Here is a 134716-nt window from a genome sequence, read left to right as displayed (position 1 = left end):
TCAGCCCCTTGTTCCCATCGAGACCAATCCCAGGTCACGCCTGCCTTCAAGTCATGACAGTCCAACACTGACAGACACTTGTATAAAAAAAGATGTACCAAGGCGGATATTTCTCTTGCCATTTAGTCAAACATTATCGTTTTAATCACACAATGACATTTTTTTCAACCGTTGATATCTTTCCTGCTGCTCAAACAGTGCATACTTTTTTATTATGTCCAGTTTTTCTCAAGCATCTCTTCTTAAGATGTCCACCTCACCGGCCGCAACACTTCTCCATCATTTCTGCACTAATATTAAATTCAGCACTCCTACTACCGCCACCCACAGACACGTGTTCTTGCACTCCTGCAACCCCATGTTTCATATTACACCAGCTGCTGCTGCTGCACAGTATGAGCATTAAGCTCATGCTGACATGAGGGCATTGTCAATTAGGAGAAAGCTGTAATGTAAAACTCTGGGGTGCTCTCAATGTGAGGCTAAGCACCATTTTAATCAGAAAACAATCAAAGATGACATTAAATTCAAACAGGAATCTGACAGCTAATCCCCAGCATGTCATCATAGAAATGCCAATTTAATGGTGATGGGGGAATTTGCACCCCATATCTTTGGAAGTTTTCCATTTCAATTGCCAGATTATTTTGAGTGTTATAATACTGTGCATGTGTGTTTGTGTGTTTGTGTATGTGAGTTTGTGCCTTTTCACTCCTTTTCTGTCCAACAATTGCCCATCAGGTGAAATCACTTGCTAACAGCTGTGAAGTGACAAACACTAACATTTTCACCCCTGACATGGTGGCAGGTTTAACAAGCTGTGCAACAGTCCTCAGGAAGTGTTTCATGTCTCACCTTTCACCACTAGCATTTCTAGAAATCCCTTCACTTCCTAAAAAGAAGCACTTCTCTCACTAACCTGGAGGAACCGTGTGCTAGTAGTCTCTCTCTCCCAAGAGAGCGAGACATGGCAGAGCTGGTGGCATGTCATCACCTCATTTCGCTGCTCTTCTCACCTGCACAGGTTATGTGGTGGATGATGTGCAGAGGTCATTTAAAGATTATGTGAATAGGATAAAAATAGATAGATCCATAATTCATTTGACAAAAGCGCAATTTTGTAGTTTTGTCTCTATTTGATTTAATTGTTAGATTTTAAATCCATTTTTAGCTGTAAGCTGTTTCGAGGTTATGATGTGTGGCCTTTGTCTTTTTTTGGGCGGGGGGCAGGACTACATGACTGTGAGAAAGAAAAAAAAAACTCCCAACAGCTGAACAGACAAAGATTCTGTCCGTGCTCAAGACAGAATTGTTGGTTTTTGTTTTTGTTTTGTTTTTTTTGGGGGGGGGGGGGTTCTGTGTCAATAATGGTGCAAATATTGTCCCTTACAAAGGTTTCTGCCAATAAATATTGGAAAATCAGTTTGGTTTGATTGCTCAGTTTATTTTTTCACAGCATTCCCCAATTTTCAGAGGCGCAAAAGTAATTTGACAGTTTTACAAGCAGGTAAGGCCCATACGCTTGCTGTGACAAATGGAGCAGAAATAATATATGAAGCCGATTCAAAGTGTTCAATTTAGGTTTCCTTGTAAATTTAAATATACGGTCCAGAAAGCTGTCACTGCAAGGCTGAAGAAAAAGACAGAAAAAGAAAAATCCTATCTGAGACATCAAAAACACAAAAAAGCTTGAAAAATAACAGAAGAGAACTAAAGTCCAATAGACTTATCTCCACGATTAAAAAAAAAAAACAAACATTCAAAACATATAACCCAGTCAAGTAGCCTTTTTGAGGAGGTTAGTGTGTCATTGTCAAGGTCTGTAGTTAAGAGATGCTTTCATTAATGGAAATACAGAATGTTTACAACAAGGTGCAAATCACTGAGCAGGAAGAGCAGATTAGACTGTGCCAGAAAACATCTAAAAGAGCCTGCACAGTGAAAAAAATCTTTGAACAAATGAAACCAAAATGAACTTGCGCTAGAATGATTAGAAGAGAAAAGTATGGAGGAGGAGAGAGACAGCTCATGATCCAAAGCATACCACATCAAACTTGGTGGAGGCATGGAAGCAGGTCACTTGTGTTTAATGATGATGTGGCTGCTGAAAGAAGTAGCAGGATGATTTGTGAAGTGTACAGGACTCTACTCTCTGCTCTGATTCAGCCAAGTGTAAATGATGATAGTCACTCAAGGCAAAGAAATGGGAAATTCTTCTTCAGTCAGTCAAACTGAATGTAGACAGCCAGAAAAATGCACCAACTGAAGGCTGCTATATTAAAGCCTAACAGAGCAAATCAAGGGATGAAACACAGCATTTAGTGATGTCTATGTGTTCTAGACTTCAGGCAGTCATTGAGCATAAATGATTTACATCCTAGTATTAAAAACAATTCTTATATTTACAGTTATGTGTTTGTTTGTCTGGTTAATTTTGAACTACTGAAAATGGACGCCCTTGTATAAAAACCTCTGTAATTCCTAATCAGTTAATACAATGTTTTTGTTAAACTGCACTTCAATCACATCTTGATTGTTTGATTTAAAATCCACTGTGTTGGTGTACAGAGGGAAAACTACAAAAAGTGTTTAGTTGTCCTACAAATTATGGACCTAACATGCATTGAGAGAATGTACACAATCTCATAAATAATGAAAGCCCACTCATGCTGCTCTCAAAATAGTCAACATGGCAGCCTGATATAACGGTAGGCGGATATCGAATATTGGATTGCATCTCTCATTCCTGCAATCAATAGCTGGCAGGTCAGCCTCTCTTCAGTCTGAGAATCTGACACATCAAAAACAAAAGGGATATTCAAGGTTAACGGGCCTGGAGTGTGCCTTCAAGCTCTGGCCCACGCCTTAGTGAATGTGTCAGGGTGAAATCACATTATAATAGACAAGAAGAAGAGACATTAGTAGTAAAGCTCTGACTCACAATGCAAATGCAGCTTATATGAAAAAAAAATGATGAAAATTACAGGAAATTAAGTATGACTACAGTCATCATGAGTGCTCTTTTTGGAACATTAATTGCACAAGTCCTCTATAATGAGTCAAATGTTGGGAGGGCTGATATGGAAGTTGGGGAGCTTCGTATTGTATCCTCTTGGATCTGCGTGCTGCTCTCCCGTTCCTAATGCCTTTCAGTTAACCATTAGAGATACAATGAGGATCAATTTGACTGAAACAGGTTAAGAGGGTGAAGATCTGTGGGATTTCTGCTCTACATCTGCACACTTGACAAAAAGGTTATCAGGGCACATTTGAAAATGTTTCCTTCAGTCTGAATGATCTCTTCCTGAAAAGCTTATTACTCATGTTTTCACACAGCTGTCAGATTCTGCCTGTCCGCACGATAAGTGACTCAGAGAAATTTCAAACAATGCACCAACAGTCAATAACACGGAGATAAGGCTAACAGCTTTTTAAAAGTGCTGAGTTTTCACGCTGTAATTTTTTTTTCCCTTGGCTTTTCCCTGTTTAGTCGGCTTATCGTTTCCAGCAGATGACCGAGCACATCTCTCAGTGTGCTAAAAGCTGCTGCTGATTTGTAAAGAATATCACTGGCATGAGTTGTTTCGGTGATGTAATTCATCCTGGTAACAACAGATAATAAAGACTCCCAGCTATACTGAACAGGATAATTAAAGGCTACAGCTTGGGAGGAAAATTGTTCAGGTAGTTTGGTTTTAATGGAGAAGAAATACTCTGCTGCTGCCTTTAAAATTGGCTTCACAATCACACTTTGAATTTAAATATCTAGACAAACTGAGTGTAAATTTAGGAGCTTTTGGTTCTTCTAAAATCAATCTAATGGGCAGGAGAAGTGTGTTAAAATAAGAGGAAAGTAATCCAACTTCTTGATCCTGAGCTGTTATCAGGTCCCTGCACAGATTTTGCCTTTTACTGTCTGAGCTCTGGACATCAGGTCCCCAGAGCCCAAGCCTGAGAAGATACTAAATATATCTTGTGCCAGTGTCTGAATCCCATTTTAAATTAATTCACTTCAACAGAGTTCTTAGTCGTGCAGCACTCTGCCAAACTCACTCTGCCAACTGGGCTTCATAAAATGGTAATGAGAACGGTGCTGTCTGCTGACAATGAAATAAACGCAGCAACACAGATGCACTGGCTGTGGCTCCAGATTGGCTGTTTATTCCACAGCATTGAAAATATATTTATGATAGCCCGACTTTGTCTCACTGCATCAGTGTCTACAATACAAAAAAAACCATTCACTCTGAAATGAGCATCTTCTTAGAGTGACACCGGCACAATGGTCTGGCAAATAATAGAGCTTTATGTCTTACTTCTCCTGTGATTACTCCTGAAAATGGTTCATATTTGACAGGAGCGAAATCACAGCTGCAAATCAATTTGTCATAACTTCTCTGGTGGGGGTAATAGTGCTTTAAAAACTCAAGAGCAAATGCTCTGTTAACTCTGAGCTCAGAGTGCACTGCCTGCTATTTCTGTAATCTCGCTGCTCTTTGCTGAAGTCCCAAGCGAACAGCAAACATCTTTTGTTAACACTTGGAGCCCTGTGCAAGACCTAAACTCAAAAGCAACTTCTGAAGGTATTAATATAGCACCATCTATACACAGGATAAAACTCAGGGGACCATAAAACTGATACAGTGTGTTTATCTAAAACATCAGCTGACAGGGCAAATGGAGAGGGGCGAATGCAGATCCAAGCCTTTTCCACCTCTGTATGGAAATCTGACATTCTGTCTTTGGAGAAAGATGCTAAAAATGAAATTCAGTGACAGCCAGGATGCTAGCACCTGAGCTTAGCTTATAAAGGACACGAGCAGTATTTCGTAACAACCACATCTGACCAGATTCCAGGAAACATAAACAGCTGTAATCGCTGATTTCAAAACTCATATTCATAATCGAGCCTGTGATTTCTTGGCTTTAAATTAGTCACTTGTGATGACAAACCCACAAAGAATTATTGTTCTGCTATGAAGGCATTGCTGTTCTCTCATGCCTCTTTTCCACCAATGGGAGTGTAGTGCAGAACCATTCTGACTTTGGTGCCTGCAGAGAACCAGACCTTTTTTGGTATATGTCAAGATTGGTGGTTTCAGAGGCATCATCTGTGGCAGCTCCTCTGATAGTCACTGATGTCAGTGGTTGTTCCTTTGTGCTGCTCTGTTAATTCCAGCTTTTTGGCACCACTGCCAGTTTGTGTGTGTGTGTGTGTGTGTGTGTGTGTGTGTGTGTGTGTGTGTGTGTGTGTGTGTGTGTGTGTGTGTGTGTGTGTGTGTGTGTGTGTGTGTGTATCGGAACAACGCAAACACACCATTTCAGCTACAATGTTGATCAAAAATTTGCATGTGATGTGTTTATGAAAAAGACATTTAAAAGCTATTTATTAATTAATTTGACAGTTTAATGAATGTTTAAAAATATGTTGAAAAGTATGTCGTCTTTTAATTGTTTGCTTTAGTGATTTTGGTGACTTTATAACTTGCAGCTTTCTGTTAGGTTTTCCAGTTCCTTCTTCTTTTCTACATTTTAAATTTTCTGCTTTTGTGATGTTATCTCTATGTTTCCTTCATCTTTATAATCATCCTATTCTTAACGGTTTGTGTTTTTTATGTAACTCTAGATTGAATAGGGTTGTAACCCTCACATATATGCCTTTTGTCAGTTCTAAACTCTGACGTAGTCTTGCAAAACACCGGTTTCTTATCTTGATGATTAAATGCTCTGAAGATGCAATGTGAGTGTGTGTGATTTCAGCTTCTTTTTAACCCATGCTCTCTGCTGTCATGCTATCAAACCACTCGTTGTTGCAATGCCTCTGTGGATTTTTTAACATTACTTTCAACCTTTGAAGTCTGTTAAAGCAGACAAGTGTTGAAGACAATGAAGACAAATGAAGACTTGCTGTTAAGCCTCATTATTGTAAACCACTCTGCTGCATAGATTTGCAGCCGTGGGCATTCAGACTTCAGAGGGAATGTCTGCAGTTGTCTTAATCATGTTGGGAACAGCAATTTATCTCATGTTTGACTCATATTGGTAGTTTTAGTTCATGTGAATGGCAAGCTGTCTCACCAGCTCATTTGATTCACAGCCTACTGCAATCCAATGCAACAGACCTGTAATACTTTTACAGCTCATAATCAAGTTTTGCTGTCTGAAAGTAGTAAATACAGCTCCTCAGTTACTTGGCTCTGTGGTGTCGTGTTGAACTGCATTACATTTAAAGACATTTTTATTGTTTCGTCCAGCCCTGTTTATATATGGATGGATGAGGAGGACAGAACAGTAGACGGGCGTTGCACACCAGCTGAGAATTAAATGCTGTGGTATGTGGCATTGGTCAGTGCCAGTAAACGTTTATTAAAATTGGAAACACTTTTCAATGCAGTGTGGTCCAAGAGACAGCACCACTAAGAAGAGCTTTAAAATGCCCATAGAGTTGAATTACCACATCTCTCCAGAGTCATAGGAGACTGAACATAAAATTTCCACTCCATACAGAGCATGTGTTTTACCAGTATACAAAATAAATTATGTAATTCTGTAGGTTGAGGTTAACAGGATGAATTCTGTTATGATTAAGTGGGTACGTGGGAATCTGCAGTCTACTCTAATTTATTTTCCCTGCCCTGAATATGCCGAGGTCACACAAAGACTTCCTTGTATGACCTTTGAAACTGTTGTATCAGCTCTCTCAGTGCACTACTGCCGTAGCACTTAGAGTGATTCACCTTACTTTGCAGTGACTATAAATGATGCTGAGTAGGCCATCCTTAAGAATTACATATTAGCATCTGGTTGGTTCATGGGCAGAAGATAAGAGAGCATTTGTAATTTGGTCGCCTCTCTAAGGTGGAAGCACTCTAGGATGTTTACCTGGGCTTTTTTTCCCCATGTGCTCACATCTGGCTGTTTTAAAATCACCGGGAAATAAATTCGATGCTAAAACATGTTCTCGCTCCCCTTCAGTTTTTGTAGACTTTGGATTATTATATATTTGGCTTGACTTTTTTTTATCATGAAAATCCATACTAAGGAGTTTATGATGAAAATTCACTGTTAAGTGCTTGAGAAAAATACAAACGTTTTCTGACCCTTAAAACACTTCATAGAAGTCCACAGCGGGATTGTCTAAGAGATCATGCTATGACTTTGAAAAGTGAATGCAAAGGGGCTGCTAACATCCTACTTTAGGTTTGTCAGATGTTCTTTGGCGTTTAAATATGGGCACTGCCTGGTTGACTCAAGAACGTGTCCTGTAGCCCGTCCTGTTTTTGACACCTGGCTGACTGTTGTGCTGTAGTCTCATATAACAAGAAATGTGAGCAGTTTTTCTTGAAGAATCATCTATATTTACCCATCTCTCAGTTTTGATCTGTGTTTCTGTCTCTGGCAATGAAAAGAACTTTGATAACCTCATGCTGTTATTATTATCAGAAGGGATGCCTGTTTTTTGCCAGACATCATGGTTGGAGCATCGCCCAAAATAGCTTACATGTTGCTGGTCTATAAAAGGACTGACTGATCGTCATCCTTTTGGCAGGGTCCCCCGTCTTTCAGGGAATCTTCTGGACTCGGTCACCTCCCAGAGTCATAATCGGTCGGCTTTTCAGTTTGGCTGCTAACCTTAGAAAGAACTGCACAAATTGAAAACTAAAACCGCACAGGAAGTACACATAGATGAGTGTTTTTTCATTGCATTTATAAAGCTGTGCATGATCAAGCAATCAAAGTGATTGACTGATTGATTCTATCTACAAGCAAGATTTGAATATAATCCAATGTCTTGCACACAAAAAAGGTGTGTCGCGTGATTATGCATCATAAAACTGTGTCAATCTGTTTTTATATATATATATATTTGAAGCACAAAATGCACAGCTTTCATCTTATCAAGTAAAGTTACCACCATCATGATGAAGTATACTGTGCTACATATTGGGATGTCAGAATATCAAGTGAACTGCCAACTAAAAACATTCAGAAGAAAATTGAAGCCTGATAACAGAAACAAAAGGTTGCTGTTGAAAACACAACAAAGGCATCTGGGAGAGAAAAAAGGCACAAACGGAAGCATCCTGGGATAAAACGACCGGGAGATATGCCACAAAAGTTTCTTTTATGTCAGCCCAACTGGAGCCACATAAGTAATATCAACCATTTTCTGTTGCTCTGTGCAAATCCACAATTTTCTAAATGATAACAAGAGCATAACAGAAGTGGGTTAGCCAGAAAGCAAGCTAAGGTAAACTAAAGGAATGATTCTGTCTTTGTTTTCTTTTTGTGCTGAAAAATCTGCCATTGTTTTAGTTTTTCCTCATTCATTTCATATCACTGAAAAAACATCCTTTTATCCACTAAGTCAAAATAAACTGTGGCATTAATGTGGTGACAACTGATAAAACATTTATAGCTTGAGTTTGCAATTTAATTTCGATTTTCAGATCTAACGCCTCGCTGAGACACAGCACACCAAGCCCCATGTAATCCATAACTGCCTTGCTTGCTTGTTCTCTTTTTCTGTCTTTCTGTGCAAACTCCCTCAGCTGCCTAATCCACTGGGGGACAAAAGACTTAAACTGCTATCAAAATAAGTGGTTCTGATCTCATATTTGAAATTTACTGACTCTGCATTTAAGCGATTGCAGACAAAGGTCAAGCTCATCGTTTTTGTGGCAGGATGGATACGGGGCTATGAATCTCTAGAGCCTGATAGGCCTTGTGAAAAATGAAGCTTCACATGACTTTACAGTTGATTCTTTCCGTAAAATGCATTTTTATGGATTTTATAAGCAATGAAAATGATGGTGTCCCTGCTTTTATACAGCAAATTAATATTGCAGACTCAGTGTATTGATTGTCTTCTGATTGTCCCATGAGAGTACTGCAACTATTTAATTTACTGCAAATCAATCTGTAGTTGCAAAGTGCATGGGGCTATCTACTAGACTGGTTGTTTCGTCAATTAGTGGATATAATGTGACAGGTAATGAGGAGTAGTTACTCACAGCCTTATAGACTGAAACACTGGCTCCTGGATTTTTACCAACCTGGTGTTTTTCCTCTCTCGGTAAACTGTATACTAAGCTCCTGTCACAGGGATACTCACATCAACTTAACACACTTGACTGAGCTTCAGGCCCACTGTGATTTTGTGTGTGTGTGTGTGTGTGTGTGTGTGTGTGTGTGTGTGTGTGTGTGTGTGTGTGTGTGTGTGTGTGTGTGTGTGTGTGTGTGTGTGTGTGTGTGTGTGTGTATGTGTGTACGGGTTCGTACTATCCTGGTGGGGACCAAAATCTGACTTTTACTATCCTGGTGGGGACTTTCTGCACCGTGGGGACCAAAATCCAGGTCCCCTCGGGGTTGAAAGCAATTTTCACACTCAAAATGCGGTTTTACTGTCAGGGTTACAATTAGGTTATGGTTAGGTTTAGGGTAAGGGTTAGGGTTAGGCATTCATTTTTAATGGTTAGGGTTAGGGTAAGGGGCTAGGGAAAGCATTATGTCAATGGGATGTCCCCACGAGGATAGCAAACCAGACATGTGTGTGTGTGTGTGTGTGTGTGTGTGTGTGTGTATGCGCGCCCACGCTCTAGTGCCTCATTACCAGCAGGGTAAAGTATTGTTCTGACGTTTGCATGCTTTACCAGCCTGACTGTAATAGGTATAAACAAGGTTAACCCCATTTTTCTGCAGCTGCTCAGTGCCAGTTCCTCTGAAGTTTCTCTAAGCAAATAATCAACAAAACACCCCAGTTCTGCAGGCACAAACACAACAATCACAACAGAGTACTTCTTCTGTCTATTCCCATTGGACAGAATTACTGCAAACATTGCTCAGTGCTGGATGAGCAGTAAATTCAGCCCTTTCGCTATACTGTGCCATACATGCATTACGCACATGGGAAGCACTTTGCGAAATCACGAGCAAACGCACCATTTGTCTTGCACATTGATTCACTAAAGTATATGGCAGCCCTGTGATTGAAGTTTCTTTGGGGCCTTTTTGATCAATTATTTATCATGTCTTTTATTATGGTTTGGTGTGCAGGGCACCACTGGCAAAAAAAAGCCCATCTTTAGAGCTGAGACATCTGTGAAGAGTAAAAGTAAAGTTACATTCATGTCCATTAAACTAATTCAGAATGATGGTCTCTGAACTCACCTTTCTCTGAACCTGATAACTTAAAATCCAGTTTCTTGTGCTCATGTAGGATTGTTTTTTTTCCCTTGCGAGTAAATGATGCTTTTACTGCAAATATGCCTCACACCCATCATTTGATGCATAAGCCATTTCAGTAAATTACTTACAATAATAGTTCTCCAACGCAGGAAGGAAAAGAGATTCCAAAAAGAAAATCCCTTTTTTCTTTATATCCACAGGACAATTTAACCTAAACAGCAAATCTATGAAATCTTGTCCCAATTGACATGAGAAGCATAATAGTAGAGAGTCAACAGCGCTGATTCGGAAGCAATTGAAAATCTGTCATCTCAGCAGCAAGCCAGTCATGCGGAACATGTTACATGCTATGTATATAAATCAGATTCCTGAATGATCACATTCGTCTTCATCCTGTGGAGAGAAAAAAATTATGTGTTTGTTGACAGTGTATTTTTGAGGAGTTGACAGCCAGTTGTCAGTGTTAGTCTTCCTGTGGGACAACAAGAGGATCTCTCTATCAAACAAACCTGTCTGCTTCAGCAGAAATTGTGCCAAATCTTTAAACTCTCATTTTAACATTAAATCTTTTGCTTATTGCTCAGTGCGTGAACACTTGATGTGCTGGTAGTAAGGAGAAATAGCCTATTACACGCAACATTACACAAATTCAGTACAGCACAAAGAAGGAACTGCAGCGTCAGTGTAGTAAACAATGCTTGACTCATCTCACCGCCATCTTAAACCGCTCTCAAGTATTTAGTCGGGTGCTTGTGGGGGCTGTGCACAATAAAATCTGTGTAAAAGCACGTTGGCGTTACAGCATGTTTCTTATGCATTTTTCAAACGGCTCGAATTCTTATTCTTTCTTTAACCCCCGTATATGTTTGTTCCCTTTTCAGGGGAAAAAATGCTGTTTTGATTAAATACTAGTATGGCTGACATATTGACCATGTCCCAGCTTCTCCTGATAGACAATTAATGAGGGTTTTCAGCCCTGCAGCTTGCATGTTACCTATATTAATCCTCACTGCTGAAGATTTTTCATATCCCTGCATCATATAAAAAGAAATTTTAAAACACTTGGAGCACTCTGGGATGAAAATTAGAGTCATTTTTCTCTCTGTATGCAGCATTGCAATGACAGTAAGCTACGAATCATGGCTGTGCATTATGCGGCCCTAAAACTGCACCCTTAGCTGGTCCGTGGGTGATTTCTACCATGCTGACTACATGCCACACCTCTCAGCTCACTCCTGAAAGTCCAATAAACTGAACTTATCAATTCACATGAGGGGAGAAACAATAGTGCTTTTGTGGTGCAGCTTCTCCATCTCTATAGGTGTTATACAGCAGTGTGGATAAGAAGGTGGTGCTCAACACACAGGGTAAAGAGGGCTAGACAGCAATCATGCTACTGTACTGTGGTATCATGACACTGTTTTTATGTCACACAATGAGAGCATAAAAGGTGTGACCCTTGAAACCCCATTGAGGATGATGGAATGGGAGAGGCTGAAGCAGAGAAAATGAAACAAAGGGCTCAGAGACTGGAGGAGGGAGAAGGTGAGAGATAAACAGAGAAAGGCAGATGGAATAAGTGAGAGAGGCTGCCAAAATGAGGATATGTGTCCTCACCAGCTTCTTCTAGCCTGCAACTTGTTCTTAGCCCCCGAGGGACATTTTTAGCTCATCACACATGTCTGTAAATATCTCTGCAGCAGGGAGAGTGTGTGTGTAGCACTACTGCATTATCCCAGAAGGGAAAGAGACATAAGCCGCCATCGCCTCTGAGTCTGACTGTACAAATTTGTTGACTCAGATGAATGGGGGTAATAAAAATAGATCACACTGGTCTTTATTCCCGTGGGGATGGTTATATATTTAGGGAAAAAACTAGAGAATTAAGAGAAAGACTTTTATGGGACCACCAAATCTCATTTAATCATCGCTGTCATTGCCAAAAAACATCACGTTGGTTTACATCTTTTTATCTGTATTAATTTAAGTAACATTTTCCTAAGTAGCATTTGATAGAGAGGAATAAAGGATATGGGGACATTTGCACACTGAAATTAGCACAAGAGAATGTGTTGGATATAAAGCATTCCTTTTAAAAACAGCAGTGGCAGATCGCAGACTGTGCAGCCATCTGCTTTTGAAGCATCACTGGTACTGTCTGACAGCACTTTTGTTTTTTTTGTTTGTTTGTTTTTTTCTTCTTCTTGCAGAACACCATGACAGAAAAGACAGCTCCTGCTCCTGACCTCAGCAACCTTTGGCTTGATACATGTAAACAGCTGCTGATTTTAATCTTCTCCCTGCACTGACATTCCTATAATATTTGAAGAATCACAACAAGGCACGGTGGTTTTGTGCATGCACGGTTCTAGCGTTATTTAAGGAATTTAATTATGTGCATTGCTGATTGAGAAATAATATACCAAATAATAATGAAGTGCGTTACTGTTTATTTATGCACAGTTGCATAATTATACTTAGAATATCCATGAGAAATATTTGTCCTGTTATCAATATTTTACTTGTCTCTAGACACTGTTTTAACACTACTGCTGGAGGTGTGAACGTAGAGCAGCATTACCCCCAAAATAAACACATCTATTGCACATCAGGGACAAAATCTTTATTAGTTACAGTTTCCAGCTGTGGAACTCATCACAAAGATGTGAAGTGAATAGTAACGGGTTCCACTGAATCCTTGCAGAGTGGGCGCATGCGTGCGCCGGTATGCATTTGGGGGATTTATAATTAACTGTAAAGCAGCATGTGATTAATGCGCTCCTGTATGGGAAGAGAACTCATGCCTCGTGATAAGAGAGGAATGCGCAGCAGTCCCAGGTATTATCCTGAAAAGTGAACAGCGTGCAAAGGAAAGGGTGGAGAGGTGCGGGGGGTGGGGCGCTACAGTGGATTCCTATCATCACCATAGCAATGACCCCATTTAGTAGTACCCCCTTCTCCATGCATATAACAAATAATGCATATTGGGCGAGGTGATGTTTAGGAGTGTTACATACATATATATAGTCATATATTAGATACAGTAAGTAAGTCTCGAAGGTTTCAGAGGGAATCAATCCAATCAATCCATCATCCAAACACCAAAGTCTTCAGTATATCTCTCTTTTTTTTTTTTTTTGCTAGAATTGTTTAAAGCTTTAATATATTTAGGAAATATGTTATTTTTTCTTCAAGCGCTCTTCTCTATCAATTTATAATCTCGTAAAATATGAGAAACACAATAAATGCCCTGCAAAGTTGCCATGAAGCGACTGTTTCCGCTCCATTGGCGCCATCTTGTGGATACTACAACAGTTTACTTACTTTGTGTATTTCTGGTAGCCTCCTGTATTGAATATATATTTTTAGGGATTTACAAATACAGTTTTAAAAATGGATATTGTTGCCATTGATTTGCTACATCCTTGGTTTCTTCCTATAAAAAGGAATTTCATTATTTTTCCTTTCCACTGTCGCCAAGTGCTGCTCTGAGCGCACCATTCGATGAGGTTTTCTCTTTAACATTGTAAGTTTTTAGTGTTTGCCTTACACCATAAAGGTGACTGCTATTGCTGGGGTTTTTTCTATTTTTTTTTTAATATGGATCCAGCCGAGTGCCGCCTTTTGGTGGCAGTATTGTACATAAGCAGCATGACCGCTACAATTTAAAAAACACAAAGAAGAGGGAAAAGGAGGCGTTGAGCGTTAAATTGAAAACAGAAATGGCGGGGCTTATCAGCTGTTAGCACCACAACTGTGAAAATGTAACGACCGGCCAGCTGTTTAAGGTGCTCAAGGTTGGGCTGAAGATTTTCTGAACGTCAATCAAAGGTCAATACAAAAAAAGTATGTAGCTTTTAGTATCGAGTGTTAAATTTGTATTTAGCGATTCCGTTAGCCAGAAGCCAGTGAAGGGTTTTGTTTTTTGTTTATGTCAACACGCTGTTGTGTTTCTGCTGAGATTTTAATATGCAGTTTGCTCTGTGACAACCTTAACTGTCCGTCAAACTCCCAACTATTACTTTAATTAGTCTCTAACAGCTGGCCACAGCCAAGAAACTCGTGACATCTATCGACTGACCACACAGCTGGATGACCTCAAGCGGTGGCAATAACAATGCCCGCAAACGGGAAAGTCATTCCCCACACCCCGTTGGCCGTGGACTTCTGGCATGTGCGGAAGTGTCCGGGTACCCGGCTGTTTTTTCTGTCCCACATGCACAGCGACCACACGACAGGTTTGACGTCCACGTGGAGCAATCGCCCCATCTACTGCTCACCTACCACCGCCAATCTGTTGAAACTCAAGCTGCAGGTAAGGGAGGGTGTAGTCATTAAAAATAAAGAAACAAATGCATGTTTGAGTGTAGAAGCAGTGCTGCACGGGATCTAAAACGTTTAATTATTGAATTAGAGCTCATTAGAGCTACTGGCTACACCTGGGCCCGGCCAAACACACCGGAGGTACAGCACAGGTATAATTAACGATTATCCAACTCCATGATTTTCTATATCCATGGAGCTGGAGTTTGGTCATGAAATATCTGGAACACAAGTAGTAGATGTTCTGTTGCACTAAAGTCTTTTATAAGGTTTTGATGTTTTTTGGTTTTCCTCTGAATGTTTCCATTTCTGCTCAGGTGAAAGAACAGTGGATCCATCCTTTAGAAGTGGGTGAGCCATACCTACTCCCACTGGATGATATTGGCAAGGAGAGGCTCACGGTCACACTGATAGATGCCAACCACTGTCCAGGGGCTGTCATGTTTCTATTCGAAGGCTACTTTGGCTCCATCCTATACACTGGTCTGTTTCTCTGAAGCTTCTCAGACATAGAAAAATGCAATTTCTCAAGTTGTGTCCTGTTGGATTTAATTTCTCAAGTTTTTGGTATCATGTAAATTAACATTCAGTGCCGATTTATTTCAGGCGACTTTAGATACACTCCTTCAATGCTGCGTGAGCCATGCTTAAGGACCTACGCCACTATAGATGTGCTGTACCTGGACAACACTAACTGTGACCCCAACCATACCCTGCCATCAAGACAGCGAGCCACTCAACAGATTAAGGAGATTATTCGCAGCCACCCCAGCCACAATGTTATCATAGGTCAGTTTAAACGGCTTACTGCAGCCCTGTCAGTTACTGTATTGTGACTGTGCATAAATGGCTTTTTTTGTATTTTTTTTATTGGGTGTATATACTGACAAAGATTAATAGGAACTAGTGCTGTCAGCGTTAATCTTGTTAATACGACGTTAACACTACAACATTAACGCATTAACGCGGCAAATCACGGTTAGAGAGGGCTGCACGACACTAACGTGTTAATGAGCTAACCGCACTAATGCGTTGATGCCGTGCAGCCCTCACCGGGGCTGATCTATGTTAACTCTCTAATGGGGATTTTGCGTTAATCCGGTTGTGGTGTTAACGTCGTATTAACGCTGACAGCACTAATAGGAACCTTAGCCTCACACCACCATTAGGGGACAAAAGCTGTTAATGAGCTAACCGCACTAATGCGTTGACGCCGTGCAGCCTTCACCGGGGCTGATCTATGTTAACTCTCTAATGGGGATTTTGCGTTAATCCGGTTGTGGTGTTAACGTCGTATTAACGCTGACAGCACTAATAGGAACCTTAGCCTCACACCACCATTAGGGGACAAAAGCTGATGTTACATACACAGGAGTCGCATTGCACTCTTTGCCAAACGGTGTGTCTGACAACAGTACATGTAAAATTAACAAAAACAGCAATATCAGTATCAATGTTGGGATTGAAAAGAAGGATTTTTTTTTTTTTTTTTTTTGTAGCTGCAATATTTTAAACACAAAGCTCTTCCTCAGATTTCTGATAAACACATTGTCTCACTTTCAAAGCTATTAATTCACACCCTCAGCTTAGAAGGTGATGATTTGTCAGTCCTGTGTTCACAGCTTGTTCCTGCTGATTCTCAGTAGCTAAAAAAAGGTCAATTATTGCAGGTCTAAAGTTTTCTTGTTGCTTTATTCCATCTTGCAGGCCTTTATTCCTTAGGTAAAGAGTCCCTGCTATTGGAGCTGGCGATGGAATTTAAAACCTGGATTGAGGTGAGCTTTGAGAGAATGGAGACCCTTAAAGCTCTGGAGCTGCCTGATGTCTTCACTACTGAGCCAGGGGCCGGCCGTATCAGAGCTGTGGACCAGTCAGAGATTTGTGCTTCTGCTTTGCACCAGTGGAACAAAGAACAACCAACTTTGGCCATCTTGCCCACCAGCAGGCCCCTGATCTCTTTCCACCCTAATGTCCATGTAGTACCTTTTTCAGATCACTCCTCCTACCAAGAGCTGGAGGATTTTGTCTCAGCACTTAAACCTACCTGCCTTATACCCATTGTAGGAAAATGTGTACCTGGAAGTCTTTCTGCCTTACTCCCTCACAAAAAACGCCATGAAATCCTGGTACCAGAGTCAGTCCGACACTACATGTCGAGAGAGCCAGAGAGGCAACTCTGCTCATCAGCATACACTAGCCTTCGCCGCAAACACTTCCATCCTCTTGTTCCTAAAGGAGTGGTATTTGAGTCTCCTGGATCTGGGAAGTCACGTGAAGAAGCCTGGGAGGCAGAGTGTGTGGAGCAGGATGGATCTGGGGAAGAGACAGAAACAGAAAGTAGTGAAAAGGACTCTGACTGTATTCTCCTGGACCTGAGCAAAGAGCTCACCCCCAGCAGAAATGGAAGAGGGGCTGGAGATGTGTGGAACCTCAACATCGTCCAGACAGTCACAGAAGAAAGAGCGAGGGAAGGGTCAACACCACTGAGCGAAATCGCACCGAGCCGCTTCTCTCCAGTGGAGATTCTGGCAAACACCAATGCCTGCTTGAAGCCCAGTGTGACCACAACGTTGTCTTTAGAAACAAGTGCCAAAATAATCAATAACCAGCACAGTGAGTGTGAGAACAACCACACATTGCCAATTGAGAATACCATGAGTCAGCACTGCGGGATTGATCAGAACAACAGCGTGACATTATTTCAGAACAGCCCTGATAATGATTCCTGTGCTTCATCCAGCCCACTGGTTTTGCTGAACTATGCGTATATAGAGGAGCTTGAAAACAGACTTTTAAAGAACCTCCCCTTCTCAGAGGAGGACTTTAAGAGCTGTGGCCTCCTGCAGAAAAGTTTTGTGCAGCAGTTTACCCCTTCACCTTTACAGTGTTCAAAAGACAATGACCTCTCAGACTGATTTTTGTTTGTGGTGATTTTGAGGTTGAAGTTTTTGCCTTCTTTTAGAGGCCTTTTTGTATTTTTGTGTCATCATAAGCACTTTAAAGCAGTTATCCTACTTGTACCTGTGCTTTAATTCCTTGTGCTATTTCTATTTTTCTCTCTTTTTTTTTTCTTTTTTTTTTTTTTTTTTTTTTTGTTGTTGTTGGTGTGGTCTGGACTTTACTGAAAAGGTTATTGAGCAGGAACAGTTAAGTGATGGTTTTTGTTTCTTTAAGCTTTGCCCTCACGTTTGCATTTTTCTGTGTAAGATCGACACAAAATAAATATTTCTCATTTTGAACACATTTTATCCGTTTGTTGGTCGGGAAAAACTAATCAGTGACTTTTTGTATGGACAAAGCTGAGGCACATTCTCAGTATTATGTGTTGGTCATTTTCACACTTTGGGTGTACGTGCTTCAGCTATACCAAACTATGGGGATATGTGTTAAGAAACCGCACTGCACCATGGGCCACTTTTGAGAATAGTTTCTCTGTAAACACCACTGTTTATAGTTTAGTTTCACTCCTGTGTCCTTGTTTGTATATTAAGATATCAGCCTCATGTTATTGCTTACTGAGCACTTTTTTTTCCTTTTTTTTTTTGTTTTTTTGTTTTTTTGTATGCCTCCCAATTTAGTTTAATTATTGCTCGTGGATACCACTGATGCTGCGTGATGCAACTTAACATCCATGTGAATAAACATTTTCTCTAAATATGAACATGTGTTAGTTACTGTTTTGTTTTTAATGTTTTTGGTAGCACAAGCAAATCTTTATTGAATCTGTATTGAAAGTCACAGTTTGTGGAGTTTGCAGGGAAAATTAGTTTTAAGTCTCAGGCTTAGAATTACATGTGAGAGAATTTGATACCAGATTCAGTTTTTTATTTAAGCTTCTGTTTTATGTTTAATTTAACGTCCTATCAGGTGACATAAGGAGTCCATTTTCACCCCAACACTTTAGAAAATGATCAACTCAATTAACAAAGCAAGTTAGCAGCACTATTTGCAACACTAAACAAGCTGTATACGTTATAGTCACCTCCTGTGACTGTTTAACAGCCCACTCTGACAGTGAAGCAACCTTTAAGAGAACAGAAATGATGAATCTCTTGAGCTTAAATAGTTCTACATGCAATATAATATGGTTTGTGTTTTAGGCAGAAACTTTGAACCATAAAGGCTTAAAAGGCTTTCTCTGGTTCAAAATTTGGCTGTACCCTGCACCATGTGTTTTCTGAACATAAGTTGCAATGTTAAAGGTCAAATCTGATTCTGATCAATCAGCCTGCCTGAGTGATAAGCGAACAGTAACATTTTAGCAATACAAAAGCTGTGAAAAAGCAACACAAGGTTCAATAAAATGTCATCTTTGTGGAGCAAAATATCCTGCCATATGGGAATAATCAGTTCTCACTCCAAACCTTCGGTCTGTTACCTGTTTCACGGTTGCCTGCTCTGACTTCCTGTTTGTTTTTTGCTGTAAAATATTGAAAGATGTAATACCCCTTACATAACCAGCCCTGTTCAAGCTCAATAGGATTTGATTACCAGCAAAACAATACTCACCCTGTACTTAAGTGTATTTAAAGCGTAGGCTTATTGCCTTTTTATTGTGAGATAAAATAAATTTTGGCTGTAATTTATTAAAACAAATACAGAGTAGTTTATCACATGCACAATGTCTTGATGCATGGTCAGTCGTCCAGGTAAATAAATTCCAAATCCCTGGATCTCTCCAGCTGATCCAGGAGAGAAGGACAACCGCTGCCTAAGCAAAAACCCTTAGTGATCCCTCATGTGACAGGAGTATCGGAACAGTTGAGGCGCATTTTTTCTAAACACAGCGTCTCCATAGTTTTTAAACCCTAAAACACTCTGCGCCAAAAACTGGTCCACCCCAAAGATCAGGTCCCCTGACGCAAACGGAGTAATGTAGCGTACACTGTTAAGTGCCAGGAGGATTTCCATGAGTTATACAAAGGGGAAACCAAACAACCTCTGGCGAAGCACATGGCACAACACAGAAGAGCTAACTTGTCAGTGGTTGATTGATCAGTGGTCATGACAATTTGCATACTAATGATTGAAGAACTGACCTCACAGCTCGCTGTTCATTCAGTGGGCTAGTTTGTCATTATGCAATGAACGGTTTATACGGTTGGGGAAACCTGCAGTACGCTGAGACTGAAGAAGTCACTTGCATGAGTGACAAAACATTTCTCCCACTGAAAACACTACATCCACATGAACAGAATCAACCTTTGGGGCTCATACAAAAAAAAAACATGTATTAAAACTACATGTTTGATAAAGGAAAGCATTTATCTTTAGATTATTTTCTTGTGAAATAAAGTCAAAGGAACTCCGGTTATGGATGTAACTACACCAGGGGGAAAAAGAATTTATTTGATTTTTTTGTGAATGTCATAATTTCCTCCTCACTTAATTTTTGCTAATAAAGCCACAAATAATACTAATAAAATATTTACACAAGATTCCATTTTTGTTGATTCAACATAATTTTTGTCATCTGTTGTCATACAGATCTGTTGTCTAACATAAATCTATTTGTTAATCTATATCAAAATTATTTAAAGTTGTTATTCACTGAGCACATGTTAATTTGCACTTTTTAAGATAACTTACTACACAAACTGTAGCACAAAGATTTTCTGCATTATGTGTAAATGTAGGCTAAATATTCCCCAGCTGTTTCTTGCTGCAGTGCTCTTATTCTTCCCTAAGATGGCAGTAGTTTGTTAAAAAAAACAAAAAAAAAAAACAAACAGCTGTTTTTACTTTATGTCTTGCCTGTCATTTAAATGTGGTTTGAAGGTTTTTTAATTTATATATTAAAATGAATAGAATTGTGTTTTTGAACATAATCCCAATTTTCACTCTCTGTTTTATATTATATTAATAAGCATTAAGTTTGATAGTCACAAAAAATATTTGACCGCAGTTGGCATTCAGACCATTTCTCTAAAAAATACCAGATTCCTGTAGCGCTTTTATTGTGAAAGCCAAATCTTGACTAGTTTCAGTCCTTTCCATGTTCATACAGAGAAGCTTGCACACTGCACTGACTGCAGAGAAGGACTAGATGTCCTTCCTTTTAAGTACCAAACACAATGGTGTCTTGGAGGCCTGTGTGCTATCTGTTTTTTTTTTCTCTATAACACAGGGAGGGCATCGACTAAAGAAACTTCAGCTGAACCAAAATCCACTCTCCAAGAGGTTGGTTTGTGTTAAACTGAAACCACAGTAATATTTACATGACCGCATATAAAACTGCCAAAGAACACAGAATAAAAATAAAAAGTGGGATGCAGTGTTCTTGAAACTCTTGAGCATAGCACAATCTGCAGTGCAATAGCTCTATAAAAAAAGTGCATCCTATGCAGCTATATCAACATTTCTTTTTCCTTGTTGTTGTTGGCTGTGACACTAACACGTCCCATTAGGCTGCACTTTGAAAAAAAAGTGCCTTATGAAATGTCGTCTCTGTGTGAAGTTCAGAAATCTCTGAGGTGTCACACTGCGACATCGTAAAGTCACCATCAGCGGGTTGTCAGGCTGACATGAGCAGCCAACAGGAGTCTCCTCGTGCTCAAAAAGGATGAATGACCAGCTCCTGCATGGTGTTTAGCAGCATGTGTGGAGAAGGGAGGGCTGCTCGGGCCTTACTGTGTGCGGATAAATGTTTATTACGACCACTAGCTGATTGTGCACATCCTTTATTTAAGTAAAAGTATTAATACAGCAGTATAAAAATTCTCTCCACTTGGATTACTATCATATTTAAAGGTCCTGTACTCTGTGACTTTAAAGGGACAGTTCACCCCAAAAAGCTAAATTTGCATGTCTTTCCTCTAAATGTTTACATTGTTTTGCAGTAAGTTTCCCTGTTTTGGCAATATCAGCTGCAGAAATGTTTGTAACCTAGTCACAAGGGGTCACAAAACAGTGCACTCCCAGTGCCCTTTCTTATTCAAGATAAATGAGGAAGGCTATTTCAGGAGGGGCATCTGGCATAAAAACTGATGATCTACTGTGATACCCTACCCTTAAAAGGAGGAGCCAAAAGCAGAATGCGTGCCCTATCTTCAATGCAATGAACTAGATGCCATTTGCTCAAAGAACCAAAAAGTTAAAATTTTTAATCATAATTTAAAAGAAAAAAAAAGTCATCTTGTGAATATTTTCAGGTATGAAAATGCATCACGCGCAGTTAACTAACATTACAGCTCAGCCAAGTGGGATGCCATTGACGTTTGCCTCCTGTCAATCTGTCAAAGTTTCGTTTCCTTCTAAAGTGATAAGGGTGGACAGCGTACTTTGTTAAAACAGAAAACAATTCCTGCATGAAGCTGCTCACAACCATGTTGGTGGATGTATTTTTTTTTAATAACCAAATGGATTTTTGGAAACTCACATCAAAATAATCTAGATGGAAAAACAGCACTGCGGGGCAGAGGAAAACATAGAAATTTAATTTGGTGTTGCGCTGCCAATTTAATACTATTTTTTAAAGCCCAGACTCTACATATTTCCCACAGAATTTTGCATTTAATCATTTTCTTTGACAAAAAATATTTCTCCAGTTACTACTGCACCTCTAACCAGTGGCTTGCTGTGTAAAAAGGCACCGTGTGTTCCTCCTATACTGGTGTAAAATCTGTTTATATAAAACCTGACATTTTTCAGTTAGTGTAGTATCTTTTGTTTGGTTTGAAAAAATTCAGTGTGGCAACGTGTTAAGAAAGAAGAACAAAGATTGCAGCTATTCAAATGCTAACACTCTGGGCTGTTCTGCATCATTAGGTTATCATAATTGTTTTCAACACGGCAACTAATCTGGTTATTTTTTTACATACGATAATCTCCTGGTTAATTTCAAAATAAACTAATTTGTTAGTTTAAAAAATCTGAAATATAATGTCAAAGTCAAAATGATCATTTAAATTTTTAATGTCTTCATGTCACAGTACTCACATCAGTTTAATTTAATAAAGAGGTATAATAATTCTTTTCTGTCGAGGTATATGATCAACCTTAAATTCATAGTGTGGCACAGTAGTTGAGTAAATGTACACAGAGGTTACAGCCCACCATCAGTGCTGGCTACACCGCTGACAGAGGAGGAACACAGCACCAGTGAATGAGTTGCTCCATTTTCTGTGGATAACCAGGATGCAACCTGCCCCGTGGGGACTCCCAGAAATTCAGAGAGAAACACATTGTTTTGTCGAGCTCTTATAGTGCCTTGGCTTGTAGCCATTTGCAGTCTTTCATGGCAGTAAGGGGGGCAGAGTTGTGTCCTCCTAAGATTGGTTGAAATGCAATCAGGACAACACAACACAAGATGCTGAATTTGCATTAAGATTTCTACATGTTTAACGTGAACCTGTTTTTCCCTCACTTGCAGCACCAATGCTATTTTAAGACTGTGCGAAAATCCTAATAATAATTTGGGCCAGGGAGAAGAAGGGAGCAGGGTTTTTTTGTCTTTATTTTTAAAAAAATTTTGCACTGTGAATCTGAACCTCTGGCAGTGAGGCCAGGAAATGAAAGGAAATGGAGTGTCACGTACCCCCACAAACATCGCAGCAGGGCATTAGAGCTAAAGTAATGGATTCCTCACACACACCATTACTTCAAAGTGGAAAGCATGAAGACACTGCCACCTGCAAGGCCAAGCTCTCTTACCACAAGTAAAACTGCCTATAGAATGACATGGCCTCTGCAATTCACTCAGCCCCACCTTCAAATCAATGATTTTATTAAGAGCAATGATCTGATTAGCACCGTCTCTGGTTAGTTCATAGTCTCTATAGTCTCTTTTACATACAGAAATAATTGCTGATCCAGGTCATTCACCCAGAATCACAATGTGGCTTTGAGTATTTAACATTTCTTCGTGTGCTGAAAAGAAGAATGATCCAGCTGTGTAATTTATAGCTCAGCTCAAGCAAGCGCTCTTTGTACATTCTTCAACTCTTACTAGGCACTAAAATCCACTTACCCTCAGGACCCACAAATGAAAAAAAGTTAATGTACATGACGGCTAGTACACCCAACTTTGGTTTTTAAGTATCAAAGCACTAAATCACAGGAATCACAGACTGTTGCCTGCAGACCCTCTGCTGCAGTTGTAGAGGGAAATCTTTGAACAGGACAGGAGTGTTAACATTGTTTTGTTGTGTGTGTGTGTGTGTGTGTGTGTGTGTGTGTGTGTGTGTGTGTGTGTGTGTGTGTGTGTGTGTGTGTGTGTGTGTGTGTGTGTGTGTGTGCGTGGACGGGTATTAACATCTTCATGGGGACCAAAAATTGGTAGTTTACTATACTTGTGGGGACAAACAGCCCTTGTGGGGACCAAAATCCCGGTCCCCACGAGTTTGAAGGCATTTTTGAGCCTCAAAATGTGGTTTTAGTGTCAGGGTTACAATTAGGTTATGGTTAGGTTTAGGGTAAGGGTCAGGGTTAGGCATTCATTTTTGATGGTTAGGGTTAGGGTAAGGGGCTAGGGAAAGCATTGTGTCAATGAGATGTCCCCACAAGGATATAAATACACACATGTGTGTGTGTGTGTGTGTGTGTGTGTGTGTGTGTGTGTGTGTGTGTGTGTGTGTGTGTGTGTGTGTGTGTATGTGTGTACGGGTTCGTACTATCCTGGTGGGGACCAAAATCTGACTTTTACTATCCTGGTGGGGACTTTCTGCACCGTGGGGACCAAAATCCAGGTCCCCTCGGGGTTGAAAGCAATTTTCACACTCAAAATGCGGTTTTACTGTCAGGGTTACAATTAGGTTATGGTTAGGTTTATGGTAAGGGTTAGGGTTAGGCATTCATTTTTAATGGTTAGGGTTAGGGTAAGGGGCTAGGGAAAGCATTATGTCAATGGGATGTCCCCACGAGGATAGCAAACCAGACATGTGTGTGTGTGTGTGTGTGTGTGTGTGTGTGTGTGTTTTCTCATCAAATAGTCATGTTGCTACTTCTGTAAGTCTCACTCACAGTGGGCTTCCAGGTTCACCAAAGTTTCTGAGCTTTACTGGGATCTTTGCCAACAGGTAACACAGCTGTTTTTAATGCTTCTGAAATGGTGCAGGAGAGCTCCAGTTTTGACTGCCAGCCCTAGATTGCAGCTGTCGTTTCAAAGATTTGCCTGATGTTCTCCTTTAGACCTCTCAGTTGACATCTAACACCTCTTCTTCCACCTGTTGTGGATCTTATTTATTGCTTGTTATTAAATATGAGTAGATCTTGTAAAATTTTCCATTTAGCCTAACTAGCTGAACTACATATTCAATCATTTCTCAATTTTAGGCAGGTTATTCATTACTTTCAGCTGATTTTTGTTGCTGTTTTGTTTTTTATGTCTGCTCACTAAATAGTACTCACACACTGTGGATATATTTTTGGCATCTGCAAAAATAACCCTGAGTTGGTGATACAACTGGTTGCAAATCACAGTCTTAGACAACCTCATTATGTATGTGGCTGCTTTTCAGCACCATGGACAGCACCCAGTGGAATCCAGCCCTCTCAGTCTTCCCCGAATAGAAAATGAACCTTAAATTTTTATAATCGGAGGCAGTTTTTTTTCCTTATCTTGTTTTTATTGAAGTAGAAAATATTGCTAACATGAAAATGAATGCATTTTCCACAAAACTGGGTTTTGGTGGGTTTAAAGAAGCGTTCATCCATGATGCAGAAGGAGCCCTCTTCCCCAATCAAGCATTACAACTTGACTGCTCATGTCTGAAGCAGAGGAGAGAAAAGTAAAACCAAACCTATCAGCTTGACAGACCGCTTGACTTGACACAGGACTTTCCTCCAGGCAAAACCAGTGAGCAACAGGATGGCCTTTTAACTGACTCCTCAGGGGAAAAAAAATTAGCCCTTATTTCATTTCCACTTTAATGTCTCAAATGCTGAATCTGTCAGCTTTCCGGAGCTCTTCAAAGACTCGGAGCTCAGCATAGGTGACATCAGAAGAGTACTGCAAGTCTTTCTGCAGAGCAAGACAGTAAATAAGAAAGCCACTGGTTTCTGCACTTTATAGTGATTTCTCTCAGTCCCTTTTTCCCTGACTGTCGCAGAGAGTTGGAATGATGAAGCAGAGCTGTGTCACACCCACACAGCAGCAGAGGCTGTTATCTTTTCGCTCACAGTCTACTGCTATTTCTGTTGCCTGTGCCAGTGTTTCTGCGTGTGGTGGTATGGCAGTGCATGTGTCTGAGCGTGTTCGGAGGGGGTGAACACACAAGGATGAGCGGGAGTAAGAGGGATGAGACTGAGCCCTGTGGTTGCAAAACATCTTTGTTGACTGGAGAGAATGGCAGAAAAGAAGGATTTGGGGAGGAGAGGTAAAAAGCTTCCAAACTCAAACAGAAATAAAGGCAATTATTTTGAGAACTGTAGTTTTACGATTGTCTTTTCCAGTCAAATGTTCATTAAAATTATGAGTTTTTCAACATTTTAAAAAGACGCCATGCTGTGTCACTTGTGCAAAACAAAATCATTAAATATTGTTCAGGGTTATCGGCCTGCGAGCTTCTGAGCGTCATCAAAAACCGCTGCACTGCAGTGCATGGACTGATTCGCTCATTGCAATATTTCACTTTAAAAGAGCCTCAATGAGACAGCCTTGGCTTTACTAAGAGAGACTTTATTCTCTTTATTTCTTTTTTTTCTTCCAGAGAGAAGTCAGTGATCAATCTCTCTTTGTTAAAATCCCCCAGACCATAGTAGGGAGTCTCAAGCTTGCACAGGCTCTGATCCAGCTATTTGTGAATGACTCATAGGATAGTGCTTCCCCGTGGCGGGCTCTGTCTTCCTCTCCTCACTCCTACTGTACTCCCATGCTCTCTCCTGCTGTTCTGTTCTCCCTCCCCTGTGCTGTCTCTAATCTCCTTTGCTCAATATTGCCGCCCCCCCACCCTCCCTCTGTCCTTTCTTCACCTGACAGCTTTTCTATCCTTCCAGTGCTCCACTTTAAACTCACTGCTCACCTTCCTCCCCTTGATCATCTCCTCCCTTCTATATTTTCTCTCTTCTCAGTCGCAGAGATTAGACCGGCCCCAGATCACTGTAGAGGTAATCTAAGGTGTATAGTAAATACATTTAGAGTGCACTGCAGAGAAAGCAGCAGACAAAGCAGCTGTCAGTGTGGGAATGATTATCCAAGCACTACGTGAAAACTACCACCTACTTTGGTTTATTTGAAATCTCCAAAGCCTTTTACTGCATGACAGGCTGGTCAAGTCGACAACTGTGGACTTTTCAGTTCGATGCTAAAGGGCACACGCAAACCAGACACTGATTCTCACTACTGAAATAGTTTATGGCTGCTGAAAGCGCTCAGAAATGCAGCAGCCTTTTTATTTGGATCAGAGTGCCTTTAAATCAGCCTTCTCTTGTGAGATTTATTGTATACATCAAGAGATCAGAATAGTTACACCAAAATGGGTGTCACATGTGCCATGATATGGCTGAAAGAGAGAGTTATAAACATGAGCAGTTTTAGAGATGCATTTTTCAACCCTGGGCAATTTGCCCACGGGGTCATAAATATAATGTTGTTTGTCCGCGTCCTCGAGAACAACATATAAAACTGTGGCTGGAAATTCATTTGTCTGAGCCTCGCAGGACTGTTATCAGGGCTGAAAAATGAATCTGATTTATTTATATATTATTCATAAGACTGTTAAGGTTTATTGTTATTATTGTGCTACAGGTTTAGTTATTAATGGCTCATCACAGTTGCTGCTGGCTGATTTATATTCAGTCAATTAATGAGCTAGTTTAGCCTCTAATTATGGTGTGAAATGCAGTAGTGTGCAAAAGTCTTGAGTCACTCCTCATTTCTTTATATTTTGCTGGGAAACATGCACATATATGGATGGAAATACAGTATAAAAGTATTATAATGAGCTTGAAAGTCGGTGTTTGATATGACCACCTGTATTCTTCAACACGGCCAAAGTTTTCTTTTAATTTCTTTAAGCAGTCTTCAAGTTCTCCAGGCTTCTTTAAGGATAATCAGAGCTCTTCTTTGGATTTTGGCTGCCTTTTGTTCCATCAAGATGATGTTTTTCTTGCTTGTATTGCATTGACAGTGCATTTTGGATCTTTGTCATGCTGAAAAATACAGCCATTGCCAATCAGATGCTTTCCAGATGGTTTCTGCGTTCCTAATTCCCCCAGTTCCATCAATTCTGACAACATCCCCAATGTAACTGGGTAAAATGCAGCCTCAAACAGATCCAAATATCCATACATGTATAATGATTTAAATTTTAAAAATTTACATTTTGTATTCTTCTCTCCATCAAACCTGTTGCTGTTGATTTTCACTCTAGTTCTTGTGTAATTTGGCACACACCAGGCTTTTCTCCCTTCGTTAAAAAGGTCTGCTTGAACCCTTTTAAGGCTTCTTATTTTAAAATGTTTTTTGTGAACAGCACGTAAGTGAACAGTAGATGCATCAATTAAGGAACGAGATAAGGCTGCTAGTACCTGAAGATACGATTTAAATCTGTTTTTTTGGTGTAGTCTGTTATGTGTATGTGTGCTTTTTTAATGAATAGTAGGTCAGTGTTAAGTGGATTATTAAACATTCATATGAAAATGGTCAGGTTCAAGAAACGCAATGAAAATTAGTAAAATGAGTGAGAAAGCAGTCCTACGACAAAATGACATTATTATGTCAAACTCCTTGGAAATAAAATATAAAGGAATGTCGGGTGGCCCGAGCCTTTTTCTCTAGGTTAGGCAGTTGTCACTTTAGTGTACAGGCAGTTAAACTGCACAGGCGCTAGTTTTATTAGTTGTAGACTGGGTTATTTATCTTCTCAGTCTTTGTATTTTGTGCTGCCATATAGAATCAAATAAAATCAGCAAAATACCCCTGACAGTTTCAATTTCGAGTTGTTTTTGTCTGTAATGGAAATGCATTTTTATGAGGAACAGGCTGTTCCAGCATGAAGCAAACAGTAAATAAGGCTCCCTCTGCAAGGATATAATGATATTCAGTACACCGGACTCCCCCCTGAGAAGGCAGTACTATCATTCTGTGGGCACTCAGCTCGTCTCCATTTTGTATTTGCTGATGTTTTTAATGCGCATGGTGTTTTTTCACATTTTCACAATGCCTCAAGGTTATGTCAAATCGCCACTGTGTTCGTTAGTTTAACTCTAAAACGAACAGGTAAAGCAAATATGAAATTGTTGTCTTTCTTTACAGTAAATTTGATGCAATAATTAAGATTATCAATCACATTTATTTTGTGAGTGGACGGCTATCCCAGCTGACAAGTCTCCAACACATTATCTCATATAGGTGGTAATGGGAAACCACCCACTGCTCCACTCTCGCTCCATTACAGTGCTCTGAAAATGCACTTTCTCTTATAATATCATTCCTTATCGGAAGCCTAATGATGATTTATAGCCGATAGGAGAACGTCTAGAGAATTGTGGCGGTGAGTGGGTTTGTGCTGTTGAGCGAGACCTGAGTTGTCGCCCCGAGGTGAGAGGAGTTCGTTTTGAATAGCAGAGCAGAAAGCTTACAAAGAGGTGTGCAGTTAGTGGGAGAAATGATTCGGAGTCCGAATCTGAAAAGAAATGTGTTTTCAGCTGACCTGAGCTCTACGCATTGATGGATGTCGTTCCACCCACCACTGCCAGACATGAAGGCAGCTCACCTTGCTACCAGAGAGAGGCTGTTTTAATTGGGAAAAGCTGGCAGTTCTGTGATGACATAGTATGAAGACATCTGGTTCTGGTTGGTTTCCAGGTCAATGCTGAAGCTGCAGTCCACCCTGATCTCTTATTAGAGTGGGTAAAGCATCTGCACACCTCTCTCCTCACCCTGATGAGCAGATTAAAAACAGTCTGAGCAGTATTACCTCTTGACCACACTGAGCTCTGGCCTCATTATGCACCCAGAGTTAATTTGTTTATGTCAGAAATGAAACGCTGTCATTTCTTAATATAAAAGGTGAAACTTTTAGTATTTATTTTGGCTCAGTTTTATATTTTCAGCAGTGAAATGTTGACTTTTTTTTTACTGTGCCAACGTCAGCATTTGACAATGTACTACAGATCTGTCCAAGACTGATGAACACATATTAACAAACTAAAGAGCCAACAAACGAAATAGATGTTACCAATTTTTAATTTAGCTGTGTTAAAGGAATAGTTCCACTCCATATCAAATACAGCTGGCAGTAACAGTAGGAAGGGTCTCTCATTCCCAGTTCATAATATATGGATCCTTGTCAACGACCCCTTGACCTTACATGCACATTGGGTCAGCATATTTTCCAGAGGCATCTAAGCCAAACCATCTCTTTCTAAACCTAAGCATTGGTTTTCACTGGCACTAAAAGAAAACCAGTAATCACAGCAGCATTTGAGGCCCTCGAATAAGAAGCCCACAGCTCGAAGAGGGGGAAAGGGAGTTTTTTAGTTCTGAGTAGTGCTGGCAGCGTTAATCTTGTTAAAATGACGTTAACGCCATAACCGCATTAACGCAGCAAATCTCCGTGAGCGAGTTACAGCGGATCGCCCCCTGCATGGGGCAGCACTAGTTCTGAGGACAAGTGTACAGAAGATCCATAGTTTCTTAGCTTGTTCTGAATTTCTTCACATTTTTTAACCTATTTCACTTCTGTCACCCCTGATTGTCCTGATCACGTTCACTTGATCACTTCTCATTTAAGGACAGAAAGCCTTCTGACCACATAGTTTTAGTTTGTTGTCCTCCACCTATATTCATATATAATATATGTTTATACAGCTATGGCTGGAATTGAGAGAAAATTCATCGTTCATTGTTCGTTCCCCACATTTTGACTGGATGTCTATTATGATGGTCAATCTTTGATTCTGAATATAAATTTAAGTTTGAATGAACAAAATGAGTTAATACGTGTTTGCATTAGAGTATAGATGTGCTGATCTTGTTGTGGTCAAGCAAGTGGTTTTGAGCAAACTATCTGCTGTATATATTTAATAGAGAGATTCAAGTGCATCAGTCTTATTTAACTCTTGGTAGAAAAGTAAATAAGTGAACTGTTCCTCTAAGTGTATTTAGTCGATGTTTAAATATCTTTTTTTTTTTTTTTTTTTTGGTTTGTGTTATCTGCCAGAACTCCAGAATAGCTAATTGGTGTAAAATCTTCTGAGCAGAGCTCTCATATGAGTGCTTTTTTTTCATATTATACATGTAAAATGTTACATGCACTGTAAGTACGGTATAATTCTATGTCATTAGCTGTTGATTTCCCTCTTTGCTGCTGCTTGGTGGTTATTGTTCAAGCAGTAAGTGGGTGGGCAAGGGAGGTGTTGCCTCTATCTTAGGCTGGTAATTTATGACTCCAGCTGCTGTCTCCCTCTCCCCAGGTGGACAGCTTGATTCCTCAGCAGTGCATCTAATTAGGAAGAGAAAAACACATTTCTGAGGGAGGCACATTCTGTGAGAGGATGGCACTCATCCCTGATTGGACAACAGTTTCTCGAAGGAATAGATGTGTAGATACAAATTGGGCAGCCTGATAAAAATAAATAAATAAATAAGTAAATAAAATGGAGGAAAAAAACACAAATGTGAGGAAAGTGGTTTTTTTTCTAATCTATGATACACACTGAAATTTCTATTTGTCTTAAAATAGCAGCAACTCGGTGCATTTGGGTATGGTCAAGACAGCCTTTTGAAATTCAAACAAGCATCAGAATGAGTAAGAAAGGTGATTTAAGTGACTTTGAAAGTGGCATGATTGTTGATGCCTGATGGAGTAGTCTGAATGTTCAAAAAACTGCTGAGGTTTTCTGACATAAACATCTCTAGGGTCTACAGAGAACGATCTGAAAACAAAAAATATCCAGTGAGCAGCAGCTCTGTGGACGAAAAGGCTACGGCAGCAGAAGACCACACCAGGTGCCGCTCCTGTGACTAAGAACAGGAAACTGCAGCTACAATTCGCATGAGATCAAATTACACAACAGAAGATTGGAAAAACATCAGCTGGTTTGATGAGGATTGATTTCTATTATAACATTTGGATGGCAGGGTCAGAATTTGGCTTTATTAACATGAAAGCATGGACCCATCCTGCCTGCTATTAATGATTCAGGCTGCTGGTGGTGTAACGGTGTGGGGGATGAGTATTGTTGCTGACCAGGTCCCTCTTTTCATGATCATAGTGTCTCAATACAGTAGAGCACCTCAGGATGTCGTGGAACCTGAGATTCCCCCCAATTAAGGCGGTTCTGAAAGCAAAAATTGTGTCCAACCCAGTACCTGCGCATTGTAGTGACCAGTGAGTGTATTTTGAAAATAAATGAGACTGAGTCTTTTAAAGTTGTGGATGGAGTTTATACGTAATCTGCTAAGTTGTTTCTGATGTAAGAGCTATAAGTTAAAACAGGTATAACTGCATAATATATATTTAAAAAGGGGCCTAATGTGAACCAACAGAGAAATATAGCCAGAATCTGCAGCTCCTATTGCCTTTTTGCAGCTTTATTATGAGTTTCATCTCATTTTCAGTAGCCAAGGCCACAATATTTTGGTTCGCTGTCCCTGCTCTCATTGCTTTGTTTTCTCCCACAGCAGGCAGCTGTTTTCAGCAGAGCTCTAAAAAGCCACTATAATCCAGAAGCATAGCCAGATATCACATTAAGAGTGGATATAACAACATCAGATGGGCCTGACTGCAAGGCCCTAAGGCACAGTACTCTTGGCATGTAAAGTAACTTGTTCAATCACTAGGCACCCAAGTGAACAAACAGAAAATAAAGTAATTCCTGATGGAGATATTAGCCTGGCCAGATAGCCACACACCTGCAAAGGCACTGCACTTCCAGGGTTCATATGCAAATATGAAAATAACTTACCCAGAATGACTAAAGTGAAACTATTTCAGGTCAGTTTGAGCAGCAGAAAATATTAAGAAATTTCACTTTGTGGGCCAATCTAAGTGAAATTAACATTATTGCCTAAATATTCTCTAATAAATACCAATAGACTAATTACATTTTTAATCTGTACTGCAATGCATTATAAAAATGCAGCAAATCAGGACCAAACATAAGAACATGTATTTTAAGTTAATACATATACAGTTTACAGTGGTTAACTGTTCATGGCAGGGCACTGTCACCCTCAGACCACCAGGAAATGTCCCAGCACTCCCAGCAGGGCGCCCACATGTATCAGTGTAACTCTTTTCCCGTCATGTCCATGTCACAGCAGTTTCTCTTCTCCTCCATGTATGTGTGTGTAAACCCATCTCCTCACACTCAGAGTGGAGCCTAGGGCAATCTTTTAGCTGAAATATGAGAACTCCTCTTCCAAACACTTTCTTGTGTATTCGCAGGAACACACCTGCCAAGTGTGAAGCAGCACAAATAAACGATTGCTTAGAAAAGCAAAGAACACTGAGACAGGCAGACACTGAGAGATAATAATAACTTATTAGTTTGATGTTTATTATTATGAAATTCAGTATAATAAACTCTGGGCTGCATGACAAATACACACTTTAGTTTTTAGTTTTAGTTTTTGCATAGATCTCTTAGCCTTATCAAATCACCCCTTCCAATTATATATTAGTATAAAGTCATACTGAAATTTACTAACATCATCTACTCATTATTTTTACATGATATTATTTAATAAAGTTGCCACAAGCAAAATATACTTATCAATTTTTCTTATAGCCGATTGAATTGAAATATATTCATTATCTATTATGAATATTTTTTTTCACTAAAGCTGCAGCTAGTATTAGTGACCTAATGCTTAACCTACCTAAACTAATGCCCTCCAACTCAGTGTCTGTATTTATGTCTGTTCATAATTTCCTATAAAGACAAAATGCTCATGGGATCACAGCACAGTTTTGAATGATAAGTGAGTCTAAACTTCACCTTTCTGTTTCTCACATCATTAGTGTGAGAGAACATGAGGCAACATGCGCTGTTTTACCAATTTTTAGGCCTGAAACCCCCCTTTCTCTGCTGTGAGCTGAGCAGTATACTGGAAATACACCATCCCTGAGAGACTGCAATATTTTGCTGATGCTATTTGGGATTATAGCACTTTTAACTTTCAAACAAGTCAGTGAAAATGTTACAATCACAAGTGATCCATTTTCATGAAACCTTGGTGACTAGCTAGTTATAGTACCTACCCGCTCAGCAGAAAGAGCAGATATTTCCCCATTAGAGACGGTGCCAACAAGAACTTTTTCTTTCTTAGCAGCTGCCATCTGCCAGCCAGCCAAGTTCAAGGTGACATCCACGTCTGTCCAGACTTGAACTTTGGATATGAAATGTCATAACATCTACATATTAGTCCCTCAAACCCACAACTCCAGAGCTACTTGCAGCTCTTTAGCTCATCTGTAGTGGCTCCCCTTTGCAAAAAGCTACATTAATATAAAATAATTAATAATAGAAACTTAACCTTAATTGTTAAATCTATACACATAAATGGTTAGTCATGAGTCCCCTTAGCTAAAATCCCTAAAAAATAAGCCATGGAGAAAATTGGAGAATTTAACTGTGCATAGACAGATGTGTTTTCTGCACATTAGCCAAAATAAAACCTTTTTTTTTTTCATTACCCTTATTATATTTGAAGCTTTTTATTTGTTTGATTTGTACGAATGCATATAGGACTCAAAGTAGCTATAAAGCTGCAGGCCACTTTCTTTCCACTTCACAATTGCTCAAATGTGTTTAGTAATAATAAGAAGAAGAAAACAGTTTTAGCTATCGACACTCTCTGATTCTATATATTTAGCAACAGCATGGTGTTAATGGCATTGTAATAAAACTGCAAAGCTGAAGTACTAAATAATCATTAATACTCCACTGTAGAGTAATGTTACATCTATTAGCAATGTTGATAGGCTCAGTTATACTTAATATACCTTGTAACCGTAATTAAAATGAAAGAGGATAAAATATACTTTCTCTCAAAGTTGGTCAATTCTTTTGTTAGAGCAGTTTTACATTTTTTTGACAAAACAAACATTTCGCCAACAGCTTAAATAAAAAGGCATACGTGTCTCTACTGATCCCTGTATTAGACATTAGTGTTAAAATATCAGTATATTTAACATTTATTTAAGAGTTGCTACCAAAAGCATATTTGTGAGATCACAATGACCTTCTACTGCTTTCCTTATCAAATTCTAATCAGTTCATCCTTGAGTCCAAATAAGCCTGAGCACCAGATGGGATCAAATTCTCTCCATACACTGTCATCAAATAAATGTTACTTTCACAGCCAAAATCTAATCAGTTCATCCTTGAGGCCAAGTGAATGTTTGTTTCAAATTTGAAGAACTTTTGTCACAGTTACATGCTGACATCCAGGAAAACACTAGGCCTCCAGGCATGCCTGCCAGTGGTTTTGAGGTATATGAAAACATAACTTTGAAAGATTGAATACTGGTCTTAGCTGTCATGAACAAACTGTTTATAAAGTCCTCACTCAAAACATTAGACTGCATATCAATTTATGTTCACAACTTACTGGAAATAGTTATTGCACTGTGCAAGTTATTCGAGTGAGGCATGAGAACTGTGCTGTCTTCCTTCCAAATCCGTGTTACGATACCTACAGAAATACTCTGACATCTCTGTAGCGGTTGTCTGTATTAGTGATGAGCAGGGTCAGAAGTATAAAGCACTAGTGGATGATTTTGTGGGGCGTGGTCTATGAGAAATCATCTGCTTCTGAATGTAAATAAGACCGGAGGGATTGTAATTGACTTCAGAAGAAAAAAGACGGCTGTGTGACTTGTGTCTGTCCTTGAAATGGTATGTTGATCTGGGCGTCAACACTGACAACAGGCCGAACCAGAAGACTAACACAGAGGCTGTAGAGAAAAAGGAGATGAACAGGCGCTACTTTTTCTGTGTGCAGCAAAATAATGGAGATTTTCTATCACTCATTTGTGACAAGCACAGTGAACTTTGATGGGGGAGCAGCATCGGCGCTGGAGACAAGAATAAACTGATCAGGAAGGCTGGGTCTGTGACTGGCTGCAAACTGGACACTTTTGAAGTTGTGGTAGAGAGGAGGTCACTGAACAAACTGTTATCAATCATGTATAATCCTGACCACCTCTCTGCACCACTTACTAGACAGGCAGCAGAGTAGTTACTCAAATAATCTCTCATTTGAAATCTCTTATTTGGATCCACTGCCACAAGGAGAGATACAAGGCATCTTTCACACCGCATGCTCATCACCATCTTTAATCTGTCTGGAAGAGAGTCATCTGCCAGATGTTATTATTGTTATTATTTCATCTAGAAAAAAATCACAAATATAAATTAAATAAAAAAGAATTTCTCATTCATTCATTAAAAATCCAACTGGTATTCTGCCAAAGTTGTCAATATTTTATTAATCTTAAGGCAATCCATTACAAAGCATTTCACAAACCACAGTATGACGACAATATCATGTCCAACACCTGGTTTGGAAATATTCAGCATGCAAGTCAAAGACCAAGAGAGGTATGTAAACAACCTGGGATAAAACAGGAGTAGTGGCAAGAAGAACCCATACAGTATGTGTCTCATAGGAAAAGAATGAAAGAAACAATAGATGCAACATGCTGTATGTGGCTGTTTATCTCCAAATACATCCTAAGTAACGATAATGACGCACTGGCAGATGCACTAATCAGGTGAAATGATGGCAAACTACCAAACTTCCTGCCACTTTGGCACAAACATGCACATTTTCTAAAGAGGCCAAGTTCAACTACTGAACACACGTTGGCACTGAATGTTCTTTATGCGGGGCCTATGTACATAATTAGAGTTCAGCCTCAAACAGAATTTGAAAGGAAGTGGAAAAAAGAAACAAAGAGATCATTTCCACCAAGAGAAACGGAATAATTCTGTTGCTGCAAAAGACATCATTTACACTGAGCAATAAAATTCACAAATAATTTGAAGTGTCAGAGGTGTTATTGATTATTTATTTAGCTTTTTTTCCTAAATTACTAAGGATTGAAGTTTCCTGATTTCACTGGGGGAAATTGTTATTATTATCTCAGAAAAACAGCATAAAACTGTTCAGTGCTACTTTTTTTTAATTATTATTTAAAACTCCACAGACAAAGTTTGGAAATTTGCATGCGTTTCAGGTTTAACGAGCACAGTATATGTATGTATTATGTTTGCATGTATCCTATTCCCTCCTTAATGAGTGGGCCAATCTGAATGAAACTTTGGAGAAACATCGTCATACATAAAGCATTTCTAATGTCTAAAAGATTTTTTTTAAAAGATTTATTACAAATCCCAATTCTTTGGATTTTCACATTATGCTTTTTTCATTGTCCCCCTGCAAATGCGATGGTTGTTCTCGCTTAGCGTTTGTTTTGTGTGTCACGTACAATGTACGTCACGTAACTTAACAGTCACCAAAATTTGTATCCACAACAGAAATATTTTTGAGTCATCATTAAATACTGAATGAAGCATTTCAAAAAGCAGTGCAGGCCTGTATATATTTATATTACTTATATTTATAAGTTATTGAGTTCATACTTCATCTTATGACAAATGTGTTCAGTACAAATTATTTCCTTTAGATTCACTGAAATGGTAAAAATACAGTACATTTTAAAACAAAGAATATCTGTATTCATTTTGGGGGGTTGTTTTCCCGTATTTTCAACCATACGCTGAATTTTATCATTTGACATTTATAGAAATGCCCATAAACTTCTGTAAAAGAAAAAAAAAGACTTATCAGGACATTTTCCATTTTTTATGGATTTTTTATCATCGTGTTGAATGGCTTTCTGTAGAGGCCTACTGGTATTTTTGACCATTATGTAACTCAGCCTAATTTGAAGTGTGACGAACCAAGAAATCGGTCAGCAGATTAAACCCTGCTTTGTCTTCTGAGAGGGAAATGTCATCACTAATGAAAAAATATAAAGGAAAGAAACCCAAATATGGGGCTGGACTCATGACAGAAGGAGTTCAGCACCTCAGGACTGACTTTCTGCAGTATCATCAGACTCTTTCTGCTCTCTGAGAGCAACACAGCCATGGGAGTCAAAGAACAACAAACAAAAACTCTAAAGCAACATGAATTATGCAAACACATTTAACTCCGAACACAAAAGAAAACACAACCGAGCTTCACATTCACAGAGAACAACACAAAAAAATCTTTGTAAACGTTAGTTCTCCAGTTTCATTGAGTGAAATCATTTTGAAACACTGAATAATGTGCTAACAAAACAGAAAGGAATTTCTTAATAAAACCCATGAATGTTTACTTTTTCCTTGAGGCCATGTAAATGCCACGGCTGAATTGTAAACAAGTCTTGACTTTGAATATTGTACAACAAGGCTCGATGACACTGGTAGCATTTATTACTTCAAAGATTCTTAGTGAAGAGCTGTAAGTATAAAAAAGTGCAGAGCAGTGGCAGAGACAGTGTGTACCAGCTCCTTTGGCTGAAATAGTCCTAATCTCACAAGTGTTTTATCATCTCCAACATTTTCTGTGTGTACATCTTAAAACATGCTGGCAGAATCACACCTGGGTAACTAAATTTGGATATGTTTCCATATAAATAGGCACATCTGGATCAAGATATTGAGTGACTATGTGAAAATGGCCATTATATATGGATAACTTGATGTACACAACTGGGCCACAACTGTCTTTTATTTTTTACACAATTTATACACAGTTGCCATAAAGATATATATATATATATATATATATATATATATATATATATATATATATATATATATATATATATATATACGTATATATATTAGGGGTGCAACAATACTCGTATCGATATTGAACCGTTCGATACAGTGCTTTCGGTTCGGTAGGCATGTGTATCGAACAATACAAAATTTTTAATGTATTTTATCAACTTTTCCTCTGACGATGCTGTCTGTGTTGAGAGCTCAGTGGATCTGCGTTCAACTTATCCGCCTAGGCTGCACTGTCGAGCGCAGATCCACTGAGCGCAGCGCAAGCTAGCGAGACAGAAGTTAAGGTCGTTGTAACATGGCAAATTGAACCTCCCCCACCCTAATTCAGATCTGGCGTTTGGAACTATTTTGGTCTTCATGTGAAGCATGACCCTGATGGTAAGCGCGTCATGGACAAAAGTAAAACAGTATGTCGGATGTGCCACGCAGTGCTCAATTACATTGGTGGGAACTAGTGCGTTAGCGCAGTTAGCTTGTTAACGTGTTGACGCTGTCCAGCCCCACGCACGGGGCGATCCGCGGTAGCTCGTTAACGGAGATTTGCCGTGTTGTGGCGTTAACGTCATTTCAACGAGATTGAATATGACTGCACATTTACGCCGACATCATCCTAGTGCAAAGACAAGTGGAAGCAGACAAAAACAACAAGCACGCATGCTACAAACTTTATCCGAGTCATTTAGACAGCGTTAGCACATGATTCTCCTTATGGGGACCTGATATGTTTAATATGCTGCTGAGAATATACCCCAGAAGAAGCGTATAGTATAGCTTTTATTTTGGAAAGAGCCATTTCTCTGTAATAAACCCTCTTTTCCAAAGATGAGTGATTTCTCGATCAGATAGATTTATTTTTTTATTACTTTGTTGTTTCAGCAACATTAAATTTAAAAACTGTACTTTTGAGTTAAAATATATATTTATAATTTTAATAAATGACAAATTAAAAAAGCATGAACATTTTTTTGTATCGAAAAAATATATAACCGTGACACCAAAGTATCGAACCGAACCGTGAATTTTGTGTATCGTTGCACCCCTAAAACACACATATATATATATATATATATATATATATATATATATATATATATATATATATATATATCAACAAGCTTAAACTAAATCTTAAAACAGAATTGTGCAATTGTGTTTTTAAGCATTTAAATAGCATCCCGATGAGTTGTAAAATGGGCCGTTGTGCATTAGTATAAAACAAAATGATCTGAGAACAGTCGAGAGACAGAGGACAGCAGACAGGATGGAATAAAAAAAAGTCTGTTTTTGTTTTGTGCAGTCACTTAAAAAAACACTCAGTGCCTAAATATATTTTTTACTCTGTTGCAAGATTTATGATTGTTCAATCTTCATTCTGGGGAAAAACAAACAAATCAAATTTAATGAGGAGAAAAATGGCTGTTGGTTGACATCAGTCTTTCAAAAGTATATCGTATTTGAAGTCTCCTTTAAAAATACTGAACTAAATCTCAGATATTAAACTGTCACCACAACAGACATAATGGAAAGAAGCAGCAAGATGGAAAATGATGGCAGCATGAGAATAGTTTTATCTACATTTCCTTGCATACTACATGGAAAAGTGAGTATGTGCTTGTTTTTATGATAGATACAAGTTAATTTAAATTTCAGTATAATAGTAGTGATAATCCTATTTAAAATAAAAAAGACAATGTCAAAAACATAATTCAGGGCCCTTTCCATTATTGTCATTGTGGCTAGTCCTTTCAAAATAAGAGTTTTTTAGCTTATCACCACTATTGCCTTTGTGCTTTTTATTTGGACAATATTTAGTGCATTCTGTAAATATAAATATAAGAAAGATGTATAAGACATGGTGCTAAAATATCTATATGGCAACAGCTCGCAGGAGGTGCTCTACTTTATAGCTTGCAATTAAAGATTATTCATAGGTGAACATGATTAATAAACTGCTGAATGGGTTTTGTCACATGCTCTTATATTACAGTCCTTATCAAAGTAGAAATGGGGGTCGTTTTTATTATACTGGTCACAAAATATAAGGTGGAAAACTTCTGGGGAAATATGACTTTAATACCCCACCCTTTAAAACCCCCTAAAAGAAACAGATCATTCCTGCAATAAATAAATAAATTAGTATACACATGATTTCCTAGTTTACACACATTGATTCCAAAAGGTATCACAAACATGATACACACTGGCACATCCTAATATATTTATGCCTTCAAACAGGCCCTCTTTATGGGCTCACTTGCTATCCATTACATCACCATTTTGTCAGGTTTGACAGTGAACAACTGAAAGCTCCTTTCATACCGGTCTCTCAGCGCTCCGGTCCTCAAGCACTCAGAGAGAGTAAGCTCCCTCATCATAGCAGGTTCCTCTCTGCAGTCTCACTGCTCCAAACCACAATGGAGTCTCATCATCTTTGTGTTACGCTGGATTAATATTTACGGAAGGGCCTCGAAAGCATTTTTGCTTCAAAGAAGTGTTGGTGGAGACGGGTTCCCATCAATCTCAACCTTGCTCTGCCCGACGCAGAGCTTTGTGTGTGTGGGCGGGGAGGGGCTCACACGGGGTTGGTCGGCGGCTCATCACTGGGCGAATACACTGGCACAGGGTTGGGTTTAATGGCTCTGCTCTTCATGTAGGAGATCAGCTGGTCAGGGATCTCAGCCAGTACGTCTTTAGCCAGTCGAGCCATGCTCAGCACATGGTTACCTGTGCGGTCCATGTAGTCTCTGAATGGTACAAACTGTTGTGACATGGGAAAGAAACACATTACTTTTAAAAATCCCCAAATCACACCGGCAATGTTTTCCACGTTTCCTGGCTGGTACACTGAAATGATGAATCAAAGGAGCACCAAGGTTTGAAAATTCTTTGTAATGTCCAGAAGGGGGCGACTCCTCTGATTACAGAGAGAATTTTATAAGCCATGTAGGTCTATAAGAAAATAAATTTAGTTTTCGGTTAATTCATAAATTCTGCAAACAATTTTCTGCTAAGTTTATGGTCCTGTTATTGCAAGACTCCACAGTGGTAGTCCATGGTAGATTTATGTGCATACAGTCATGTGGAAAAAAATCAAGTTTTCTCACCACTATAAGAAGTGCTGTGAAAGACACCCTTACTGCTTCCATGGGAGTTAAGACTAAGCTTAAGTAGCACCGAGGTGCTGCTAATCAAATGCACTTAAAATGATCCTCAGCCAGTGTGAGCACCTCTATTAAAGAAGAGGTTTTGGCAAGTTGCTGGTCTAAAGCATTCACATGTGTTTTAACACATTTCCAGCAAATTCACCTCAAGCTCAGACTGTGCAATACTCAGACAAATTGCAAAAAACCCCAAGAACTATGATTCAGACTCTACAGACTTCAGTTAGCATATTAAACATTAATGTTCATGACAGTACAATATGAAAAGACTGAATAAGTATGGCTTGTTTGGAAGGGTTTCCAGGAGAAAGTGTTGCATCTGAAAAAATCACAAAAGTGCTGTAACAATGACAGATGAGACCATAATGCACAACACCACATCTGGAGAAAATCAATCACAGCATTTCAGCACAAAACCTCATACCAGCTGTCGAGCACTGTGGTAATTTAGGCTTGTTTTGCAGCCACAGGACCTGGGCACCTTTTGGTCATAGAGTGAACTCCTACCAAAATATTCAAATGTAGGGTGTCTGTCCAAAGTATGAAACCTGGCTAAAACTAGGTGATGCAACAGGACAACGATCCCAATCACAGTAGCAAATATAAACAGAATAGCTGAAAAAGAAAAGAATCCAGATGTAGCAATGACCCAGTCAAAGTCCAGAACTCAGCCTGACTGAAATGCTGCAGCGGTACCTGCATCTGTGCATAAACAAATGTATGAATAAAGCAGCTGGAAGATAAAGAGATAACCAATATGATTGAAAATGATTTTGTCTTGAAAAATGTATGCCATACTTTAAGAGATATTTTGCACTAGAATAAAAAAAAAAAAAAAAAATAAGGTTGCTGTCGCCTAATGTTTTTATGCCTATAGAAAATGAGCTGTTCCTTCCCGTGACAAGCCGAGACGTCTCACCTGTACAATGTCTCTCTCTGCCACCTTCCCCCGTGAGGAGATTCTGACATCATCACCATCCAGCTCAACCATTGCTACAGAGAACAAAAATGGATTTTTAAACAAAAATCTCTAGTATACCTCAGCATCGAAATTAGACATGTGTTAGTTCATCATGAAACTTTCCAGAGCAAATATGTCTTCATACTGTGAAGTCATGAGATGCCTGAGATTTACAATATTTATTATTCTTTGCAGAAAGTCTGAGCTGGTTTAATAAAACAAACCATCCCTAATCCGAAGAGGCAACAAAGTGCTTTCCACATATTTTGTGTTTAGTTAGTATTCTCACCATCAAACTCAGCCTGGCCAACTCCAACAATGATGATAGACATGGGGAGTTTGGCTGCCTGTCATAAACAAGAAGAAGAAACAGTCAGTTGTCAGTCACATGCCAGGAATACAATATTTTCTTTCAAAAAAACAAAAAAGAACCAAAGCCATCAAAGTTTTTCGCAGAGCATGAAAGGGTTACATTTCCAATTACGTTTATTTATCCACCAACACACATCTCATTAAAACAGTCAGTATGAACCGACATGCACAATTCCCCAGAGAAGACATAAATGATAATGGGTAAGATAAAATAAGACAAATATAAATTAGAAATAGCATAATAACGTTGTCTTGACTATGTTACACATCACATTGTGTTGTATAGTTTTGTTCCCAAAGGAGCCAAGGGAAAACGCAAAATGCATTATTCAAATCAGGGTGGATTCAACTGTCAGCACGCACAGAATTTGTTAGCTAACCAATATACACACATTCACAATCTCATAGTAGTTAAAGAACATAAGGTTATGCAATGCTCTTGCAGTTTGCAGAAATCCTGCAAACACCACTCAGTATAAAACCATTTATTCAAGTTTGCTTATAGAAATGATTCAAATGTCTTTAACATCAGAACAGAAAAGGGCCGCATGTTGTGTCTATTTAAACTACAGTCAAAACAAAGCATAAATCTACAAGATGAAAGGGGGCATCTTCTCAACGGTTTGTGGTGTAGAGGTTACTGCACTGCATAAATTCAGACCATGGCATTGGTGTGCAGAACGTGAAAGCCCTGGCACGAATGAATGAATGATATATGCTTGTGGTAGAAATGCATTCACAGGGGCAAAAGTAGGTCAGCTTTCCTGGAAAAACCTCTCAAGGGGAGAGGCCTGTCACAGATAGGAGTAAATAGACTGAGGAGGACCTCCCCTTTCATGGTCTCTATCGTTTTTCTCCCTCAGTCTCTATTCCTGATTTATTTCTTTTCTCCACTAGTGTTATTCCTCATGACCTCTTGCTCTCGCACAAAATAGCCTATATATTCTATTTTCCCAGTTTCCAGCAGACCAAAACCCTCAGGTATATACTTGCCAGAGCTGATACTGTTGCTTGAGCTGCATTATTCAGTTTACACCATTTGTTACTTTGCATGTATTGTAAAGTGTCACTCCTCCAGTTTTTCTGATGCTTCACTTTCACTGCAGAGAACCACAATAAATATAAAGGGACTCAGCAGATATCGCTCTGATATCAGCAGTTTCATTTAATATTAAAGGACTACAGAAATATTTTGGGACAGGAAGAATGGCACCACCATGTTTCAATCATGCCCATGAATTTAATTCTTCAGTTCTTGTTTAAACAAAACTTTTACCACAAAATCTAAATATGTACGTTGCCTCTGCAGTAGCTTTCATTTGATTCTGTACCAACACTGTTACGTATTCTGTATCGGGTTGCTCCATCTCACCGAAGCTCGAAGATGAAGACCCAAATTAAGCTCCCTAACAGGAAAATATCCATGGTTTTATGAGGTTCCTGAGTCAGTCTCACCCAAACAGCAAAGTGACAACTGCAGATATAATCTAAATTTCGCATACAAATTAATTTATGGCTGTGCCTCTCGGGCTAAAAACAGGCTCTGCTTTACAACTTTATTAAAATGGAATTTTCAGTTTCAAGGAAAAACATCAAAGGAAAAGAGTTGCAGACTGTATTTACCTCTGAGGCTGTTCTGTCAGATAAGTGGATATCAATCCCTGAAGGCTAAGCTGTTTAAAATACAGTACCGTACAGTGTGGCCATTAGCAGTAAAATTACCAGTCAATATTTGCTCTGTACGGTATTTTAAATTAGCTCTCATGACACAGCACAGCCTGGAAGAAAGAAAAAAATGCAGAGGACACAGCTACTTGTTTATGATTCATCGTTCCAGGGCAAAGGCTGAATACCTAATGAAGCTCTTCCATCCAAAGAGAGTGAAGTCAGGTCCAGTGGCTGCAGGATGTGGCAGGTTTAGGTTGAGCAGAGCGCAGAGCAGCAGACAAGATCTTAAAAGGAAGGTGTGGCTGTTCGAATGGTTTGATTAACAGTCGCAAATTCCCTTTAAACCCAGTCTGCTGGGGGTCTGAACACTGTGTTCCTGTGAGGCTCTACCCGCTCGACGATGACTGATCGTCAGCCTCACCTCTGTGGGCAGATTCCAGCCAAAGGTGAGCTGCAGTGTTGTCAAGACACATGAAATATGCAGCAGGCAGTACGGGACAAAACAAACACAATGAAACTTTTAAAAAATTGACAAAACTGTTGCCTCAGATCTCAGATCAGACAATGCATCTGTAGCACAGAGGTTGAATCTCAGCTGAGCCTCTAAGCTTCCTGAGGGTCTCAGAAAGAAATACAAATATTGGACAAACTGAGCCTCTAAGAAGTGGGGTAGAAAACATCCCATAAATCCTCAAATCCAGTGCTACTGGCTTATAAACCCTCAAAGTAACAGAAAGCCTGAGAACAGTGCCACAGTAAGCTTAAAGCACCTGCAAAGCCAATGTCCCGCAGAGTGGAGGAGAATGGAGAGAGAGAGGTTAATATCCTCAGGCTAGTGTTAAATCAGCACTTACATTCACTATGGCCTCCTTGGTCTGAGCCATGTCCGAAATCACTCCATCAGTGATGATGAGCAGGACAAAGTACTGAGATCCGTCCTGCACTGCTGCTGCATACCTGGGTGCAAGAAATCACCAGCACAGAATGATTTAAGCACAACAGCTCATGTTAGAAAAAAAAAAAATTATGAAAAGCGCGCATGCAGGAGCAACCAGAGAGAAACTCTTAGAGGAGCAGAAAACAACTGTGTGAGAGATAAAAAATACATTAAAAAAATATATTCTCAGAAACAAACTCCCTCTCCGCACAGTGTGTGACACAAGAGCTTAATATAGACATGTAAAGAAGTAAACTATGTTGTATAGCTCTTCACGTCTCAGAGGTCTATCTAGACACTATTACGAAACCCATCAGAGACACCACAGTGAGTGTGGCCTAGATTCAATCGCCCATCGCTGGCTGCTCTATGAATAATTTATTAAACTGTTTATGCAAGTGCAGCAGTCTTATTCTTCTGGAACATTATTGATTGCCTTGCATTCATCTTACTAGACTTGATGAGCAAAAAAAGAGGGAGAAATGTGGCAGATCATTGCAAGAGCCAAGGACAGGTCAGAGGTGAAGCTTCACTCTTTGCATCCTGCTTGGTCAAATTGACTGTGAGGCACCGACAATTTAATCAAAGAGCGTGCCCTGTCTGTGACAACACCAAAAGCGATGGCTGCTGTTTAGGGGATTAAAGAGACATTTGTCTTCCTTAGCTGACTTACAACAATGTAGGCCACACTCACTGGAGACTGTTGAGCGTATTAGCAGAGTACTAACAGTAGAGTCAAACTCAATTTGTAGATTCCTACACAGATGAGATCCTTAAACTGGCTAAAACATTAACAACTCAACATCGTACATTTACTATACATTATGCATCATGCATGAACATCTTTCCCCCTTTTACCAACATTTCCTAACTTCAATAATTTATCAGCTTTCTGCTTGTGGTGGATGGAAAAGTTGAACATGCACATTAAACACAACTACTCAAATGGACTGCATTGTTAAGATCATTTCCTGGTTATGCAAATAGTTATCTTTTCATCAGTTTTAAATTGGACAGCCTTCTGAGACTTTTATTTATTCTTTTTTTTTTATTCCTTGACATTATGTACAAAGGTCTGCAGGGGAATGTTTTCTTTGGTGGGTTTTAAATTAAATTAATTTAAGCTGCAGTTTGTGCTTTCAGTTATCTCAACACCCTAATCTTTAGCTTCTGCCAGTTGTTAGTGAGGCATATAACAGGATTTTAAGCTCTAAGACTGGATGATTCCAGGCTTGAAATAGCTCCTCCCACTCTACAACATCACTGGGGAAAAGGATTCTTCACAGTTTATAACTGTTATTATACAAATCAGTAAAAGAGAGAAAAGCAAATATTATCTACATGAAACCCGCAAAACTAATACTGAAACAAAAAGTGACATAAAAGCCCTTCAGATGAAAACAAGTTACACATTTTCACTACTCTTCACTACATTTCTCTGTTAATATATTGATCACATTTGTATTTTGATTTATCTTTTTGATTAAATATAGATGATCTACTTACTAGCAGATAGGAAAAGCTCTGTTTTAGCACTATAATAATTTGTAATTACGTAAGGATGGATATGAAGTCCTTTAACCGTCTGTCAGCTGTAGGGGGTGGGCAGGGCATATATATAGATATATATATATATGTTACATTTTGTTAGTTTAAATTTTGCGCGTCATTTTATTGAATAAATCTTTTTGCATAAGCTCTATTAATCTACTACAAGATTAATCTTTATGGGGAAAATATTAACAAATACACTTAATTTAGGGACAGAGGGGGAGTGGAGTATTGAAACACAGGTCACAGGGACACGTTATATACGTGGGCCTTAATATAGTAATATCACAACTGTTTTTAGCCGCGAACAGCACATTATGTCTTCTGTGTGTTTAATGTACTGCTGCCGGTTTGTAGACACAGCTTTTTAATTCACTTTGTGCACTTACTCTATTTGCAGTGACAAGAAGTTTGTAATGGTGAATTAATGCCATGCCTCATTTACAGTAAAACTCATTAAGTGACTAGCGTGGCTCATCGATACATGTCACGAAAGGCTGCATGACCATTTACAAGTTCCCTCCCAGAGACGCCGCCTTACCTCCCCACGTTCATCACGTTATATGTCTGCAAAATAAACGTCTGGCACCACAAATCCCTGATTACCATTTCTATTTGTCTTAGCCTGGCAGCTGATTGTTTATTTTCCCTTCATCATTTCTACTCAATTCACAGAGAAACCATCACTCACTGTCCTAATGCCTCTGATGGCATGGCTGCTGCTGAAGATTATTTACAGACTGACTTTCAAAGAAAGGGCGACTGCGCTCTGTCATATATCCACTGGGACAGATGTTTGCGTTGGTACCTTGCCACATGATTAACAACAGGAGCGAAGTTGGTGGGTCCATACAGCTGAACTGTCTTAAGGCTTTGATGGTACGCTTCAAGAATCCCCTCCATACCGTTACAGTACGGGTTGTCGACATTGCCATTCTGAGGAAAAACAACAAGACATAAATGGTACAAAAACTACAACAATGACAGAGTCAAACAATCAACAAAAATGTATTTAACCTGTTAAAATTAATCTTGTGTTAAAGCGTTAAACTGTTAAAGTGATTTATTAGATTTTTTTTTCAATCAGATGAATATAAGTGGATGTGCTAAATACTCCAGTATGTTTACTAGCTGGAAGGTCACTATGCTTATAAGCAGCAGCATGTTGGACCAAACCAGACTGGAAAGCTTAGTGATAACCTGTTTTAAAGCTCTGTATTTGCATTAAGTTTAGCAGCAACCACATCGCGACACCACTTTCTACCCTCCCTGCTACAGAGATTTACTAACATAAAGGTAACACCACAGAAAATAACATAAAATTATTTATATAATATAAATATATCAAGACAGACTATAAATAATTTTTAAAAAACACAACTTGCTTAAAAAAAAACCTCTAGGAAACATCCAGCAAGAGCTGCTAGTGTTTTAATAAGCTGAGTGTGTGATGATGGTGAAACTGAAGAAGAGGGCTTAAGTCACAAATCATCAGACTGATGCTACTTAAATTACTTTGATTTAGACACCAGGGTTACTCGAGTAGAACAATTCACTAGACCATTATGCACATCTGTGAAATCAAACATCATGCAATCTTAATGCTGTACAGTAACGTTCATGTGAAGGGGACTAGCAGGTTAAGGATCATTTCAGGTCCCATCGGTCAGCGGTGCATGTATGAAAAACATTCATGACTAAAACAATACAACATAACTTTTAATTGTGAATGGTAGTGGTTAAAATGTCTTTTTCTGTATGGGCAGGATGGCCAGATTTCCTCAATCATCTTTTGTAAAGCTCCTTTACAAAAGTAGTTTAAAAAATTACTTAACACATTAAAGAATGAAATATTCATACAGAGCTTCATTTAAAGTAGTGTTTTGTGCAAATCATAGCCACAAACTGAACCATATCCACCGCGTGCCCAGCTAAGAGACAAAATTATTTATTTAGGACTACATTTATTTAATTTTTTAAAAGCAGTGCTCTCAGTCAATTTTACTCAACTACAAATCAAAATATTTAGCAAAGAAAAAGCTTAAGGAAGTTTGTGTGTTACAAATTTAACAAATGCAACAGAAAATTTAATTAAACAACATTTGGGCCTTTTAAAAATATTCAGTGTCCAATATAACCAGCGGTCTAACAGCTATTCCACTTTTTGCAATCAATTTTTAATGAAGAAGAAAACACAGCACTGCACTGTCTGTAAAGCTCACAACTGAGACAGGTTCACAAATCAGTGGGATTTAAGCCATGTGAGGAAGAAAAGGTTAGGTCATTATTCAGTCATTCTTGAGCTCTTAAGTGGCTCTGATGCTTGAGTATTGTCCTACATAAAATTCATTGCCCTCTTGAATGCTGCAGTGTTGTGTGGTATCTTCCAATAGCTGGCAGAAGGTCTGGGAGTTGTATAAAAGCTCCAACTTGCTCATCCTTAATGAGCACAGTCCATACCAGAACCTTCACCACTGTGCTGGCGCCAGTGGTGAAGTGGTGTCTGATGTCTATAAGTGATCCAGCCACGCGCCCATCCATCTTCTCCATCTAGAGGCACTCTCATTTCACCAGTTCTAAAACCTTTAAAAAACTCTGTCTTCATACATTTCCTGGCCTAATCTCAAATATGAAATTTGTGAATGTTATTTTAGTGGTGGGCATGTTTTCTGTCTGTGCACTTGGTAGTTTCTACCTCAGGACAACATGTTGACACTGAAGCATCACAGGTTTCTGCTGCTTTCATGTCTTTTACGATCAATCTTGCAACCCTCGTTACTGTAAGCCAATAGCTATTTAGATTTGCATGTTCTGGAGTTAGGAAATGTAGAAATAATAATAATAATAACAAGATCAAAAGACTCACTCACTTCATAATTGTGCATAGAGAGTCGAGGAACTTCAGGTTGTAATTTGGTCAAAGCTAATCAATATTGTAAATAATATTATAACAATAGTGATGCAGTAACTGTATGTGCTCTGAAGTACCACGGGTACTTCTAAAATACTGGTGTGGAGTTGAGGGCTGAATGGCATTTTGAAAACACTATTTTAGCCGACAGAGATGTTCTTGTCAAACTTAGCTTCAAAGGTTAGCATCCTTGCCCATTAAGGTACAGTCCAAAGCAAACATACACAGTATAAGAAACATTTCACTCAAGACTTAACTTTACTTTTAAACCCACTTACATGAGTATGGCAAGAAAAAAAGAGAGACTTCAATTATATGCTGAGATGAATCTTAATTCACAAGTTTTAATGGAAACATGGAGTGATGCAGACATTACCCTGTAGACACAGTCCTCATTAGGCTGTACTATGCAGCAGCCAGAGCACATTACTGAGTGAAGCTAAATTGATTTAAGAAGCCGTCAGCCTTACAGAACCTAATTTGCACTATAAAAGGTAAATGGAATTCAGCCTGAGCTCCGCATGTCAGAGATGTAGCTGCTTTTATCTCAAAATGCACACATCTACACTGCACATTCAACATGCTTACCCACACGTAGAAAATAAACACACAAATGAGCACTCCCTGGGATCACCTCCAGTGGGAGGGCCAAAATCATCTTCCCACTGATTCAGATTAAGTCAATGAACCAGATGCCGAAATACAACGTCGGTGTCTAAAATAATCCTGTAGTTTACTCACCAGTGGAAACTCGTGGGAAACCCTCCAATCGGGGGGCAGCTTAGCACCGAATCCTAGGGCAGGGAACATCTTATCACTGTCATAGTCCTGGATGATCTCTCCAACTGCCTTCAGGGCCATGGCATAGGCATTCATCTGGTATGGGTTCATGTAGTGTAGTGAAGTGGACTGTGATGGATTTCCTTTTAAGAAGAGAGAAGTCAGAGTTACTGATGCAGACCATCAGACTGAGAGGAAACTGACAGCCGAGGCAGGGGAAACAAGAGCAAACTAAAGCTAAACTGAAGATTTGGGTTTGAGGAAATGACTGCCTTATTGAAAATAATAACTGTAAAACTTGATGTCTATTTATTTTGCACTATAAGACTTCCCTCCAGAAAATAAGAGCCCTTATTATCTCACAGAATTAACATGTTTGCTGATTTAGTAGTTGGATAATATTATTAAACAGATCAATGATACCACTGAATATATTTATCTCTTATTTTTATTACAACTTATCCCAGATGGATCTAACGAGTGTGCGTCAGAAACACAATAAATACTTGTGTTTGATTACACTAAAAAAGACACTTCAGCTGAGAGGATTTGGCATCTGTGCTTGACTGGTCATCTACTTTTATATTTTAAAGCTTAAATGCCATTAAACATTACGCAGAGACAGATAACTAATTAAAATAAACACTGGTATAAAGTGTCTTCTGTGTGCCTTGGTGTTAGTTCTACTGGAGGGATGAAAAATTGCTCTTCCAAAAGATATTCCCTTGGTATTTTGTTAGTGATGGTGGAGCAGATGGTGCCGTGAAGCACGTTGGTTTAAAATCTACCCTAGGTATTTAGTTATGCTGACATCTGGTGACAGTGAAGGCCATAAGATGTGTGAGGCACTATGGGAAAAGCCAGCCCAAGAAACTAAGAATCCCAGCTGTGCACGCAAGCGGCCAAGCAATGACGCAATCAGGAACAGACAGACTTTCCAAAATTTCAACTGTTTGTTATTTTAACTTCACTCTCTGCAAATATCTCTCAAAACTATGTGTGGAAAATGTTGTTTATTGAGCAGTTACTTTCGCATAAACTGCTATTTAACCAACACGCTGTGTTGCCTCAAATCCACATCCTGGAAACCTCTTGCTTGGGAGGGGAAAACCCTGACTCAACACACTTGGGAGTGCAACCTGGCCAGTCAGCCAGTGAAATTTACCCTCTTAGTGATGTTGGCAATTGCTCCCTAAGCCTGTGGCAATAATGCTTTGAGGATTGTGAGTGATCTAAGGTTTCTTGCAAACCTAGTGGCGTTTTTAACAGAAGTTTAATCACTTATGAACATGGTACAACTTATTGTTGGGATTTTCTCTCTATTATTGCAGGGTCTTTGAAGGAGTTCGAGGCAATTGTTGATGTGAATTGGCAGTATATAAATAACATTCAAGTGAATTGAGTTGAACTAATTTATAACACAGACAGATTGCTCTCAAAATGCAGTCAGTCTGCACCACAAGACATCTCTGACACATCAGGAACTCAACTGAGCTGGTTGTATTCTGGTTGTATTCCTAAATAAGAGCAAATTGCAGAGCGTCTATGTCATTTTGCAGTTAAATCAACATCCTGAAGTAATTTTGTCACTATTTGTGGTGAAATTTCTGAATTTCTGTATCAAATCTATGGCGTTCGGAGATTCTGACTGAATGTTAGCAGTAAATGTGAATTTCTGGGTATGTAAACGGCAACAGATGGTGACACATTTGCAACCTTTCTGGATTTATCACAGTTAATCTCATTAATATCATAAACATTGCATGTAATTACTAACTTGAACCCATTCAGTTTCATACTGATAGCGACTGACCCCAGCTTATTGCCACTTTATCGCTGTCTTGATGCACCAGTCACTTTAAAAAGGGCAACTGACTGCAAGCAGCTGCAAACCCAGTTGCTGCATTTGAAGTAATCGTCACACAGGCAACAAGATCACAAGTTCATTGTACACGAGCGCACAAATGTTATTCATACCACAGTCTCCGGCCACTGAAGATTTTCGATTTTGTGCATTTCTATATTTGTACATGTTTCTGTATATATACTATAGCTACCATCTTTTTTAATTATCACTAATATGATTTAAAGTTTTCTTTTTATATATTGCAGGCTGGCAGGAGCACTTAATAGCGTCTGACATTTGAACACCTTGAAAAAAAAGGGAGATCACAGGCAGAGAGAAAACTCCAGCCCCTCTTTGAATAATAGCAAATCTTGTAGTTATACATGAGATGACAAATGAAGGCAGAGCAGGGCGATGGTTGTTGAAACACTCACCATTTGATGCTGTGAAATCAATGGCCACTGTGAAGTGAATCTGAGTCCTGAAACAGATGAATAGGGGAAAGGATGCTATTAACAAAAGAGAGGCAGGAAAACTCGGTGCTGCAGTTTAATGAAGCTCTCCCAGGTTTCAGCACGCTCTGTGGTCTTATTTGAGAAGAGGTGCGACAAAACTGAACCACAAACAGTGTTGACAATATATCTTCTGGAGTCAGGCTTTAATAGTTTAATTTTTAAAACACTGAATGAGATACATACATAAATTATTTATTGCTATACTGCATCCAGAGGACTGTTCTAGCCTTTTAATGATTACATTACTTAAAGATTTAACAGCACAACTACAAGACCATAAAAAGTAGAAAACCTGATAAGAGCACAGCCATTTCCCCAGTGATTTGTACAAACACATAATGAGTCGCTGCAGCTGGCTTAATGAAACATCAGGAAAGATATGGGGATGAACAAAGCATCTGAATAAAGTAACTCAGTTTCATTCACTGCGCCCAGGCTGAAAAAGCAACCTACAGCCAAAAAAAAAGAAGTCAAAAACTACTGGATATTTTTTATTCATGAGCCCATAATGATAGCCAAAACCTTGAAAAGAAACTAAACATGGCCTAACTAGTCTCTGCTGGATCTGTTTATTTCCCGAGAGAGAGAGACGAAGGGAGCGAAAGGAAGAAGGGCTTAGATCAAAGTGCGTGCTCCTTCATTGTGATTAACACTGATTGCCTTTTCCTGGCTTCACCTCCATTCAGAAATTCCCACAAGCACAGTATTGTAGATAATGGCACCTTCCTCCTGGGGAGGCTCTGACCTCAGCTCATTAATCAGCATTGAGCCGAGCATTCAGCTGACAAAGGGGAATTGTTGCGGTGGCATGTTGCCTCGATTTGAAAGTCTGATTTCTGTGGTTAGTTTGAATGTTTGGCTAGAAAAGCTAGATGGTGGGTTAGCATTAATACTATAGGACAGTAGACACTGGACATGTTATTCAAATTGCCTGTTGGATCATTATGAACAGTTTCATACTTAAACATTAATTGCTGAACTCTGACCTAAATTCAACCCACAAAATGGTTCAAATTTTGAAGTGTTTTGTTGCATCACATAGCATTGCCTTGCATCATATTTGTAAATGAATAGTTCAGTTTTGTGCTTTCTAAATGTCTCCAAATTGATACTGTGTATGGGAAGGAAGAAAACACCTTAAAGTACCTAAAACCTCTGGACAGCACTGCATGCCTATGTTCTTGGGACAAAAAAATCAATATGTATTCATGTTGACTGATGCTGTAATATTGCCAGTTTTGGCAAACAACCAATGGCTGATCTGGAGATGTTATTTTTATCCTTGTCCTTGACAGCTGGTAATTTTTCTGTCATTTTTTTTTTAACTTTTATGCTCCTCTTCGAGCAATGTATCACTCAGTGGACAAATTAATGTACCATCACCATTTCCTATATTTCACCAGGCGTTTTTAAATCTGACATCAGCCTTTAAATGGCCTCATACAATCTAATTCAACACAAATCTTTCAGCACAGGTAGTCTGACAATTCCCTCTTGGCACCGGTTTGTCCTTTCACTCTGCCATTCAGTGTCTCCTCTCCTTTCAATTTTGTTCCAAGCTAAAATGACGGTTCCCCAAACAGTTTGTGGATCACCTTGAATTACTGCAACAGTATAAAACAGGCAGAAACGTATCAGTGTCATATTGACTTTACCCTTCCAGTTAGACAAACACCATATGGCAAGGGCCTGTAATGTGAAATGCCTGCAGACTAAGCAATCTGAGCAGGGTGGATTATTGTATGTAATGCAAAACAGGAAACAAACAATGTACCTACAGTTAATTTACAGTCTCATCAGTGTGCTCTGGAAACATAAACTACACCAGTGAACAGACTGGTGTAGTTAATTAAGATAATTAACAATCCACCACCACCTCATTAGTGCACCTACACTACCTCTCATTATTTTAATATTTTGCTTCCAATGAGCCAGACTCTCTCATAATGTTTTTTAAATGGTCGTGAGCAAAAATTCTCAAAGGTTCTTGACAGGATATTGGCTATTTTTTCACAAATTTTCAATCCAGTTCTCATACCTGACCATTTTCAGAGGAATGATTTTTTGTCTGTTAAGCCTCTTGACACTGACCTGTGAATATTTCAAGCATTAAAAGGCACCTATCTCAGGTTTGTTATGCGCAGTCTGCCGCAAAAACACAATTTTTTTTCCCCATTTTATTAGTTCAATCTGTAAAATATACTAACACAGTTAGACATTCATAACATTGTATTTTTGTACCAACGAGGGGATTTCCAAAGAACTATCTCAGCATTGTGCGCAATGCTTCCTTAACAAATATGAGGAAACTGGAAGAGTGGAGGGCAAAAGAAAAAGTTCACGACTAAATAAAGCCTATCAACTGCAAATGAACAGTATCTGAAAGTCATGTCCTTAACAACTTTTTAAAAACCCAGCAAAGACCTGTCATGGATTAACTGGCCTTTCAGTTAATCCATCTACTGTTCACTGAATCCGCATCAGAAATTAGTTCACTGGATATCAAGACGCCATTATTAAGGAAGGAAATGGGGAGGAAACAACTGCAGTATGCCAAATTACACAAGAACTGGAAATCAATGAATCCAAATTTGAAATATTTGGCTCAAACTGTCCTAAGTCTTTCCCAAGGGGGTCAGGAGAGAGGTAGAACTTTTGGGCAACATTTAAGCCAATGGTGTTGGGGAACATTTCAAAACTGATGGATGTTGAAGGTAAAGAAGCACCACTATGTTTTGCTTCACCAGCCATGGTATTAATCCAACACCATCTGAAAAGCATCTAACTGGCAAGAGATTAATTTTTCAGCATCACAATGATCCCAAACACCATGCCAGTAACAGCATACCTGGATAGAAAAACACACAGTGGAACACTAAGTCATGGATTGGCCTCCCCAGAGCCTGGACCTCAACAATATTGAAGCAGTGTATGTTCATCTTCACAGAGAATGGAACAAAAGGCAGCCAACATCCAAATAAGAGCTTTGAATATGCGGACGTCATACCAAATATTTACTTTCAAGCTCTTAGAATTACTGTTTTTTGCCTTATATGCTGCATTTCCATTCTATTGCATATGTTTCAATAAATCGCTGCCCTTTTTTCCAATTTTACTAGCAAAGTATAAATACATAATGCAGTCTAACTGTTATAATGACAGGGGTTTCTTTATTACTTTGTACATTTATAGCAGTGCTAAGCTAGATTTTAAAAAGCACCTCAGACATTTGTAAATGAATGAGTCATTCTATAGATTTCACTGAATTCGAGCGTAGTACTGTAACAGGATGCCACCACTGCAACAAGTCAGTTTATAAAATTTCTTCCTCCTAGATCTTTAACTGAAAGTGGCATTAATGCAAAGTGGAAGCATTTAGGAACCATAGCAACTTAGCTATGAAGTTACAGAGCATGATCGCCACTGTCAAGGTGCATAGTGTGTAAAAGTTGCCAACACTTTGCTGACTCAATAGCTGCAGAGTTCCAAACCTCCTGTGGCGTTAACATCAGCAGAAAAACTGTGCTGGGAGCTTTGTGGGTTTCCAAAGCCGAACAGCTCCAGAAGGTGTAATGTTAGGTAGTCCACTACTTCTCTATATACTGCATATTTAGAAACTGAAAAAACTGCATGGGACATGATTGTAAAGTATTGGGGTTATCAAGCAATAGCTGTACACTGTGAGAACAACAGTCAGCCAGACTTTCAAAAGAGCAACAAGCTAAAAAAAAATTAAAAAGCTAAGTGGGTGAATGCAAAACTGGAAAACAGCAAAGGGGACATAGACCCCATGAATATCCATGAATATACAGCATGTGGCAGTAGAAGAGGCTATCAAAAAGAGTAGCTGCACTAACACTGCTGGAAACTGTCATTACTGTTTCTAGCTGTGCCGATTCCTTGGACAAAGCGTATATCTTTGTCATACATAAATTTAAAGAATTCAAAGTGAACTGTTCTGCCTCTGGTGACTGTAAACTCGAACTTCTGTATGATCACAACAAATCACCAGACTGCACAGCCTAGCAGACCAGAAATATCTGTAAGGGTTTAGCATCAGTACAATCTTGTTTAGTTATCATGTTAAAGTGCTTTGATGAAGTTTATACTCCATGACCACATTTTGCCATGACAGACAAACACACATGCACGCACACAGACACATAAAGAGAACACAATGCCAGCTATGCTGTTGCAGCTGCTGACAGATAACAAAAAACACTGCATCACAAAAATAACCTTGCAGAAGACTGAGTGTCACAGCTGAGAAACACCTCTCTTTCAAAAGTCAGCAAATAGCAAAGGCCAGTAAAAGAAGCAGACAAAAAGAAATTGTATGTTTCTGTGCAGTGCGATTTTGCAGTCTGACCACAAAGCTAACCTAAATCCAATAAAAAAAAAACACTATCAATTTCTCAGGATATTTTGGGATGAAACTATTAAACCTTAATAAGATCTCAACACAATAGAAGCTCCCCACCAGCCTTTATATGACCAATCCCACTAGAGATTTAATTTAAAAAGAAACATTTCAATATGTGATGAAAAGAATATAAATCTTTCATTAGCCTCTCAAAGCAGCATGTGGCTTTTGGACTTTAATTACCTCTATTTGACTATATCTCTGCCACAACTGGAGGTTAATGAAAATTAATGAAAAACCAATTCACTGTGAAACCAGTCAGAGTGCAATGGTTTGTCTTGAAAAGAAATTGCTTTTTCCCCCCTCTGCTTCACATATCATCCAAAATGCACCGTGCTAGTTATCACCTGTTAGAAACAGAACAGCAAAGCAAACACACATGAAAGGAGAGAAATCAATAGCAGCGATCTAAAATATCAAATTTGATATCAGATCTGTTGTATACAGCCTGCTGCTCAGGCTCCTACTCACATTTCTCATCATCTGTCTGAATGACGGTGTTGGCACGCATTCAAGTAGAATCTTTTGCATCAGTTGAAGAAAACTAATCTCTTTCACTAGGCAAGTACAGATGCCAAATCAAAACTAAGCGATCCACGGGACAAACACAGAGTGTTCTGTGCCTGAATCCACGAACTGCATTTTCTTCTAGTGATTAGAAGAAACTTGCATAATGCACAGTAACTTTCCAATGTAATCTTATTCAACTTTTACATATTTGTATTTTTGCATAATATCACAAAACAGTGGTATTTGTTCACAGTAAAAATGTTTTTGTACTAAATGTATGTAGGAAATATACCTTGTTTCTGACTTAGTTCTCACACAGCTAACCTCTTGTTTCTCTAAGCATCTTTATTTTTCACATGCTATGTAATTAAATAAAACCGCATAAAACCGCATAAAAGTGCACATAATGTAGCTGTTAAACATTCAAATTGTGTACTTCTCATTTCAAATGCTCCCAAACCCCCATTAGCAGTTTGCCAGTGTTTCTCAACACCCATTTAAAGGTTGAGGCTAAATAGGTGAAGTTAATTTTCATAATATGTCTAATGCAAAACATTTTGAGACACACATTTGACAAAATTATATAACTAGATATCATCTAACTTAGTGATGACAAGTATTTGCAGTTGTCTTAAGTTGTTTCCAGTCCTCCAAATTGGCAGTCTCTTCATGTGTATCATGATGTATCATTTTTCAACGATACAGTTAATCTTTCCCATCATGGATAAGCAACATGGTCGTTGTTTTTCTTTCAGCACTAGTAAGCCTATTCTGATTTATTTTCTTCATCAGTCTGCTATGCAATCTGCTTCAAATCGACAGTCTGTTCAAAGCACCAGTTTTTATGCACCTTTTCTTATTTGATAAATTGGGGGGGGGGGGGGGGGGGGGGGGGGGGTTATGATTGTGGTAATTTGACAGTCATGTGGAAAAGTAAATAGATCCTATGGAGATTTGTTTTATGATGGGATATTTTGACATGCAAACCACTCTTATACTGTGTCTATACATAAAGGATATCCAGGACTGTTCCTGTTGTGTCTGAAAGCAGCACAGCATGGGCGTCTGCTTACAACTGGTGCCAGCAACAACTGTCATGAGCCAAGATTTTGTGTGTCACATGATTGACAACAGGACCAGAGCGTTTTGCAGAAACCCCAAAGAGCAGACATCAAAGTCTGTGTCAACATTGGGAAATCTGCAATGGGAAACTTTAAATATATGGGAGAGCAGAAAAGAAATTAGCCAGGGAAGATGATTTTACAGAAAGAATGCTACTGGAGAACTTCCACGGGGACTTTCCTTGAAGACGTGCAAAAAAATTAAACCAATTGTATATGAAGATGAATGGTTAGCTATCAGGGAAATCGCTGGCATCTTTAAATTCTTATTTGTCACATTTCAGACAAACTTCACTCCCAACCATAGCATGCAAAGCGCTTGACTTCTGAGAAGGAGCAGCACAGTATTAAAGTGTGAAAGGATCTCCATCAGCAGGCAAGAGATTACCCAACCTTCATGATTGTCAGTGTGATAAGAATAGGATGCACTGCCACTGCCCAGAGAACAAACAGCAGCCTTCTGTCAGAAGCATGACCTAGAGCATGCTCATCATTTTCTCTGTCACTCAGGGGTGCTGTGCACTGAAAATCTGTCCCCAGGGTCAGACTGTCAACACCATGTTTTACTTCAGTGCTCACAACTTCTCACCAGATATTCTTCCTCTTCCCCAAAATGTAACTAAAGTGGAAGGGTTAGGATTTTAACACACTGGAGGTGATCCAGTATCCATCAGAGATGCTGCCTGATGCACTGACAGGACTTCCAATGAGTGTTCCAAATGTGGCAACAGGAACAGTGTATCACTGCACGAGGAGACAGTTTTAAAGGGCAGAACAAGCCAAATTTAGATCAGGTGCAGTTTTTCATTGCATCTTGCACTGAACACAGCACACCAAAGAAAAATAGCTTCTCAATCATTCATTCAACAACAATATTAATAGATTTATTGTAATACTAGTCTCTGCCCTCAAAAGCTACGACGTCATCCTTTAACAGAAGTAACTTCTTGTAGGAGATTTCCATAGATCTTCTGTAGTATCCATGCAAAAAATTTTCCACAGCAAGATGTTTATGGGATTTCTTGCAAAAACTCCCAGTTTCAATTATTTATTTCAGTGGGTTTCAAATATGGTCTTTCTACATCTTAACCAGGTCTTTCAGTGACGCTCAGTTTTTACTTACAATGTCTTTAGGATTCAGCACACTTCACCTTTCAAACACATGCCTTCACAGTAACTTGGAGCTTTCTTTGCTATAATGCTGAGCACATAGTTTAATCAAGCTGCAAGCTGCCCAGTCCCTAAGCAGCAATCCCAACTTATAACATTTTCATCACCATGCTCCACACTGGTTAAGAGATTCTGCTACTTGGTCTGTGCCAAACATGTTTACTGTCACTGTGACCGAACAGCTCAATCTTTGATTTGCCTGTCCAAAACAAATTATTCAAAGCAAGCTTGGGCTTTCCTTATGTGTCGCCAATTTTCTTTTTGAACAGCAAAGGCTTGTTCCTTTTCCCATATGTATCAAAATATCTCTGATTATAGTAGTAGTCTAAAAACTACCACTTCTTGGAAACTGATGTTGTATCAAACTGTACTAAGGCTGTTTTATGGCCCAGTCACATAGGAAGTGACATGCACTGCGCTGTGCACTGAAACTCATTGTTTCTCTGTGGCTTGCACAGAGCAATAATGGTTTCCCGCTGCTCTGAGCAAAGTGCAGCATAGGCATAAGGCCGGGGAGCATTCACATGCACCACAATGACGTACATCTGTGCAACCTATAGAAATGCAGACAAGAAGCTGCCATATATATTGTAGTAGGTGTGAAGGCCATGGGCAGCAGCAAAAAGTGACGTACTATGAAATCAACACAAATTTTGAGTTATTGGATCAAACTAGTGGTTGGCGCAGAATTTGCTGCTTCCTATGTGAAAGGGCCTTAAAAATAGAATAGCAGCCTTCTTGCAACTAGGAAAAAAATGATGGTTAACCAGGGATTGCAATGACTTTTTTTTTGCATTTGGTGACTGTTTGCAAGTAGGTGCAGCAACCAACCAGTTGCCCAGAGGTTGAACGTCCAATACCATCATGCTCTGAGCAACGACTTTCAACTGCAAGGTGAGTCCACAGGTCGCCCATTTCCAATCGCGCTCTAACTGCAATCACTCTCAAAAATTTTGACAAAGGTTTGCAAATAATTGCCATCTGTGTCAATCAATCTGTGTCAGTCTGCAGCAGTGAGTAGAAATTGACACGAGCAGTGCACTCAGCTGGTTATGCAACTTGTTGTATTATAGGTTTCCAGGTTGTATAGGTTGTATAGCAAGGTTCCCAGGCACTAATGTGATTTTGCTTGGGTTACCACAACCTGATTTCATGTAATTGACAACTTTTTTTGCCATTTTATCGCTGTCTTGAGAGAAGCATCAGAATCGGTTTAACCTCCTAGGACCTGGCGTCCACATATGTGGACATCACATTTTGGGTTATTTAGACCAAAATACTCAATTTTGCTCTACAAGGGCCTGATATCCACTTACGAGGACATTATACTGCTACTGTTCTATCAAAATTTTAAACGAATATCCCTATCAAAGAGAAATTAAAAATGCATGCCGTGGAAGAGTTCGGGTCTTAGGAGGTTAAAGGTAGCAACTGCAGGCAAGTGGTTGCAGAACTGTAACCATTTCAAAAGCAACAAGATTGCAAGTTCACTGCACACAGTTGCAACAATTTTAGTCGTGCATCAGTCTCTAACCACCAAATGTATTTACCTTTCAATAGGTCTTAAAATCTGCACAATTCAGATGTAATACTAAAACAAAGTGCTTTATAATTTGTTGTTTATCAACTCTTTTTTTTTTTTGCTGATGATAAATTCAATAAGTGAAATAATTAATAAACTTAAAAACAAAAATTTGCAATACCATAAATTTTAGTGATGGAAACTGTTAAGGAATACACGAGTTCATTTCTGGATCCATGCCATCCTACGCATTAAAAAGTAGTGGTGGTTTGGGTACAACATTATTCATTAACATGCTAAGTAAGAATTAATGTTGTGTTACACGTGGGATATTGACTTCAATTTATCATTCTCAAATTATTTTTGACAGCTGAGTCTAATGACATCCAGAATACATCTACATACTTTACATCTGCTCTCTGCCTCTCAGATGATTTGGCACATAAACAACTTGCTGACAACTTGCAGAGCTTTATTCCGAACAGAAACAAAAAGGGGACAAAAGCCTTGACTTAACATTAGCTCTGACTTAGAGAAGAAGATGTGAAACTGAAATACTGAAACTTTCTGCAGCCTGTATTTAAGTGTCGTATTTTAAGTAGTTTCTTCTAGACGAATCTTCCAGGAGAATTTAAATACACAAGCACCGCCATTGTTAACAGTATTTCTCAAAGAAATCACTGGGGAGACAACAGAAGGGACAGAGGCAAGTCTTTCATGATGATGTAAAAAACCTCAAGAGAAAAAATAAGTACACAGATGCTGCAGAGATTTTCCTGCAGAGATCCCATATTTTTTTCAAAGCTGCCACATCGTTTTAAAGCAGAAGCCTTTGTCATCAGCCTTTCTCACAGGCACGATGGGCTTCTAACGTCTCTAAATGGGTTGTAACGAAAAGATGAAGTACCACTCCACATATTGCCTGGGTCACATTAATTAATGGGATCATCTCTTTAACTTCTGTCTGAAAGAGTTTTATGTGAAAATTACCACAGGATGAATCAAAAGCTGCTTCAAGCTTCGAAATAAAACTCAATGTTTTAAAAACGTAATGAAAGCAGCTTCTGTAAAAAGAGATTTAGGTGGATGCAATGCATAGTAGCACCAGTAAGATTTGCACAGATTTCAAATCATTCAATAAATCCTCTGTAACAGAAACAAACATGTTCATGTTCTTGGGTCCGAACACCAGATTTCTTACACAGAGTAAATCAGAGTAAGGTTGCAACAGAAAAAATGCACCAATGGGATTTAAAAGGTCTGTGGGTCATCTACTAGCATTGTGCTAATTTACAACAAAGATGCAGCCAGTTCTTGCTAATGACAGGCATTCTACCAAGAGCAGCACAAATTAGCAGGTCACAAACCATCAGACCTGATGACAGAGCAAGTAATGTGCCAAGCAAAATAAGTCAGTGTACGCACAAGTGTTGTGCACGTGTTCCTCTCTGGAAACATTGTGGCAGTTCAGATCAATTACCTGCAGCTGGGAAACGCTGAGTTTTGATATATGGGCAGGTTCTGTACGAAATTGCTGTAGAGTGTGGATAAATGTGTGTGGTGTCTGGATAATTCTGAGTGCAAGATTCATCCAAAGGAGGGCTGCCTCTATTCCAATGTATAAACCTCAATTCTATGTTTTTACCTCAATGACTGGAAGAAAATACATCAGTCATTATATACTGAGGTGCTGCTGTAACTCATTGGATGAGTTGGTGACCCATGTACTGAAGATGCTGCTGGGGCATACTAGATTACCCATTGAGGATCGATTCATGTGTAAAAAAGTGACTGAAAGCCTAAAACACTTTAAATCTAATGCTAAATGAATAAAAGTTACCTGGCAGCCAAAAATACCCGTCCGTCACTTCCAGTTGTAAAAATGGATACTGAACCTCTTTATTAAATAGGGAACGTAAGCTTTTTAATGCCAAACAAAGTTTTTGCCATTAGTAAATCTGGTCCTCAAGAGTCTTTCTCTAGTGAATAAATTAGGCTTACGAGTGAAGAGCACACACCTTTTTTCAACAGCTTCAGTAGCAGTTTGTCCTAATAAAATGTAACGTGGAAGCACAAAGAGGGAAATCACAAGGAACTACCTAAAAATAGACATTTTAAACCCTTATATGGAAGGTTTTTGGAGTGGTGTCTTTTTCTCTATATTTAGGAACCGTAGCAGTCTGACAGAAAGCGTCTTTTTAGTTTGAAAATGGCTTGGGGTTTATAAAGCAGTTTCTAGTATTCCTAACCACTCAAAGTGCTTTTTACACAAGCCACGTTCTCCCATTTACAAACACACACACTCTTAAAGCACTTTTATTCTACTGTATTCAAGTTAAGCACTTTATCTAGCACACACACACAAACACTGATAGATGCATCAGAGCAATTAAGATTCAGCTTCTTGCTCAAGGGCATTTCCACATGCAGACCAGAGACACTGAGGATCAAACTGCTGTCCATATTTACAAGTTCCTGTATATGGAGACAAAATCCAAGAAAAATGGTACGCTAAATTCTTTACAGACCATTTTTTAATCTTACTTCAAGACATAAACATGTTTACGTACTAATTATTCAACTCACGCTTATAAATAAATACACACAATTTTAAACAGGTCAGTGCAGTCTCTCTCACAGCTTGGTTTGAGGCCCTTTTTTTCTAAATGTCAGTTTAGAAAAAAGGCAGTAGGACAGTGCATGTTCCCCAAGTATCAGCTCTCATATGTAGGTTGCTGTGAACTTGGATAATTGCTTATCTGGTTTGGTGAATCCAAAATGATGATAGGTTGCCCCATCATAAAAATGAGAGAAAAAACCCCAGAAGAACTAAAATCTGAGAGTAAATACAGCACAACATAGTTTGATCTATCGTATCAGTACTTCTAACCTCATTGTTTTCCCATTTCCCCTCTTCCTCCATTTTTCTTCGGTTTCTCAAGGACAAATTAGATCAGAGTCGAACAAGTAGAAAAAGGTGAAAACACTGCTATTTTGACAGTGAGTGAATGTGTGCTGTGTGTGAGGGTACAGTATGTGTGTCCGTTTGTGGGAGCTGGAGAGAGACCAACGGGACAGATCTGGGACACTCAGCCACCAGCAGCAAAGCAGCAGAAAACTAAAACCAGGGCAGCCACTGATCCACTGAGAAACATTTCCATATGTGACAGGATGTTCGCCCTTAATTAAGCCCTCAGATCTTCTCCATATTTTATCATAATCATTCATATTCATTCACTCTGGAGTTGTGGCTGTGGACACAATCGTTTCCTTCGGGGCCACACTTTTAGCTGTTATGTGAAAAATCAGAAGCACCTCAGTAACCACACTCAATAACACTGAGGAAAACATGGATGAGTGCTTGTTATGCCATGGGCAGCAACAACAGGAAACAAAGTAAAAAGGGGGAGCCAGTGTAATGCATTTTAAAACTACTGTGTTAAATCTCACAGCCCTGACTCATTTCCGTGTATTAGTCACAGCGATGGCTGTCACTGTATAAAGTTTTAACACTCACTATTGACTGTTGTTCTACCAGATTTATGCACGGTGAAAATAAATTTGAATTTAAATTATTTTATGACATCTTTCCTTTTATTTTTCCTCCATTTGACAGCAAATATCTGAAAGCAAGACACGGTGAAAACATCGGAAAAGTCCAAGCAAACCCAGGTGCTCTGCACACACTACATCACTCTAGACCACTATCCCACTGTCATACCCCTGATTCAGTGGTTACACAATACAAGCAAACAGAGGCTGAGGCTCAGCGTATCACTATTTGCAGTCAGCAGCACCACTATCTATGACCATGAACACAGAACAGCTGTTTTTCTTGAGCAGATAGGCTCCTATAGTTATTGCACAGATGCTAAAGGGTAGCATGAAGCGTTCGTGTTGTGTTTGGCAGGCTGGAGGACATGTTGGTATGTTAACAGTGAGAAATGTGATGGATGGATGGATGGGAAAAACTGGGATGGATGTTAAGTGTTCACATACTGGATTGAGTGGTAAATGATCATATGATAATAATGATTAAGTACTGTGTTATACTGACAATATAGCATCAGTGCTAGCATAAAAATCCTGAAACTGAGCCTAAATGTCAATACAAGCATCTGTAATATCGTACTGCTGTTTAATTCCCATGAAATGACACCCACCCACAACCATGAATGCATAGTTAAAGCGTGTTAGTGTGGTGAATGTTTATAGATCATTCAGGTAACCACTCGCTGGAAAGGCCTGATATTAATAGGGTTTACTTTTATTTATGATCCAGCAATGACCAGTGTACTGATCAACCTCTGATGGTATCCAGTACTTGGTAATTTAATATGGAAGGTTACCAAATATTATCAGTAAACAGTATAGTTAAAGTAAAATAAATAAAGCTATCGTTGGATCAAACAAGCAAAAGTTAACTCCATTATTTCCATGGCTTTCTAGTTCAGTGGTTACCTGAATGATCTTTAAACACTGCAGATTTCACCACCATGCAAGAACAGCTGTGCATGGATGTCACAGTGATATGATATTATGATTATGATTATTATTAGTGCTGTCAGCGTTAATCTCGTTAAAATGACATGACGTAAAATGATTTGCCACGTTAATGCAGTTATGGCGTTAACCTCATTTCAACGAGATTAACGCTGACAGCGCTAATTATTATATTAACTGCTATATATCTTAGCTAATATTATTTTATCAGTGTGCTTAACACTTAAATGTGTAATAAACTGCAAAACAAGATTTGTTTTTAAACTTGAAATCTCCATCAAATTAAATTTTGGACACATAAAATATTCTGACAGGAATCATTAGAGTCTTATGTGCTAAAAGTTCAATTGCCTGTCTAGGAATTCATAAAAAAATAATCCAAATGATGAATATGAATACATTTTCCAAAGCCCCTCTTCACAGCAGTCATTTTGACATGACAAAGTGGGACAGCACAGGTGTCTCTAATGATGTTAATGAGGGTTTTGTTCCATCTGCATGCAAGCCGTAATCAATGTGATTAGTCACACCTGTGTTTGAGAACTAAAAGGTCCATTCGACAGACGAACTACTGGAAACAATATGTTACTTGTACATGTGTTAAACTCATACTAATAGGGAGTCTGCACAGCCATCATTGTGCACAATTAAATTCAAACAGTGAACTTCCAGTATGCAAATCTCATTTTTGAGTGCAGATGTGCAGTAAATGTAACTACGTGGTCAAAGTTTCTGTGAGCCACTCATAGAGGTGAAACACAAACAGCGTGAGTACATAAACAAAGTAATGTAACTTGCACACAAATGCATGACTCACCCTCCTCTGATGTAATCCAGGAAGGTGTGCTCTGACTCTACACTGAATGACAACAAGGATACCTGAGAGGGGAAAAAAAGGCTCCAAAAGATTAACTCGTCCTTTTTAATTAAACAAAATTTACCAATCTACACATTAACACTGACCTCTCAAAATGACCTATCCATGCAAAATGATTGCGTTGCCGAAGCAGCGCCTTAGAATTACAATCACCGAGCGTCAGTGTGCCTGTGGACTGATGGATGATCAGCGTGATGGATAGCTAGTCACAAATTTTAATTAGAGAGTCACAGTATACGCTAAGAGCTGTAGCAAAGCCGCGGCTCATTTATGAACTTCTGTCACTATTCCTCAGTGAAAGGACACAGACACAAGTCTCTTTTATTTAGCTTTACAGACTTGAATAATCATCCCATTTGAGGTCATGGGAATGTTTTCCCGTCTACTTAAATTCACTGTCTGGATCATAAGCTCAGGGACTGGGAATAGAACAAAAACATTTAACAGAGTTCATGCAATCCACTTAGTGGAAACTTCCTGCTGAATACAAAAGAGAAGGCAGGCAGGGGTGTGAGTGCACAAGGAGATTTGCTCTTACAGTATCTCAGACTCACCGTTCCAGAGTTGACGTATCTCTTCTTCTTTATTTTCTTCTTGGCATTCACCACCTGGTATGAAGGCAGAATGGGAACGAAGGATAATGATAATGTAAACTTGCAGCACAATTCTTTTTATCCACCCTTGGGCAAGTAATAAAAACATCTTTGTCCTCCTACTCTATGTCTGTAAGGGTAATGGAGCATAGGGAGTGAATCCAATAACTGTAGCAGGTGAGAATGAGATACCATTGATCATGCCTTCCAGCAAAGTGCAGATAATTCAGAGGGATTTTTATAAGCATAAGCAGTCTACTGTAAATTTTACATGCATGCTGCCAGCTGTGGTGCTTATAACCACATACAGAATGAGTGCAAGTGCACAGTTATGTGCAGTGGGGGCAGATGCATACAGCCAGGTCCAAGCTTTTGGATAGTGACACGATTTTTGTGCTTTTGCCTCTATGTACCACCACAGTGGAAGAAAGGAAATGAAGCTCAAAATATTGCTTCAAATTTTTCTGCGCAGTCCCTCCATTCCCATGCCATCAAAAGTAATTGTACAATTAACTGGTAAATTAAACTGATAAAAGGTATGCAGTTGATTCCAAAATTTGCATTTGGTAATTAGCCTGAGAAAACAAAGGCGAGCCATCAGAGAGAGCAGAAAATATAGGAGTGGCCAAGACAACAATCTGGCTAATTCTTAAAAGGAAGGAAAGCGCTGGTGAGTTCAAGCCTGGACGACCATGAAAAATAACTTAAACTGAATGATCTCAGAATTCCTTTCACAACCTCTAGCCAAATCAAGAGCACCTCAACAGGGGTAGGCGTGTCAGAGCCTGCAATCACGGCAAGTCTTCATTCATGTAACTACAAAGGGTTTAGCTCTAGCTGCAAACCACAGGTAGCACTCAAGAACAGAAAGATCAGATTACACTTTGCAAGGAAATGTCTTAGAAAATCTTGCCCAGCTCTGGAACAAGAAGGCTCTGGAGACAGATGAAACCAAAATTAACTAAGAGCACCGAAAAGGAAAGAAGCAGCTTGTGATCTAAAGGAAAACACATCATCTGTCAAACATGGTGGAGGCGGTGTTTTAGCACGGGGATGCATGGCTGCCAGTGGAAGTGGGTCACTAGTGTTTATTGATGATGTGACTGCTGATAAAAGCAGCAGAGGCAACAGAGCTGCACTTTCTGCTCAGTTTCAGCCAAATGAAGAAAAACTGACAAGACAGCGCTTCACGGTGCACACTTACTGAACACAAAACTAGCCAAAAAGAAAAAAGACAGAGCTCCCTAAATAAGCAGCGACTGAGCGAGGCTGACAGAGCATTTCAAGCGAGAAAACCTTGCACTTTGAGATATGTATAGGCTGTAGCCTTCGGTATGTTTATATTAGCTGACATTTTGTATTAAATTACTTTGTCCAGCTACATATGCTGTGAAAATAGAGGGACTAATATAAAAGTCTGTAATTCCTAAACAGTTGGCTTGCTTTTCTGGTGACCTGGTGTATGGTTAGAGGTTATACGCTGCACTTCAATTAGATATTGGCTGCTTCATTTCAAATCATGTGTGGTGGTTTACAAGGGCATGAGTGCAACACTGTGCAAAAACCTATAGACTTCACTAAAAACAAAACATTGGGAAATACTTGAGTGATATCCAAGGCGAGCAGAGTGATTACAGCCTTCAGTGCATTAAATTAAAGTTACATTTAAGCTTGCAGCCAAAAACTTGTATGCAACAGTGAGCAAGGTCAAATATCGGCACTGCTCATTCTAAAGGTCTGCACACAAACACAAAGCATGAGCCTGGAGGAAGATGTGCAGGATAATAAAGTAAAAGGTATCCCATTCTACCCTCCTTTCGTCTCTCTTCTCTACTCTTCCTTTCTGGTTCTGTACTTTCTAAAAGCGCCCCCTGAACTCGTCTTACAAAAATGATGCCTCACAGCGTTGTGACCATCACTCAGCCGCCGCAATGTTCACGTTACGTCACAAAGGAATCACATTCAGTTACAGCGTCCTGTACTGGCATTAGCCTGCTGTCGTCTAATGTTTACAAGCTTTCTGCACGTCACGTTGAATATACAAAAATATGCAAAGAGCTGAAAAATGTGGCATGTGACACACTGAATTTCTTTATTTCTCCATAATGAGAAGGTGGTGTTATGTCATTTTTGTCCACATCATAAAAGTTTTTTAAGGTCTCTGACCTTACCTGCGTTTTATATATAGAAAGGTTTGGTGAAGGGTAATGGATGCACATCCTTATGCCGTGTCAGCAGTGTAAAAGGGCACCGTCTTTCCTAACCTAACTCATCAGCTTTTCCCTTACTCTCTACCTTTACTGGCCTTATTCTTTTCTTAGAGTGCTTCTATGACTGATTCAGAGGCTAATGTAATATGGCAAGTGTTTTAATGAGCAGGGACCTATTCAGACTTTCTGAGTGCGATCCAAAGAAAGGAATTAGTAACATAGTTCTGTCGCATTTCCATTTGTATTCCCACCGCAGAAGCACTCTCCCCCAGTCGATCTATGGCACCACTTAACCTTTGAGAGGCTTAATAGCGGGTAGGGTGAGGACAAACAGGGGAGGCTAGTTGTTAATCTTGAACAGCCACAACTTTGCTCAAACAAGTGAGACCTGTAGAACTTCCTGTCATGAAACAAGACCTTGCTGAGTATAAAGGGCACGCTGATTTGTTCTCAGACTGAGGCAGGTTTCTCACACTAGCATGCACAAACAAAGCTGAGGTTTCTTTTTGTGCCATCAGAATCATTTTGTGGCACAGGCGCTTCCAAGGTTCATTCATTAATAATTCACACATAGCTTTGGCCGGTCACATTCTGCTCGATGTGCTGAATTTCACTTGAAACTGCGTTTGCCATAGTGGACCAGCACAACTAAATGGCTGCTTCAGAAAGTGATCTGCATTCTACTTGGAAGCAGCTTAAAGCAAACGAGCTCCCATACAGCAGTCAACATTTGCAGCTTTTACATAAAGGTCCGCTGTTCTGAAGGTGATGATGGTATTGGTCGATTTTATCTCCGCTCACCTCATACACATTCAGCTGGTTCTGACCCCGACACAGCTCTTTGAAACTTGTGGTGAATTCACCGATGAAATCATGGCTGGTGGAAAGGAGACAAAAAGCGTCATCACAGCCTTGACTGGTGAAAGATAAAAGGATGTAAAAACATGACTTGCACCACAAACACATAACCATTGATGTGTACTGAAAAAAAGTAACTATAATTCAGTAATCAGTAAAGACAGTAAAATAGCGTTGTCTATTAGGGATGAAAAAAAAGAGGGTGAAAAAACTTTGATAAATTTCTCTTGTGCATGTGTGTGCACACGCTCCTCTGTGTATCAATTACCTCCCATCTCTGTCCCAGTCATACACCTCCACCTTGATTGTCCTAGGAAGCACATCAAAGAGCAGAAAATGTGTTTGTTTCCTTGTGTGAACATATTAATGCCTTGCGTGAGCTACAAACTTAATATTCTTGAGGAGAAATGTTACAAAGAGCATTTTGAATGTGACAAATCAAGTTACTTAAGCTCATTAATTGTTAGTGAAAGCTGAATTAAAGCCATCAAAGAGAGCATGCTCTGTGTTTTGCATGCAAAAGACACAAACATCTTTCTGGAGATCTAATGGTGACAACATTTGTTTTCTCTTTGAAGCTATACTGCATGGCAGCCTGAGTCATGTTAGGTTTTCAAAATATATTAGCTGATAATTAAGCGCCAGTCTCAGTAATTGCCAACATTTAAGCAAGACTGACAATAATACAAATTCACAGAGCTTATTGGGTTTCTGTCTGCTTAATTTATGTATAAAAAATATGGTGCGGATTAATAAACTAGCATTAAATATTTAAATGAATTGTTTTTGTGTATCTCACAGACTAAAGAGCTGGGCGACAACACCAACAGTTTAGGTAAAGCATTTTCTCCCCACATGCCTAAGACAGAAAAGTAACCTCTTGGGAAATAGCATATTTTGCAAGTTCCCAAAATAAGTCGGTAGGAGAAAAAAACAAATGAGCAAGCCTGAGAGAATATAGGCAGAATGAGGAAGATGCCTCCTCTTTTCTTCTCAGACTGATGGAAACTAGACTAGTGGCTTGCCACCCCCATCTTCCCATCAGCTGCTGCCGTCAGTCACTTGTCAGAGGATCCAAGAGGCGGATAAGTATCGGAGGGCTACTCTGTTATCCTGACCTGAACTGATTGTGTCTGCACTATTTTTCCCAGCTAACAAATGTCCAAATTGTGTAACGCACAAAGAAAGGAGACTTCCTCTAATGGTCTGTGATGAACTCATCACTTGTCTCCCTCTAAACCAACCAGACATTCAGAGTCAGAGTTAGAAAACTTTGCAATCTTGACTAGTATGAAAAAAAACAAATGATTCTTGACACTCAGGGCCACTTGTGACAGATGATTTGCCTGTGATGAGTCAGCATCATTATAATCAGCAGAGTTGGGGGCAGCTCGATCCTCGAATCAATTTCATTTTAGTTTCTGAAACCAGCGTTGTGTTGGAGTGGAAATGGGAGCGATTTCACTTTCTGATCGCTATCGAAGACAAATGATTGCAAGAGATTTATCAGATTCTCATGAGGGTGAAAAATGTGACTGCAGAGAGACAGTCAATACATCATTATTAATATATTGTAAATTTTGCTGTATATTTGCAGGAGAAAAGGGAACAAGAATGAAAGACGGTAGTGCAGAAAATATAGCACAGACCACCCTGTCTGTGCATTTTACTGGAGTCCAAAAGAAAAGCCTGTGGGGGAGAAACCAGGCCATTTCTACTTATACAATTTAAAGAGAAATAAAAATGTCATGATTTGAAAAGTATTGGATGAAAAGACTGATAAATTGCAACAGCCGTGCAGCAGGTCTCCTGTATAGATCTCGGAAACTGTAGATATTTTTAAAAAAAAAAGCCGTGAGACCCTAAATGGCTGCAGATTTCTCTTGTCATCAAAATCCTCAAAGGGAATCAGGATACTTTCATGCTTCTGCTCCATCTGTCTGACCCAATTAGCTTCTCCGGGCAGGTGAACAGAGACAGGATTGAAAGCAGCGAACCTTCGCTGACACCCAGTGTAGCGGAGGCCATGGTTTGACATGTTCTTTGATGACTTCTACACACTCACACGGCTGTCTGGGTCTAAACATTTTCCTACTTCTGCACACAAACACACATAGAAGGGCTCCTGTGTTGTTCCAGCCACCTGTCAACATCTTTAGACCGACTCTCCCTCTCCTCTCGCTCTCTTTTTTCGCTCGTGTTATTTTATCTTCCTGCCAAAACTCTTCCTGCTCCTCAGGTATTCTGCAATGCCCTTCACTCTGAAAAGATTCAGATAAGCTAGAAGTTGCCACCAGAGAAACCAATCAGAAACCCTGCAATGCTCTGAAAGGCTCTCGGTGATTGTGGAGAAATCAATAAAGAGCCAGGCAAGGTGGCATGTAGTGCTAGTCAGCCTGTAATAATTGTCTATTTCAGCAGCGGATAGAATAACATTAGAAAATCAATTTGCTCTAAATCTGATAGCCCTGATCCACTTTGTAAGAGCTACACCACATATTAAAACTCTGCACCGCTTTAATTTCTCCTTGGAAAAACAAACTCCGAGTGTGTGGGAATATTTGTTTGTCTTCATGAGACTCACCTGTACATCATCAGTCAACCTACCTGTCATAGTCTCCATTGCAGAGCGCTCTGACAGGGATGGAGAAGGGCTCCCACACAGGGTTCAGTGTGTTCTTCACCACCTCGGTCTTGTGGCAGATAGTGAACCTGGAGATGCAGTTAAAACAAACATCTCTAAAATATAAACAAACACTTAAAAAAATCAGTGATAAAATCTTCTCACATCTGAAGCAGAAAACTGCTTTGCCTTGAAACCATGTCTGCATGAATTCATCGGTATGCAGCTGAGTTCAAGGGGTCTCGATCTTATTTCTAATTTTCTCAACCCTGCTTCCCTTCCTCTTGGAGCTTCGTGCCCTCCAGCCCGGCTTTGATACGCCAAAACAGAAGACCTACTGAGACGCAAATGCGAAAGACAAACTCACGTGCCATCCTCATTACTTCTGTAGAAGACCATGAAGGGGTCTGACTTTCCAAAGAAGTCCTTTTTATCCAGTTTGTTGGCACAAAATTGCATGGTGGCGTAATCCTACAGACAAAGGAGGAAGGCAGTCAGAGAAATGGAAGGACGGAAAAGTAAAGGACACTTTAAATCCATGCTACTGGCTGTGTTTGCCTCCCGATGTTTGTGTACACATGCTGTGTGCCAAGATATAAAAGCACTGAAGCACCAACTAAAAGCAAAGTGCTGACTGAATCTTAATAAGAGGAGAGCAAATCCAAACAGTGGGCTCTAGTTTCAAAAACCTGCAAATGCATTCATTACCATTTCTTTATTATGCAACACCTGCATAACAATGTAGATGGAACACGGGAAATGAAAATACCTTATGCTGTGTAAAATAACAGAAACATAAGAGTAACCATACAGAGGCACATAAATGGATCCTAACACCCTGCACACAGAGAGGGGAGGGGCCTGTGTACAAAAGCATGTGGAGGGTGTGAGTGCACCTAATGATACATTAGAAAGGCTGGTATTATCATAATTATACTCATTTAGGCAGCATTTCAATGTGTACTGCCACATCAAAGACAAAGAGCGTGCTCCATAATGTTCTTGATTCCAGTTTGGCTCCCTGTGGTCACTATATAGTACAGTAATGAAGCTGCATAATGGGCACACTGGACAGGTAAATGTCCACATCAGAAGAAAAGCTCTGCAAAGTGTTCTCCATCAGCATCTCAATCATCATCTTCACCTCAATGATGTTCAAACCTTCTTAACAGCTTTGTACCCCCCCAAACGTACCACATATGTAAATCGGGGGTCTTATTATCACATCTTAGAGTCTGTTAAAGTTTTATGCCAGAAGACATTGAAGCTTTCAAGGAGCAAAAAGAAGAGCTGTCTTTACCCAGCTGGTCTTCGGGGCTTTTAGGTTTTGAAGTGCCGCTATTAGATCTAAACCAGCATGGTGCAGGGCAGGGCCTCTATTGATTGCTTTGACCCACATCAGTCGGACACGGTCTGCCACTGACCTGCCTCTCGCTAACCCCCAAAAACATCACTTTTTGCCTTGGACACAGCACTATCACGGAGCTACTACATAATTCAAAGTACAATAACTCCTGGAGTTTTCTCCTTAAGAGGGGGATATTATGCTTGTCCTCATTTTCTGCCAGTACAAAAGATGGCATAAAAGAAGAGGATGAAAGGTGGGCGTAGCTACTCTGAGCGCGCGGGTTTCATGCGGCAGATAATCTTCCATTTTAAAACATGGTATGACCAAGATTTTCATAATAGACTTAATTTTCTATTCAGTATGATCTAAAATGATCGAGTGAGTCCATAAACTTAGCAGGAAAGTATTTACAGAGGCTACATCAGAGAGCTGTATGTCCATAGACTTCTATAGGACCAGAAGACTCTTTGCAGCCACAGCTATTGCTATTTAGTGACCTTCAGATAGAATGACACTTCACTGGCGTCATATTTCCACACTGGAAGCTATGTACTTTTTTTTAACCGTATATGCAGGACTCCAACCTGCCTATTGTTCAAGGGGCTGGCTAAAAAGAAGAGTGGACTAAATAAGAGTATTCAACAAGGTCCAATGTTAAATAAACAACACTTATTTTGAACTATTTGAAATAATACAGTTACTCCTTTAGAGTCCAAAAAAATTAAATTGTTGCGCTGGAACAATTTAAAGAATGAGCTAATCTGATTACACCACAGTTTGAATTCTTCCAGTGTGGTGGAAATGTTGAAGCAGGTGAAGAGTAAAGCTATGATTAAAACAGTCAGCGCTGGCAGCTAAATGGGTTGCTATATATCCATTTTCATTTCCTACTGTCATTTTCAGTTATTATCTACCTTTCTATCCAGCCTGCAATATCTTTGCATTTTCTACCTGCAGTGTGTCAAGCTCTCCCTCTGTGGTTTTTTCACAAGAACGTTTAATTTTCCAAGGTGCTGTTTGGTGCATTAAAACTAACACATCATGTTGGGAGAGTTTGCTTAGGTCAGATATGAAAGCCCTTAAAAAATAGATCCGTAGTATAACTGTCCTGTTTAACCCTGACACAGCTTCTACAATTACACTATCATGGCAGCACAGTGCCCTAAGCCTTCATTAGGCATAGATAACACATACCCACATCGGAGCCTAGCAGTGTTCTCTCATTAAGCGAGGAAAAGGCAGAACATTCATTTCAGCCACTGAGGTTTAGGAGCAGCAGGGGAATAGTGAGTTCAGTCTACATCCTCCTACCCGTTTCTCTGCTCTACTAAGATATCACCGCATGGGGTAAGTGGCAGAGCAATGCACACTGCCACTTACAGAGAGTGGGGCGGGTCTATTCAAAGAGATACAAAGCAATGCAGACAGTGCTTGAATTCATGTTACATAAGCTTATGACATCCTTGGGATTGCAGACTGTAGTGAATCACAAAATGAATCATAAGCCAGTGGATTATATGAACCAGAAATTAACACAACTGCTTTGTATGCTTCGCGCATCACTCCATTCATCCGAGCATTCGTCTATTATGACTGTAAGCCTCAGGTGAAGGATTTTTGTCAATGTAAGGATGAGCATTATGTAAGCACAAGAAAGAACATGAAATTTTCCGACTGCAGTGATAAAATGAAGAACGTTTGCTTGATAAATGAAAAATGTTAGTGTAATCAGGGTTTTAATGTTACCAGAGCTAGTTTAAATTCATTCAAGAGGTTTTGAGTTATTTTATTTCATTTAATTTACTTGATTACTTTTTCCATATTCATAGGACGTGAGGCTGTTCTGTACAGACTAAAAAGCCTCTCTGTAGAAAACTTGTGGTGTCAAGTTTTATAAACAAAATCGCCACATTGTGAACAATTGTGATAGTCGTACTGATAACCAGGACTGAGGTTTACAGCTTCCATATGTTAAATGTTGTGTGGTTTACTTTTATTTAAATCAGACAGAGCTGGAGCTGGACCGCGTGGAAGACGTGAAGCGAGCCAGCCACTGCTCTGCACTCCTATGTGCCAGAGGCAACGGCAGCCAAGAGGAAGCCTTTGATCCATGCAGAGGCTGTTGCTCTGTCTAATGATACCTGGCAAATCCACCACGAAGGTGAGAGCCAACCCAGTCCTCGATTCACAGTCCCTGCAGAACTTCCCCAGTCGATTCTCCCTCTGCTCGTCTCACTTTCCCCAAACAAGAGTTGCAGTGTTTACCTCAGGCGATGCTGCAACTCAGCTGCCTCCATTTATTGGTCACAGGTGGATTATAGAATAAACAACAACCAGATGGATGGTGGCAATCCAAACTGTAAGAATTCACAGGTGTGGTGTTGTGCTGACAGCGCTGTCTTCGGAGTCATGCTTTTAGCACGTCGTTGCTTTCATTTGCCTGTTCTTTTCTCAAACCTGAGACGTTTCTGTTCAGGGTTAAATTCTGTGTAAACAGGGCAGGTCTGCGGTGACATGTCTAGTCGGTGTCTCTCTAATGGAGTCTGGGAGAAGGGAAATCATCATTTGTACCAGTAACGATCATTTGCATTTATATTACTGAATCGCCTCTTGAAGAGGTGCTTTGCAGCGATGATGCTAACTCCTATCATTCGCAGATCCAATGCACCTGATGACTCACAGCAGCCCTCCAATGACTGTGAGCACTGACACTTCAATCCAGCAGTGCAGAATCAGTAATGGTTATCATGGCGGTTTCATTATCAGCATGTCTTATCAGTCTCACTCTAACAGGAGACTCTTTATTTGTCAGGGAATAAACAATAAGAAAAAAAACCACCTAGTCAGGTTCAATGATTGTTAAACAAGGTGCTTTTTTAAGCTAAACAAGTATGTCAGGAAGTTAGAAACCACTGAATCATTGCTTACATGTATTAGGGAATCATAAAACATTTACAGAGAAGCTCAAGGGCTTTTTGTTCAGCCTCTGAGGGAGGCCAGTTGTTCCGGTCAATAAGTCCTGCTCCACTGGCAGCAGTATAATGTGATTATTTACTATCTTCATTTAGCAGTGTGGAGAGAAAGTCAATGGGCATTAGTGGACACAGGTTATTAACGCAGACTCATGGATTAACGCACACTACATAGGAGCAAGTGCCTGTTTTAGTGATTGAAATGAAGGCGGTCTCATTAAATAGCTATTCAAACTCATAGCATATCCACTATGTACACAACTTCCAAATGGCAAACGCAATTGCAAAGTAACACGGCATATCCTGCTCGTTTAATAGGAACAGTTATGGCACAATATATCTCGCTGGAGTAAAGGATATTAAATATCCCACTTCACTTCAGCGGACTCGTGAACATTGCTAAACATAGATAATGGAGCAATTCCATGCAACGCAAGCGATCTCACAGTGACGTGTCACAATTTAACAATTCGCTCATTTAAAGTCAGATGTAATGATGCTTAAGGGTCAAGTTCACATGAGACAAGTGAACACTGCAAAACATTTACTCTGACACTTAAAGTGTAAACAGTTACAAAAACAAAAAAAGTATGATGGTTAAAACTTTTTGGACTTACTCGGCAGTTTCCAAGCTCCTCCGCAGACAAGATAATAGTTCCACATTTCTTCCCGGGTATACCACTGTGAAAACAAACACATATCCTTGTCTCATCCAAGTAAAACTTTCACAGTGATCCATTTTGACCATTTTTTAGATGTTAGCAGGTTAACAATTAGAGGCATTGTGTTGCATTTTGCTATACTAATCCATGATGCCAGTAAACAGCAAGAATTGTCAGTAGTTCTAGCATCCTCTTTTGTAAATTCCACTGAGTTCGGTTATCTTTGGGAAAGAGGTTGAAGTATCTAAGTGGAGCTGAAACGCTTTCTTGTGCCTTTCTATTCTACAAGTTTGATTTCACACCTTCTGAGCGATAGAAGAGGAAAGACCACAGATAAGATTCATGGATGTAGCGAAGGAGGACACGCACAGGGTTGGAGTGGCAGAACAGGACACTAGGGATAGGGTGAGATAGAGGCAGATGATTTCCTGTGGCAACCCCTAAAGGAACCAGCCATATAAAGAAGAATAACCTTTTTGAGAGACAGAAGTATCAATAATTAGAAATATTTATGTTTCTAAGATTCTTCTTTACTTGAATTGTACAATCAGGCTTCATTTCTGGCTTATTTTCACATCCAATTGTATTTTACATTCAGTAAGGCCGTATAGAATTGCAATGTTAATTTAGTATGACAGTTTGACAGCTCTAATGAGCACATTATTCCTTTTACTCCACCTTAAGTGAATCAAAAACAAGTTATAAATATAGGCTCCCAAGTTTTCAGAACAGTGTGATATCAGACTGCTGAGAAGCCGAGCTCTTCTGATTCCCGATTGCCAGCACCATATTGAGACTTTAAAGCTGCAGTTGTTTACCACTGATTCACGCTCCAGCAGATGATCAAGACATATCGCAGCACAAGAGGCGCTCTCTGCATGTCTGTGTTTCCATACATCACCTCTTCACTAAGCTGCCAATCCAGTGGCTGCTTCTAACAAAAACAGAGACAGCGCTGCGTCACAGTTTGTCCTAAATGTTATTTGGCTGTATTTTTTGAAGCGGAACAAAATGACTTTTTTTTTTCTGATATCCAATCTAACCAACTCTCAGCATCCACTGAAGCTGTGAGAAGAAGGCTGAATCCATTCGACCCAACACAGAGCAATACACCATATCTGTTTTCCAATCATACAATAGCATTCCAGCTGCTACAGCTCCCATCATCCTTCTGGATAAAAAAGGAAATTACACGAGTGTCCTGCTGTGGCCTTAGCTGGAGACCAGTCATTAGAAGGTCAGACTTGCTGTGACAGACTTGTTCATCAAGCTGTGATAGCTGATCTGAATATCAGTACTACTACATACATACTGCTAAGCAAGAGGCAGCCTTTGACTATAATGGCAAAAGTTCCTTTATTCATAACAACAATCTCAAGCACGAACCTGAGTGAACTTTCAGAACTGGATTATATCAGAGAACCCGAGCCTGCCTGCATAGGAGATTTCTGTAATGTTTTTAGGACGTATGGTACGAGGTGTTTTCCATTAATCTCAATCAGATTTGCCAGGACTGCATCACAAGAAGTAAAGCTCTATAAAACCAGATGTCATGCTGTGGAGGAATAGTTCTCCAGGCTTCTCTTGTCCTTGAAGGACATCTAGCCACTCTTCCACTAAGAACATTTCAGACTAGAAATGTTCCTCTCAGGTCTTTGCCAGATTTTTCTTATTTCCTAAGAATATGATTTGCTGTTTATCTGAGGTAGATAGTTTTTTTGGGGGGGGGGCTGTCACTACTTTTGTCCTCCACTTTTTCAGTTTCTCCAAATTTCTTAAGGACACTGCAAACTAGAGATATGCAAATGGTTCTTTGGGAATCACCTTTCAGCTAAAGAAAGGAACAATGTCTGTGTTGTTGCAAAAGCCTGTTAGTAACAAAGTGTCTAAAGATGAGATTTTAAATTGTCTGTTTGCCAATTTGTCTAAGATGTAAAGACAACACTGGTTCATCCCTTGAGTTAGGCGCCTTTGTCATGCTTGAAATATTCATAGGTCAAAAAAGTGCTCAGATACAAGCAATAGACTGAAAATGAGTGAAAAAGCAGCCAATGCTCAAAGAACAACTTTGAAAGACCTTCAGCAAGCCTGGACAACTATTGCTCGTGACCACTTTAAAAATTCTTTACATTTAAAAAAGTCCAGCTCCTGGGTACTAAAATATAAAGAAATGAGGGTCTGAGAGAGTTTTATACAGTACTGTACCTCAACACAAATCCACTTAGCACTGAACTGTGGCTGCTGCATCTGCTTTCATGAGGCAAAAGGAAAAACTGAACTCTCACGGAGCAGGTCTGCTTAGTTTTCTGGCTTTATCTTGGAGGTCCACAGAGACCCGTCTCAGGGTGAATTAACTGTCCTTGAATTATTGATGCTTTACTCCAAGTCACCACCGTGCAGTTTGATGGCGCCTTGAAAAGCGAGTAAAGCTCTAACCAATGATGCCAGTAAACCCTGCATGCTCCACAGGTCATATTATCTCCCTGAGGTCACAATAATGTTAGATATTCCTATTAAACCAGGAAATGAGATCCAGCAATTGGTAAAGTATCAGCTCCAGGCACGTTTAGATGCACCACCCTGCTCTAATCTCTGCGGCAGAGAAGAGAGCAGGTACCAAAAGGGCAATGGTCTTTTAAATCAGGTATGCATTATTGAGTGTGCAATTTCTCCTGACAATGACTAGTTAACGTGAAGAGCAAGCAAGCAAGCACTGAATGGATAAATACAGTTCCTACTAATTATCGGTCAAACGTGAGTTTGGGTTTATACTTTTTTCTCTAAATTTTTCTGCTCCGTGCTGCGATGTGACTGCAGGTGATACAAAGTGTCCTGCATCAGGAGGCTTCATTCTCACAGCACTCATATACTGATGGTTTTTCAGTGGGGAAAATGCTTTGATGATGAAATTATGTGAAATGTTTGGCTGTGGTCCTTCTTTCCTGTAAATCTGCAATGAACACAGTCTACAGTCTGTCAGCTGTGGGGTACCAACAGGATTTAATCAAGGTGGTCGTGTAAGTGCAAAACACATTTGTAACATCTGAATTTTTAAACAAGTCCAGTACAACAAGATGAAGCTATTTTGTGATGTTTCACAGCCTGGCAATCCCCAGCTTAGCACAGCAACAATTTGAGACCTTCACTGTTTTAAGTTACACCATCATGAATATGCATATAAAATACACAGTATTACCCTGAATATGTTTTCTAGCACACAGATGGCTCTGTTTTACAGTAATTCCTGGAGGTGAGATTGTTCTAGATACATGGCAAAAGTCAAATAGTTGGCTTAGTAACCAAAACTGTAACAATGGGGAATGACGCAGAGAGAGAACTCTTTTAAAGAAGGAATAACAGCATTTAAATTCTGAGTTAAATAAAGTCTTAATGTGGACAACTTGTTCAGAGAAGGCTGGCAGCCTGTTAATATAAAAGGCTGATTAATGCAATATGGTAATATTCCTGCATCATAGCAATACAGGTGAGTAGTGACTGCAATAACCGCATGCTAAGTATGTATGATGATCCTTTCCACCATTCGTAGTCCTCCATAATTCATCCAGTCACTTACAGGCTTCCCTTGGCGCTCAGCAGACACAGTACCATAAGGGCCTGACCAACTAAATTCTAGTTCAGGGTGTGCACTGATGTTGCCTGGAAACCTCAGCAGGACTAATTTTTAAAGTCAGATTAGCATCATGTCTGCTGTTCCTCCTTTTCAACAGAATCCCCCAGGATCAAACAAAACTTCATGAAGAAGAGAAACAAATAGAGAGAGAAATGAAATAGCGCCTTGTAGCACAGCAGCTTCCTTTACCCAGAAAGAAACAGAGGCAAGAAGTGCTGTCATGCTCTTAGCTCTGAAACAGAGGGTTAGCTACAGCTGCCTTGACAGAACCCCTGTTTGATCAACTGAATGGAGAGAGATCAAGCAGCATATTTCAACATTACTACAATTACTTGGCCAAAGTTTTTGATACTGCTGTTCTGCAGAATACCGATGAGAGTACTGGGTGTCTCTATTTGCCAGGGAACCATGTACGCGAACCATTTATTCCTCCAAAACGCAAGCATCAGAGATTATTAGGCATGACATATTATAATATGGATATTCAGGCTCAATGTATGGCCTCTATAATTTCCCATCTAGAGGCAGTTGCTGTCATGAAATAGTGATTCACAATCCCTGTATTCTCCATTACCTATCTGTGCGGAGGTCGGGTGGATGGAGGATGGTGAGATTAAAGTCCGAAGAGGGAGAAGGAAGCAATTGTTGATGCCGTTCACATTAGGTCATTAGGATGAGGGATGGTCTTGATATTTAACGACAGCGCAACGTGTCACGCATAAGAGAGTGAGAGAGGGTTATCTGCTCAACAACATGAGTGAGAGTCCTAGAAGAAGAAAGCGATTTTTTTTTCACACTGCAGTTTCTGCAGGGTGGGTCTGCATAATTTTTTTTTCCTATGACGCATAATGGCTGCACTGCTATCGTGCAAAGAAGTGTTATTTTGCAATTTCACACCTAAATGGCAATTAATCACTTAAAACAAATTATTCAGTTAGGTTAGGTGCGAGCACAGCAAGAAAAAAAGGATCGGTTTAACTGCATTTCACTGTGACTGTCCAGGTCAGTGAATTTAGTAAATCTGCCTGGATGACAAGGGGACTGATATAAATGAACAAATCTAACGAGTTCCAGTCGAGTCAAAGGCTAGCAGAGATGGGTGGAAGGCAGATTATCGGGCTTTGTGACACTGTAACCATATGGGGCAGTGGGCATATCATAGCTGAACAGAATTAACCAAGGTTGCCAAAACTCTTTGTGGGTTTAAATGGGATTATACCACTAATCCCTCTGATCTTCATATACCGATAAGAATCCATAATCCTTCACCTTCCCAAGATTTTTTTAAGAGGATGAAAAGTGCAACGGCTAATTCAAAAGGGCACCAGAATACCCGCTGTATTTCTCAGACAGGAGCTCCTTCCTACAGGTATTGCAGGAGGAGATGCTGTTTGTGTTCAAGGCAGGTAGCCACAGGCTACCTGTGCTAAGCTCTTTGAGGCTCTGTCAGAATGAGCACAAAGCCGGTAAACAGGGCAAAAACTGTGGCACAGAAAAATGTCTAATAGATATTATTAAACCATCACAAGGAAAGAATGTGTTTACATTTTTACCGATGGAAACGAGGCGCATGGTGCGAGACAACTGTCACGGCTTTTATTATCATGAACCTGCCATCCTTCGTTCCATTACTACTCCAGTCATGTGTTATTCACCAGGTACCACTAACGGGTAAAGACCATCACCACAATCTCCCTCAATGGAGCTAATCATGTTATTTATATAGTGACTAATTAAACAAGAAATTTGATTAAATTAAGACTGTATTCCATTTTATGAGTGTAGTGATGTAATGAGATTGGTGTTGACGTTTTGATTGCATAAATAACAGCGCAGGCTTTAATTACTATAACAATCTTTGCTTTATTGAGATTCTGAATAAATGAGGCTGTCATCAACCACCTGCAAGCCAAAAATCGCTTGTTTTGACAGCAAAAGAGAAGAAGAAGCTGTCAGTCAGAAGGAAACTTTCTCTCTCAGTCTAAAGGCAAAACCTGTTCATGACAGCGAGCTCACTCTAATCCCCGTGTTCTGCCAGTAACAGAAACTCTTCAAGAGAGCATAACGAGTCAGTTTCAATTTCCCCCTAGCAAGCAAAGAACATCTCTATATGAAACACCAAGAAAGATGCCCAATTTCCATTGCTTTTATACTTGGAATGCATTTTATTGCACTTTTAAACTACTGTCATGGCAGAAAAAAAAAGAAAGTACACCCTCTGTCAGTTCTAAGGTTTTAAATATCAGGATATAATGAAAAATTATTTGATCCTAACCAGGTCTGAAAATTTGATAAATGCAACATGACAGTTTCCACCCTGTCATTAGTTATTTAACAAAAATTAAGCCAAAATGCAGAAGCCACAAATAAAAAAAATAAGCAAACCTCATGGTCAAAATTCTGGCCCACTCTGTGGGCATTACAGTATGCACAGCTCTCTTAAGTTCAGGTTACGGTCTGGACATTGCAACACCTTGATTCTTTTCTTTTTTGCCTTTTCTGTTATAGATTTGCTGCTGTGTTTGGGACCATTTCCGTGTTGTATGACCCAATTTATGGCAAGCTCTAGCTGTCAGACTGCCTCACATCTGACTCTAGAATACTTTGGTAAACAAGCTCAAATCATCACCACTCCACCAACACGCTTACAGTCGGTATGAGGTGTTAATCCTGTGTTTGGTTTTCTCCATACATGTCACTGTGTATCATGGCCAGACATCTCCATTTCAGTCTCATCTGTCTATAGGACTTCGTACCAGAAGCCTTGTGGTTTGTTCAGACGACATTTTGCAAACCTAAGCTCTGCTTCCATGTTCTTTTTATAGAGAAGATGTTTTCTCCTGCAACCCTCCCAAACCAGACTTGTTCTGTCTTTTTCTAATTGTAAAGTCATTAACTTATACTTAAACTCAATTAGAGAACATATAACATGCTAACTGAGGCCTGTAGGGCCTGATGTAGCTACTGAATTTGATGCAATTTCTCTGAGCACTGCATGAGGTAAATTTGCTGGGATGTCCACTCATGGAAGGGCTAATAATTGACTTGAATGTTTTCCGCTTGTGAATAATCTTTATCTCTTTGTAAATGGCCTTATAAACCTTCCAAGACTGATGGGCAGCAACAATTGCTTCTGTAAGATCTTTACTGATGTCTTTTCCTGTTGGAATCATGTTAACACACACCTGAATGCTTTAGACCATCAAATTATTCAATTAAACAAGTGAATTTGATTAGCAGCACCTGCTTCTGACTTAGTTTTGTTACATAAATAAATATGTCGATTACTCTTATTATCCCACAATACCTAAAACCATACTATTAAGGGTGTATTTTCCATTTACCATGACTGTAGGTAATATCAACTCACAGCTCATTCTGCCCTCTGTTTTCCCTGCAGTGTTACTGTTGGGCCACCTTTCGCCCCCTCACCTAGCGCTGGGCACATGTAATGAAATTCATATGATGTTGCAGTGGGTTGCCCTGACCTCCTCTGATTGCAATCTGCGCACCGACAGATTGTTTTCAGCCTCTGAATAGATAGATCAGCAACACAGAGTGCCTTTCGGTTTGCTCTCTCACCTTTGCAGCAGACACAGCTTGTGGTCATAACAGAAATTAACACTGTCTGCTCTGACTGCAAAAGAAATCAGCGAAGCTTATCGGAAGAGTAAAAACCTCCACTGCCCTTGCCTGCTCTTGCACTTGAGGCCTCTATTAGTAGCATTAAAAATCTATTGCCTTATTATCTGCAGAGCTTTAAGAGACAATACTTATAACAAGCACAGTGTGTATTTATATATATATATATATATATATATATATATAAATGAACCATTTCCTTTCATCTGAGGCACAAAGCAGAAATTTTCCAAAGTCCTTGAAGAGTCATAAACAGAGCAATGTAGCTGACAATTTATCTGAATGAGTGGGAAGGCAAGGCAAACAAACAGTTTGTTGTGAGAGCTGCGCTGCAGAGACGGGAGGCTTTTTGCTTCTTATGGAAGCAAAATGGTACCTAATAAATCCCTGTTTCATCGGACAAAAAGGGTTCTTGTACACTCAGCACAGTTGGGGTTTTTATACATCTAAGCAGGAATACACATTATTAGAGAGGGACTCTTGTTAGTGCTCAGCCTTAGAGTCCAAATTGGCATTTAGCAAGGCAGCAGAATGGTCTAATTGTGTGTGATGCCCCGAGGCAGAGAATGCTGATTAGTATAAGCCGTCTAGAACAGTTCACCTCCCAATTAAGTAAAACAGACAAACACAGGGGGTTAAAAGTTAAAGAAACACTGTACCTGGTTGCATGTACTCATCTACAGTATCAAGAATAATTGGATTAGGGATTTTCAGTTTCACTAACAAATAAACTTCTCTCACTCCCACTCATTATTTAAATCTGTGGTTTTATTTCATCTCAGAGGAAGCGCCGCCGTCAGCCATCTACATTAACCAACAACTTTGAAAGAACTGTGAGTCTCTGAAGTCAAGATGAGACAAGTAATGCCCTTTGCTTCAGTGTTCCCTGAGTAAATTTATGGTAAGTTATAGCACTCTGCGAGTTTACACAGCAGTTTGAAATAATATTGCGGGCATGACATTACGTATTTGATCTTTTAGTATACATTTCAACTGTTAGCTTTGAATACAATATAATGCTGCATTTCATAATTAGCTTATGTAAAAAGATCCCTCTTAGAAACCATTTCATCTGTGGCTCTAACTGACCCGTCACCCAATCCATCCCTCGAGCAGAGATCGTATTGTCATAATGACATTAGAATGCAGAGACAACCTGAATAGGAAGCTATTTATTGGCTCCTCCAACAACTAAACCAGATGAGCCAAGCAGAGGTTCACAGACATATCTGCTGGCTATTGCAGGGTTGGAGCCATTTCAAGTTCAAGTATGAAAGTCCCCTCATATTTTGTATTGAAAAACAAACACACACTATATGGACAAAAGGACTGGGACACCTACAGGACTTGCTCAGCCATGGAAACCCGTACTATGAAGCTCCTGGCACACAGTCATTGCGCTGATGTTAATGTGAGAGGAGATTTGGAACTTGGCAATTATTGATTTAGCAGAGTTAAGTTACAGACCCTCTCTGTAACTTCACGTGGTCTGACACTTCATTGCAGGGTTAACATGGTTCCAAAGCTTCCACTTTATAAATGTTTATAAAGGAAGACTGAATGGGCGGTGATTTTATAGTCCTAGGGCAATGGGACAGAAAACGTGAATTCAAAGATTAAGAGGTGAGCCCAATACTTACTGTTTTAGATACCAGTTTTTAGATATTTTTGAAGTTTGTTTATCTCTGGTTATTTTTGTTATTTTATTTTATTGTATGTTCTTTTACCAGTCTTATTTTTCACGTTGTTTGCCTCAGTGTTTGATCCTCTTTTCAGTATTATTGCTGACGAGAGCAGCCCACAGAGAGAGTAATGCAGCTTGAGGCTATCTCTGTGTGAATCAAGGACCCATTGTTTAGTAAATTACTATCAATTTCAACACTCAATCTGCCTTTTTTATAATTGCAAACAGCCTGTGTGCATATAAGACTGCAAAGCATTTAAGAGAAGGGGATAGGCAACTACTGCTTACAAACATATTTGTTCGAATGTCAGTCTAATAAAAACCTTGGTTTTTAAGATCTGACCAGAGATTACGGATGAAAATTAGCCTGTTGAAAATAAACAAAAAATATTAAACGAGACAACGGTGAGCTGGAACATCAGAAACGTTGGGTTAAAGAAATATAAACTGGATCTCAACAGATATGAAAAGTTTGAAGTTTTTTATCCTATTGCTGTTGTGCTAGATTGCATCACAGTGTATTGCTGTTGCTGTATTGAAAATCTGTTCAGTCCTAAACTCAATTAGAGAACTGACACCATGTTTTTTTGATATGTTGAATTTTGACTTGTTTTGACAGAGAGATAACTCAGTAAATTAAAGGATTGCTGATTTGATGAAAGCAGAACTAAGCTTTATTAAAAAAAAAAAAAAAAACATCTTCTCCGTTCATTGCTTATCTTTCAACATCTGCATTGCGCTGTTGTGATCAGATATCACTTAACATGTGACAAACGCAATTTGATAAGTCGGTTCTGATTAACAGATTAACATTTGTGGTGACAGGTTTTTTTGCATTTGCAATAACATGACCTAGAATATCTTCAGTAATGTGATTCAACATCATATACACTCAAACCAGTCTGGGTTGATGAGGCCCTGGCTTGTGTCCCAGCAGCACTAACGCATGGAACATTCCTCCTAATGCAAAGCCAACAGGAGGCTCTTTCTTTCACTTTTTCTCAGCCCCTGTGATGTTGAGTAGCATGTAGATCTTGCACAGTGACCAACCTGTGAATCCTCTGCCCCCCACTTTAATAAGCTTGCGGCATGCCTTCCAGTCTCCCCTCCTGCAGAGCCCCACCAGCTACTGATATGTGGATTTCTTTTTTTCATTTGCCTCCTCCATGTGCTCCTCCCAGGGAACTGTGAGCTCTAATAGGAGCAACTGCATGGAGGAGACTGATAGAGGTGCCGTGTCTGGCCTCTTTGAAGTTTCTATATCTCTCCAGATCCAGTTCCAAGTCTGACGCTGAGGTGAGCAGCCACATTGCAGGTTTGGGCTGAGATTGTAGCAGTTCCCCAGTCTCTGCTGGCAGATATGTTTGCTCTTGGCCTTGGTTTTGGAGATGGTAACAGTGATGGTCTTTAGCATGTGGTCTTGCTTTCATAGCAAAGTGGATATGCAGGTGAGTCGATCTTTTTGGGTTTTTGTCAGTCAACAAGCTCTTATTCTGCACTGTATGCTCCCACCATATCTATGTACCTGGTGCTGCATGTCCACCATCACGCTGTTCCGCTCTTCTTTAATGGCACTTGTCCTTTGCCTGACCAGATGTTACCGCGAACACAAAAAGCTTATGTTTCAGCTGGGACTCTGATGCCTTCAGGCATTCCTGGGCTCTCCATTTCCTGCCTGTCTGTACCATGATGCCTGCTGATACCACCCAGGAATCTTTGGAGTCCAGGTATAGTAGAGCCTCTCAAATACAAGCAACCCTGAACTCGTCCTCAAGGCTGCTGAACAGGAGTTGCATTTGCATTTGCTTTAACATAAGTTATTAAAACTCTGGGGGCAGAAACACTGAGCTGTCCTGATTGAGATGCTTTCCTGTTTCCAAAATCAAACGGACACATAGACGCCTGCCAAAGTATGTAAAACTGTCATTGTGGTGTTTTCTAACGAACTAGGTATCTCCAATTACCACACCGTCACAATGACGCACACACTCTGACTCACGAGGGGAAAACAATAACAGCTTTGACATTGCACCTCCCATATGAGAATGATTGGTGATTATTTAAAATAATTGTAATTATTATCATCACAAATCAGGTTAGACATGAATGTGTCGTGTTGCACATTAGCCACCGCACTAATTAAGCCACATATTCTCACAGCAGAGAAAACAAATTAATTATCAGCAATTCTGAGATCAAACTTCTTGAGATTTTGATCAAGTATTACACTTTCTTTTATCAAAGGATGCTCAAAACAAATTATATCTTCATCAAAACAAGTAAAAATTCAAGAGAACATTTATCAGTTTAACTACACTTTCATCTTTTCTCTTTTAATTATATATTTTTAGCCCTCCCCATGGGATTACTTAATGCAATTTCTGCCTGTCCTTTGACTTTGATGTTTTTATGCACGCTCTGTTTAGCCAAAAAAAAGTCATTAAAAGGTATACAGCATGGCTATAAATACATTTATGGTAAATCAAGAACATCGTCAGAGTTCGACAGTCATAGTGAGTTACAGTATTGAATTGACGAACTTAGTTCCTCTGTCTTTACTTAAATAGTTATCATGAGTAGAGAGCTTATTCATTTCCTTATAACTGCAGCTAGAAAGAGGAGCTAACACAGAACAGATTCATGTGTGAAATGCATGAGAAGTGCAACATACTGTACCTATCAGAAGGTGTAAAGATTGTTTTTTCTTTGTCAGTTATCCTTCTGTATTCAGTGCTGGAAAAACATCATTATTCCTTTGAAGGCGTTGGTTTTCCCACAGGAAAACAGGTCAGGTGAGCTTTTATGTGAGTTCTCAATTTATTCAGTTCCACATGCATGCCTTTGATATGTTATTTTTGTATATTTCCAGCTTTCCTCCCTCCCTGTGTGGGTTGATCCGGCACACCCGCGGCAGTCGTACTCTTCCTTATGGTTCATTTCCAGCTTTAAGCATGCAGCAGAAGGGCACAGTAAGGGTAGGCTAATGGGTTTAGCATGCTAATCTTGTGCTGCATTTATATGCTGTACAAACATATTGTGTGTGGTATATTTCACCATACTGACAGGAAAGGTTACAGCTATTTTTTTAAATGAACAGTATTATTATGGTACCTACACAACTATATTGTGATTTGTTCCTGCAGGCAAAACAACAACAACAACAACACACAAACAATCAAAGCTAAGAAAGCTGTATCACAGCACCCATGTGGGGTTTTTTTCAAAGAAGCCATTCACCCCATCAGTCACTCAGCTTGACATTTCTTCCTGCACCAATAATTTTGATGCATGCCTCTCATTAAAAACAGATTATAAACGGAAGTATTTGTACCACTGTGTCTGTAATGAACCACTGGTCTGTTCCATAAAATTGCCTTTACAGGAGTTGTTGGACCTCTGTGTGCAGTAGCATGAATGACGGACACGACACATAAGGTATATTACTGTGTTTGCATTTTGAGATGTCTGTAAACTCTCTTTCTCTACTTAAGCAGCATGCATCCATGTGCTAATCTTAGCTCAGATACGTGTGTCACTCAAGCTAGCAGCACTCCCTGAGAAAGGAACCAAAAGTGTTCACGGGAGTTTTGCACCCTCGGCAAGTGGAGCGAAGGATGTGATGTTATATTTTATTTAACTGAACTGTGAAGCACCTATATGCAGTTTTTTCAGTTATAGATAAAATCTCATTGTCTTTATTTTTCATTTTAAGGAGGTCACTCTGTATATTAGCCTGCTATCTTTGTCAGAATACTAACTGACTGACTATAGTTTTTCAGCTATGTAAACACTGGGAAAGCGAGGCTAAATGTCAACGGCTGGCAAACCAGCTTTGCTCCTCATCTCCAGTGTCAATGTTCTCTCTCTATCCATATTTTCCATCTGTCTCTACTATCTGTCAGTATGGGTGAAAATGCCAAAATAGCTTGCCTCTATCCTCTTGCCAGCCAGTAAAATACTACTGGTATATTGTATAGCTGTAGAGGAAAGAGTTGAAGCCACATATCTTCCAAGCTGATTGCATATGAATCTGTAAACACGCAGTTAGGTCCTAAAAACGTTTAAAAAAGGGAGGTGGAAGAGTTAGAATTGGCTTTAGATTTAAAATCAAAACTATGACTCAATTAAGCTTTGGGTAAGTTTTAGGCTTTGATATGTGCTTGCGTTGCTTGTTGGAGCAGAAAGAAAAAGAGGGAGAGGTCTGGAAGAACAAAAGGAATAAAGAACACGATGAAGAAAAAAGGGGTCAAGCCAGAAGAAAAGAATCTGGTAGATGGAATAAGGAAGACGAATAAATGAAAGACGAAGTCTGGAAAATAGGGAAAGGGGTGCTGATGTGCTTCTTAAGCAGGTCATTGAATGCAGCGTGCCTTGGGAGGGCTCGTTTAAGCATGACTAACAGATTTCCTCAGTCCCTGCAGGAGCCGTTCCTCAAAGCTACGGCGCAGAGAGACAGTGTCACTTTAGGATGCATGACAAGGAAATGGAGCACAAAGCCATTAAACAACTTCTGGGATGTCGTCTATCACAGGAGGGGAGAAAAACTACGTTTCTCATGCACGTTATTTACCTATTCAAATAAAAAAAGAGGGCAGATGAAAACCGCACCCTTAACTGAGTATCATGGAGGTGAAAAAAATCAAAATAAAACCTTCACTTTTCTTGCACTTCGTGAACTGTTACTTCCAAACTTGAAAGGAACAGCTAATAGCAACCCAAGTGAAAGTTTTCACAGGGGCTCATTTCTTGACTTTATAAATTGTGGACTGTAACATCAAACTTATGATCATCATCACCCTCTCAGCAATGATCAAGGTACCCTGCTGAGGTTGTGGAATCAATACTTTTCTCCATCATGTGTGCCTGGGGCTCCTGATCCTCCTCCCTGTCTCTGATGTGAGGTGTGAAGCCTAGTTTATGTGAAGCCTAGTTTACAGCACACTGGTGAACACTGTCTCTTGATCCTGCTCATCCTCTTATTCAACACTGAAGGGCACCGAGCTCTGTAATCCACAACCCCCGGTCCCTGGCTGAGTTCATGGTCGACACCAAAGCCCTGCTGTTCTCACAAACCCCCCCGCTGCCAGGGCCAGCACCGCCTCATACTTCACATAGAGGCATATATTTTGCACTCATGGTCTCACACACCAACACAGGCTTCACAGTGTGTCAAACCCTCCTTCGCACTCTCAAAAAGACACATAACTCAAAGAGCTGCACACAGGTCTGTGGGTGCCAAGTGCTTCAGGCTTTCTTATTTCCCAATTTACACTAAGGAGCTGATAGTGTCATGTGTCTCCTGCTGACTTCAATCCACTCTTAGAGCTAGATCACCTCCCTAATGACAGTAATTGTATTGTGGAAGCCCCTGGTCATGTTCAATTACCCATTCCCATCCAAGCACATTGGTCTAATCTCTCACTGTAATGTACAATAAAGATGGCTCTAGAAGGGAGATGTCAGCTTCGCTGGCATGGATGAAATCCAGCAGAAGAGCCATGCTGTGATTGAATAGGCTGAGAGGTGGCACTGAGTTTTCATTATCTCATATCTGAAAACTTGCGCTTCCAAATTAAAACTGCTCTTTGTCTACTTCCATTTAAAAAACACTGAGAGCCTACCATTCTTGTCACACAACTCTGCAAATTGAACACTGTGAAATCTCCACTCACCCGAGCGGTTTCTCCAAGCGACTGGCAGGTGAGCCCACGATCTCTCCCAGCGTACAGAAGACCTGTCCCAGGAAGTCCTGCCATGGGGAGGAGGGCATAAAGTGGGATCGAGAGAGAGACGTAGGATGGGAACAGTCAAATGGATCACGGGGGGTAACAAGGAGAGGCCGTGAGGAGTTAAGCATAATTGTAAGCATTGTACAGTTATTAATTAGGACGTCTGAGGCAGACACGTACGTTAAATTCGGTTGGCTTCCGGGGTGAAGAAGGAGGAGGAGGAAGAAGAGAGAGAGACCAGGCAGCAGCAGTGACACAACAGAGCATATCATGGAACAGAAGACACACGACTCAAATACCAGACTGTCATCAACCAAGTGCGAGAAAGAAGAGCAAAAGTGAGTATGTGAGAGAGCAGAGAGGCAGAATGAGAACAGCAGAGGGTAAAGAGTCACAGAGCCTCAGAGGAAGCGAACAGGAGAGCGAAAGAGCGCAAAAGAAGGAAGGTGACGGAGACACACATCATACAGGTTGTTTCCAAAGTATGGAGCACAATGCAAAAGCGCAACAACAAAGCGTCACGTGACATATTTGATGATGAGCATTTTGGCAGTATGCAAACCAAGTGCTGCAAATATATTGTTTTGTGTCTGCATTGTATGAGTTTATCTATCAAAGCTTTCAGCATAAAAGATGACACTAACATACATTCACCTTAATGAGCTGTTCTCTTGAATGTATGCTGCACAACAAAGGACCTCGCCTTTCAGACAGTCCTGTCATTTTAAAATAAATAGATACTGTTTAGAAAAATTGTCGGCTGTCTTGGAAATCAAAATTCGCAGCTGCAAAGAGCACCACGGCGCACACAGGGAAATGTGTTGAATAGCTTTGATAATGATGTGCAATGCTTCATTTCTCATTTAAAAGAAAAAAAAAAGTAATGAGTCTATGCCAGATGCAAATGAAAGTTTGATTATTATCGCTCCAGAGGAATAATATAGCTCATTTTAGCTGATGAAAGACTAAAAAAAAGTCATAATAATAACAAACAACATTTTGGCAGATGAAGCATAATTCACTCATTATTTCTGAATATATTTGAGCATTTAGATGCTACAAACTTTGGTTTGCATAGAACCTAAATATCACATGCACTGACGACTGAAGGGTAGTATATGAAGTAAAGCTGAGCTCCCGACTCTTAGAAATAAAAAAGTTTTTCACTTACGTGCTTTGCCAGATCTGGACTTTTAGAATCAATATCATACCTGAAATCACAAAGAGACCACAAATGGCAGAGGTTAGTGCGTGGGCACGACAACAGAAGATGTTTTTGTGCTGGTGCTAATTAAAGGAAAGTGACTGCAGTGTGGACACTTTTTGTCTGTCAATCACACACCGGGGGAGAGCCGCCTAGCCCAAAAAAAAAGAAAAAATGGGGAGGGGGGAAGAAACACGTAAGCAGTAATGTGACAGTTAATTAAGGAAGTCATTCTATAGTTTATGAATGTAATTTCCACTCTCTGCCAGGGGGCACATACTGAAACAATCCACCAAAGGAGAGTAGGTTTGAAGCATCTGCCAGTCAAACTTAATGTAAAAGTAATTAAATCTGAGCACGCCCTGGCTCCCACCTCTGTGATAAAAGAGAGATGTAAATGAGTAACGCAGATTGTGAGGGAGTGCACTCCCTCCTTTACTGTCCCAGTCTTGCACCAAATGAATTCATTAAGTGTCTAAAACTCCTCAGAGACCTTCGGCGCAGTCCTGGAAACATCCTAGAAGTCCACCAGGGAATTCATGCTTTGGCGGATATGGATTTTTGTAAGCACATCTCCAATCCTGCAGGAAGAAGGGGGTGGAGAAATTATCCTGATTCTGTTCTGGGAGACCTCAAAATGAAGCTGCACCTTCCTGACCCTTTCACTAGTCAGGCCTTTTCAACAGAGGAACGCCAGGACAGCGGTCTTTGTGAGTTTTATGGGACTTGCTTTCAGACATTTGCTTTTCTTAGCAGCAGGGAGATTAAGGATAAAACTTTATATGAAATATTTATCACCTTATACCAATCTCCACTCAACGAATGACTACTGAGACACTGCACCAATGAATAATTCCTTGGGAGAGACTCAAGCTGATGACGAGCAAGAGAAGAGAGAAAAAGAGTGACTTTGAGAGAAAATGACAGGCAGGAAAAAGGGGAGAGGGGATGATGAGATAGATGGGGGACAAGGAAGCACGGTAAGGGAGAGGACGTTAAGAAGATGTTGTGTTGGAAATAAATGAAGAACTGGAGAAGAGGGTGGCATAACTAAAAAAAAACCTCAGTGTGTGTCCTCAGAGAAATGGATCAAATAGAATAACTCACACGTCAAAGCGCAGATTCTGCTTCTCCTCGAAGAAGTAGTCCAGGATGTACTTCCTGACAAAGTCTGGGTTTAGCGTGTTGTCTATCACCTCTGTTCTCCCAAACTAGAGACAAGACAAGGTAGACGTGAACAAGAAGCTTTGAGAATCTGCATTTACTGCTCTATTACCTCACACCATCCCAGCTATCATGCTACCAAACAGCCATCTGAATTAGTAGCTTTCATTGAGATCAGAACACGAATAAAAAATCAGAAGGTTCTATCTTCTTCTTCTTTACCTTTTCACATTGTGCTGGGCATGTATAAGCTTGCAGAAGGCATTTTATTGAGTCTAATTACACTAATTGTCTTTAATACCACATTCACGCCTCCATCATTCTCTAAAGCCACTTCTAGGGCAAGTGGCGTTTTTACATTTGCTTTTACAAAGGGGAACTAACAACACTCCTGCAAAAGGAAGAGAAAGTAAAGCTGCCAGGGCAGACACCAAAAACCATTACATCAGTGTTACACAGCAAGACTTTGTGATGAGGTGATGTGCTGACAAACAAATCAACAAAAATGGAAAGAGTTGCACCCTCTTCCTCATGAGCACACACGCATTAATTGTTATCCGACATGAATAATTCAAAGTCAGAGAAGTGATGTCGAGCTGCATAAATAAAACATCGCCGGTAAAAAAGAGTAACCATAAACTGACACGGTGAATTAATAATAGCAGTGTTAGGGCTTAATAAGGAGATGAAACAGCGGGATTACAGACTCACACTTTTGTGATTACATCCAATGGGGGTAAGACTCAAAGTGAGTCCTAACATGAAAGCAGACAAGCCACGCTACGGGAGCAGAATACGTGGAACGGATGGACGCTGATGCTAATGCAAAGACAGTCAGGGTGGATTGTGTGCAACTTATGACAGCCTAAGAGTGTGGGTTTGTTCAAGTGTAGCCTGCCATCAGATATAAAAGTGTGTCTAGGTCTATAAAAGTTTAACTACTTTGTGTGTATGTGTGTGTGTGTCACTACCTCCTCTCCTGCTTTTCCTGTCAAAAAAATGTGAGAGCTCTGCTCCAGCAAACGCAAAGAAGGTGAAATCTGTCCCGAGCGAACAGCAGCCTATTTTTAATGACAGAAGGTGTATGTGGCAGCGGGAGGGCTATAGCATATTCACTTTGGTGCCACGCCAAACATAACAAAGGAAGAAGAATCAGCACCAGAGCAGCTAAAAAAGCCACCCGAGGAAATAACAGATCTCCCACTCCACACATTATCTCCACCTTGGCAAGTACACGGCCAACATGTAAAGCCAGCGTTGCAAAGCTCTACAATTAACTGTCAAGAGAAAGAAAAAAAAGACCCTTCCTGCAGGGATATCCGGGTGCTGGCAGTGTGACTTCTTTCCCTTAAGTAACCCTGTACTGAAATAAATTGTGAGCCCTAACGTTAGAAGATTTATCTTGGTAAAAAGATTAACGTCAAGGAGTTTGAAAGGAATTTATGCAGGTTGTACTATGTCAGCTGCTCAGGTAAGTGAAAGTGCGAGACAGGGGAAAATCTGTCATGCACCTGGAGTAATAACTGATGAGGGAGTTGAATATTAAGACTTTAAGTCATGCTGCAGGAAAATGATGGATTGTCAGATTCATGTTGTGACCAAAAGTGAGTTAAGAGCTCACTGGTTTCTTGGGAAGCAAAACACAATGCATGTGTAACATCTGCTTTCATGTTCTTCTGTTGTTGAGGTGTGTGAATGACCAGCAGCTGATGGGGAAGCTTGTCCCGTAGAAGAGTAATTGGATTACAGATGGCTGGTGGCACGCTGGCTACCAACCACACTTACTCCCAGGAGAACAAAAACACATTACCTGACAGAGGGGCAAAAGAGGCACTCCGCTTTATCAATTCTGCACAGCTTGACTCGGCTGCTCGCAAAGCCAGCTGTCATCTGCAGCTGAAGACACAGGCCCGTATCTCCTTCAGGGAGAGGCATTCAGCCTGCACCCGCAGTTTGTACGCTCGAGGTGGGGCACTGTAACCCGAGGTGACAACTGTAGGAGGCTTATCACGAATGAGCGCCGCACTTGATGCTCGTCCATATTTGCATGATAAAATGTTAAAAGTACTTTCTGGCTTAGGAACAGAATATTACTGCGTTGCTACCAGTACCAAGACTTGCTTTTCTGTGAGTCAAGGCCGGCAGACATTCGTTCAGAGACATAAGAGGAAAAACTGTCAAGCATCAACCTCAAGTGTTGTTAAGGCTCCAGAAAAATTTCTTAGACTTCTTCGTCTTCTCTTTGAGATGCACTTGGCAAAGCAAATCTGCAATGCATGTCTGTTGACAGTAAATAGTCTCCAGTCTGCTTCTCCTCCCAAACTGCTCAGTCTCAGTAGAGTAAAAACAGGAAGTCGATCTCCTTGCCATTAGGAAACACACTGCCAACACATTGCAATCAGTCTGAGTCAGTCCATGCCAATGAGGGCTACCTTTAAGTTTTTTTACAATAAGAGACTCAATTCAACTGTATTCTGGTTATATTTGTATATAAAAGCAAGGCTGCTGAGTGCCTGTGTCACTATTAGTGGAGGAATTTCTAAACTTCGGTTTCAAATCTATGAGGTTTTGTTTAATGTCAATTTCTTTGTATATAAAGGGCAAAATATTTTAAACAGACAGCAATAAGTAGCTTTTTTCTGATTTACCAGAGTAATCATGGTATTATCACAAAAAGATTGCATGCGATTGCCAACTTGATCACAAACTGATAGCAGACCAACTCCGTATTTATCGCCATCTGGATGCACCAAAGTTACCTTAAAGACAGCAGTAGTCGTAGACCAGGTCTCCATGTTCGAAGCAACCGTATCAAAGGCAATAAGATTGCAAGTTCTGTGCCTGTAGCATAATATGAAAACTGTGTGATGTTCAACAGCATCAACGTGAGCAGGTAGCTGTCCAGTGAATTCACAGCAAACAAGTGTATGCACGGTGCAGACAGCACCATTGCCTAAATCGAAGAGTATTTCAAGTAGCGAGAAATCACTTAGGTGTTATAAAGGCAACTTTGGACTGTGTCCTGACCTGATTCTTCCAACATTGCTGGCTTTGAATGAATGAAAGTCAACCTTTTTTCCAGAGTCAAAAGGTTGGCCGGCAATCGATCACAACCCTAAGAAACATTAAGACTCGGCATAGAAGTACCAAAAAAAGGAAGGGAGAAGGGAGAGAGCTGAAGATGACGGGCAACTAAGAGCAGTATTGACCTTCTAATGCTCTTCTTTAAGAAAGCTGAAATGTCAGTGTGTTTCTTTAAAACTTGGTAGGTCTGGTATTCAGACATATAAACCAAATGTATTTGTGTGTGTTGTCATGCAAAGGTAAGATTTATTTTCTTTCATCTACGGGGGCCACTGCAGGATTTATGATCTGTCCAAACTGCATGTCAGATGGTCTGCTACCATCAGAAGCCCCCTAAGCCAGCACCTCTCTGAAGTCAGATAAGGGGTGTCTGTGTCACACATTATCTGTCACTTTTGGCGATCAACAATCTGACATTCACATCCACTTCAAACTGTGATCAGCCACTGCATAGAGCCCAGGTTTGTACTTCTTTTACAACCTTGTATATCGACTTCCCCTCCTTCAAAATGCAACACCAACGTCAATGTCTCTGTGGAGGAAATGTCTGGAGCAATGCACCATCTCATCATCTCATCACCATTTTTCTAGCAGTCCACCAGCAGTTTCTTACAATTCTTTAAGTTCATATCCTGGATGTAAAAAAAACGAATGAACAGGACTACTTGGGCATAGAATCGACAATTTTCTGTTACAAATGTAGTGAAAATTTCCTCCATCTTTCACCCTGCAAATGGCTAATTCTTACTAATGCTAAATTTATTTTGTCCGTGGCACCTGTGGGGGTGTTTTATGGTTATGATCCTTGACGAGCCATTCATACAGTGAAAAATATTATTTAAAAAAGGCAGATGGTATGCTTTGGAGCAGTGGAAGAGCTTTTGGTGGTTTATCACCCTGTCTCCTTGCCCACAGTGCTTTTTCAAATGGCCTGTTTGCCACACTGTTTCTGGTAATTCTTGTTGATCCCTGAGGTGGTTTCTCGTGTTATTTCTCACCTGTTCTTTGTGGTACTCATATTTTACTCATATTATCCAATCTGCTGGTAATCTTTCTGGGTCTGCTTGTGTTACCTCTGTTCTCAGTTCAGTTTTTGTTTTTTGTTTACTTGTAGACAATATAATCAAACTATGGAGAGCTGATGGAGCATTTCCCAATCTACTTGTGAAAAGATGTAATTTGTGATTCAAATGAATGTTTGACCTTTTCTCTGAACTCATTTCACATCTCTTCTTTGTAGTTTCTCTAAGCTAAAAAAGAGCAAGGTAAAAATAGTGGTTATACTGAGGTTCACACAGCAGCTAAGCAGAGTGGCTACAGGTATAGATTATTCTTTGGGTTTGACAGTCAAACTGAGACCATTGCTGCTTATACCGTTATATTTTATGAAATAAAGAGCAAAATTTGGTGATACTTTAACTGTTTAGCTACTAATTTGTCCAGTGAATCCTGAAATCCAAGTTATCAATCTGTGCGGTACAACTGAAACACATTTTTGCCTTTTTGGAAGCAAAAACTCAACAAAACTATATGTTTTGTTTTTATTGGGGTATCAGATCTTTCCCATTTTAAATCTGAAGTCACACCACTCACCGTTCAATCCCAATCGATTTCAATGTGTAAGCAAAGAGACTAGTTCGACTGCCTTAGATCAAAATAATAAGAATTGATTTAATTTAAGTTGCAGTTTCAGTGTATGCCTTTAATTTGTGATTACAGTGTCACATAACAATTCCAGACGGGCCTAATGTCTTTCTGCAACCTCTGTCTGCTTTGATCAGAGGGGAAGCCAGAGGGGACAGCGACACGGAGGAAAATCTTTAATGATACATGTAGCTGCCACCTTAATCAGTCACAGCTAACACAGTGCTGACCAGAGCACCAGCATTTACAAGGTCAGTCAATTGCAAGTGATTGGCACTCACAGCATTTACCTTGAGACAGAGGAGGGTGGGGAGGGGGTAAGCGGGATAAACAGAGTGAGATGTCACGGAAAAGAGACGGACTGATTGAGTTGTGTTGACAGAGAAACGGTGTGATCGCTTACCTCTCTCCACTGTTTGGTCTCTACGCCCTGGGTGTACAACACAACCACTGAGAAGTGATGAAGAAGGACGAGATAGCAGCAAAGAGAGAGGAAAAATGCAAAACAGAAGAATACGTCACCAAACAATCTCAATCAAGAATCCTGCCTCTTCAAATTGTGTTTGTTTTGTTCCTTCTTTGCTGACATTCATGATTAATTATCTTGCCACGCCCTGACAACATAATGAACTGCCAAGCTTGATGGTTCTAGGTATGCTGTCCACAATCAAAGAAGAAAATCAAGATAGAGAGCCCTGAACACAGCGACACCCATGCAATCAAAACACAATTTCTTCATTGTGGGATTCTCCTGATTCCCATTAGATCTGGTGACTTTAAATGAAGCTGAGGCGGGTGAATACCACATGACCTGTCATATATACCGAGGTTCAGCTTCAGGCGAATACAAAACAGGGTGTCAGCGCTATTTTCCCAGTAGCTTATTTACACAAAGGGCTTGTACCTCCTCCCTATTATGTTAAATGTCTCCCCCTCCATTCTCTATCCTGCAGGGAGTATCAAAGAAAATGCCTTTATGGCGTTTCCCCATGTGTCTCACCAAAAGATAGCCATTTGTATTCAAAGGCTGGCGTTTACACCCTGCATGCATTAAGGTACTTTAGCTCTCAGCAAGGAAAGGTTGTCACATTATTGTGCAAATGATATGCAGTTATTGAAGGAACACTTTGAAACAGCACAGTAAACTGAATCAAAGTTAAGCTCAGCAAAAATAAAAAGTGAAGCTTTGTAAATGGAGACGAGGTGTCAGCGAACCATATTCCGAGCAAAATCTCCCGCAGGAAAATCTAAGCTGCAATTATCATCGTAAAAGCTGAGAACTTACAAGGGTCAGATTTGGAGAAAGTGTCTCGGTCCAACAGATTCCTGTAAGAGAGGAAAAGAGTTGCTCATCAAAATGTGAAAACAGAGTCCTGCATGTGTGTGTATGTATATGCAATTTCCGTTTAAGACTGCAGGGCAACAGTTGTACACAATACACAAATGCTTCTTCTTTCATGCTGTGAAATCACTGAATGCCATATGCAAAGAGCTACAACATAATTGCACGGTAATTCAACAACCATACTTAACTTCACACAAACCACACCGCCCCGTGGGATATCATTTCCATGTGAGGAGTACAGTGAGCACAATAAAGTGCAATGGAAAGAGACAGAGGTAACAGGCAGAGGTGCCTTTCAAAGTATGGACACTACCTATAAAAGCAGCCTGCCTCTACAGTGCACTCAGAAACTGCAAATTCTTTTAAGAATATGTAATCCTTAAATAAAAAACACAGAAATGTGAGTATTAAACAAAAACATTTTTTTAAAACACCTGAAGATAGAATACCATACATTAAATGTCAGATTTCTTTTATTCGTGTAAGTTTAATAGATAACTGTAAATCTAAAAATGAAGCAAAAAACAAAAAAACAAGTGGCATGAAAAACCGCTGAAGAAACAGATAAACAGTTCAAACTAGGCATATGTATGGCTGGGTAATATATTTAATTGTACACTCAATCACAGTTTTAACTTTCAAAGATTATTAAAATAAGATAATCAAGTTTCACAATAATTTGCTTCTTTTTGTCTTGTTTTAGAAATCCTGTGCATCTTCCCCTTCACAATTGTGCCTGCACCTATTCCTATAAAAAAAAAGCCCTAGAGAGCAGGCATTTTTAGCTCAGCTCAAACCCGAAGGACAAAAAGACAGTCTTTGAGCAATGGGAGAGGATAAAACAGCTGCTTGGAAACATTTTGGCTCCGAGTAATCTGAAAAGTAGATGCTGACACAAAAAATAATACAATTTGTGCTCAAAGTTCAAATAATGCCTGATGTTTTAGAAGTTATAATCATGTTAAATAATCCAGATCTCAGCACTGACCAAAATAATCATGATCACAGCTTCTCTTTAGCACCCATGTACAAACCAATGAGCAGCCTTTATTGATACTGAGCACAGCACCCAGCTTTCCTCATATGTACATGACAACGCAGAGGAGAGAGTGTGGCAATTAACAAGTTAGCAGCTCTGTCGCAGCAACAGAGTGAATGTAAGGTGTCCAAGTGACTCAGGCCAGGAACCAACAAGCTACAAAACAGACTACATATGAGAATTTATTTAACCATTCAAACCAATATCATTAGACTGAATGAGTCCATCACTATCTGGTGGCCTGTAGCATTTTGCACATGCTAAACTCTCTAAATAAAGCATTCACGCTTTCGTGAAAGATCTATCCAGTTTGCTAACACCGATCATCATCATCTGGCACCTTTTCAAGCAGCCACGCACTCTGATTGGCTTATTGACTCAATCCAGATAAGAGGCGCAATCAGCAATAATATTATTCATGTCATCCTTATTTTAAGCTAAAACCCTGAACATTTTCCCTTAATATGTTCCCTCTGTGCAAATTCTAATAAGGTAGGCATCACCTTTACACCATAAAGCAATGCTATCATCATTTACCATTTTAGATGGAAGACATGTTCCCAATGTTTTCAGGGATCTCATTAGCATATCTGTAAAGTGCAAAAGCTTGTGCCGCTAAATAACTTGATCGCAATTCAGAAAAGTCCTCTTCCCTTCAGGGGACAGCAAAATTTCAATGAATATAGATGAGAGTTCAGGACTGAATCCAAGCAGCAGGGCATCGTTCGTGTACATGTAATTCCCCATTCCTGGACACAAAATCTTCTGTGACAGGGAAACGTGGGGAAATGACAGATGCGGTGTTATTGGGTATTAGCCTTGGGCTGACCTGACTACAGTTGGACGATTGTCAGTGCAATTATCATTGGAAGTAACAAAGCCATCCATGACTAACCGCCTCTTTGTATCCACCTGTTACTGTCTGGCATCCATTACCCTCAAACAATTAGCTTGTCCATCACTTTATCCCTGCTCTCAGAGCAGACAAGAGTGGAAAACATGACATCCTCTTTTAGTTTTGCTCCATGTTCCTGTAGAGCACAAGCCTTCGTTTACCTTGCTAAACCTTAATTTGTTTTTGCTGAACATTTTTATTCCAGAAAGAAATGATTAGTATACAGATTTATACGCCTGTACAAATTAATCCAGGAGCTTAATGTGCACATGGCCAGAGTGTGCGCATCAGTGCCGTAGGATGGGTATTAACATCTCAGATAATCCGTCTGCTTTCACTGAAGTAACGCTGCCTATTTCAAAAGTTAACTCCTTCTCTTTGCAAATCTCAGTGGGATAAGAGAAGATCATTATCCCGAAAGCCGATGTAGGAAAAGTTTGTTGATGAAGATGAAGTTCATTGAAAGTAGGACAAAAGTAATTAGATACAGCTACTTTTCATTCACACCATTTCATGTGTCCGCCTGCTTTCAGATCCCAGCGCTTTTGTGATCACTATGGCCATCTCATTTAAAAAACATGTAACGAAAACAGCAAACTCTCCTTTTTTCTCTATTGCTCTTGATCCCGTCACCTTCATTAAAACTTTGATTGCAATAATCTCTTCTTTCTTACTTAAGCTTTTCATATTTTAGTGCGCCTGAAGTAAGAGTCAGCAGTGCATTATTAGATGTTTAACAAGAATAAATTCAATTTCGCTGGAGAAAAAAAGCGGAATATAATCTTAATAGCTTTCTTTTCTCTGCCTAATCATCCCTCACAAAGTGATGTTTGTTTATTCGGCAGTGAATTAAGCTCATAGTTATTGGTTATGCACACTTCAGTTGATAAATACAATAAGCCACAACCAGGAATTTCTGTAAACGCTGAATTAGCATCGGCCCAGAAATGCACGAGCTCTTAAATCAAATCTGCAAACTCTCTCTGCTGGTATAAATGTGTCAAAAGGCGCTGTAGTTGATAAATGGTTTCACTGAATGCCCAGTGTGAAGGAGATTTGACCTCTAAAGCATGGCTGGCTGCTGAACTCTAATTAAAAAAGAATATATTAGGAAAACGCTCCCTCTCAGTCAGATCCCTGGAGATATTTTAGCAGCTCCATGGTCCAAGGGGCTGATTATTAAACTAAGAAATGTAGAATTTAATTCCCGTGCCCACAGTGCCTTATTGTCACAAGTCCCTTAAGTCTCCTCTACTTCCTTAAAGTTGTCAAAGTCCTAATTGGCAAGTTGGAGAAATGGTATCTAATTCAGTGGAAAGTAGTTTAAAATTGTCCTGAATCTAACTGGCCAATGAGCTGCTGCCTCATTGGTTTTTACGAGGACATGACAAATGAGAGCCTGAAAGTCAAGTAAGACTGATTTACAGGAAGAAAACTCTCTATAATACATTAGAGACGACGGAGAAAGCCGGGAGGTCAAACAGAAGGATGGTTTGCATTTCAAGTCTTCTCTGTCACTTCACTTTCTATTCTGCCTCATGGCTCTCTCTCTCTTTTGACAGACGACAGACCTCGCCTTTTTCCATTACGGATCATGGGATCCGTGGGACTATTTCCTGTCTAACATGCCCTTGAGCAGATGTAAAGGGTCAAAAGGTCAGAGAAAAAAAAGGGGAACGTATATAGTGCTACAAAGAAGAGGAATCCCATTATGTACAGTGAAATATTCAGCTTTTCCTTAAGGGTAATTAATTAATTAATAATTATGTATAACATACCATATAGCAAAGCTCATCAGATAGCACGCATACAAAGGAGAACCTTCTCTGAGATTTAAGCAGAAACAAAAATGAAAACACAGCAGATGAAAATGTGTGGCTTTGTTTTGCTGCATTTTGTCTGTATTTGGAGTCACGATCAGCGATACAGGGTAATGTTGCTTTTGTCGAGAGCTCTAAAACCTCCCCTCTGTTACATTAGACACACAATCTGGTCTCCTTATTAGTGAAACACACATCTGCTGTCTTTCACTGTGATGGCACCAGGTGTCTTCTTTTCCTCCATCTGTTTAATTATTCAGTTTCTGCCTCGAATCTCTCCAGGTCGACAGTACCTGCAGCAGAGCACTCCCTGGGCAGCCATCTCACGGGCAGTGACAGGATCTCAGTCATAAACCTGCTCTTCTGCTCGTGTAATAAATGAGAAAGCACATACGCTGCAAATCCCTGTATCGGGTTGGCTTTTGGCATGTTGCTAATGTCCGATCTGGGAATAATAACGTTGCTAATTGCATACTGTGACAGCCCAGGGTTTGTGCAGAGAAAGATTCCTTTTACAAGAAGGTGAGGGAAATACAGACTGATATTATAGGGCTTATAACTCTTGGCAGAGCACTTTGCACTGAGTCTAGTGTGAACTTGCGGCAATCCAAAAAAAGCACCAAGCTGCAGGCATACACTATCCAAATCAGCTACTTCACAAAATGGCAATATAAAGCACTCTGAATTGTACTCTAGGCACCACACTGGGCACAGTAAAGAATCAGCTCATGCATATTTTGGCAACTGATCATTTAAACAGAGAGAAGACACTCTGCATGCATTCTGCCAAGTGTGGAGTGAAAAGAAAAGTGATGATGATCATTTACAAAGAAATGATATCACTAATTGAGGTTAGCGAAGCATTAGAGAGCTGCGAGCGCACCTTATAGAGTGGAAATAGAGAACTGTGGCTGCGTAATTGGTGGTGGACACATGTTGAGCATCAATAGGTGAAAGCAACACACAGCAGGTGGGTGGTGGTAAACCGTAATGAGCATGAAATGAGAAACACTAACTAATGCCGGGAGAAAAAAAGACGTAAGACCAACTTGTGACACACGCCTATGCACTCAAACACACACACACACACACTAATTGACTGGGTTGGAAATAATTGTTCCATGTTTCTCAACAAATATCTTCCTCTATTTAATTTTATGAGATAAACGCTGTAATAAGCATCTCCATATTAGAGCCCGAACAGTGTAGGGTTTAAAGACCAGTACCCACCGATATAGCACACAATATATTTTTACTTTCAGACAAAAAAAAACGTTTATTGTGAGTAGTTATTTGCCTGTTTATGCTCTGCCTAACTGCGCTCGGATCAGCTGATGGTTAAGTTGCCGACTGCCCTCTGGTGGACAAACTATGCGATGACAACAGTCGGAACATGGTTGAAGGGTGTTTCTCCCAACTGTTCCTTACTTTTATTTTTCATTTATCAGCTATTATAGATGTTTATGCTGATAGTTCAGCAAACTGCTAATGCTGTATATGGCCCTAAAAAAAAACAGACAAAAGGTTGCGCTACAGACTTCAAGATTTATTTACTGGGAGTGACCAGAATGGACAGGAATAGAAGTGAGTACAAAGCTTGAAGACAAAGCTGAAGAGGTGAAGTTGAGATGGTTACTTTGGACATCGGCACAAGAGGGATAGCGGATATACTGAGCAAAGGGTGTTGAATATGAAGCTGCTGGGCAGGAGGAAAAGAGGAAAACCTCTGAAGAGATTCATGTGTGTAGTGAAGGAGGACACAGACGGTTGGTGTGACAAGAGGATACTAGTGAAATGGGTGAGATGGAGGGAGATGATCCGCTGTGTTGACTGCTATAAAGAGCAACGAAAGAAGACAAAGAAATAGAAGAAAAGCCCTGATGGGCTCGACCCTGTATAAGCAAACCTTTCATTATTTTAACAGTCTCATCTCTGTAAGTCAACTTTTTCATCTGCATCAATCCAATCCACACTTATTACTGTTTTTATGACATCACTGTTCATAAATGTGGCCGGCTGGACTGAAGGAAGCCAGGATCCCCATTCTTATTCCCAACTAAATCTTTCTTAATACCTAAACTCTGATTCATTAGTTGCCTCTCCACCTGGGGAAGAAAAGCAGTCAATAGCACAGCGGCAGATCTATTTAAACAAATCAGAGATGTGTGCACTGGCCCATATCCAAGGTTTCAAGGTATTCAAGACTTTATAAATTGAAATTTTAAACATCTTTTAACAATTGATTTTTTTGTTACTTTGTTGTAGAACTTTTTACTTCCTATGGCTTTGAACCTGGGTTCAGCCTACTCAATCTGCTTAAAAACTACAACCTTACATGTTCCATTTGAAAGCTTCTAACATAGAAAAACCCATTTCAGTGAAAATTTGACTAAATTCCTCCACAAGCTTATAATCATTTGCTTGGTAGTGTGTAAAAATTTGACTGATAATCCATTTCCCAATAGAGAATACTAAATATATATTGTAATTAAAAAAAAAGAAACACGTACAAAATTATGCATAGGTTTGTACCAAAAGCACACATTCTCATGTGGGCTGAAATGTCCCTTATGGCTACTGAATAACATGTCCACTCTAATGCAGAAACAGAAAAAATCCTCAGAGACGACAATAAGCTGACACTGAGTAGCTCGTTTAGCCCTTCAGCTAAGACTGCCAACGAGTGAAAGACCTTCAACATATGCAACGCAGTGTGGAGAAATCTTCACCGAGTAACCTGTCACACTTTGTGCAAATCTGCCACCAGCTCTCATTTTCCAGACACGCTGTGATATTAGGTCAAATACGCCCTCACGACAAATCCTCCAACATACTCTGCTGACCCTTAAGTTTTTCTGAAAATAGTGACAAAAGCAGCTTGATATTTCTGAGCCACTAGGGACTGCTCTGATCTCTTATTGCTACAACACACTCTTGACTTCCCCTGTCATTCCAATCAACACTTTCACATGAGGCAGGCAACATGCAGAGTGTTATAAACCTCTGGCATGGCACCGCAATTGTGCTTCCATGGGATCCCCCTCTGCTGTCATACATCCCAAATGAGAATATATTAATAACACCGACACCACCACAAGCCAAGTGTCTGGGATCCAAACTCATTTTCAGTATGTCAAGGGTTCATGCATAATTATCCGCTTCATCGGCCTGTGAGACTCGTGTGCTGCAATGTAACATCCACAAAAATGGGGAGCAAAAAAAAAACTAAAAATCTGCCTCCTCTTGGCACCCTGGTGTCTTTTAGCCTTGATCACCAAAACAGATGCGACACATCATCCACAAACACAAGCCATCCAGTAAGATAAAAGCTGCAAGCTCGCCTCAGGTCAGTCTTAACCCAGATCACAATATGAAAAGCACAAGGAAAATGCTGCAAATTGAAATTTCTCTCTTACTCAGAGAGATCTTTTATTAATATTTTATGTTCTTACACAATGCAAACTGGTTCAGTTCAAACTTGCTGCCTGCCAGAGCGAAACAAAAGCATGTTTCAACCAGAAAAACCAGGTCACAGCTTTTACTAAATGGGTATCCAAGACTGGGTGAGAGTAGCAGCTATAAGAGCTATTAACATAACAACAGCAGCGAAGTTACACACCATGCCAACACATTCAAATAAACAAACGGTTGGTTACACAGCTCGAGTCCAAATTGCTCTGCTCGAGCAGTAGCTCTTGCTGCATCGAGCAGTGACACCAAACATCCTAATCGTCCTGATGATTTCATTAGGCCTTCCCCTCTGCCGCAATGATTGTCTCGGGAAGAGACCAGATCCAGAGACATGCCTCAAGTCTTCAGACTGACCTCGCGGGGACAGCAATCAGTGGCCCTGTGCGCCAGGGGAACCCCTCCTGCACAGGTTTGTCGCAGGACTGCTGGAAGTCATGTGGCCCCTGTGTGTTTCAACAGGTAATGAATCCCTCGGGTGATGAGTGGCACGGATGAGTTACCTCCCCTCCCTCCAGCTATGGAATGCATCGATTGAAGGCATTGCTACTCTAACGAATCTATGACAGCAAATGAATGGTTACAGGGAGGCACTAAAGCAACAGCAGGGAACAGAAGGGGATGGACGAGCTTGCAGTGTCTTTGTCTTTGTGAAATAGGTGAAGGGGGCTGATAAAGTTTGTGTTCAAGCTGTCAGGTGGGAGGTGGAGCACAGTGGAAAGGGAGGGCAGCTCTGTCAGCCAGTTTTACTTGTAATCACCTACCTGGGTGTGCTTTGACAACCCGAAGAGGACCAGTAAATTTCTAGAATTGGCCTATATTGGCAAATGGCAAGGAAATAAATAATAAACATTTGTCCTTCTGCTTGCTGGTGTCATTGGTCTATTGTGCTAAAACAATCAGAAAAAGGAGTTTACACCTCTGAAACAGCCACATGAAAGCCCTCATTCGTGCAACTTTGTTACACAACTTGCTTTCATATAAGCATAACAGACGAAGCCAAATGTTCAGTTTATAGCAAGAAACTTCTGATTAAGTATTTTAAAAAATGACCTTGATACCACTCTAGCATCCTTGCTGTTTCCATATCCCGCCTTGAAAGCGCATGCATGTGAACAGTGCGCAGTAAAATCGTCTACTCACAAGTGCATATTTTTTTTGTTTTAACAAAATAGTTTTATTATTCAGTCATTTCTAACTATATAAAAAATGTGATGCCAAAAAAGTAATCATTCAGAAGCAGGATCCCCACCACCACCCCTCCGTCGCTGTGTTCTGATAAGGGTTGTAAACCTTTGTCAGGCTTGTCGAGCTTATCAGAATGATTCCCCTCCCTTGTTACGGTCACATAAGCGTAAAGGGTAAACACAACATTTACAAATCATTACTGGATTTATATGCACATTCTGATGAGCAAACGAGAAACTGGGAGTAAAAAATCTTCCTTAAATAAAGTTCAGCGTGTCAAGCCTTTAGGGGCTCTTCGGAAGGGGGGGGGGATTTTATTTGCTTTTTTTGTCTGTGTGCAAATTTCTTCCAGCATTCATTCCTAAAAGTGGAACCACAAAGCTAAAGCCCCAGTTTCCCTAAAGTCATTGTACATGGAAACTCTGAGACAGTCTGCTAAGCTGAGATATAGAGAGGGCACATTCTGCAGTCCACGAGGATTCACATTTACTCCTTTGCTCATAATTAAAGCAAACCACACGAACAACTTACAAAACATTCACCAGAGCTGCTTTAATATTAGCTAATCAACACATTTATTACTGCCACATAAGACTTGGAGGGGTCAACTTGTAAAAACACCAGGGGACAACTGGTCCTAATCCAGTAAAATGTATTCACTTGACTGTGTTTGATAAAAGGCAGATGTAGGAAAAGAGGCTACTTGAGTTTGAAGAGCCATCTTATCGCTGAGTTAGAGTGCAGTCCTCGCAGCTAAGAAGCAGATGCTCGGGGTACGGCTCACTGGTTGACCTGTGAGCAAAGCCAATCAGAGCCATAGACAGGGAACAATGTGCTATCACGGTGATATGCACTTGTTTTGATAAGCGGCTGTCTGCCTGAGTCCCTCTAGTTTGTCAGACGGGCTTGCTGCAATATTGGCAGAGGGTTATGAGAATGCCTGTAGGGCTGCACGGCACAGTTCAATTCCATGTGCGCTGCAATCTCAGAGCTCTCAGGCTTGCTAAATCAATTACACAGAGTTGTGGAGCCCGGGCTTCTCCCCTCATATAACACCAATTGTTTCTGTTTGCTTGCACTGGATAGATAAAATACACACTTCCTGATAAGTGGATAGAATAGCTGCGTGCATTGGTGTGTATTCTGCATGAGTTCAACTTTTGAGATGTCCACTGAAGCAGCTGTCAGAGGTCAGACTGCAGCAATCCCCGCAAGTCACAAAGAAGAACAGACAGCAACTGAAGCCTTTGCATCTAAAGCAGACGATGCTTCAAGGCCCCAGTGAAAGCAGGAATAAATTTTCCTTCTCCATCAAACTGAGTCCAAGAGCTAGTGTTTGGAGAGAAATTAATGACAAGGGCGCTGCAGATCAACAGAGCCTGGGGGCATCAACAGAGCCCCGGCTTAAAGCTCGGATGTCTGCAGGGAAAAAACAACAGCGTGCTCCAAGAGGGAAGCAACACAAGTCCAGCTGCTACTTGTACCAAACGCCCCACACTGGATAAAACCCACCCTAAGCTCCATGTCTGCCTCAAACGCAATCTTCCCACACACTCGAATTTACCACAATTTTACACAGTTGACTATTTTTGTTGCACAAACAAGGGCTACAGCAGAATGCTCCCACGGGGCTTCATGCGGCTCATCATCCTCAAACAAAAATCAATCATCATCTCGTCACCTGTCCGCCCAATAAAGGTCAGCTGACACGTTTTTGAAATCTGGCTAATTAATATCCAGAATGTCACAAAAGGTCAGCTACATGCTAACGGCTTTGTTGGTTGTGTTAAGCTGTTTGTTGAACTCGCAAAGGTAAGATTACAAAGCTTATTTAAAATTAAAAATCACAGTTTTAAACAAGATCGACAGTCAATTCCCCTTCCGGGCAACTCACTGAGTAAATATTGCAGACGAGGGAAGAAAACAATGGCAGCGGGGTGTTTGGCTGATAAATCTCTCCCTTGTGGTTTTATTTACTTAATTTACATGCACATAACGATGTATGTAGCCGGGAGGTGAAAAGAGCTAAATACTGTGAAACAGGGCAAAGCTGGAGGGAGGCCATTGAAACACAGATTCACATCACATTTCATGAGCAGCTCTCATTGAAATTGCACCTCCTGCACGCTTAGGCTCTCATATGTCTCAGCACCATACTGTACATACTGTGCGTATACCTGCAACCAGCGCTGCCCCACCCTACCCAGTCGAGCAGGCTCCTGTCACATCCGTGGTATTTTTCCCGCTGCATCTACTTTGGGATTCAGCTGAAGGCTGCTGGGAGGAAAAAACTGTTTAGTGTTCATCTTTACGTCTCGGTGACAAACTACAGTCGTTTCGGGGGAGCCTGACAAGCAGTTGCAGAGGCTGACACATGACACGCTGCCTCGGGGGAAACCTCTCGGGCACGCCAATAATAACTCCACGACGCTCGGCATCTCCCGAGGCACGCGACTGGGCGCGTGCACAGCACAACGCGTCGTACCTGATTTATGGAAATAAGACACCAAAGTGCAAATCTTAGGGCGGAATATGCGTAAAAGTTTGCATCGCTCTGGTTTCTATCACAGCATCTTTCGCTCACTGTAACCGGGGGAGGACATCACTGCAGTTCTAATTAGTCGCTGGGTGAATTTCTAATGATATTTTTTTAACTGCTTAAAAATAATTTTTGCTTGTGGGTTTATTGGTGGGCTGGAAAGTTTTTTGTTGTTTAGCATGTTTATACTTCTTTTTAAAAAAAACAATAAATAACAAAGTAAAAACATCAAAAAGGTAAATGACGCCTTAAAAATGAAAAGAAAATGAAAAAATTACCAATTTAAGTGCTTCTCACAACAAAATGTCGCCAAAAGACGCGCTAAGCTTCCCAAACCTGACGCAGACGGGGCAGCATCAGCACCCAGATGGACTCACCTGCAGGACACGGTTATCTCCACTTTGGTGGCCGGGATGCTTCCGCTGATGGGGTCGAAGTCGTGGACCGTTGCCGTGGCCTCCACTTTGTCCATAACGTCTCCCTCCATGCGTGCTGGAGACCCGGGCCAGCTCCACTGGCCGCGTGAGCCCCTTTGAACCTGGAGAGCCGAGGGTGGAGAGCCGGAGCGCGGCGGACGGGCGAGCGAGCGGGAGCGAACACGGTCCACACAAACCTCCAAAGTGCTGTCCGTCGGACGGGCAACAGCATGGAAAGTTTAATCGGAGGCTGCAGCGGTGAAGCGATTAATCTGGCTGAAGGAGGGGGGGTCACGTGCCCGGGACGCCTCAGCGCCAAACTCCGCGGTTTTCCAGGCAAAGACTGAGCTCTTCTGCCAGAGGAGCTTTGAAAAGTAAAAGACGTGAACTCCTCCCCTCCCGTCTGCATTCTCCTACACGCGGGGCTGCGACTACACTCTCACTCGTTGCAGATTCGAGCTGTAGATATGTGGCGGACGTCTTTTATTCTGGTCCAGATTGCTTTTTAAATAGAGTAACAGAAAATAAATAAGCACCGGAGGGCGCAAATAGCCACGAATTCTATAGTCTATATATATATATATATATATATATATATATATATATATATATATATATACATATGTTGGGTGAAATTTCCCTTTTGTTTCGGGTATTTGGTTGTTTGGCTGTTCTAAAAATGAAACCCCTGCTTGAAAATTAAACCCAAAGTAAAATGTTCAAAGACAAGTGTTAAAAGGACACGGGTTCCTTCAGAGATACCAGCTTTTATTTCTCACTGGAAGGCTGTTTGTTGCTCCTTCAGCATCTGGACAGCTCCTCAAACTCCTGCGGCTTCAATCACAGCCTCTTTCCTCATTTATCTTCATAAAAAGAATTACAGTTTCGTTTTTTTTCCTCCACACCTACCTACAGAATATTCTTCTTCAGGAGTCTGCATGGGAGGCTGTGCTCTCAGGGGAGCTCCATTTGCATTTCATCATTTTTCCTGATTGAACAACAAGAGGAAACCAGGAGGAATTCAACCTGTCAAAAGCTCAGTTCAAAGGTAGACTTCTGTGTATGTGTGCATGATTGTGCAGATCTATGGGGGAGTTATGTCACAGTAATCAGTGATAAAAAGACTCCCTGCTCTCATACAGAAACTGCAAATTATACTGCACATTTGCTACACAATGAAATGCCCACACGTGTACAAACTATAGCTATTTCAGCCATAGAGTCTGTATGTGGTCCATGCTATAGGCCATCCGTCATTGTGAGAGATCTACAACAGTGGTAAGGCACCACTATTGCTACAGACTTGAGCTGATTGGGCGATGAGTGCTGCATATTTCGGACAGAGCACCACCAGAGCACAGATTCATCATTATTCATGTTCATTGTGTAATTAGGCTCCACAGTGGCCTTTGGTTGGCTGATTTCAAGCTCCCTTCTGAGCTCAGCTCCCTGCCGCCTGCTGCGAGGCTCTCCTCTGATTCTGCCCGCAGCCACCCCATTTCCTATAGCTCTGGCAGGAGTGCAATTACAGCTGTGTGAACCCTCTCAGCAGGGAGTGGGGAGTGTGTGTGTGTGTGTGTGTGTGTGTGTGTGTGTGTGTGTGTGTGTGTGTGTGTGTGTGTGTGTGTGTGTTAGAGACAGCAGTGGCACCACCCACACCTGCTCTGCATCTGAGCATCAGCAGGCCAGCTCCAGCAGCACTGGTGAAACCGACACCAACAAGAACAAAGGGCTACAAGTTACTCTAACTATGTTTTTCATTTTTGCATTTTTATTTAGTGCAGCATAAAATAACTCGAGATAATGGAGACAGTACAGCGATCATTTTGCTTCACATCATTTCCCTGATATTGCTACTTTTCAGACACTAACAGTATTTCAAATATTTACTCAAATATAGGCATACTAGTCAACATGCACATCTATGTAGATCTATTGCGACCAAGTGTAACATTAAACAGCAGTTTTAATGTTAACTGCTGATTCTACCATCTACTGTACTGCACAATAGTTTTGGTTTAGTCATAGTGACTGTATAGTCATTGGTTTTGCCTGACATGTGCTAATCAACACAGATACCTAATCAGCCAATCACATGGCAGCAACTCAGTGCAATTAAGTATCTAGACATGGTCAAGAAGACATGGCACATCAGCTTGGCATGGTTGTCTACTTTGCCGCTCCTGTCAGCTAAGAACAGGAAACTGAGGCTCACCAAAATTAAAGAATACTGGAGAAATGTTTACTGGTCTGATAAGTGTTCATTGTGCTGCAACATTCCGATGGTAGTGTCAGAAACTGCCATTAAAGTGTTCATCCTGCCCGTCCAGAGGTTCAGGCTGGCAGTGGTGGTGTAATAGTGTGGGGATATGTTTTTGCCACACTCTGGGCCGCTTAATACCAACTAAGGATAACTTAAATGTCATAATCTACCTGAGTATTGTTGCTGACCATGTCTATTCCTTTATGGCCACAGTGAACACATCTTCTGATGGCTGCTTCAAACAGGAAGCTGCATGTCACAAAGTTCAAATCATCTCAAACTTGTTTCTTGAACATGACAGTGAGTTCACTCTACTCAGATAGCCATCACAGTCACCAGATCTCAATCCAATACAGCATCTTTGGGGATGTGTTGGAACGGGAGATTCACGTTATGGATGTGCACTCAATAAAGATGCAGCAACTCTGTAACGCTATCATGTAAATATTTTATCGAAATCTCTGAGGAATGATTCCAACACCTTTTTGAATCTGTGCCATCTAGTATTGGTTAGAAAGCTTTCCAGCGTTTGAATTGTTTGTGCATCCTTATCGTTATTAAGTTATTGTTCCACTATTCAGTTTAATAATAGTTTTTGCCTGTAATGGAGATAAAAATCAACATTTAAATCCACTATTCTTACAAATGTCCTTCTCTGCTCCTCTTTTTCAATCAAGCGGCCAAAAACAACAGTTCATGCAGTGGTCATATGACACTGTAGCTGCTCTCTCGTATGACTGCTGTCCTCTACGCTTACTTACATAGCGAAAGTAAGTATGGGGGACAGCAGTCACTGAACTGGACCTCCTGATCATGTTGGTGTCTTTTGGAGCATTTTTAATGGAACAGTATAACTATAAATAATGGCTTGCTGTGTGGTAAAGTCCACCCAAAAAGTTTGTGCTTCAGTTTGTCAAGTGAAAGTCTGGGATCTTATTAGTCAGCTACATTGCACCATTATAGTATTTGAATGCAGTTTGCTAACCATGTTTGAAAGAGAGTGTCCATATTGGTTCATTCTTGTCTAAATATGGTGACATCTGACTCAAAAAAAGATCAACAATGAGCTTTCAAAACGCTACAAGCACATCAGTGATCTCACAGTGACTGCGTCCAACTTTAATACACAGTCTGTGGTATAGAGTTAAAAATATGATGAACATGAACACCTGAAAAAGAAAGTGTGTTTGTTTGGAGTTCCTCTGTGTTCACGGAGACACAGACGAAGGCGAAACCTTCGCCATTACATAACTGGACGAATGTTTTGTTTTTGTTTTTATGTTTTAATGGTCGTTATTTCGTTAAATCTGAATGCAGACATGATACAGACAATTTTAGATACTGACTGACTGACACTTTCCAAGTATATAATTATCAGTGCTAAATAAATGTCTAAAAAAACCCTTAAACCCCACTCACAGCACTTAGCTGAGTCACCATGTTTTAAGCCTTCTTCAGTGTCAAAGTAACTCATAAATAGTTGTTATTCCATGCAGTGGCACATAGCAGGAATGAATTAGGTATGATCAATTCAGCATACTTAATTCTCAAAACAAGGATTAAATATAATGGGCCCCAAAATGAGGCCAACAACTCACTGAATCCAGCGCACTTCATTAGCTCCAATTTCCAGTTATGGAAAGAAAGGAGGAAGGAAAACATCTATCCATGATGACAACTCTTATTGATCAATGCAATGTAATTATACATTCAGTGAAAGAGACAGTCAAATAGACAAAGTCAAATCCCATTTTTCAAACCTGTTATCCTGCATGAGTGTGCCTACAGAGATACAGCCTTCTCCTGTGTTTGAAAAATCTGTAGTCACCATTTAGCATTCAAATAAATATTCTTATCTAAGAGACATACACATTTCATTTTGTGTTTTTAAAGGAGTAAAAACGGCTCTTCTATTCTGTTATCAGCTGCTCCAGCAGGATGCAGGATACTTAAGACTGGGTGGAAAAAACAGAAAGTTAAAGCTAGTAGTTTCTGCTCCATGAAGTATATTTTAAATTAGCAAATCCCCAGCAAAGCCGCATGCTTCATGACGACTGGGGACCGCCAACGATTGCATGTATTTAACTATGTTTATTGACTCAAATTTTACTTTTCTTTGTGTGTTTTTATGATAACAGTGAAAAAAAAATAGATTTTTATTATTTAAATGACAAAAGCAAGTAATCCGTGCTGTTGAGAGTTTTGTAAAATTCCACTATTCACCCTGCTTTTTACCCCTCTGGTCTCAAATACTTTCAGAAACAGGTGATTGTACATAGAGTATCTGCTAAACAGTACAAAACAAATCATTGACACACAAACACCTGAAGAATAAGCCAAAACAATGAGAAATTAAAAAGCTTCATACAGCTACAGCTATGGATTTATCATGAAGGCGCCCATTTCACAAAACGCAGGCTTGTTTGATTAATTAAATTGATATTAAACAGAGCTCTGAGCACAATTTTCAGTGTGGATCTTCTGCTTGGTATTAATTTTTCTACTGTGATAGCGCTGCATTTCCTAAAGGAAGAATTTGTATATTTGTTATACCACTGAATGTTATGACATCAGTGCATCTGCGCTGCTGGCATTTCCTGTTTTTGTGAAATGACTTACAATAAAGACAGAGCACTCTCGAGAGTCTGTAATACCAACTTTTATTGTGCAGTCTGAAAACATTCCATGCATTTGCTTTGAAATGAACATCTCTGAAGCAACCTACTGTAAATTTACAGCAGAGAAACTACTGGAAACAATTCCCAAGTTCCTGGTTGCTAAAGGCGGCATTTTGCCTGTTTGAGTTTTACGTCTTGATTCCATTTTTTTGCCTCTGTCGATTAGCAAACACTTTTCAAGGACAACCGTGCCATCTGTGCAAAAAGTTTGTCGCGTTTTAGAAAGAAAAAAAGAAACACTGAATGAATTTACTTAATTTCAGTTCATCTTTCCTTTCTTGTGGAAAATAAACGTCTAATGCAGAGACTGAGGCACAAATTTGCAGCCTTCTGGCATCAGGCAGCGCGAGATGGAGAAGAAATACTGACAGCAGAGCTTCTTGCAATCACCAAAATCTGTTTGTGTGAGGCTGTTTGCACTAAAAAAATGTGTTGATGCATCTGTTTTTGTATTTTTACCTTGCTTAGTGCTGTTGTTTTCTAACAATGTTTACCTCAATTGCTTTGCACAGTGCCTTCCCTTTGACTAGAGCGCCTGTTTTTTAACCTCGTCTCATGACAAGTGTTAGACGTGGCTTTTAGTGCTTTGTACACAGGGATGTTGCTTTGTATTCTTTTTGGCTAATTATGTGTCTTTTAGCTGAAATAAAACGTCCATGCTCACTTAGTAGTCTGAGTAATCTGGGAACTGACAACTACTGATTGGTCAAACTATGTCCCTGCAGCTACAACATGCCTGTCACTTCATTTAGAATTCACGGGGAAAACCTGAATTAACAATTTGTGCTGGCAGCTCTAGAAAAGCACAGGAAGCATCTTCTATTTGTTTAGCATCTTTTAACGTGAACCCTGAATCTCCTAAAAGACTAAAAGGAAAGCTTCTCCCTTTCATCACATAAATCATCGCCTCTGTGCTGAGCTGGAAACACATTTGTCATTCTCCGTTTCAGACCATCCGATCACTTTGTCAGTGCTGTTTCCTTCCTCTAAAGAGAAGGAAACGGGGGAGTATTAGATCCCTCTGGTGCGATGATGTTCAGGTTACACTTAGAGGAGGTGTGTGTGTGTGTGTGTGTGTGTGTGTGTGTGTGTGTGTGTGGATATCAACTCATACATAACAGTACAAATGAACAATTGAAGCCAACTGAAAAATTGTGTTTAGTCCATTTCTACTCTGCTGCTCCGTCCAATTGAGCTGCACTGATGTGAGGTGGTTTCACTTTGCATGCCGATGGGAACAGTGAGGGATTTTGGCTCATTCATCTTCTGCGTGTCGAAGAAAACCGCAGAGGGCATCACGGGACTGGTGCGCTCTGCGCATATATATGCATGACATAGATGAGTATGTGTGTGTGTGTGTGTGTGTGTGTGTGTGTGTGTGTGTGTGTGTGTGTGTGTGTGTGTGTGTGTGTGTGTGCCACCATCATTGTAGCAGGGATTCATCCGTTACACTGATTGAGCCAAGAAATGTGATGTCTCCAGCCGCTCTTCCACCATCGCTGAAAATCAGGGGACAGAAAACAGGCTTGTTTTACTGTAGTGAAGCCCTGCCACTCCCCTGTCAGGGGGTTCATTATACTGAGACAGAGATGCAAGGTCCTATAAAGTGAAGGCATTCCTTATTATAGAGCACAGTTAGGATGTTTCAGGGTCTTGTAAGTCAAGGCTGGAACCAGCTGCAGAACTCACAGATAATGTCAGGTCAGTCTCCGGTGATAACAGGTTGAGAATTACAGTCACGGATACCTTTGTAGTTACGTAAGCGTGTTTTGAAAAGCTCAGGGTTCGCAGGTTTGTATCTCTGTGGTTTCTGCTTTGAAATGTTGCGCACGTACAGTAACACGGGGTAATTTATTCGAATCATTTTCCATCCAAAAGAAAAATGAACAGAAAGAAATAACTGGATTTATTGAGAGCTGTCATGCATACAGGGATCATATAACCTTTCATAATTCCCAAGTGTGATTGCAAGTGGTAAAAAAAAAAATGCTTGCACATTTTAATAAAAGAAAATAATACTGGGGTCATTTCTCATATCCTCTGACAGATCTGTTCCTTAGGCAGCTGAGACAGCTGGGAGGACTCGGATGTGTGGCAGACATTTTTTCTCTCTTTCACTTCATACCCAAAGGAAATTTTAACTTTGAACTCAGCTTGTGGATTGTATTATTAATGCAGATCATGTACACAGCCACGGCAGTTTGTAGCACAGGCTATGAAATTTGTCAGCTGTTGTAATTTCTTTTGTAATGATCCTGGAGAGAGAGGAGAACATGAGCAGAAAACATCAGCAGCAGCTCTGCACTGCACACCCACCTTACCTCAGAGACCACTGAAGGGTCACTGGGATACGTGAACCACAGCGGGCCACGGTCGAATCTTTGCCTTTTTATTTTTATTTCTCGCTTATTTGTCTCCAGGGACTCTGCATGGTTTGCAGGTGTGCTTTTTTTTCCCCCCCACCAACAATAGAACGACTCTGCCGGCATTCTCTCTGGCAGCGTACGACATCGCGCCACCATTTTTGTGAAAATATGTTTCACATTCTGTTTGCAGAGCGGTCAGATTGTCCAATCAATGAATCCAGTTGCTGTATTTAAATGCCAAGCTGTAAAAGACAGAAACGATCCCTAGAGAAGTCATTTAGGGCTCGTCGGCTTGATGAGCCGCCTCCCTCTGAATGCCAAGAATGCATAAACTTGTTGGAGACATAATCTGGAAAAGTTAGGGTTCCTCGCTTCTGAGTACCACTTGAGGGTTTCTCTGAATAGCGTGGTGTTGCCGCATGCCTCCTTGCTTCACTTCACAGGCAACTCATCATCCACCAGCAGCCTGACCTAGATCCTGCCATCCCTGTGCTCAGTTCATATACATATTCATTGGGCTCTCTTAATCATAAGACAGCCCCTTGAGCAGAAGAGAAAACTCTCTAATTAGTTGCTATCATCCGATGGCAGCTCATTGGGCTTCGTTTGTCTTGCCTGTCACATGTGTTTGTCACTGTGTGTCGGTGCGGTTGTTTCGAGGCCGGTTGTCATCTACCATAACTGCGCTCACTTGCAAAATAAGGGTTATGATGCACCTGAAATCCAATTACAAGTATGTTGAGGCACGCTTGATCCTGTCTCTTCAGTAGTAGTAGTAGTAGTAGTAGTAGTAGTAGTAGTAGTGCTTCAGAGACTCCACCACGTGACCGTCATAATGGAAAGGCTAGGGTTTGTAGCTGCCTACTCTCAGAGAAATCCATGAAGGGTGCTCAGCTTCTTCAGAGTGTGTTACTCTTCTCTCCTTGTCCAGAAACCTCCAGAGTTTTCTGTGTAAATAAGACCCTGGATTTAATTTAGCTTAATTGGTTTTAATATGCATCTTGGGCCCTCAGATCATGAGTGGACACATTCAGTGCAAGCGTTAATGACCATCAAGCTGCCTTGTGAATCAGTTACATAAGCCACTTCAGTAATCCTCCTTGTCCTGACCCCACCCTAACAATGATACTGTAAAAATGTCCGTCTTGTCTTGTGCCCTCTAGCAAGTTGCAAATGACTTTGTCCAGCGAGCAGTAGCTGGAACGGGTCATGCTAAACAAACTACATGCTTGGTTCACAAGGAACAGTCGAAACAGTACTTTTGTGACAGTCTTTGTGTTGTGATTCCACGGGAGAAGACTGAAATACAGGGACACTGAGATAGGATTAATAAACAAAAAATTAGCTTTTAAGGACCAATGCAACAAAATCCAGAAACAAACGAAGTCCAAACACTGATCCAGGATTCTAAAGGAGCACAAAATGTAAGGGGAGAACAAACCAGACAGAAAATAGGCAAAGTGGCATCTAACAGGGGGAGAAACAAGACTCTGAAAGCCCAATGGACTCAGGTGACACTATTAAGAGAGGCAGGCAAGTCAGACAGTCATTACCACAATAAAATAGAAGTCACAGTGAGGAAAGACAAGAAAACTAACATACTGGTTAAACAGAAAAGGACAAATACAAGGAAACCATCAGAAAGCAACACACAATGTCCATTAAATTAAAAACAGGAGCCCAAACTCAAATACTAGACCTCGACTTTCTGGTGGAAGTGATACTGAAAGTAAAGAAATCTACGTATACAATCACCAAAGACACATTTTAAAATCAAGTGTAGGCAGGGCCTTAGAGCTGAACTTTAACCAGTCAGATCAGTGCTACATCTAGTGGATTGCATCACACTGTTAAGTTCTGTGAAAAATTCAAACCACAGTGTGTTTCTGGGTCTGTAAAGCTTGTTAACGTGGCACATTATTGGAATAAATGTGACTCTGAAACAAATACAATTTGCAAATAAGAAAACCTAATTAATAGAACAAACTGAGGGGGGGTTGTCTTGGAGGATGTTAACATCCTTCTTCCCTAAAGTTGTGGAATTTATGAAAGAAGCAACAATAGAAACAGCAGAGGCCGAGCTGAAAATGTACTCGAAGCATCTTCATAGCATTCTTTGTAACATCCTCTGTGTTTAGTTACCACATTTTAAGTGTCGTTGTCCGTCAAGCTATATCTGTGTGACATTTTTCAGCCACAGATTATTACAAATCATACCAGACTGTTTTTAATTTGATGTGTAGCACTTCTCTGGTTAAGAAAATGAATTTGACATGTAAAACTGCTTGAGTGCATCTTTCAGTTGCATATCATGGAGGACAAAACACCTGCCAGGAAGCTCAGGTGTGCAAAAGATAAGACACAGACGAAGAGGATGGAGACGAATACAATTCTCAACAAAAGTCAAAACACTCAGAAAGAACTACACTGAAATGAGGTGAATAAAAGAGAGCAGTTCTCCTATCAGCCTAAAGTTTGACAGAAACAGACGTGTTAGAGGGCTTAATGAAAAAAAAATCCTAATATCTTCAAAGGCTGCAAAAGTTAAAATGCCAGAAAGACAAACAAAGCTGACGGCTTCTTGTTATTTTCTGATGAAAGAATTCAAAAAGAAAAAAACAAACACACAAGTTTGTGTGCTTCTTATATATGTGAGGACATCAATCCCTGACGGAAATGAATCCACTCTTCAGTTCCCTTCTTCTCCAAAGAGTTTTTTAGCATCTTTAATCTCTTTCCCAATTTTTATCATTTCGGTTCACTCTCGCCTGTCTTCTTTGCTATCCCATACAACACCTTCCTACTTCCAGATTGCAGAAACATTAGCCAATTAGCTGGTGAACATAGTGGATGTTTTGGCCTCTGGAGAGGAAGATCTGTCTTCCAGGAATTGGTGAAACCCTAAAACGTTGCTAAAAAGAGAGTTAATATTGTACTTTAAATACTAAATCTCATGTGGGCAAAAATTCAACCACAAATGATCATTTTACCCATCAAGTTTTTTTTTTGGTTTTTTTTTAAGGCTCTCCAGTGGACTGTCTGTCATTGTCTTAAAATAAAAAGTTGTTGTTTTTTTACTGCAACCCTCAAACCTCAAATAGGCTGCTTATGATACAAAACACAACTAAACCTGCTCCAAAGAAATATTGAGCAGAGACGGTTTCTATCTCAGAATGAATCTTACAAAAACAGAAGTGCAATAAAACATGCGCATACACACTTGTCACTATTTGTCATCGTCCACAAAGCTGCTTTTTCTTGTCAGGGGCTGAATTGTTAGAAATTCCTGCCTGCCCGCATCCACGGCAGACGTTACTGTGTCCAGTGGAAATCAATGAAATAAAATGAATTGAATTACTTTGGAGGCTGGGAGCCTGGGAGAAATGTATCATCTGCTGAATTATAGTCCACAGCATCATCTACATTTTCCATTGCAGCGTCGTCATGCCACAGCAACACACTTGTTATCGGCCTGCTTCAGGATGCAAAGTGAAGGAAGCGCGGCTGTTCATCTTTAACAAAATCTGAATAATTTAGATGTTTGATAAAAATAAAATTGCCTTCAGTGGCACCATCAGAGACTGGGCTACAACTTAAAGTGAGAGAAACGAGGGGCCTCCCACCCAGAGCACTTTCCAAAAGCATTTTGACCTCATCTATTTGTTCAGTAAGCACTGAGTCTAATCTCAAATGCTGCACCCATGTAGCCTCGTGCCCCTGTAGCGCCAAGAGGCAGGGATACTATTCTCTAGCACCCTGATCAAAGTTTGCTTTCCACTGTGGGTGGGAGGGACTTTTATCACAGTGTTTTCTCACAGCTATATTCATGCAAATTATTGCACTTGTTCCCTGTGCACTGTGTGCAGAACGGCCGGGAATGACTACACAGAAAGAGTTATATGCGAACATTTGCTGTGTAAGGCTCACAACAGGTAACCACCAATGGCTCACTGAGGGGAAATAGCTGGATTCCTCCCACACAGAGATCAGACGCAGGTGCAATGGAGCACTGCTGAGCCAGAGGAGGACTAACAGTACTGCACACATCCCTGAACATTATCAAGAGTGATCTGCTTGCTAAGTAGAAAAAAATCTGAAGAGTCCTGTGGTACAAGACTAAACACCACTGTGGCTGGTTGTTGTCTTTTGCACTGCAGCAGCGTGCAGTGGTGTGAACTGTTTTTGGAGTGGAACCTGTATGTGTGTGACAGCATGATTAATGTGACTCCCCACCCTCGGTGTTATTCGACCCTCGTGGCTCTCACATCTAGATAATGAGGAAAGCCTGCCTTGCCGGCTGAAGCAACCTCCTCCCCTGCTCTCCATGCATAGACCCTCTGGTGCAACCATCACAGCCAGAGGATGCTCCGAGCAGGATCTGCCATTATGGTTTTCCTCATTACAGGAGCAGCGTGATTTTTAAGAGTTGATGGGTATATGTGTGCACACAGGGGCTCAAGGAAGTCATTGCTGGCAGGCCAAAAAAAATAAAGCACTCATCAGTGGCGAGTACTGGTAGCAGTACAGGCTTGCTATGGACTCGTTAACGTCAACAGTCCCTTGAGCTGTTCCTTACTACCAGCAGCTGCCACTTGACAACTTCCACTGAAATGACAGCTCGCTCGCCTCCGCCGTATTCCACAATCAAATGAGCGAAGAGGCGATGAAGTGAAAGGGACTCATTGCTTACTTACAGCGAATGCTTTTCTTCATTCGCACAATGTTTACAGTTTGTCCTTCACACTTTCCAAAATTTGATTGTCGCCCCCTTAGGCTGGGATTACAGAGTCAACACATTTACATTGCCATTGTACCTTCTGAGATGTCACACACATATAGAGTTCAGTGTCACATGTGTTTAGCATCTGTACACTGTAACTGCCTGTGAGTTTAAAAAAAAAGGGGGGGGGGGGGGGGGGACTCTGAAAATCTTTTTCTGTTTCGACAAGTGTCTGGTAGAGTTCTTTGAGCTCCATTAATGCCATCCTGTATGTAGCCACAGAAGTGGATGTATGTGATGGAGCACCTCCTTTGTGAATAAAAAAAAGAAGAAGAAACAGATAGCCTGTGTGGTAAAGCAGCGTTTCTGCACTGCTTCAGCCCCTGCCACATTACTGCAATAAATCAGCTCATAAGGCAAACTTCAAGTCAAGTTGGGGTTCTGGAGGGCACTCTGTCTGTGGGCTGGGGTTCTGGCTGGTGTGTTGCCAGAGTTGCAGGTTGGTGCATGCAATGGGGCCAGGCCCAGAAGCCTTCAGTGCATTGGTTGAACAGGGAGGGCCCTTTAGCTGCCAGGGAGGTTTTTACCATCTTTTGCAGGTGCTCTCTACCCTTGAGGAGACCACTCTGCAGGCGGGAGATCGATGGACGCAACCTGGGAGTCTATTGTCTTATTTAGTCCAGGAGTTGACAGAATGTTGGGTGGGTGTAGTTTTCCATGATACCACCACACATGCAGGGTGTGCAGGTGCAGGTGCATCACTGAGGTGCAGGGGAGGGCCTCCTTCTCTGTGCCCTCATGGCTGTCTGTGTCTTAATTTTACTCCACAACTTAGACACTCTCATTACTGACATTCTCATGACAAGTACATATAGGGCACTGGGAATGGACACACTAAACAACGTTCGGAGGGCTTGTTCATTCATTCAGCCAACAATGTGGTGCCAGTGCCCCCATTGAGAATTCTTGGGAGGGTCCATGCTGATGCCAGTTGCTGTCTGGCAGGAGCTGGCCGTCTGGTCAGGGTCTGGGCTGGTGGCTGCTCTGCTGCTGCAAGCACCAGGACTGTCTGCTTGTTTCCACCCCAGAGTGAATGGGACCATCTACTGGGTGTGGGGGCTGATTGCCCCTCTGGGGGGTATTGGTGCCTGGACCTGGGAGTATAGAGTGTGTATGAGGAGTGTGAGTGTGAGTATGGAATCCGTTTCTATATGTCTCTCACTTGAGTGTTTGTGTGAGTGTTTGTGTGCATGAGGGTGGGAACGCATGTTTGTGTCTGTGTGTGCGTGTTTGTCTATGTCTATGTGTCCGCTCAGGTCTTAAACTCCCCCTCCCTGTTGTAGATTCTCTCCTTTTCTTTCTCTAGCGCTCTTTTTCTCCTCTATTTTTCTCTCCCTGTCCTCTCCTTCCATTATCCTTTTCCTCAACTTTTCCCTCCTTTTCCACCCCCCAGTCTTGTCCGTTATGGTTGTAATAATCCAAAATAAAAAATCCTAATAAAGTTTTAATCAAATATGACAATCAAGTGGACCATTATAGCGAAGGCAGTAATGCTCCACTTGTGAAAGTAACTCTGTCATTTTTTAGCCTTCAGACAACAATTCTGATTACTACAATGCCAGACAGGACGAGGGGGCAGGGGGGAGAGGGAGAAAGGAACTTCTAGCAGATGCACAAATATGCTGTGTGTGAAGCGAACACGTTGCGAGAATGAGAAATGTCTTTGCATATGCAGAAACTTCCTTTTGAAGCAACATCCTGTCATCGCCGTTTACATGAGCTGGCATCATCATCAGTCACTGTTTCATCAGCATTTGATGCAAATAATGTTTGTTTGGATAACATCCGTCTGAGGAACCGTATTGCAAATGTGTGAAGATGAGCTAGCAAGGCACAGATGCTATACACTCATCTCACACTGAACGTTAATGCCAGCAGGGTTTTGGTATGTGTGCGTTCACAGTGGAACTCTTGAATGTGAACTAAGTCTATCAGTATGCTTTCCATAGTCATTTCATATTGAAGCATGCTGCTAATGGGCAAAAAAGGTGCAACATAAAGTGTTGCATCATATCAAAGCAGCTCTGTATGGTGCAGCTTCAGCAAAATCTAATGTTGTAGTAGCATGATAGTATGTTTTATACATTAACTTATCCAAAATAGAATACAATGACAATACATCACATATAAATACTATAATACAAAAAGGAAATCTTGTTGTTGGTGGTGTTAGTTAAAAAAAGAAAGAAAAAGAAAACCACTTCAGAAGGGGTCACTTTGAATCTGATGCCAGCAACACGTTCCAACAACGTTGGGAAAGGGCTGTTTATCCCTGTGCTGCATCAACGCTTCTTTTAACAATGCTCTGTAAACTGGTGGAAATTGAGACCAGCTGTGTTTTTGAAAGTGAAGCTTTTTCTTCGGATCAGCAGTTCAGAGCCTCCTTTGTTTGTATTTTGTTTCAGCCGATTCTGAACCCACTGTGGAGCAGTGTTGTACTACACGGAGAAGGTGGTTTGGTTTTGTCTCGTTTGCTTCAAATGGACTGCTGGGTTTTTGTTTCTGTACGGTGCTGTGCAAAAGTCTCGATTTACCCCTCATTTCTTTATACTTCCCAAGGAGCCAGACTTTCTTGCAACTTTTGGTCTTGAGCAATAGTTCTCCAGGCGTTCTAGAGACAAACCCAGTGTTTTGTTTACACATAGCACACAACTTAGCAAAGAGCCAATTTTAAATTGCGTCTTTATGAACTTTGTAATGAAACCTGTCAAAGATAGCACTGTTTGGCAGGCATGAAACTGTATCATTGCACCAACAAGGTGATTCTTAAAGAGCTCTTTGCTGCAAATTTGGCATATATCAGCATGGTGTGCAGTGTGTCCTTAAGTAACTGAGGAAGACAGACAAGTGGAGGACAAAAAAATATGTGTATATCTACAGCAGGTGAATAGTGTCTGACAGTCATGTCCTTAAGATCCAACAAAGATCTGACACAGGACCTCAACAGTACTTAAGCAGTGCGACATCAGCTTAACAGAGAACAGAACAAAAGGCGTCTGAAGAAGAGCTTTAAATGTCCTTCAGTGAACCTGAAGACTACTTAAAGAAATTATGAGAACGCTTACCTAAGAGAGCTCAGGCTGTGTTGAAGAATAAAGGTGGTCATACTAAATATTAACTTTCAAGCTTGTTAAACGCTATATGGTAAACCAGGGGTAGGCAACTCCAGGCCTCGAGTGCTGGTGTCCTGCAGGTTTTAGCTCTGTCCTTGATCCAACACAGCTGATTAAAATGGCTAAATTACCTCCTCAACATGTCTTGAAGCTCTCCAGAGGCCTGGTAATGAACTAATCATTTGATTCAGGTGTGTTGACCCAGGGTGATATCTAAAACCTGCAGGACACCGGCCCTCGAAGCCTGGAGTTCGACACCCCTGGCATACAGACAGGAGCAAATGGGGATCGAACCACCAACCTTCCAATTAGTAGGTGACCTGCTCTACCTCCTTAGAATTGCTAGAATTGTGCAAACCCTGTTTTTGTCTTATATACTGTGTTTCCATGTATGTTTGGACATTTCAATAAATCGCTGTACATATTTCCCATTTTCCTAGCAAAAACTAAAGATATGGAGGGGGGGGGGGGGGGTGGACTTAAGAGTTTTGCACAGCGAGGGGTTGTTTTCTTTGCAAGGCAAAATCAATAAGAAAAAGCTTCGTGATGCTGTGTAGCCATTTGAACTGCACATTAGTGTTTTTTATTAATGCAGTGCTGTATTGGCGATGCATTATTGGTTTTCAGTCTTGTTCCTTATGTGCAGAGATTTATCCAGGTTCTCTGAATCTTTTATTGTTATTATCTACTCTGGGTGATGAAAGTCCTTATTTGCTTTGCAATTTTGTGTTGCAAAATGTAACCTTTAAATAGCAGAACTATTTGCTGAAACAGTCATTCGGCAAATCAGAGAGGGGTGAAGCCTTCCTCGTTATTACTTCTAAAAGACTCAGCTTTTCTTGTATAATCTGGTATAATCACCCAATCATGTTTGGCCTACTGACCTGTTTGCCATCTCACTTAATTACCTCTAAGATGTTCCACCAGGTGTTTTTTCTTTCTTTTCTTATTTTAAGCATCAAACAGCCTTATTTAAGATGTCACCAACGAGTCTAACGGACTTCTAAAGAAAAATGCTTCCATGTAAACATGGTAATGCTGTCTTTATACTGTTTTCAATTAAATATAGAGTTCGAGTGATTTGCAGAACATTTATGTTGTGTTTTTGTTTACATTGTATACCACTTTTTTTTTTTATTAGAGCTGTTGAAAATACACTGGTTGACAAGAATTGGATGAGAAGATTATTCTTAACTTTCATGTCTGTCTATTACAAAAAAGTCAAGTTTAGCACATGCATCCACATACACACAGGAGAAATGACAAAGTGGCCCAAAACCATTCTCACCCACACAAATCAATAAAGAGTAGATGATGAAACAAACAAGATTAAATGCAGTAATTAGTGAGCTTGGAAGGAAGATTTTGCAATTGTTGGACGGAGCCGGTGTAGCTGTTCTAATCTCTGTGCTTAGATAAACTAATCCCCTGCATGTTACATTTATCACAGGCTACAGAGCAGGAAAAAGAAAGTCAAATTATTCCCATAAATCACAGCAACATATCTGGAGCTGCTTGCTGCTTCCTCCTTACAACAGCACTGTGACAGCAAAAACTGCATTCTGTGAATATTTCAATGAAGAGAGAACACAGGCAGAGAGAGAAATAGAAACAGTAAACATCCTGTAAGCGAGCATGCTTTTTTTTTTTTTTAAACAAGCCATGGGGTGAACTTGCAGAGAAGAAGAGTGACACGGAGAGTGGGCTGAATCTGCAGTAAAATCCTTCACAGTCCAATTAACAGCAAGAATTTCCCCACAGCTTTTGCAGCACCACCTCGCCAAAATTTTAATGTCTGGGCGGGGTTCTGCTTCTTATTACTTCTTCTACAAGGTTGCATAACGACTGAAGTGTCAGTCTCACACACACACTGACTGAAACAGGCACTCGTGTCTAAAAGTGAACACATCTATAAAAGACACACACAAAAAAGCACCTGCAGGAAAACACGGACAACATACGTCCCCTCTCCTCTGTTTGGGCCACTTGACAGACATATTGATGGTGACATTTCAAAAAGGGCACTCCACATCATGACTGAAATATAGGTGTGTTTTCTTTAATCTTTTGAGGGCCTCTGATATTATACACACACATACACAATCAAAGTTCAGAGGTTTGGTTCTTTGCACACTGCCGAGTCAAGCAGAGGAGATTGGAAAAGAAAGAATATCAATGAGATTCGCCCCCTGAGATAAATGTGCCTTCTTGTCACGCATGTCCTTGCATAACTGCACCCCTACCTGATATCTCATGCAGAGTGTGTGTGCTCGCAGGAGAAGCCGGTGTCGCGGCACCAATAACAGTGTTTTCACGGGGATTTAGCCTGTCAGGAGGACCGAATGATAACCCCATCACAGACTTGATATCATGTGCACATATACACACACATTGGGCTTGGAGACAAAGAAGGGCATCTGCATGAGGTTCATGGAATAAACACACTGACAAGTCAAAGAGTGAAAAATGCAGCTGTGGATTTCCTGGTGAAGTTTTTGTTTTCATATCAAATGAAAACCAGTGTGACTGAAGATTTTGTAAATTAATACATCAACTTAGAAGTTTTCAGAAGCCAGTTCCCTTCAAAAAACAACACGCCACAAAGGATTTGTTTAAAATACTCTTGGGCTCAAGATCAAAAGATGGCACAGGAATACCCTCCTCTGGGAGGAAGGTATGATCTATATCGAGCTGTTCTCTTTTGTGTAAAAGCACTGTATGTAAATGCAAATGTGTGAACAGTGAGGACAGTCTGTTCCTTGTCTGGCTGTTTGTTCGGGTGGACATATGGGGGGGTGGGGGGGAGCATTGCACTCTTAATCAATCCTCTGTGCATAGACTGTAATAAGTAAGCTGACTCACTTCAGTCAATACACTTAATGGCATACTGCCCCCTCTTGGACACTGATAATAAACGTTTTTGGGGGGTTTTCATCAAAGAATAATCACTTTGAGTCATTTTCTGTGCTTTTATTTATTCTCTTTGTGCACAATGGCAGTCTGTTTGTAGTGTTTGGGTATAGAAAAAAAAATCTCATTACTGTGACGCCAGACACACATTCCAAGAGCTGTAACCATAGCCAATGCCTCAGTTATCCCAAAGGTAGTGATGCGGGGTCGTTTGGGCGGTGTGGAGAAAAAAATTTGCTCTTTTCTCTGTTTGAAATAACAAGATGTGTCTAACTGAGGTCTGGATCAGCTCCTGCTTTCTGCTGCCAAGTCATGCCGACTCTACAGAGAAGGGATAAAAGCAGATTGGCCTCAGAGCCGGCTGGACGAGCATCCATGGAGCGGCCGTGGCGTAATGAAGGAAAGAAAACATTAACGGAGGGGTCAGGCGTCAGGGAGGAGAGGATAACATTTGGGTTGTTTCCTGAACACAAGCTGTTGCTGTGAGCGAAACACAAAAAAATGCGACTGTTCCATCTCTTGTTGTGGGCAGAGCTGCAACCACTACAGCACCTGCACTGAACTCACATGGCTCGTTATTTTAAACAGTGTGCCTGCAAAGAAACAAAGGCACGCTAGAGCAGGGTCAGGGCGACTGATACAACAGAAGGAGGTGTTCAGAAGGATATTACTGTACTCACAACCTCAGAGACATTAAAATGAGGGAAGTAAGGGGAAACTAGAAATGCACTCAGAGACTGGCTAGTCTTCTGTAACAACCCTGCAGCATACTGATTGAAGAGGTTTATTAAACTGAATACTAAGTAGAAGACTGTCTTATTATTCTCCCCCAACCAGCATCAATGGGCTGCACTTTCCTCTGGGCTAGTCATAAAAAAAAAAACAGGGCCCGAGTTTAATATTCAGATGAAATCATCTTCATATTTAATTGGCACTGGCATAGAAAGCTAGTGGAGTGTGGTGAAAACTGGTTGTTTGTCATGAATCCAAAGTCCAGGAAGACAAAGTCTCTTTTTTCTTACAGTCAGAAACCGGAAGATGACACATACAACATTAGACAGTGTTATAGTGAAAAAAAGGAAAGAGTGTGATGATGACAGAATATCTGGCAGGTTTTCCAGAAAACATTATGACGCACTCTTCTCTATGTCACACCAGCAGACTTTAATCACATCAAGGAATAAGCATGTCGCTCATTTGATGAAAGTTGGCCATAAACGTAATAAAGCTGCCGAGGTTATTAGAAGTGCCACAGGCCATTTTACAACAGCTCACACACCTTATATTGGATTATGGGGAGAAATATGATGAACCAAGATAGTAGAACTTGCCCATTTACAAAGGACCGGAGGAGGTTTAATGGCTTGTGACTGAAGTCATTCATACACATTAATTCCTACAGCAATGACAACCTGCAGCGTTTTTCTGAGACCTCTGGAAAATCTCTGGCATCGTTTAACAATGGCAGCAACTCAGTTGTCTGCACAAATGAGCCAAATGCTGACTGTATACACAATATGTCAAATATACAGAACTGTTTAAAAAATCTGTAAGTAAGTATTTAGTTGTTTGTGGGTTGCACATATGTTTAGAGAAAGGACGTCAAACTCATTTTACACCATGGGAGACATTCAGCTCACTTTGATCTCACGTGGGCGGGACCAGTGAAACGGCATCATAAATATGAAAAATTACAAAGTTCTACATTGACCAAACTTTCCTGTAGTTATAAAGCTTTACTTGTTTCACTGCATTATTGTGGTCTCTCTGTAAATAGTGGAAAACAGGAACTTTTCTGTCATTTATTCGTTTATCTATTACTTAGTTACTTTGGTGTAGTATGAATGGTTGGGGGAGGGGGGGTCTTTTTCTTCAACAGGAAAAGCTGTAAAACTAATTTTAATACAGTTTAAAGTTGAAATGCATTCCTTCACATTTACCAAAACCATCTAGTTGGAGTCTGTTTTGGGTGGATTCTGGTCCCCGGGCCTTATGTTTGATACCCCTGTGTTTGGAGTCCTGGCATTTAAAAGCTGTTGGAGACGCAAACAAATTAAAAAAACAAAACTCCTAACACTAATGATTTATGAAATTATTTCCCATCATTGTCCTTTTTTTAATTACCACACTATATATTTGGGTTTTATGTAGCATAGTAAACTGTATTGTTGTATGATCCACTTATCTTCTTAAGTAGAGGACAAACTTGTTCAAGCAGCTGTTGTTTCCTGGAGGCACACACCAATATTTTCAAAGTGTCTAGCTGTCTGCTGGCTGTTTGTGTCTGCTGTTTGGTGCTGAAAGGTTATTTTTTAGAACATTTGTGCCAAATGTGGCTGCCTGCATCTTAAAACGGTGTCATGAGGGTAACAGAACATAACAGAAAAACAATAACGCTTTCCAATAACAAAATAATCAACACTAAACAATCAGCCTTGAAATTGCTTATTTTCTGTAATTGTTTATTTAGTGTAGATGAGTGAAAAAAGTTTAATTATATTACTTTTTCAAATGTTAGTGTCATAAGTGTTGGTAATAAGTAATTCAATGATAAAAATCCTAGTTCTCTCCATCAGGGTCTCCTCCTTATCACTTCACTATCAAGGAGTCAGTTACTCACTTTAACCTGACAGACGGCTTCAGGAAGAGTCATGGAGATTAAAAAAGTGTTTCCTCTTTATAATAATGAGCTTCCAGGAGCTTTGGAAAAAGTTTTATTGTTTTTCCCTAATCTAAAGTCACGCCGCAGTTTTGTTTTGAGGAATCCTTGAACGAACTGGCCTGGGTTTTGGAAATGAAATGTTTCCGTTTTTAAATTTACATAATGCAGTATATCAAAATGTCTTCGCAAGTGAGGATTTGCAGCATAATCTGTTGTATGAGGTACACAGAAACTCTATTTAAATGAACTCTAAGAGTGTGTGGATCAGCATAGGAATAAATGAGCATTTTTATTTTTTTTTTCAGATTTCATCACCAATTTAACACAATATATTACAGCGCTAGCACCTATTATTGTAACACAAATTGTTGTTTTGCTCATTAAAACATGATTGTGATGTGTTGTAAGAGTAAGAAAATCAATTGTACCCACACTAGAAGAATTTATTATGATGGTTTTTTCAGCTTATACATTTCTACATAGATTAGAAAACAAATATCTTTATCAGATGCTCCAAAATAAAAGGCTTCTGCTTTGATCTGAGGAGAAAAATCTCTTAACATAATAAATTAATGTCAGACTATAACATATATGTATGTGTGCCAAGTAAAAATTAAATTAAAAAACGGAAAAACGTTATTATTTTAATGACAAAACAAAGTTGTTAACTCCATTTTGACTCAACATTTTTCTCCGCAGTTGAGCTGGGCTGTCTATAGCATTATTTGGCAGCCTTAAATCCACCAATGCATAACATTCAAGAGGATCTCACTTGGATTCAGGGGTGGGGAACGTAAGGGTGCGTTAGTGGCATCAGTGTCTTCATCATCCAGGAACTGACTACATACTCTGGCCACATGAGGCCAGGCATTATCTTGCAGCAGAAGGAACCCATCGCACACTGCAGCAGCATAAGGACACTGGCTCTGAGACCCTCTGGGAATATGCCTCCCCAGACCATCACTGACCCACTGTCAAACTCATCATGCTGGATGATGTTGCAGGCAGCATAACATTCACAATGGCATCTCCAGACTCTTACATATCTCGCACATGTGCTCACTATGAACTTGTTCTAATCTGTGGAGAGACTGGGTGCTAGTAACGG

General features: G+C 40.2%; 2 protein-coding genes across 5 annotated transcripts; one reads left to right on the top strand and one right to left on the bottom strand.

Annotated features, from left to right (window-relative positions):
• The first annotated feature begins 13905 nt into the window (after positions 1 to 13905).
• Positions 13906 to 17611, top strand: dclre1b (DNA cross-link repair 1B). Of its 3 annotated transcripts, none has more exons than XM_063464234.1 (5): positions 13906 to 14019; positions 14220 to 14503; positions 14829 to 14994; positions 15118 to 15300; positions 16219 to 17611. In XM_063464234.1, the coding sequence occupies exons 2-5, from the start codon at positions 14306 to 14308 to the stop codon at positions 17424 to 17426; spliced, it is 1755 nt and encodes a 584-aa protein (XP_063320304.1). In that variant the 5' UTR covers positions 13906 to 14019; positions 14220 to 14305; the 3' UTR covers positions 17427 to 17611. The 3 variants fall into 3 exon arrangements, with proteins under 3 accessions (XP_063320304.1, XP_063320305.1, XP_063320303.1); XM_063464235.1 differs by having other exon boundaries at positions 13906 to 14034; XM_063464233.1 differs by having other exon boundaries at positions 13906 to 14503.
• A 20696-nt stretch (positions 17612 to 38307) lies between these two features.
• Positions 38308 to 113249, bottom strand: cpne5a (copine Va). Of its 2 annotated transcripts, XM_063463530.1 has the most exons (21): positions 112798 to 113249; positions 101412 to 101452; positions 100530 to 100576; positions 95342 to 95445; positions 94202 to 94241; positions 93211 to 93225; positions 92974 to 93050; positions 78300 to 78363; positions 73730 to 73833; positions 73347 to 73451; positions 71008 to 71049; positions 70683 to 70758; positions 67633 to 67686; positions 67019 to 67080; positions 52872 to 52918; positions 50553 to 50734; positions 47709 to 47836; positions 45267 to 45369; positions 42662 to 42719; positions 42331 to 42404; positions 38308 to 41008 (listed from the first exon to the last, which is right to left on the bottom strand). In XM_063463530.1, exons 1-21 carry the CDS (start codon positions 112905 to 112907, stop codon positions 40823 to 40825), a joined length of 1719 nt encoding a protein of 572 aa, XP_063319600.1. In that variant the 5' UTR covers positions 112908 to 113249; the 3' UTR covers positions 38308 to 40822. The 2 variants fall into 2 exon arrangements, with proteins under 2 accessions (XP_063319600.1, XP_063319601.1); XM_063463531.1 differs by lacking the exon at positions 93211 to 93225.
• Between the last annotated feature and the right edge of the window lie 21467 nt (positions 113250 to 134716).

Source organism: Pelmatolapia mariae, linkage group LG20 (genome assembly GCF_036321145.2).
Source record: "Pelmatolapia mariae isolate MD_Pm_ZW linkage group LG20, Pm_UMD_F_2, whole genome shotgun sequence".
NCBI classification, from domain to species: domain Eukaryota; kingdom Metazoa; phylum Chordata; class Actinopteri; order Cichliformes; family Cichlidae; genus Pelmatolapia; species Pelmatolapia mariae.
This window is presented reverse-complemented; position numbering and strand designations above follow the sequence as displayed.

Bases quoted from the DNA above. Each gene is read 5' to 3' on its own strand.
- dclre1b (XM_063464234.1), top strand. From the start codon at position 14,306: ATGCCCGCAAACGGGAAAGTCATTCCCCACACCCCGTTGGCCGTGGAC. The intron at 14,504-14,828 runs GTAAGGGAGGGT...ATTTCTGCTCAG, and splicing joins TGTTGAAACTCAAGCTGCAG to GTGAAAGAACAGTGGATCCA. The intron at 15,301-16,218 runs GTCAGTTTAAAC...TCCATCTTGCAG, and splicing joins CAGCCACAATGTTATCATAG to GCCTTTATTCCTTAGGTAAA.
- cpne5a (XM_063463530.1), bottom strand. From the start codon at position 112,907: ATGGAGGGAGACGTTATGGACAAAGTGGAGGCCACGGCAACGGTCCAC. The intron at 100,577-101,411 runs GTAAGTTCTCAG...ATCACTTCTCAG, and splicing joins TTTCTCCAAATCTGACCCTT to TGGTTGTGTTGTACACCCAG. The intron at 67,687-70,682 runs GTGAGCGGAGAT...CCTTCATACCAG, and splicing joins ACCAGCTGAATGTGTATGAG to GTGGTGAATGCCAAGAAGAA.